Source organism: Rousettus aegyptiacus, unplaced genomic scaffold (genome assembly GCF_014176215.1).
Source record: "Rousettus aegyptiacus isolate mRouAeg1 unplaced genomic scaffold, mRouAeg1.p scaffold_m13_p_13, whole genome shotgun sequence".
NCBI lineage: Eukaryota > Metazoa > Chordata > Mammalia > Chiroptera > Pteropodidae > Rousettus > Rousettus aegyptiacus.
In genome coordinates, this window is record NW_023416288.1 from 30,226,780 (window position 1) to 30,370,958 (window position 144,179).

At 35.8% G+C, this 144,179-nt stretch overlaps 1 protein-coding gene across 4 annotated transcripts; it reads right to left on the reverse strand.

Moving 5' to 3' along the window:
• Nucleotides 1-1,607: 1,607 nt before the first annotated feature.
• On the reverse strand, nt 1,608-99,107 carry MACC1 (MET transcriptional regulator MACC1). Of its 4 annotated transcripts, XM_036230396.1 has the most exons (6): nt 99,036-99,107; nt 98,561-98,614; nt 21,027-21,149; nt 17,586-19,630; nt 14,178-14,366; nt 1,608-1,901 (listed from the first exon to the last, which is right to left on the reverse strand). In XM_036230396.1, exons 2-6 carry the CDS (start codon nt 98,607-98,609, stop codon nt 1,689-1,691), a joined length of 2,619 nt encoding a protein of 872 aa, XP_036086289.1. In that variant the 5' UTR covers nt 98,610-98,614; nt 99,036-99,107; the 3' UTR covers nt 1,608-1,688. The 4 variants fall into 4 exon arrangements, with proteins under 4 accessions (XP_036086289.1, XP_036086291.1, XP_036086290.1 ...); XM_036230398.1 differs by lacking the exons at nt 98,561-98,614; nt 99,036-99,107 and adding an exon at nt 67,293-67,351; XM_036230397.1 differs by lacking the exons at nt 98,561-98,614; nt 99,036-99,107 and adding an exon at nt 67,057-67,244.
• Nucleotides 99,108-144,179: the final 45,072 nt, after the last annotated feature.

Genomic DNA, 144,179 nt, shown 5'->3' on the forward strand with positions numbered 1-144,179 from the left:
TTTTTAGCCAAATGGACATGTTTTATTCAGGACCCCTAAACGAAATCCTTATTCAGTTCATCCAGGTTAGCTTCGAGGGTGTGTCTTTCCTTCGCTCGCTCCTCCTCCCTTTCAGGCCCTGCACCCACATTCCCTGCGTCATCTGAGCCCCTCTCCTTCCTGAGGGCTTCAGCGCATCAAGGAACTGCGGCTTCCATCTTCCCCAGGCTGGAAGCAATGCCTGATCCTCCTTCAGGCTCACATTTCTCTCCCAGGAAAATTTTACCTTATCCCCCCATTCATAGGATGGCCCCCCATATCTATATCTCTTGGCATCCTCTCAATTGCAGCTGTTATTACAGATGCTATTTTACATTTAACTGTATAACCTTTTGTTATCGTCTGCACCTATAACAGCAATATTGAAGTCAGGGATCATGCTGGATTTTCCCTACTATTAACCTCAAGATCTATGCGCCTGCCACAGAGTAGGAACACTCACTCCATCTATTGACCAAATGACAATAAATGATAGACTGTCCAAAATACATAAATACTGGCAAGTGGCCATAGGATTGAACACATGAGTAAGCACAGACCATCCCTTTGTGCACTCTGCCAGTAGTCATCTTTTATACTTGCCCAAATTCCTATATAATCTTTGCGTTCCAAACGCCTTATAAAACACTCTGGCATGTGCACACGTGCACACTCACGTTTCCATGAGCATGTAAGCATGCACGCGCAGAAATATCAGTGTTTCTGGTGATCACGACTTCTACATTCAACAGTGATAAATCAAGCTTTTTTTTTTTTTTTTAAATAACCTTTGTTATTAAAAATCCCTGATAGTTAAAGAACGATTATGCTGGGAATAGCTAGGTCCCAAGATGCTGGAGGAAGGTGGTGAAAACTTCAGTCTATGTTTGCAGACAACAGATTTCTGATGATGTCTTATATTTTTCTGGCATTCTTTCAAGAGATGGTGGAAAAGAGTCGTGAGCTTCAATTAAAATGAAATGGCTACCATTTCCCTATAACTTTTAATATACATTTTTATTTTTTTTTACTATTCTGCTATCTGGTCTAGTTTTTAAAAAATTAGAACCGAGTTTTGCAGTGAGAAAACTGACTTTCCACTAGCTATATAGCCCTGAGAGTCCTTTCCAGTTCTTAGATTCTTCATATGAGAAATAGGAAATAATGCTAATGAACTCCACTGAGAAACAGAGATTAAACATAGGATGCCTGGAGCTCTTGGCATGTCCACAAGGTATGTTTGCTTCTCCTCTTTCTCTACCTGCCTTCAGGCAAAACACTGGTGTTCAAAGGGAGAGCCTCTAGTTTACCTGGGTATCTATGGGTGGTTATTATGCCAATAGTCATTTGATTTAACTAAAATAAATTAAAAGTAACTTTGAAAGAGTTTTTCTTTCCTTTCTCAACGACAAAGAAACCTACTGTTTGCATTTAAAATATATACAAAAATACATACTTGATTATCAAAACCCACCCCTGGATTTTGTGTTCTGCTTTGTTTTCACATGGAAGATATTTTTTCAAACATAAAAAATATAAGTAATACTTTCCTGAGCGTCTTCTCTTTTACACACACACACACACACACACACACACACACACACACACACACACACACACACACTACACCCCCTACTATTCTCCCTCCCCTCCAAAAGTACCCTTCATTTCTATACTTCCTCAGAAGTGGAGAAGGCAGTTGCTCTCAAAACCTCTAAAGAATTTACTAGTATTAAAGCTCCAGTTAAGTCTCGCCACTGCTTGGTCACAGGGTTTTTCATTCTGTCCAGAGCTGAGTGAAGGTCTTGAAGCACATCTCTGTAGCTATTTCCGTAGTGAGCACCCCAAGTGTAGAGAAAATCATAAGCAGGTTTCCACATCATCTATAAAGAAACAAAGACAGGTTGGAGTAGTGTGAAAGTAAGAAGAGAGTAAAGTGGATGCTTTAAAAAAGGTTTAAAAATCTCTTAGAAGAAAATGGAATATCAATTATACATGGACTTATTTAACATCATAGAAAACATGTTTTAATAATTATCGGTTCTGTGTTATATCCCTGTGTTTCTAACCAAGAGATTTTAAAAATAATGATTACAAGTAGGGCCGTTTTTCCCTCTTGATCCACCATCTGTATATACATTGCTCCTTGCCTTGATATGAATATAAAATTCCTTGCATAATTTTTGAGAATAAAAATGTTATCGAGATAAGCTTTTCACTTTCTGAGAGGCTTTTAAAGTTAAAGTAGTAACTCTTCTATTGTTATATCTCTCTGTGTTGAGCTTTATGAAACCATATATCATAAGGAGCTGTAAAGCATGTTTAATGATTTAAGTCATCTTATTTGAGGAAGTCTATAAATAAGGAAAAATATAGCTTCTTGTCAAGTCAAAAAGAAAGCAAAATTGTAGTTCTCTAATTTAAAAAGTGATTTAATGATACATTTTTGACCAAAAGAAAAATCAATATTCCACACTTCGTTATCCTTTCCCTAAGCACCCACCCATACTGATGACATCACTGTTTCCATAGAAATAAATGTACATCAAAGAGGATTGTCATGTACAAGTGTGTATGTAATGGTAACCAAGGCAACCAGGCTGGAAGTGAATAGAGACAAAGGCTGACCAAATAAGACAAACTGTAGAATACACCACATACAAATACAAACACACAAAAAAATTTAAAATGAATTTTCTCTAGGAAAACAACAGAATGAACCATGCAGTTACAATTGGAATATTTGGAATATAAATCTTATTACTTACTACTTCTTCGAGCTCACTAAACTAATTCATTTGTAATTTTATCACTTGCAAAATGCAGAAACAGACTGTGCTAAATATTACGCAGAGTCGCCTTCTTAAAATAGGGTCTCCATTAACAGTGGTATCACAAGAAGTAAGGCTTTGGGATATAATTTTTCACTCTTCTCTGACATCCCCATATACTCTACAACTTAAGTTAAAAGAATGAAAGACCTAAGTAAGGAGTTTCGTTATGCTTCAATTCAATCTGCATAAAAGCCTAGGCATCAGGCTCAAAAGATAATTTGATGTTATTTGTCCAAATTGGCATTACTTGGGTGTCATGAACACCCATATCTTCACCCCTCTTGACAAAGCTTGATTCTGCAAGGTAGAGAAGGGAAGACAATTATCAAAATTATACCACATCAAAGTGTTCAAGATGCAGCAACAGAAATCATCCCAGATTTTCATATATAAATTTTTCCCCTCATCAATGTGATTCATAAAGAATTATGTCTTCTACCATCAATAGAATGTGAATGAGGTGTGTTCTCTCATCTATTTTTCTATTTTTCTGAATACTCACATTGAAACCAAACCTCCTAAAGGTGCAGGTTGCCACTAATAGCTCAGCAATGGAAGATGAGTTGAGGCATATTAAATAGACTTTTGTGCCAGACTCAATTTTGCCTGTTACTTCTCAGATGCAGAGAAGCACTAAACAAATGAGTTATTATCTATTACGGAGAGAAACCCTCTATAAAAACTTTGAGACCTGTATTCTATGTTGCATGCACTCAATTTTCCCTGATGCTCAACTAACTGGTACATTATTTTTCAGTTTGTCATGTAGTGTTTAAAATAATGGTGTTTATAGCTAACGGCATCTAAGACTTTATTCTAAGTCCCTGAGTGATTGAGTCTGATAAAAGATGTATTTGAGAATATTTTATGATACACAGCAACTGAAGGCATTTCACAACCAAGGTGATAGCATACTATCACAAAAAACAGATGCCTCTTAAGAATCTCAAACGGGTAATTTTGGGGTGGTTCGCGACTCTACAGATTAGGACTTTAAAGTCAGAGGCAGCTGAATGGCCTCACCAACTTTCCTGGGTAGAGAAGCTCTGCACCACACATCTTGGTACAGCACATGGATTGCTATGTATAGAAAAGCCTGAGGCATACTCAGTCATGAAGCAGCCCCTCAGTGCTGTACTGATCAGGTGATGTAGGAGTTGAAAACTGGATTCAGAAGTCCAATGATATACACCTATCCACTCACTTTTGCAGACGGCAATGTAACCCCCTCACGTTTGGCAATTTGTACTGAGAGTAGAGCAGGATGACCAGCTCTTGCAAATCAGAGAAATTTGGAGAGATTGCTGAGTTCTAGATTCTAATTAGGACTTCTGAAAGTGTGAAAAGAATTCCCAGTAGTCCTCTGAATTACTCAGAAATGCAGGGAGGGATACTGCCCTAAACTCACTGGAGAGTCCCTGGAGTATAAACCATAAGCTGCCTAGGAATGGATACAATAGCAATGGGCTGAGGACATTAGGGTAACGGTAGACTTCGTGATTTGTATTCAAATATCAGTACACTTGGCATTCCATTTTTTTTCTCTTTGCAGCAAACTAAACCTGAGAATTTCTTCAGTGCAAAATTGTTTTGCTATACATATCACTGATTGCTCTCAACGCAGATGACAGAAAAGCATTGTTGTTGTACAAACACAATAGAAATATTTGAAATACATTTTTATTCATTAAATAATTATTTCACTTATTAAACCAAAAATTATTGAGTACTTATTTTGTTACATAAAGGGATAAAATTATTAATATGATTCTTGATTTTAGAAATTTATAGTATAGAAGGGAGAGAGATCCTTGCATAAACAATGGCAGAATGTATGGATAGACAGGACTTGGTAATGAATAACAGTTAAGAAAAAATGCAAAAATTACTAGCATATTTTAATTCAGCCTGAGATAAAAATGATACTTCCATTAACTGAGAAGAACCGTGGTATAATAGAAAGAAAGATAGGTTTTGGTGTCAGCACCAAAACCTGGCTTCACATCTGTGTTCCACTGCCTATCGAATGGGTTACTCTGAGTAAATTAAGCAAATTGTCTGAACTCTGAATTTTTTAATCAATAAAGTATGGTACAAACTTATAAGTCTTAAGTCCAAAACACATCATGTAGTGTCTGGAATATAGTAGAAAAATGAGTACTTTTTGCATGAGGGCAAGATAAGAAGTCTAGTTTTAGCCTTACTGAATGTGAAGTAAAGGAGGGGCTCTCTGATAAGAAACTGGAGTGGGGAGATGATCTCCAGGGTGAAGTCGAGAGTTTAGGATCACTCATGATACAGGAATGCTGAAAAGCATGAGAGCAAAGGAAAATGCCAGAAATGAGAATAAAAGGAAGTACAATTTAACGTTTAAATAAGTCCAAGATTAAGGGCCACAAGTAAGAAATAGAAGCGATAAATGAAGAGAAACTGGAGTCAGAGTGATAGAAAAGGAAACAAGGTGCTTCATGTGGCAAAAGCCAAGGCCTAATAGCATCCCCCAAAAGATACTGCAGTGGTTTCCTGGAGCCAGTTCCTCAGAGCCAACTATTCACACAGCCTCCCAATCCATGTTCAATGACGTCACATAGGGAGGTTAATATCCTCCATGTTGGGAGTATTTATTTACACCATAGAAACTGGCAAAAGCTATTATTAAAGAGTTGGATGTCAAACATCTACCAACACGCCACTCACTGAGAACAACCATTTTCTGTCACCTCTCCTGCTACCTCTAACATCAAGTAGTGTGGAAACATGAAGGAAAACTGAAAAAAAGACAGGATTTTGGCAATTAGTAGGTCTGAAACCTTGGAGAAAGCAGTTTAAAGAGAGTGGTGGAGGCCAGATTGCAGGTACGAGCAGGTGCCAAGGAAACGGAAGCCTCAGAACAAACAGATCACATTTGAAATTTGAAAATTAAAGGAAGAGAGACAAAGCTAGAAGAAGCAGTGAAAAATAAATATATTTTTTAATAGCAAAAATATACTAAAATAAATGTAAAAGGTAATATTCTACGATGAAAAGGAGAGTTTGTTTTGTATCCTAACTTTGCTAGATGAAGAATTTAGGGTTTTTGAAATTAAAGAGGTAGCCTATATAAGACACGCATGAAGAAAAGTTAAATTCCTTTAGGCAGTGAACATAAATACAGGTGAATATTAAAATTATTATGGAGTCGGGGTATATAACTAAGGAGGCAAGTACCAAGAAAAATTGAAAAGGGATGGGATCAATGGGATATGTTAAAGTTACACACTTGATATACTGATTAAAATGTTAAATTTGGGGAACTAGATTTTCCCTTAATAAACCAACCTCTGCCAGGTTATGGTAAATATAACTTTTTCTGTATTGAGATTAGCCTTAATGACATCTGACAAAAAGTCCAGCTTTCATCAATGCAATAGTCTAATCAGTTGTTTTCCTCTGTGGTATAGATATGACATTTCAACTCAAGTCTTTAAATGCTTACATTTTTATTTCTTAGCATTTCTTATTATCTTATGTTAGTCTAGTTTTCTTATTCAGCAAGTGAACATCTATTATCAAAAGCAAAGACAAAAGAGGTAACTTACATACATTGATTAACTACAGACTTTAAAAATTATGTGCAAAAATACATACACATTAAGGCTACAAAGGATTCTACACTATGTGGGAAATTAAAAGGAAAATGAAATCATTTTCTCTGGAAATGACTGAATGAATAAAATGAGTAGAATAAACAATTTTCTTTCCAGGATGACTTAAGATAAGTCCTCCAAAAGCTGGAATTGAGTTGTGGACTGCCAACATCTTTTCCAGGTTTATGTTATCTTAAGTCTATATTCAGTCTTTTGAAAATAGTTCTGCTCTTGCTCAATGTGATGATTTAAGAGAAGATAAGCAGCAACTCTGCACTAATGCTTTGACAAATCAAAGGAAAGCATGAAGGTTTGCTTTTATTGAATTATTCTTAACCACAAAACAAATTCTCTTGGTCATCTCATCTCTATCACAAATATTGACTACACAGGCATCATTCTTATCCCTCTGCTCTTGGATTTTTAATGTTAACTTCATGGTGTTATGAGTTTGTCTTTGAACAAGAAGCACAAGGCTGATAGAACAGAGTTGTTCATTTCTCACCTATGTGTTTTGATCTCTGTATAAATGGCAGAAGCATCGCTAAACATTTAATCTATTAAAGTTGAGTGGTTTTCCAATGTCTCAGCATTTGTGTGGAATATGTCTTACTTTGGTTTATCTTCTAGGTATTGGAGGACAAAGGCAAAAGTAAAGGAGCAATAAAAAATGTAATAAGTGGAATGACAAAAGTGGAACAGGAACGGAGATTAAAAAGAATAGTTTTCCAAATTTAGAGTGCTTATTCCCAGAAGCCAATAAGACTTTAGATAATGCAATAGATAATGAAATGCAATACGAATAAAAGCAACTTAGATATGAACATAGTATCTATGTCTTTTTTTAGCTTGCAAAATGTGAGTTGCATAAAGAATTCAATTGGTTTTAACTACCTTTGGGTAATTACATTCTGCCACATTAAAGGATTAATAATCCACCTACTTTTTTCACAAAACTATAGAAGCAATGTTTTATTTTAAGTACAATTAGGTGCAGAAATATCAAGGTAAATTTGTCTAATTAATGATTATTATATGTATTCTATCTTCAGATGTCTGCAATATCCAGGTGGGCCTCCTGTCACCTGTAATTGGTAAGCACACACTTGTTGTTGAAGATGAGGTAGCCAGTATCTTTAGAAGAGAACATATTAGGGGTCCCTATTTCCTCAGAAGGGAGATGGTACTCGGTTGACACCTGACATGAGATTCTCTTGGAAAAGACTCTTTAGAGACAGCCAGCTCTATTCGTTCTGCATAACCAACCACTTGGAACATTAGGGATTAAGCCTGAGAAAGATAGAGGACCTGTTTCTTGCTTGTACATCTGCTCAAAACAGTCTAACATCATAAGAAAACCTGCTGGTCAAACCATTTCTCACAAATTCCAAGTTAGGATTCCATGCTGCCTCCTTATCATCCAACCCTCAACTCCCGTTACAGCTGTATGTTAGTAGAGACATCCGAACATCAAAGTTTAAAGAAATTAGCCTTCTCCAATCCAATCTTTCAATGTAAATATGGAAGTAAATGAGGGAAAATATAGCGGTAAGTGCTCTGGAATTAGAGAACCACATCATGGGTTTGAATCTAGGCTCTTTCTTACCAGCTCTAGAATTTTGGGTAAGTTATGGAATGTCCCTGAGTGCCTGTTTTTTCATTTTGTAAAATGGGTGGTGAGGCGGGGGAGGTGGAGGGGAGGTGTACCTAGGTCCATAAAAGTACTGCTGAGTATACAAGTAAACAGGTAGGAAGGGCCCTGGCACACACTAGATGCTTGATTAATGTTAATTGCAGTTTGTACCTGGAGTTAAGTTAAATAACAAAACTACAGTCAAACATCTAGAAAAAGAATCCAGGTTTCCTGGCTATAAATCTAGGGACATTTCACTAAGGTAATGCCACAAATCTATCTCAATTTTAAGCTATTTCAATATATACTGATTCAGGTCTATACTTAGCTGGATTTTGGTTTTCTGAAATTCCTTACTGTTTGTGATCCCTAATAATAAAACTTGATAAAAAAAAATATCAAATATTAGTATCTCTAAATCTATTTTAAAATAGCTTTATAATAGTTAACCTAATGTGATTATTTCTATTTATTTTCAGAGTGCTAATGAGACATATAATACAGAATTAAATCAAAGATTATAAGAATATAATGTGTCGTCCCACAAATTTTACTGTGATTTGATTTCTTTATTCCACCATTTCAAAAAATGGTGGAATAAGACTGTAGCAACAGCCTTAAAGTACTGCGAAAACCAGACAATGGTAATCTAAATATGTCACTGTGCCAAATCTCTAGTAGAAACAATAAAGATTTTGAATAATTATTCTATACACTTTACCGCTGGTAGATGAATTCTCATATAATACTTATTCCTTTTTAAAGAAATTGCAAATGTATTTCTTACTGTAAGAGAACAGCAAACTATAGATTTAAGTACCAAAGCCAGAAATAACTAGTTCCAGATGCCAAACTGGACAATGCCATGTCCCTGGCAGTTGAATCCAGAAGGTGCCATGTGAGCCAGAAAACCAGAAGGGTCCAAGGACATTCCTTTTACCTTTTGCAAGAGATACTTTCCCAGGAAAATGAAATGTTGGTAAGCTAGTAAGAAAAGCTGATCAGCCAAGACTTTTTCACATTTTTTTCCCATGTATTATCATTCTGTCAGTTTTTTCAAAAACCTGAAATCACTGCTGACTTTTTCTTTCTATTGTTACCCTCAGCCATTATACTAAAAATTACTATACATTACCTTGTTCCCTTTTCTAAGATCACTCAATGTCACACTGTTGCCAAACTTATCTCTTTCTCAAAAGTAGATAACATGCATTTATTTAGCTACTACAGTGTGCAAAGAATAGTCCCAACTATTTTACACATATTATCTCATTTAATCCTCCAAACATTCAATGGGTAAGAGTATTATTTGCCTCATTTTTTTTTTTTAAATTATTCCTAGAAAAGTTAAGTAACTTGCCCAAAGTCCTAGAACTAATAGACAGTAGAGGTGGAACCGGAATCCGGACCAGGAATCTTAACTTCTGCTCTGGCAACCTCTTGAGAACTCTTTCATCAACATCAAAAAATATATATCTGGCCACACATCCCAATAATTATTAGGATTAATTCTACCCTCAAGCCCACATATTCCCCTTAGTGGTGTCTTTCTTTGTCACTGGCATGCAAAAGCACTGAAATCTCCTTCTCGTTCTCTGGAATTATTCACATGCTTCCCATCCTTCAGGACTAGGATGTGTTCCCTGTCAGCTTCTTCCCACTTTAATCATTTTTATTTAGTTAATTATAAAAAGACTTATCATCAGTAGAGCACAATGGATAGGACCGTGTATAAAATACCTGAATTGCAATTCTAATGATCTGAGTGCCTATGCCTACTCTAGATAACCTACACAAATTCATTCATTCTTAGTTTGCATTCCTGTAAAAACAGATGATAAAAAAATTTGTTGAAATAAATGAGACATTGCAAAGAAAATGTTCATGATGATCAGCTGACACTCAGTAAATACATAATAAACTGAACGATTATCATTCATATTGTTAGTTATTTTCACTTTTTTAAAGTATTTAATCATATACTTCTTTAAAATATAATAATTCAAATATTAACAGTTTACCCCAATTTTCAGGCCAAATGAAAAAAATATCATATTTTTCTTTCTGTTTGTGTTTTTTTGTAGCTCCTGCTGCTCCGATGCTAAGAAATGGTAACTTAAATTGGGAAGTGAACCTTTAGTGTTCACACTGAATAAGATGGAAAGATCATACTCTTTATTGTTAGGCAGGGAGGGTGTCGAGAAAGAGAGAAATTATTGTCACATATGGTCATAACCCTGAGGGTTAAATGAAGACTACCTAATTTAGGCCTTTGAATATCTTATCCCTGAAATCCTCAGCATCACCCCTTGTAAAATCCAACTCTTTTTTTAAAGACAGGCTATTTTTCTAATATTTTATTAATTCCTATTTTTTTTAAATTAAAGCTCTAAATATCTTCAGAAAAATGCCAATGAAATTTTACTGACTTTCATAAGAAAACCTTGGCAATAATTAAATATCTTTGTATAGCATAAGTGTATTTTTTTCAAAAGAAATACTCTGTGACACATGTTTAACTTATAATCATATTTCTAGTTTTACAGTTTTGGTTTTATGTAGGAATTGCAATGTCATTAGAAAAGTTGAGTAACATTTCTTAAAATTTAGGGAGATGGTTAATTTAAAAAGTGATGTTCTGAGAAGGCTCTAGAGAGAGGCTTTCTTTCATTTTATAAAAGAGTAAGAAATGGGCCAAAGAACTCAAGAAAAATCTGACAGAGATACTATTAATAATCCATTCTGTAATTGGCTTGAGGCTTGATGAAGTTGAGGCAAATTTTGGTAGTATCGTAACTTGAAAAAAAGGGGGGAAAAGGGAAATGAGAGGCTTAAACCCACCTGTCCTAATCTTGACAATGGGCTCTGCCACTGAGCCACCATATTACATTTGGAGTAAAGGACAGAACATAAAGTACAAGGACCCCAAAGTCAAAGGCCAGTGCTCTAAACAGGGCTCCACGAGTTCCTAGTTATTCCTGTTTAAGCAAGGAAGGTAGCCTCCCTACATTATAGACAATATTTGTGCTTGCTCCACAACTTTTTATTGAAAGGATTAAATAAGTTAACTTTTGAAACATTACTGGAATAGTGCCTGGCACAGAGCAAGTGCCAGATAACTGTTAGATATGATAAAAACAGAACAAAGGGATAAGAGAGAAATCAGAAAGAAAGGAAAGTGAGTAAGAGCCTGATTGCAGGCATTGGCACTCAGAGAGGGAATTTTCGGAATGTGTGCCCTCTGAGGCAGTGAGATAAGGGACATAAAAGCAGCTTGAGAACCATGAAACCTTGTTCTCTCCCTGCCCTAATTCCACTTCCCTCCCCCAGAACTAGTATCAGTATGTTTTCAAATCAACTACTTGATTTGTAAATTGATCATATTTAAGAATCATCTCCTTCCTAAGAGAAAAAATTGTGCAGCTATTTTTTTTCAGAGGGTTGCAAATTAGCATATATTTACCTGTAGTTTAAGTTGCCGAACAGGTAAATATTCCCATAGATTATTTGGGGTGGCTTTAGGTCAATATACTGTGGATTACATTTAAGCATTTAATAACATGGATCAGAATGATGACTGTTAGTATTAATCACAATAAATTAGACCATAGCCCACAGAAAGACACCTAGGGGCTTTCCTTTCTGCTTCTGAGTACTTATTAGCCTCTGGCATAGACTTAGTTGTTTGTGATTTGGATTATGTAAAAGTAAATCCTGGAAAAGTAGGCTGTTTGTTTGGTTTCCATTAAGACATGAGGGAAGACAAACTATAAACAACCATAATGATAGAGAAGTCATATGTTTAACAAAGCTGAGAATATAAATAACTCTGATAAACAATGCTCAACAAAAACTTTTTAAAAACAGAGTTATTAAGAAAAGTTCTGCTTTCAATTACACAATTTTTAAAAAGATTTTTAGAGCCATTTAAGGTTCACAGCAAAATTGAGAAGAAGGTACAGAGATAAACCATATATCCCCTGCCCCCGTGCAGGCATAGGCTCCCCTATTGTCTGCATCCTTCACCAGAATAGTATATTTGTTATAATTGATGAATCTACATTGGTAAATCATAATCACCCCAAATCCATAGTTTATATTAGGGCTTTCTCTTTGTGTTGTACGCCATGTGGGTCTGGGAAAATGTGTATCCATCATTATAGTATCCATCATTATAGTATCATACCAAATAATTTCACTGCCTTAAAAATCCTCTGTGCTCGACCTGTACATCCCTCTCCCTCCCAACCCCTGGCCAACACTGATCTTTTTACTATCTCGATAGTTTTGTTTTTTCCAGAATATCGTGTATTTGGAATCATAGTATGTAGGCTTTTCAGATTGGCTTCTTTTGCTTAGTAATATGTATTTAAGGTTCCCTGATGTCTTTTCATGGATTAATAGCTTATTTCTTTTTGACACTGAATAATATCCATTGCCTGGACGTAAACAGTTTAATTATCCATTCACCTACCAAAGGCATCTTGATTACTTCCAAGTTTTGGCAATTATGAATAAAGTTGTTATAAACATTTATGCACATTTTTTTTGTGTGTGTGTGGACATAAGTTTTCAGTCTCTTTGGGTAAATACCAAGGAGCATGACTAATAGATTACAAGCTGAGAGTATGTTTCATTTGTAAGAAACAGACAAACTCCCTTCCAGAGTGACTGTACCATTTCGCATTCCCACCTGCAGTAGATGAGGGCTTCTGTTGTTCCACACCCTCCACAGCATTTGGCGTCAGCGTTCTGGTCTTGTCCATTCTAACAGGTGCAGAGTGGTAGCTCAGACAACTGTTTAATCGGTTAACTGAACTATCAGAGCAGCAGGTCCTTTATAATATTGTTCTTTTATATACTTCCTTAAAATTTTTTCATCTTTTAGCTCACTCAGTAGAAACTAATTTGTAGGTTGTAACATCCTGCTTAGAGTACAGAGATCAATGTAGTCTGTGAGGAAGAAACATCCTGAGCCTCCAGCTCCTCCTGGCTAAAGAGTCTTGTTTAGAGGAGTCTTGCTAGAGAGCCAGGCTCCAGTCCCTCAGAAGTGGGCCTACTGAGATCTCCACTGCACCTGCTATGATTCAGCTGACTTAAGTTGACTCTTCTCCCTTCAAGGAAAAGTTGTCTTGTCTTGCATAGCCATCTAGCATAGTTGCTTCAAACTAAGAAAATTTTCTCAAGAAATTAATTCTTAGCTCTCTGTCCAAAAAGGAAGTGAAGAACATAGCTTCTGCCTCCTACACCAAGTCATCATCTAATCAGAGAGAGAATCTTTCCTTAACAGAAATATCTCAAGAATGTGTACACTTATGTGAGACAAAGATACAGAACATTTTATATGTGCTCATCCCTGGGATGCTTTTTATTTAAGTCAATAATAGTACACTCACATTTCTTTATGGGAAATAGAGAAAATATTTATCTAACTTACACGTTTGTTTTAATATTAAGAAAAACAATATTTGCAAAGTAAATATTTACTTTATTCTCCATGCTGTCATTCTGTACTTGATATCTATAATTCTCTTATATGCAAAATTGTGAAGGAGATAAAAAAGCATATATATATATATATGAGATAAATATTACCAGGGACCCCACACTATCCACCCTCTTAATGTTTCCTGTCAACTAACATCATTTATCACAAATTACTAAGTCTATACCTCAGGATGACAATGCTTATTATCATATCTTTTTCCCTCGCCTTGATAGAATCCCATCTCCACCCTTCAAAGTTTATCCTTTCTCTGCTTCAAGTTCTTATTGCTCTGCCTACCAACTGGCTAGCTATCTAACTGGTCAATTCATTTGATCAAAGACCATGCTGATATGCAATCCAACAGGAGAAACATCAATATGTGTTAAAGGCTTGCAATGCTTGAAAGAGTGATGTGTGTATATTTCAGATAATATCAATGATTATAGGGGCAGTGACTTCAGTTAGTGGTTCTCTAGGATACTCCCCAATTCATCCACGTAAATGGTTCAGGCTTGATTACATTTGATTTACTTGGTCTGCAACTTCTCACTATTGAATTAGACAAACAAAAACATTACCTCAACAGCAACAACTCCAGATTTTCCTCGGTGAGGAATTTCATATGCTTCCATTTGTTGCTTTGTGAGTCGTACTAACTTTTCCGCTAGTTCCCTCCAGCCTTTTCCAAGCTTGACAGCTGAAGTCAGAATAGCAGTCTCTTGGATGATATGTGCTACTAACCCTTGGCAATCCATCTTGAGCAGAGCCTGTAGCAATAATTACATGTTATAATTAAAAGCAACTAATTGGGCTTTTTCTTATAAATTAAATTTTCATTACATATTCTAGAAACTGGCATCCTTCTTTTCATCACATCTAATATTTGAGTTTCCTAAAATTTAAAAATTTGATTTACTTTTAAGCAAATCCAACCAGCAAATTAGAGCAGACACAACTGAACCAAAATTAGGGGAGATTTAAGACTAACTCAGTTGCTAATTATAGGGCCTTGGGTAAAACCACTTACCTAACCTGTTTCTTAATATCTTTTATTACAAAAGGAGGACATTGAACTAGACAATTCTATAGATACCCTGAGGTTTTAGCAGTCTATAATTTATCAACCCAGGGATGATTATTCACTCTACAAAAAATAATTCCTTTCCTTACCATCAGCTATAGGATTTCCCTAAGGAGTGAGTATACTGGTGATGGTAAACATTATTCTATTTTTCATCAAAATGTGATTAAAAAATTCCCCAAATCATGCCTACTGCATGAAAATGAGACACTCCTATAACTTTAAACAAAGCTACTGATAGTTATGACTTTAAAGAAAGAAAAAAAAATTGAGTCTTCTGCAATGCAAAATAGAAAAGCATCAGACTCTTTCTTTCTTCCTCAATAGGCATCAGAGCTTTGTCAAACACTGAACATATTTCAAGTGAGTCTACAAACTTTCTTCTGCCTTGAATATATTTTAAAAATATGGATTTAGATCTATCTATATCTCTGCTCCATTCAAATAAGCAAATAAACGTGTTTGGTAGCCCCTTATCACTGAATGGCACTTAAAAGCTTTATCTACCATTATAAAACAATAAGTAAAAAATGAATGACCAAGTAAGGCAACATTTATATCCATAGAGTGTTCATTACGATGGAACCATTAGAAGGACTACCCCATGGTCTTTATACACAGACCTTATATTGATCCATAAATTTATAGTGAGGAGTTATGATTTCAAGGAGTAGTACTAAGCCAGCAGGCCCCTGAGGTTCCTTTTAATAAACTGGAGTGGGTTTAGCAATTCTGGTTCCAGTTTCTTGTTTTAAGGGGAGGGGGAAGGGGGATCTGCACTCGGAAGTACAAAACCTGAGTTTTAAAGTCCAGTTCCACAAAGTATAGGACTTTAGGTAAATCATAAAAATATCTCTATTTAATAATATTTAAAATTTATAATTGTATTAACCAATATTACTCTCAATAAACTTAAATAAATAAATAAATAAATAAATAAATAAATAAATAAATAAATAACATAAAATGAATAATGTTACTTCTACCCCATCTAACTCCCTATAATAGGACTTTAGGTAAATCATAAAATATCTCTATGTCATGACATTTCAAATGAACAGTGTTACTTCCGCCCCTTCTAATTCCCTATAATCATTATGAAAATTGAATCAGATGCTAAAGTACTTTACAGAATGTAGTTTCAAGTATATAGGGAGAGCCAGTCTCAATGTCTAGCGATGACCAAAGGGTTTAGAGCCCACAATTTTTATCAGCTCCATTCCAGCTATTGCAATTTAGTATAGACTCCAAAAAAACTGTAGACTTACTATACAAATAAAGTTTCAAGAGATGGTAGCTATACCATGTACTCCATCATCTTCTGATCAGATAACTAGGTTTAAGTCACTTCCATTCAGAAATCCTGAAGCCCAGTGAAGGCATGGTATAAGTTTTTAGGAACAACTTACTCCCTTGAATGAGCTCTCCACAAGCACTGTCTAGTTAGTCATAAAAGCTACTCAATTTATTATCAGACATCAACACAGCGCAGGTATGATCAGGCGTAAACTTTCAGACCATTTGTCCAATACTTTTTTGCTACTAAGAGAAACAAGAAAGTAGTTTCCTACTCAAAACCTCATGGGACCATGCTGAACGTGAGCTGAGAGGAACGAGATATTGCAAAATGCATGTGTAGTTTTGACTAGGTAGACCAGCCAATGACTCTAAATGATCCAGATTAAGTGATAATGCAGTACGACATCATAAAATCATCTGCTTATCAACTGGATATTGGGGCTTTTAAAATTTAACCCCTTTCAGTATCACCGTAGAGTCATAAAAATAATTGAAGAAATGTTTTATATATACTTATTTCTTTATTATATAAACTATTGTTAATGTCACTGAAAAAATTTTTCTTCGAAAATTTCTCTTCTTCTTCTGTGTCTTGACTAAAATTTTGCTCCTCTCCATGAACTTGCTCATCTACATGAACAACTCATCTCTTTATAGGAGGATAGTAGCTTTAAGAACAGCTTTGGAACTAAAAACTTTTCAAGTCCCATCTCTGACACTAACCAACTGTGAAACTAACTTCCCAAGGCTTAGTTTCTTATATTTGTAAGATGAAGACTAACTATACTTCCCCCATAGAGTTGTTGTAATGGCTAAATTAGGTAGTGTGTACAGAATGCTCAGCACAGTGCTGAACACATAGAGAACCCTAGAGGAGTGTCAGCTAGCACATTCAAATTTTAGCCATTTTTAGAAATATGCTCTTGTTTTTTACTTTTATAAAATACTGAATTTCCACTTTAAAGGAAAAAAGTTCTTCATCTTCTTTATAAGTCTCCACTGAGCCTTACACTGGGGTGAATGCTATTTGAAAAAAAAAAAAATCTTATGAGTTCTATTGAAACATGAAGATTAAGAGGAGAATAAGCAATATTATTTTTTAGGTTATGATGAATTCCATACAGAAGAAGAATATTAAATTGCTAAGTAAAGGACATTAATTATATGTTTTAAAAAAACACTAAAAATTGGACTATAAGCAAAGGCCAGTTAATTAGTTTTGTTTCAGTGTGCTCTCATTCATTCATGTTATTGGAGTTTCTCTGATATTTTAAGAGCTATCCAAATATTTGCTAGAGGAAAAGAATCGTTTCATTGTTATGCTTTAGCACAAACAGAAACTTTAATCTTTCTTTAAAAGAGGATCCTCATGGGCCTAGTTTCTGGGAAATATGTAACTGAGTGTTACGATTTTCAACATCACAAAAATCACAACTGAAAGAAACTATAATGATCTTATAGGAAAAGCTATATGTTTGCTGTAGAGACATCAATTTATTTGAGACTGCTGAGAATTTTTGGTTGCTCTCATGTTCGGCTATAAATATTACTTAATTAAATAAAGTTACTTATGGTAAATAAATTACTGTGATCAAGCAATACTCACCACAATAAGTTCATAAAGAAAATTTCTGGTATTTCTGGCCGCATGGCAATCTTCCTTTAACTTCTTTAAAACATAAGCAACTTTTTCTGATTCTTTGTCTGCTTGTATTCGATCAAAATCTTCCAGTGTCAGATGTGAGTAACCCAAGACATCAGCTAAAACTTTCCAATCATAAACTTTTTCGGACACAAATGTTAATACAACTGCGTAGATATAAGTCAATTTTTTAAAGGGCAGGGCAATTTGTTCAAGAAGTTTCTTGGTTGTGAAGACACTATCTGACATAGACATTACTTGTTCTTTGGCAATGACCTTGATATTTTTGCAATGTACAAGTCCAATCTTACCTCTCAGGACTCCCACATACCATTCTTTCACTTTGGACTGTCCAATGGCTTTTACCTTGCTTTCTCCAAGAAGCGCTATTGTGTCCCCTTTGAAATATTCAAGTAAGTATTCGGTCTTGCTTTGTCTTAGCACTGTCTTCAGGGTTACCCCATAATTGGTAAAGTTCAACTTTCTGTCTTGAAACGTGGGATATTTAACATGCATTGTCAGTAATAAAGGAGCAGACTTGATTTCCTTCTCCTTCTGCAAATCACCTGGTGGAGTTGAGAGTCTTTTTAGGTTTGGGGCTGGATCAGGTGTAGTGATAAGGAATTGTGTAACTGATCTACCATTGGGAGGATCCAACTGAACACGAAAAACAAACAAGTGCATTTCTCTGGAGGCAACCAAAGAAAACAAAAATTGTTGATGAACTACTTGACTTGCTTCCAACTGCTTTTGCTTAATTTCTCTTCTTTCTCCTTTTGCCTTTACTTCGAAATCAGGATCACATGAAAAAACTGAAACACTTAAATCTTGTGGTGTGTCAAGTAAGAATGAATGCTTCCCCCAGAGCTGAAACACAACTGGAGACGTGTTTTTTCCACCCTTCTTAATATCAGAGATTGTAAGCTTCCCTGGCATGTAACTGTGTCCACAAACTGTGCAAATAGCAGTGAAACTTGGATGGATATATTTGGGCCCATATATTCCAACTGAGGTGGTTTTGTGGATATAATTCCAAATAGTGGCAGCTGGTGACTGAGTAGTTTTAGCTTGTGCAGCAACCACTAGATACATCACCTGACTCAAATCTATTAGCTTGACTTGGATAGTGTCTTCATAAATGTAGCAGTTGTTTAATACTTTGAAAGGGCCTTCTTTACTCAGGCTATGTAAACACACCATTTCTGTCATGACTTGGCTGAAAGGATCCTTTCTCACTTGAGCCCCAATTTTCATCTCCAGCAAAATAGCTTCCATTGTGTTTATGTTGCTTAACATGATTTCCAACAGTGGGCTTACAGTACACGAAAGATTGTGGTTAAGCATTTGTGGAGGATCAATAAAAACCCTGAGAGAGACCTCCTGGAATTCTCCTGCAGCTACATGACCTTGGGGCACGTGAACAGTGATCTCTGATTCAGGTAACTGTACTGACCCTCCTTGGTGGTCTAATTTACAAACTGTCATGGTCTCTGCAACTTGTGTTTGGGCCCATCCAGGACTCTGATTAATTGTATTCAGATCCAGGCAGGAGCGAGCCAGGTGGCGTTGACTTAACCAAGCCATTTTATAAGCTTCTCGATCATTTTGAAGCCATTCTAAGTCTTGTTCTAGGATCTGGTCAGAGTTAGGTATATTCTGATGGGCGTGTGCTGTGTCATCATCTAAAATGCCCAAAAGTTCTGAAACACTTTTAGATCTCCCTGATTTCCCTGAGGAAGACTTCCTAAGCAATTGATGCACATCAAGTTCATCACCAGAAGAATCAAAAGAATTTACAGTTTCTATTTCTCTAAAAAAAAGAAAAGGATCTTCCTTCAAGATGGAAATATTATCTTTCTTTTGATTATGTCTTAGCTGAGTTATGTCATCCAAAAATGGGTTAGAAGCAGACAGTTCATTCCAGAATGGATTTGTAGCTTTGGAAGCATTATTGCTGCAAATTGTGAAAGTATCTGGGCAACAGCGAAGCGAATCTGGGTCTGGACATTCTTGTTGTTTAAACAAAAACAAAGCAAAGCAAAAATGAGTGTTATTATGAGATACAACCAAGATTAACTTTATTACAGCTTAAAAAATGCAATACTTTTTATTCTGCTTTTTGATCACTAGTATAATAGCTGCAAAATTAATATTAAATCAGGTCAAATTTTCATGTTGTGAGGAAGGAGAAATTGTTCTACCAGTTTATTTTGACCATATGTAATGTTCTTTCATCTTAAGATTTCATGATTTATAAACAAATAAATGTTTAACAATGTAGATAATAATCAATTTAACAAATTTCCTTGAAAATGACCCATACTACATATTCTTATGCCTTATAGTTTTATATTTCATTTTCACAAAAGAAAATCTCTGAACAAATGAATAATTTAGTCAATTATCCAGATTTTTCTAAACATTGAATAGTTGGTCTCAAAACATCTAGATTATTCATTTAATGTTCTTCTGATAATATTCAATTTGTGAAAAATATGTTAATAGTTAAAATAATTTTTAAAGTAGAATATGCCAAATTAGGCAACTATGCATTTATCAGATTACTTTCTGATAACTATGTATTGATAAACTTTAATAACATTAAAAATCTTTTCACATAAGATAAACATTATATTTACTACTTGAAGGACTCCACTGAGCATTTTCACATCTAAAATGACAAAAAATGGGCCTATCACTATGAAATAAAATGTTATTACTTTGGAAAGTATTTTAAGAATCAGCAACACATTAAAATATTCACATATCAACTATAAGGAATTTCTCCATATTTCACAAATATTGAAGTCTTTTATGTTTACAGCTACTCATACTTGGTCATTTCTCAATAAATATTGGTAATGATTCTGTAGACTTTGTGAAGCTGGTGCTGCTGTAGAGAAAAATGAAAGCCAAAGGCCAGCCAAAAGAAAAAAATGAATTTAAGGGAACTGTCAGACTTATTTTTTTTAATATACATAGAACTATTATCTTGATTGAAATAAGTTTTAGGTGGCATGTATTAAAAATTATAAGATGCATTTTGAAAAAGAAAAGTTGCATTTCTTCTATTTCCATACCTTCTTCAACACAGTTCTAAGTCTCTTAAAACTACTATTCCTAAAGATTGATTCAATTTTTAATGCTCCATAAAGATTTTATAATCAATTCCAACCTCTAGAAATGTCTTCAACCTCCAGATTTTTATATACATGCTGCTTATACAATACTCATTTAATAATGAGTTTTTGCCTCATAATATATAATATGTTGGCTGCACTAGTATTTCTATGATAATGTTGGGAATTTATAATTCTTTTAATCTTATGTAGCACTTTTCAGAGGAAGAGTGCAATAATTGTTGGTGATGGATAAAAAAATTACAACAGTTATAAGTTCCTGTACCTGTGATATTGCAATTTTTTGAGGCTCTTCGGGCTTCCATGTCAATCAAATTTCCTTCAGACCTACTTTGTGAAATTCCTCCTGACCAAAAACGGGCTCTTTCACTGGTTAACATTTTTCCACCTACAAAATGAAAAACAAACATGTATGTAAGCATAGATAGGTTGGCAGAGAAACCAAAGTCAAAGTAGTTACACATATTAAATAGAAAGCTGCACATAAAAATACTCTACATAGGTCCTCTGCTTCTGGTAGGATGCTTTACTAGGTATGAATTAGCACTCCACTGAAAAATGCTGAGATTCTAGATTAACACCAACAAGCAAACCTAGAAATGCATTAGTGATCTTATATGAAAGTAATAATGTAAATCCATGGATAATAAAAAAGAATAGTAAGTTGAAACTTCAATTAATAGATATTTCCTGTTTGGCAGTTGGAAGACTAAAAAAATCACAAAACTGGAAATTCTTCCCCAAATCCTTCTATACATTCAATTCAGTTCCAAGAAACATCACAACATGTTATGTATATACAACATATATCATGTATATACATGTATTTGTAAGTTCTGAGCTATTTTAAATGCATATAGAAAAGCAAAAGGCTAATATTCAAGACAATCCAGAGGAAAAACATCATGAAAGTGGTATGCACCACCGGATATCAGTATTTATTATAAATAAATGCTAAATAAGACAATGCAGTTAGAACAGAAATAGACTAAGGACATGGAATAACCCCAGAAGGAGACTCGCCTTCACATGAAAATTTGATATGCAGAGCAGTATGGAAATGATGGATTATTCGATAAAAAGTTCTAGTATAATTGGTTGTCCATGATAAAAAAAAAAGTACATTGATCATATGCAAAATAGTTTCTAAGAGATTTAAAGACTGAAAGGCAAAACTTTAAAACTTGAGAATAGAGTCTAAAAAATTGTCTTTATGCTTTCTGGAAAATAGAGAATTTCTTAAACAAAGCACTAACATGCAAAATACAAAACAAAACAAATAAGAGTGAGGAATACTATATATCAAAGGACATCATTTACAAAAACTAAAAACAAGGAAAAAACTGAGAGAAGATATATCCATTACACATGACTGAAAAAGAAAAAAGGAGGGGATTCTAAAATATATCAAATATTTCTATAAAACACTAAGCAAAATAAAAACAAAAAAAATTTTGAAAAAAGGTCTGAACAAAAATTTTTCACATGGCTGGCAAAATGGCATAGATGATAGGGGCTTTGTTCATCTCCTCTTGCGACTCCATCAAAGTTATTACATAAACATGGAGCAAACAGCAAGCAGAGTCGTCTGGGGTCTAGATAAACAGAAGCCCTACAACTAGGGAGAGAAATAAGAAATCAACCATTTGGAGGTGGGAGGGGATGAAGACACGAGGCTACCCAGTCCCCAGCAGCTGAGTGGGACAGAGGCTGTGGCAGAGGCCGCTGGCAGCTGCAGACACCACTTACAGGGGCCGTGTCCCCAACCGGACTTTCTTGGTGATGGGATTTGCTTGCTCCATCAGACAGTGATAGACGGCTTCTCTGGGGATACAGGGACTTAACAGGGGGGCACTGAGTTGCTGAAGCAAGGACTGAAAGTGAGGCTTTCTCCTGGGCAGATGTGTTGGCGGTATCAATTGCTCCTCTGTTGAGCCCTCCCCACTTCCAGTGTGCTGAGGCATCATCAAACTGAGTAACAGTGGTAGCTCCGCCCAGAGGATTCCCTGAAACTCCGCCTCCCCCAACTCAAGGCCCCATTCAAGCCATATTCAGTTGTATCCTCAACAAGTACTGTGGCCCTTGATGAGTAGCTCCAAGACTCATACTGATGGAAGCTGGCGTGGTCTCTTGAGGCAACTATAAGCATAGCATCTGTGGATTGCTTGCCGAATCTTAACAGGTGGCCTTAGAGGGGCAAAAGCTGGGGCTAAACTTGGCCTGCCGCTGAACCCCTCTCAGGACTGTGCCTCTGGTTACCTACTACATAAAGCCACACTAATAAGACTGGAAGACTTAGAAGCTTTGCTTGGTACACAGAAACAGACACAGAAATGCAGCCAAAATGGGAAAACAAAGAAGCAGACACCATATGAAAGAACATCAGAGATAAAGGAAAAATAGAGTCAAGCAATCTAACAGATGCAGAGTTCAAAACACTGGTTGTAAAGATGCTCAATGAACTTAGGGAAGGTGTAGATGAACTCTGTGAGAACCTTAACAAAGAGATAAAAAAACATAAAAATGAAATGAAAATTATAAAAGGGAACCAGTCAGAAATGAAGAATACAGTATCTGAGATAAAGAGTATATTAGAGGGAATCAACAGAGCAGATGAAGAAGAGGATTGAACCACCAATCTAATGGATGGGAAGCCAATAACACCAATCAAGATGACAAATAGGAGGAGGAGGAGGAGAAGGAGGAGGAGGAGGAGGAGGAGGAGGAGGAGGAGGAGGAGGAAATATAATAATTTAAGAAGCCTATGGGACAAAACTAAATGTACCAACATCCATATCATAAGGGTATCTGAAGAGAGAGAACAAGTTGAATAAAGAGTTGAAGAAATAATGATGAAAACTTCCTTCACCTGGTGAAGGAAATAGACATACAACCCCAGGAAGCTCAGAGTCCCAAAAAAGATGAACCCAAAAAGCCCACACCAAGACACATCATAATTAAAATGCCAAAGGTTAAATACAAAGAGAGAATCTTAAAAGAAACACTGGCAGCTGATTTCTCAAAAGAAACTTTGCAGGACAGAAGGGCTTGGCTCAAAATATTCAATGTGAAGAAAACCCACGATGTACAACCAAGAATACTTTATCCAGCAAAGCTTTCATTTAAAGTCAAAGGACAAAGAGCCTCCCAGACAAAAATAAGCTAAAGGAATTCATCGCCAAGCCACTATTACAGGAGACTAACTTCAAATTAAGACACACACAGACTAAAAGGAAGGAGAGGGGAAAAAATATTGCCTTGATGGACCTAGAGGGTATTGCACTGAATGAAATAAGTCAGATAAAGACAAATACCACGTGATTTCACGTACATGTGGAATCTAAAGAACAAAATAAACAACAACAACAAAAATGGGAACAAACTCATAGATTTAGAGAATATTTTGAGGGCTACTAGATGGGAGGGGGATGGCAAAAAAGGGCAAAGATATTAAGAAGTACAAATGTATAGCTGCAAAACAGTCATGGAGATATAAAGTGTAGCATAAGGAAAATAGTCAACAATGTTGCAATGAATATGTAAGGAGGAAGAGGGGTACTAGATTTAGTGGGGCGATCACTTTGTGAGTTACTATGTTGTACAACTGAAACTAACATATTATTGAATGCCAATTATAATTGAATTGTGCAATGTAAATATGAGTCTCTTTCAAAAAAGCTGTAAAAAAAGAATTTCTCACAAAAAATAAACACAGATGACCCTTATATATTAAAATGTTCTATTTATTGGTAATCAGGAAAATGCTAAATGAAACCACACAAGATACAATTACCATCCATCAAATTTGTAAAGATTTCAAAATCTAGCAATACCAATTACTGATAAAGATGTCGAAAAAAAGGGAAATCCTACATATCCCTAGTGGATGTATTAATAGGCCCAACCACTTTAAAATCAATCTGGTGTTGTCTAGGAAAGATGCTTACAGCCTAGTACCCAGCAATTCCAACCCCAGTTATTTGTTGTAGTAAAACGTTGCACATAGGCATTCATTAGAAGAGATATACATGAATGTTCATTATATTATATTAACAAAAAGTGAAATCAATGAAAATGTCTTTGTTACATGAATGGATAAATAAATAGTGGTGTTTATTTATCCATGTAACTATGAACACAGAGGAATTACAACTAAAAAAGCATCAATATGTACTAATTGTAGGTATCCCATTGCTGAGACTCAGCCTTCTTTACACGTATGTTTTCTTCTAGTTCCATGACAACACCGAAAAGCAGGTATTTTATTTTATTATTTTTTTTTACAAATAATTAACATTTATTGCTCAAACATCTGGGGTCGGCTGAGAGTTGACTGATCATGGTTAACTCTATCTCTCATCTTTTTTGAACCAACAACTAGCCCGAGCATGTTCTTGAGGTGATAGCAAAGGTACGGGAGAACATGTAGGAACACACAAGGTCTCTTGAAGCACAGAACTGGTACATTATTGCTCTGCTTTATTCTATTGTTAAAGTGAGTCACATGGCAAAGCCCAGAGTCAGAGTTGAGAAGTACTGTAAAATGAGGCAAAAAGGGGAATGGTACCTTGGGACTTATCAGGTCCATTAACATGCTAAGAAGCATATTGGAATCTCCAGTGAATATGAGTACCATATTAGCTTGCCAAAATGTTGTTTAGGCTCCTTGTAGAGCGTTTGGCAAAGGCCCTCGTTAGCAATACACATTGCCCTTGGCTTAGCTCTTCTCCCTTCTCTAGGTCACCCCTATTTGTCCAATAGTTATAGCTAGTCCTTTATTAAAATTTTTTAAAATTTAAGTGTAGTTGATATATGATGTTATATTACATTAGTTTCAGGTAGTCATCTGTCACCATGCAAACTTATTACAATATTTTCGACTATATCTGCTTTTACCTTTTTCACTCATCTTCTCATCTCCTTCCCCTCTGGCAACCATCTCTTGCCTCTGTTTCTGAGTCTCTTTTTGTTTATTTGTTTGTTGTTGTTTTTTTAAGATTCTACATATAAGTAAAATGATATGGTATTGGTCTTTCACTTAATTCTCTAGGTCCATCCATGTTGTCACAAATGGCAAAATTTAAATCTTTTCTTTTTTATTTTGTACAAATGGACTATTATTCAACAATAAAAAAAGAATACACACACTTACACACCCCACATCTTCTTTATCCATTCATTTATCAATGGACACCTATGGTGCGTCCATATCATGGCTATTTGTAAATAATGCTGCAATGAACATAGGGATGAATATATTTTTTTGAATTGGTGTTTTGGTTTTCTTTGAATACCCAGAAGTAGAATTGCTGGGTCTTATGGCAGATCTATTTTTAGTTTTTCAAGGAATCTCCGTAGTGTTTTCCACAGTGGCTGTACCAACTTACAGTCCTACCAACAGTACACAACCATTCCTGTTTTTCCACATCCTCACCAACACCTCGCCATTCTGATTGGTGTGAGGTGGTATCTCATTGTGGTGTTGAGTTTTGCTGATGACTAGTGATGTTGAGCATCTTTTCATATGTCGGTTGGCCATCTGTATGTCCTCTTAGGAGAAACTTTTTTTTGTGTCCCCTGCCTATTTTTTGATCAGATTGTTTATTTTTTGTTATTGAGTTGTATGAGTTCTTTATATATTTTGGGTATCAACCCTTTATTGGGTATATTATTTGTGACTATGTTCTTCCATTCAATAGGTTGTCTTTTTGTTTTGCTGATGATTTCCTTCACTAAACAGAAGCTTTTTAGTTTATTTGTTTATTTTTTCCTTTGTTTCCCTTCGTTGCCCAAGGAGATATATAAGAAAACATATTACTAAGAGCTGTGTGAAAGTTTACTACGTATATATTCTTTTAGGAGTTTCCTAGTTTCAGGCCTTACATTTAAATCTTTAATCCATTTTAAAATTAATTTTGTATTTGGTGTAAATTTTTTTTTTGCATATATCTGTCCAGTTTTCCCAATACCACTTGTTGACCAGGCTGTCATTTCTCCATTACATAGTCTTGCTTCTCATCATAGATTAGCTGATGAGATTTATAAGCAAGGATTTATTTCTGGGCTCTCTATTCTGTTCCATTAATTTATATGTCTGTTTCTGTGTCAGTACTATACTATTTGGATTATTATAGCTTTGTAATATAGTTTGAGGTGAGGGAGTGTGGTATTTCCAACTCTGTTCTTCTTTGTCAAGATTACTTTGGATATGTATGGTCTTTTGTGGTTCCAAATACATTTTAGGATTATTTGTTCTAGTTCTGAGAAGAATATCATTGGTATTTTGATAAGGATTTCACTGAATCTTCAGAGTGCATAGGACAATATGGTATATTCTTCCATTTATTTGTATCCTCTTCAATTTCTTCAATGTCTTGAAGCTTTTGGACTACAAGTATGTCACTGCCTTGGTTAAATTTATTCCTGAGTATTTTATTCTTTTTGATGCAATTGTAAACGGGACTGTTTTCTTAATTTCTCTTTCTGGTTGTTCATTATTAGTATAAGAGAATGTGAAAGATTTCTGTATAGTAATTTCGTATCTTGCTAAAAAGGTATTTTAAATTGGATTTTACAGAGTACAAAAATGAATAGCAGCAATTGGACATAACTAACCTATAAAGTCAAATAGCTGGTGAGTAATTGACTCAAAAATAATTACTTATGCACTTTTCAGCTACTCTAGAGAGCCCAAACTGAAGACACTGTAAACTACTTCTCAGACTCAAAGTTCTCAATAGTATATTCTGAGACTATCTTACCTTCTAGTTCATAATTCCAGTTATGCTGCCATGAAAATCCTTACTTTTGGTTCTCTTTCATGTATTAACCATACATCTTTCGTCTTTGACGTATTTTTTGTCATATTTTTCCTTCAAGTTCTTGACATTTTATTTCAAAGACGTTTATTTTTTAAAGAAATCAAAAGCCTTTTCTGGTATAAAAAAAGATAAAGAACAAATTAAATGAGAAAATGAAGGAAAAGAAAGGAAATGGATGATGAATAAACAGATGCAAAATTTATCTCATAGGTGCCATACTTAAAAAAATCAAATGGTGCACTAGCAATTTTTCCTTTGATAGTTGAAAATATACGGAATGATTGGGTGAAAAGCTGAATTATGCAATATGCAATTTGCACTGAAACCTCAAGATTCCTGGCAAATCTTCAGGGTTCTATGGTTGATTTTACCAAATACAATATCCAAAACTAAAAGTCCTTAGTGCACCATAGCTAGCCAACATTTTAAGATAGGAAAATTAGTTCATATCCTTCAATAAAGCTAAACAAATCAAAATGGAGAAAAAAATGTTTAGATGAAAAAGTATTTTTTTTTCCGAAAGGTAAAGTACATTTTAAATGGAAAAATGATTTAGATGGATCTACCTAAACTCTAATTTCTTGTGGAGAAAAGAACAAAAATAAATGATTTAGACCCAGGATTTCTTTGAGCCAAACAACCTTTGATGTACAGAAAGTTGTAACCAGTGAAATACTGTTAGAAGTCTTCACCCACATAAGAACCAGGAACAGTGCCTTATGCAACTATGATCATAGAGAATCATAACATCTCAAAAACAGAGGCACAAGTTGGTGATTAGCTAAAACTCTATGGAGTAACTCTTTTCTTCAGTCACCCAGGCACATATTCACTGTCCTTAATCCAGTAGTTCTAAAGCCATACCAGAGTCGTCTGGAGGATTTGATCAAACACCATTTGCTGAACTCAGCCCAGTGTTTCTGATCCAGAAGGTCTAAGGCTGCACACAAGAATTTGCATTTCTAACAAAGTGGCCAAGTGATGTGATGCTGTGGTTCTGAGGGGTATGTTTTGAGAACCACATTCGGAAAACCACCATGCCGATTTCTTTTCTTGGCCAAATGGATTTCTCCCTATTCTCTGGCTGCTCCTACTATCCTTCCCCCCACCCCAAATCCTTCTCCTAATCTTTTTATGTACACACACAAACACACACACACGCACAGACCTCATAGGACTTCATCGCAAATCTGGATTTTTTTTCCTGTGAATATAGAGAAAGGGATACAAGAGAAAAGCCATTGACTGGAAGGATAGTGACATTGACCCATGGAGGGCACTGCTTGTTAACACAAGCACAAATAGCCAGCCACATGGATCATTTCTTGCATTTCCTTCTAATTCAACTTCATACTCAAGGGCAAGTGCTGTCCTAAATAGGAATTTTTCAAGCTTTGTCCAAAGAAGCATGAGTCAGTCAGTGTTGGAATGAGTAAGTGGGAAAAGAACAGTCTACTACCTACTTAATTGGGGACGCTTATAACACACTTATTCTGATTCTACATGATTCGTTATTTTTTTCTCTTAAAAAACAATGAATAAAGTTTCACTCCTTGAGTAAACAGTGATATTTACCGACTATACGACTTAGCAAATGATCTGATCTCAGATTTTTGCAGGAGGTGGGGTATGTTTACAAAAGTATAACCAGGAAAACAATATCATTTAAAAAATTATTCCTTTAAATGTGCTCCTTTGAAGTCATTATATTTATGGTAGTCATCATATAGTGAAAATTGCTATTTTTAGCTATCCAGTAGGTTCAAAGTATTTTCCAATTAGTCCTTGAATACTCAGATTTCCTTTGTTTCAATGATCTGTACTATTTTTCACTTTTGACCTATGTGATATTGAAATACTTCCATGCAGGCTATAACTCTTATGCCAACAAATGATAAAACGTCAAAAGAACAATAATTGAACAGGTGTGCTTCTTCACCCCCCAGAGGCTAACCCTACCCAAACAACTTTGCATTCTCTTGCAAATGCAAAGGGTATGAAATGCCTGTGTGAATCACAAAGAAACTGTAATCAGCTCCCCTGATATGATTTTGCTAGAATTATCATGGTGTGTATGGTCTAATTAGATGCAACCCAAGGAGAACTTCTGATAGGCTAGTGGCACCCTCTAGGAGTATATATATCCTATCACCAATTATTCAATAGTTTGAGAATTATCTCTGGTCATTATGATTAAAGATTTAAAAGACTTGAGAGGAAAAATGTCAGCAGTCACTTTTCCTAAAGAAATGGCTTTACAAGATTCTCCTGGGACCCTGGAACATATAAGCAGTATAATGCATGGTAATTTCAATGATGCCTTCAATCTTAATTACTCAAAATGGTCCATAAATACATCATCTTCTTAATATCACCATGTCAAGCTGTCTATCACTTCCTTTATACCCTATGATGCTTCCATCAGTGGCAAAAATGATGTTTGGAAAAGCTATAATTATTGTGAAGGATAACATATTAGTGAGCACAAATCAGGAATAGAGAAACAGTAGATCAAAATTGTTTTGTTTAGGTTAATGATGTAGCCAAGAAACTTCTTAGAAACTTCAGCTTGTAAGAGAAAGTGTAAAGACTAAACATATACGCAAAAGGAATATTTTGGGGCTGTAAAATAATAAAAAAAATCCATCATGAGTTATTTATTGAGTACTTCCTAATACTGTGGATGAATTTTCTCATTTATAACTTGTAACGATTTTAGTAAGTTGGTTTTATTATTACTCCATTTTAAGGGTAAGGAAATCAGGTTTAAGGGATTTATTTGCCCACGATTACATAGGTGCTAAGCAATAGAGCCATTCTTCCAACTTGGAGTCTAGAAAACAAGCTTTTGAATCCTACACTCTTCTTCCTACCCATGGGTCAGGCCTTCCCTTCCAAAGGAAGTAAGATTAGGGACTATGCCCTGGGTTTGTTGCTGGAGAGTATCAAGGCTCATTCTTGATCCCAGAAGATTTTCACCAAATTCACAGCATAGTCGAACAAATAAGCATGTAACCTATGCAGTCACACAGGGCCCCATTCTTAGAAGGGCCTCATGCTTGGTGTAACACTCTGCTGTTGCCATATTGAAATACTTAATATGTTTTGAACAAGAAGTCCTATGTTTTCATTTTGTACCAAGCATGGCAAATTATGTAGCCAGTCCTGGTTCATGGAGTTGTCAACCCTTACCCTTTAGACTCAAGGGAAATGATTGCAATTATAAGTGATCATGAAGAAAAAAGCATTATTATATAGATGAAGAACACTCATTTTACAGATGATAAAGATGAGAAGCAGAGGAGTTAAATGAATTGCCTCAGGTAGCATGTTCATCACTGGCAGGTTCAGAAATCAAACTGCCATGTCCTGATTTGAACTCTGTAAGAAGGTGGGTATGAGAATACCTAGTTCTACCCATGCTATGAATTGTATAAGAGTAAAATATAAGATCTTTTAAAATTCTGATGATATATAATGTCAAAAGTAATAAGTTTAGATTTTTAAGACCTCAAAGCAAAAATAATAAAAAGTTTAATTCAATGAGAGTGAAATAAAGTGGTCCCAGCCTCATGCTTCCTTAGAATCATACCTCCTATTAAACAAGGACTATCTTCACTTCATAACTCCTCTCAGAAATCAAATTGTCATCAGCTATTTGCTTTAAAAGCTATTTGTTTTAACAGCTATTTGCATTATTCCTGCCAAAAAGAGTACTGGGTTCATGACAGCAGAGGCACTGAGGTACAGTAGAAAAAATGCCGGCTTTGCAATTAAGCAGATATGGGTTCAAAGTGAAGCTTACAAAGGAATTTACTGGTCTGAGCATCATATTTCTCATCAACAGAGCACAAAAATAACTACTTTAAATAGTTATTGCAATGGTATATGAATTCCATCTCCATGAAGCTTTTTTTTTTTTTTATTAAAAAAGAGTTGTTGTAAAGATTATTATTATTTTATTAAGTTTATTGGGGTAACATCGGTTAATACAATTATGTAATTTTCAGGTGTACATTATAATTTGACATCTATATATTCTATTGTGTGATTACCACCCAAAGCCCAGTTTCCTTCAGCTACCGTATATTTGATTCCCTTTACTCTTTTCACCCTCCCCCTATCCCCTATATTTGACCCCCTTTAACCCGTCTACCTCTCCCCTCCTCCCCGACTACCTAACCTCTGGTAACCACTAGTCCATTGTCCATGTCCTTGAATCTCTGTTTGTTTGTCGTGTTCATTTGTTGCTTTTAGGTTTATATCCCACATATAAGTGATATCATGTGGTTTTCGACTTTTGCAGTCTGGCTTATTTCACTTAGCATGATTATCTCAAGGTCCATCCATGTTGTCACTAATGGGTATTTCATCTCTTCTTATGGCTGAGTAATTTCTATTGTATATATGTACCACAACTTTTTAGCCAATCCTCTATCATAGGACACTTCAGTTGCTTCTACGTCCTGAATAATGCCACTATGAACATCAGTGTGCAAATATTTTTTTGGATATGGGTTTTCAAGTCTTTGGGGTAAGTACCCTGTAGTGGGATTGCTGGATCATACAGTAGATCAATTCTTAGTTTTTTGAGGAAATTCCATAATGTTTTCCACAGTGGCTGTATCAATTTGCAGTTCCATCAGCAGTGTAAGAGGGTTCCTTTTTCTCTACATCCTTTCCAACATTTGTTATTACTTGTCCTGTTGATTATAACTATTCTAACAGGTATGAAATGGTACTTCATTGTGGTTTTGATTTGCATTTCCCTAATAGCTAGCAATGTTGGGCATTTTTTCATATGTTTATAGGCCATTTATATGTCCTCTAGGGAGAAGTGTCTGTTCAGGTCCTCTGCCCATTTTTTCGTTGGATCATTTGTTTTTTGTTGTTGTTATTGACCCATGAGTTCTTTGTATATTGTGGATATTAGGTCCCTATCAGAGGCATTGCTTGCAAATATATTTTCCCATTGAGATGGTTGTCTCTTTACCTTGCTGACAATTTCTTTTGCTGAGCAGAAGCTTTTTAGTTTGATGTAGTCCCATTCATTTATTTTTGCTTTACTTCTCTTGCCTTTGAGGTCAAAATCATAAAATTCTGTTTAAGTCCAAGGTCTTTGAGTTTCGTTCCTATGTTTTCTTAGATGCATTTTATTGTTTCAGGTCTTATATTCAGGTTCTTAATCCATTTTGAGTTAATTTTGATGTGTGGTGATAGGCAACAGTCTAATTTCATTCTTTTGCAGGTAGCCTTCCAATTTTCCCAGCACTATTTATTGAAGAGGCTTTCCTTTCTTCATTGTATGTTTTTGGCTTTTTTTTTTTTGTCAGAAATTATTTGCCCATATAAATATGGGTTTACTTCTGGACTCTCGATTCTGTTCCATTGGTCAGTGTATCTGTTTTGCTGCCAATACCATGCTGTTTTGATTACTGTTGCTCTGTAGTATAATTTGAAGTTGGGCAGAGTGATGCCTCCAGCCTCATTCTTTTTCCTTAGGATGGCTTTGGCAATTCTGGGTCTTTTGTGCTTCCATACAAATCTGATGATTTTTTGTTCTATTTCTTTAAAAAAGGCAGATGAGATTTTGATGGGGATTACATTAAATCTGTATAATGCTTTAGGTAATCTGGTCATTTTAACTATATTGATTCTTCCAATCCAAGAATACGAAATATCTTTCCATTTCTTTGTATCTTCTTCAATTTCTTTTAATAGGGTCTTGTAGTTTCCATTATATAGGTCCTTCACATGTTTCATTAAATTTATTCCTAGGTATTTTATTCTTTTTGTTGCAATTGCAAAAGGAATTATTTTTTCCACTTCTTTTTCTGACTCTTCATTGTTAGAGTATAGGAATGCTATGGATTTTTGAATGTCGATTTTGTATCCAGAGACTTTACTGTATTTGCTTATTGTTTCTAGTAGTGTTCTTGTGGAATCTTCAGAGTTTTCTATATAGAGAATCGTGTCATCCACAGTGACGGTTTGACTTGCTTGTTTCCTATTTGGATGCCTTTTATATCTTTCCCTCGTCTGTCTGCACTCACTAGGACCTCCAATGTTATATTGAATAACAGTGGCAATAATGGACAGTCTTGCTTTGTTCCTGATCTTAGAGAACAGGTTTTTAGTTTTTCACCATGAAGTATAATGTTGGCTGAGGGTTTGTCATAGATGGATATATTATGTTAAGGTACTTTCCTTCTATGCCAATTTTGTTAAGTGTTTTGATCATAAATGAATGCTGAATCTTGTTGAAGGCTTTTTCTGCATCTATTGATATGATTCTTATTTTTTAATTTGTTTATGTGGTGAAACACATGAATCAATTTGCATATATTGAACCATCCATGTGCCCCTGGGATGAAACCCCCTTGATCGTGGTGTATAATCTTTTTAATATGTTGCTGTATTAGGTTTGCTAGTATCTCATTTAGAATTTTTGCATGTGTGTTCAGGAGAGATACTGGTCTGCAGTTTTCTTTTTTTGTGTGTATGTTATCTTTACCAGGTTTTGGTATCAGAGTAATACTGGTCTCATAAAATAAGTTGGGAAGTATTGCTTCCTCTTCGATTATTTGGTAGAGCTTGAGGAGAACAGGTATTAAATCTTCTTTGAATGTTTGGTAGAATTCACTGGTAAAGCCATGTAGTCCTGAACTTTTACTTTTTGGTAGGTTTTTGAGGAATGTTTCAATTTCCATACTGCTGATTGGTCTATTTAGATTTTCCAGATCTTGATTCAGTCTAGGAAGGTTGTATTTTTCTAAGTACTGGTCCATTTCTTCTAGGTTATTAAATTTGGTATTATATAGTTTTTCATCGTATTCTTGCATAATCCTTTGTATTTCTGAGATGTCAGTTGGAATTTCCCCTCTTTCATCCCTGATTTTGTTTATTTGTGTCCTTTCTCTTTTTTTCTTTAGTGAGTCTAGCCAGGGGTTTGTCAATTTTATTAAAATCAAAGAACCAGCTCTTTGTTGTATTTCTTTTTCCTATTTTTTAATGTTTTCAATTTCATTTATTTCTGCTTTAATTTTGATTATTTCTTTCTTTCTGCTGACTTTAGGCCTCATTTGTTCTTCTTTTTCTAATTTTTTAAGATGAAGCATTAGGTTGTTTATTTGGGCTCATTCTTATTTTTGGAGATAGGCCTGTAATGATACGAACTTTCCTCTCTTATGACCACTTTTGCCATGTCCCAAAAGTTTTGATATGTTGTACTAACATTATCATGTGTTTCTATGTATCTCTTGATCTCTCTTTCTATTTCTTCCCTGACCCAGTTATTCTTCAGTAGCATGTTGTTTAATCTCCATGTATTTGTGGTTCTTCCTGTTTTCTTTTTTGCAGGTGATCTCTAGTTTCAAAGCATTATGATCAGAAAATATGGTTGGTATGATTTCAACCCTCTTATATTTGTTGAGGCTATCTCTGTGTCCCAGTATGTGGTCGATTCCTGAGCATGTTCCATGTGCACTAGAGAAAAATGTATAAGCAGCCGTTTTGGGATGAAAGGCTCTGTATATGTCAATTATGTCCAGTTGGTCTAATGTGCCATTTGACAATGTTATTTCCTTATTGATTTTCTGTTTGGATGATCTGTCCATATCTGACAGTTGGGTATTTAGGTCCCTTACTACGATAGTGTTTTGGTTTGTTTCTTCCTTTAGTTCTGTTAGTAATTGCTTTACATATTTTGGGGTTCCTTGATTGGGAGCATAGATATTAATAAGTGATATGTCTTCTTGGTGCATGATTCCCTTTACCATTAAGAAGCGTCCCTCAGTATCTTTCTTTACCTTTTTTATTTTAAAGTCTATTTCATCTGATATTAGTATCGCTACTCCCGCTTTTCTCTGAATGCCACTTGCTTGAAATATCGTTTGCCACCTTTCACTTTGAGTCTGTATATGTTTTTGGAGCTGAGATGTGTCTCCTGAAGGCAGCATATGGTTGGGTTTTGTTTTTTGATCCATTCTGCAACTCTGCACCTTTTTATCGATGAGTTCAGTCCATTCACATTAAGGGTGATTATTGAAATATGAGGTCTTCTTATAGCCATTTCATCTTTTCCTTTCTGGTAGCTCAGTGTTTCCATTGCTTCCTTGTCCTTGAGTTTCTGTTTTCTTAATTTTGGTTGGCTTTTGTGGGTTTTGCCTCTACTTCTTCTCGTTTTATGTTATATACTTCAGTTCTGACTCTATAGTGTATGGTTACCATTACAAATATGAAAAAGATATATATATACATACAGCCACCCATTTTCTTCTGTGTGTGCCTTATCTTCTTTCCCCTTTGTGAATTTGGATCTTTGAATCCTCCCCTTTTTAGTCATTGTTATCTCAATTTGTTTCTATGTATGCTGAATATTCATTACTATCTTGCTATAACAATCTCTTATTATTTAAGCTTAAAATGTCCTGTTCTTAGAAAAGGTTGTACTCTTCTGGTTCTTTTTGCCTGAGAGTCACTTTACTCCTAATTATGTATTTTTTTGTTGTTGTTATTTTGTTTTAGGTGAGCTGACCCCTTTCAGAATTTCCCACAGCGCAGGTCTCGTAGTGGAGAATTCCCTCAATTTTTGTATGTCTGAAAAGGTCTTAATTTCTCCTTCATATCTAAAAGAGAGCTTAGCTGAATACACTACCCTAGGCTAGTAGTTCCTCTCACTTAATAGTTCAAACATTTGATTCCATTCCTTTCTGGCTTGTAAGGTCCATGCTGAGAAGTCCAATGATAATCTAATGGGTTTTCCCTTATATATTACTGTTTTCTTCTCTCTGGCTTCCCTGAGAATTCTATCTTTGTCATTGATTTTTGATAACTTTAATACAATGTCTTGGTGAAGGCCTTTTTGGGTTGAGATAATTGGGTATTCTGTTGACTTCTTGAATTCCAAGTTCCAGCTCATTCCTTAGATTTGGGAAATTCTCGTCCACTACTTGTCTGAAAATGCTTTCTAGTTCCTGCCCCTTCTCCTCTCCTTTGGTAATGCCCATTATTCTTATCTTTCCTCTCCTGACAGTATCAGCTAGTTCTTGAATTTCTCTTTCATTATTTTTCATTCTTCAGTTCCTCTCTTCTTCCTTCTGATTTATTTCTAGATTTCTGTCTTTGATATCAGATCCTTTCCTCCATTTAGTCAACTCCATTTCCCAAGTTTGTTATTTCATTTTTCAACTCTTGCAGTGTGTTTTTTATCCCCAGAAGTTCTATTTAGTTCTTTTTGAGGGTTTCAATCTAGCTGTTTTTGCAATTTCTGAAATTGTTGGTATGACTCGTTTTGGAACTCACTGATTTTTTTCAGAAGTACCATCCTGAATTTTCTGTCACTTAAGTCGCATATTCCTATGTCTACGAGCTCATTTTCTGGAGATCTGTCTTCTTTTTTTCTGAGATGCCTTGTCACCTTGGTTGTTCATGGTGTATAATGGACTATTTCTCCACGTGGGAATTAATAAAAGTGTATTCTCTTGTTTTTCCAGAAAGAGGATTTATTATATCAAAGTCTCTCTGTAGCCTGCTACAAAAACGGCGCTTTTCTTTTGGTTTCGAGTAGGTGGTATCTAAACCTCTTGGATCCCTGCTTTATATAGAGTCTAATGTCTTTTATTTTCTTATAGATTTTAATCACCCTTGCTACTTTCAGTCTCAGTCCCTGTCAGTGTTAGCAACAGTTTTAGTAGTGTTTGCTCAGATTCTCCTGGGGCTCCGCAGTGATTGATCTCAGAGGATATGGGGGAGGGGCCTTCTGGGTTGGGGGTTGGGGGCTGCAGCTTAGCCTCGGTTTTGCATCTGGGGCTGGTAAAAATCAACTGTTTTTTCTCTGCTGTCCCGTCCTGCTTCTCTGCTTTCTGCTCTGATGACTGAACCCTGCTGTTGGCTGCGAAGAAAGGTACCATCACTTCCAGGCAGGGCTGATCAGGGAAGTTGCCACACCTTCACCTCTCCCCCTCCTCCTGTAAGGAGCTCTGGCGACTGCGAGAGGCAGCTTCTTTATTTGTCCCAGCCCACCGCCTGACACTCGGGGTTCTGACTCGTGGTAGCTATGCACAGATCCTACACTCAGACGTGCTGGTGTGCAGTTTGGTGTTTTTTTTTTTTTGTTGTTGTTCAGTTTTAGATGTTTAGCTTATTGTTATTTCAAGGGGAGAGATCTGAAGACGTCTCTCATGTTTTCCCAGAATCCCTGTTGTAAAGATTAAATATCATAAATCTTCAATTAATACCAAATTGCTGTTTTATTTTTTCACATCTGTGCCAATTCTGTTGGTTTTAGCCAGAGTAATGAGTGACTACTGACAAGGATGGTTAAGGATTATTGGAAAAGAAGAAGCAGAGAAATCATTGTGGAAGTTTAATTGCCATTTTAGCTTAATTGATTGTTCAACCTGATAATGTTCTTTTCACCTTTCTAAAGACTATAAATGAAAAATTACTGTATTATTTGCTAACTAGATTTTATCGGTCCTTTTGCAACAAAACCTAACTTTTTTCAACCAACATTTGTCTACTGCTACTGGATAGAATTCATTGTAAGATTCACAATATTCTTTGCCAAGAGGAAAAAAAAAAAAAAAACTTTTGCCAAACACTGTGTACACCCACAGTTTCCCTTGGTTTGAACTTAGAACACTGGTGTGAATGAATCATTTATATGTCATCTGGCAAGATTTATCTTTTTAACAGAGGGTAAATATGAATGTTCAGTCACTGTTAAATGACAACAGTGTTCATAGACTAATAATTACTGTGAGAAGAAGTGCAAGGAAGAAGTCTTGAGGAATTGAGAAGATTAAAGAAAGGAACACTCATTATGCCACATCATCCAATGTGTAAAACAGGAGTTTCCCTTAAATTCTCAACAACTCATCATGTCTAATTTTTAATGTTTCAGGGAATCACAGTGTTTTTATTTGTCGATTTCATAAACTGAGAATCGTTTACGAAGTATGAACTATTTATCAAAGCACAAACTTGAAAAATACTAACATGTGCTCATGTGTGTATTTAGAGAGATAGATATAATTTTATATGTATATACATACATAATTTAGCCAAATAAGAAATTGTTTTTATTAGTAATGCTTCACTGTTCTCTGAACACTAGAAATTGGAAGATCATTTCCTTTGTAAGAGACAATTAAGTCTTCAAAATTTCACTTTATTTGAAGACAGTATCAATTATTGATGGAGAGTACAGGATGTCTAAAGAAGGAAGCTTCTTTAGACTAAAATTTTCCTGTGTAAGAAAGGAAACCAACTGAGGAGGTTGGGGATTGGGACTAAGGTAACTGCAGTCGAAGACAGAGATGGGTAATAAGAAGACATACTAATGAGAACATTCTCAGTGGAACACTGAAGGGTATGTACTGTCAAGCCTACCATCTACTTTTCCTATACAATCTTCAGAAATATCTATGTTACTTACTGATGCAAAATAAATTATAGCATGCTATAAGAGGTGTTAAGTCCTGCTCAAAGGCACAAATATAGGAAAACAGAGCTGTCCAAGTGAACAAACAAATGAGTTACAAGTAAGGGGAACCATCCATCAACCTGGGTTGGCGTAGAGTGGTCCCATTTTGAAACAAATCTTTCAACTTAGGAAAAACAGGATGATTTGTCCCCGTAATTATACATATTAGGGTATAAGTGCATGCCTACATGGAGAATGTGAAATAGTCAATGTAAATTCCTTCTATTTGAACAAATTATTAAAATATTTAAAGGCAATATAAGGGGGAAAGTATATATATATATAATTTTTATACACACACATATATAGTACAGAAATGACTAATTTTAACATTTAAATTACATTTCGTTATTCTATTTCAGGTGTTAAATTCTACTAGAAACATCAAATTAAATACAAAAGAAACCATCCAGAATGGAATAAATAGAACTGTAGAGCACTGTCCCTTTTCATTAAATCAGCATGAAAAATTGAACCCCTTCACTTAGCTCCTTTTGGAACATTCGACCTTTCCAAAAGGAGCTCTTCCTTCTCCTTCCTCTCCATCTCCCCTTTTCATTTAAAGCAGGTGAAAGATTCAAAGTTGGGAGTTGTGTGTCCTGCTGAAACCTGCAGTGCTCTGTGGGAGCTGGTGTGATCCTTGTGTTCAGTCAGGGAAACTGGAAGGAGGCTCAGAGTTGTGCCCACAGCACCACCTGGTGCCAGGTCACTGACCTCCTGGACTGCTGCTGTTCTGGAGTTCGGTGCTGGTCGTGCCCTAGGAGTTTAGTATAAAATCTTGGTGCTCAATTATTTCTCTGCGTCAAACACAACTGTGGAACTTAAAAAAAAAAAAACAAATGTCCACTCCTATCCATGACCCTAGTATGGAGCCCAGGTACCATTATTTTTATAAAAAGCTCCCAGGAGATTTTGATACACAATGAAGACCGAGAGGCACTAAATCATAATTATAAGCTGAAGAGAATATATTTCTTTCATCTTGTTTGTTTTAGACAAACATATTACTAGACATAATCAAATATATGGCAGCTCAAGATGCCCATCCTTACAAGGCAACCTTTCCAAGAGCAAAAATATTTACTGTCCATTGTGTTTGACCTGGAATTTCAGGGTAACACAGGAAAACTTTTCCTGTGGGTGGTGTGGCCCCTCCTCATATAGCCTAGAGATCACATTTAAGATGAGCTCTGCTCTAGGCTTTAGGGAAAAATACTGTCTCCCTCAGTATGCTTTGTTGGGGTTCATTGTTTCCTTGTCTTTTCTTTTTCTTAGAATTATAAGATCTAGATAAACATACTTTAGGATATTAAGATAATGTAAAAACCTGCTTTAAGTATACCCTTGGTTCTGCCTGTAGCTTAAGCAAAAAGAGTTTACTTTTATGCTCCAGGTGGCATTTTCTAGCGTACTACATAAATACACACACACACACACACACACACACACACACACACACACATCCCAGTAAATCTTCCCAGTAAAAGCCTCTTTATTTTTAATACACAAACTTTATATACCATCAGAATCTCTCATTTTACATATATATATATATTTTTTTCCCTTAAACTCTAAAGAACATATTTAGCTGAATAATATTCAAGAAACTCTAAAGTTTTATTTTAAATCCAACCAGTAGAACATTGGAATTATAAGTAGTCATTTCAAAATCAAGACAGTATAAATAAAATAAATATGAATTTTGAAGCTACTGGCACTAAGCAATATTGTCTGTCTGTCTCCTTCTCTCTCTATATATATATATATTAATTGTGTGGTATTTAGTGGGTTTTGGGTGATTTTATATATATGTGTGTGTATATATATGTACATATATATATGTAATGCATAATTTTTCTAATTTAAAAATTGGAAATATACAATGTTTGAAATTAAAGGTTGTCTGAAATTAAAGAATTACTAACTTTATGCATGAAATTCTTGAGTTCCTTTGTATCTATTAGACAGTTTTTAAGCTCCATTGTACAAGTATACACTATCCTTATCATTATTTTACACATTTGATTATAATTTTATACTGGAGGTGTTATAAAATTTCCAACCATGATTTTGAAATTGTCAAGCATTTTTGTAATTCGGTCAGTTTTTGCTTTATAAGGCTCAGGGCTATGCTGTTAAGACCATATAAGTGTGCAAAGGTTATGTTTTCTTATTAAATTTTCTCTCTCTTTTTTTTCTATAATGTTCCTCTTTATCCCTATAAATGTTTTTTTAATCTAAATTATTTCATGAAATATTAATACTACCATTCCAACATTCTATTATTGTATTTTAAAATTTAAAACACATTTTAAACACAATTTAATATCTCTGTAATCAAGATTCATAGGCAATTTATGTCAGAGTTAAGATGGCTTTATTTTTCTTATATGGTATTTCAGAAAATAAGGATATGTTTTAAAATGGATGGTATCATAAATTCAAAGAAATACAGCATTTATCTGACATCTTTTTCCATCCCTTTATTTCATTTTTTTTTTTTTTTGGTTAGTTATTAGGTGTGCCATTATAAATGGCAAGTAGCTGAATTTTTTTAAAAATTCACACTGATTGTTGACTTTTATTCCTACCACTTTATGTTGTGTTTCACTTATTTGCTTTTATGTCTCTCTTCCTTGTACTGGTTTGATAAAATTTTCAACATTCCATTTTGTTCCCTATTTCAGGTTTCTAAACATATATCATGATGCCTTTCGACCTCCTGGTGAGACTCTCTTTCCTGGTAGAAAAACTGAATCTGAATCACAAAGAAATTGTTATTTTTACAGAGGCCTACAATTTGCTATTATAAGAACTAATAAGAAACAAATTGTTCTTTAAAATTCTATCAATACCCCAGCCACTTATCTAGTGTAAGCTTTTATAAGACCATAGTCAAACATTTATTTTTCTAAAATATATTGTCTGGTATTCAAACAATAACCAAAATGAGCATTCCAAATAAATTCAACCTAAGAGATACAAACTGAGTAAAAAAAGACATGTGATCATAGAAGAGAGACAGGAGATAAGAAAGTCTCTTAAGATTGAATTGGATGTCCATGCTAAAAATGAGACGGCGCTTATGAAAAATATGAAGAAATAAAAACATTCCTTTAAATAGATTTTAATCTATGAAAATATTTTTTTAAAACTGAGACTATTTAGTTATAAAAGGAGAACGAAAACAGAGAACAAAGTAAAAAAATTACTTTTAATGTTTTAAAATCATTGTGAATAAAATAACAGAAAATAAATAAAGAGACTGAAAATATGACAAATCTGGCCAAAGTAGAAACGATATTGTCTAACGTAGGTTAACTTAAATTTGCAGTAACTAATAATAGCTAAGAATTACTGGGCACAATCTGTGCCAGGCGGTGTTCTAAGTACATTACGTCTCTTATCTCTTCTAACCATAGTAGTGCTTGGGGCAGAAGATATTATTATCTCCATTTGCAATTAAGGAAACTGAGATATAGAGATTAATTAATTTATCCACTATCATACAGCTAGCAGGAAGTAAGAGCAGAAGCCAAAGCCCAAGAATATTACCCTGACGTCCACACTTGCAGTGACTACGTGCAAAGTAATTTGTGGGCAATGTCCCTGAAGACCCTAATGCAGAAGGCCTTAAATATATTGCTCTTCTGAGGGAACAACTACAAGAATTACCACCACGTGACCAGAGCTCCTGTCACATCCATAATGGGGTTCCAGTTCAGTAAAGCCTCACTCACTGGTTGCTCATGTTGGTTTTCTTCTTGACTTCCTCATGTTGCCCCTTTTAATCTAAAAGCATCTTTGATCCTTAGAAGCTCAAAGAGACCTACTCACTGGGATGTTTTTTGATTTTGACAGTATAAGTAAGGCGAGGCAATTATCTACAGTATTCTAATTGGTTCTGGAAACCTTCAAGAGAAAAAATTGGTCCATAAATATAAAATATTTATTCATTGAACTAAGTAATTAAAATAAATTATTATCTTAATCAAAAAAACAATAGGTAGGCTGTATGGGTTTATGGCTGTGGTCATGATAGAAGGCCACAAAAAAAGTAGTGTCATATTGAAAAACAGGCAAAATAATAAACAGGACCCCAAAATACTGAAAATATAAAATCAGCATGTTATATTTAAATCCATCAGAAAAGTAATTAAGATAGCAAATTAGTATAAATATTCTGTAACGTAGATAAAATTGAATAAATTATGAAACATCTTATTGGAATATTGTGCTATAATTAAAGATAATCTCGATGAAAGTATATAACTGCATAGAATACACTTATGGTAAGATGAAAAAACTTAAACATGATATAAAATTAAATGCATACAAGGATTACTCTTGTTTTATTGAATCGGATATAGAGAAACAAGACTGGAATGACATATTCAAAAATACTACCAGTATATGTGTTTAGGCAGTAAAAATCTTGGCATTGATTATTTTCCTTTTCAGTATTTTCCAGTTTTTAATGAGCAGGTATTACTTGATTATAAAAATATTATTTTACATAGGGACGGAAGTAGTGATTCAATTATTGCTAGTTTCTAAAGAGGGATACATTTAAAGAAAAACACGATAAAGAGGAAGCCACGATGGGAACAAATGAAAATTCTTAAAATTGAGATGAACTCTAATATGAATTAATATTTTATTGCAATCCCTTGATTTCAATAATCCTTTCACCCTACAGGACGAGTAACCTACAGATCCTACTACCTTTTCACTGCTTCTTGCCATACCTGCCATCCTCAAACCTTTTCTTCCTCTATTTACAGCTGAAATGACAAAAAGTCATAATCACCTTCCTGCATGTTCCCCTAACTCTCTAAATACCTACAACTTTCTCCCACTAACTAGTAGAACTGTACCTTGGTGAAATCCAACATTCCACCAACTTGTCCTAATCCAGAAAGCTGCTTGTAGGTAATGAAAAGAACACAAATCAACTGAGGTGAATTCTTTATGTTATCAGGCAATCTTACTTAATGTCCCTGATGCATACACAACCCTCTCCCTTGTCGAATCTCTAACAATCTTCTCTGGTTTCATTTTTTAGCTGAGGATATTGCTTCATATTTCATTAAGGCTTTTAAGAAGAAGCAACCAGAGAGAAATTCCACCTGCTGCTATCAACGTATCTCTCGAACTATCTGTATTTGGACCTGCACACCTGGCTTCCTTTCCTGTTACAGTGGATGCTGTAGGTGCTGCCGGCTATGTCTCTCCTTCCACATGCACGCAGTTCCCATTCCTACTGGCCTACTCAGAGAAAATGCCTCAGAAACTCTCCTCCATCTTTCCTGAATTACAAGTGTATTCCCCCCTATTTCATCTTTCCAATAAGAATACATACATGCTAATATTTTTGACATCTTAAAAAAGTCAACCAAACCTGTCTTGACCTTGCTTCGCCTTCTACCTTCCTCCCCATTTTCCCTTTCCCTTCACAGCAAAAACAGACATACACACACAAATACCTTTTCTCCTTAACTACGGATACTATCTTCTTCTCCCTTATGCCTTGCAATCATCTTTGCCCATCCCCTACTTCACCAGAAATGCTCTCATCAAGGTCACCTATGACCTCCCAGTGCTGAATTAAATGGTAAATTATTATTCCTCATCTTATTTGACCCATAAATGTCATGCAATACAGTTTATTGCTCTCTTTTCCTTGAAACAGATTATATCACCCAGATCATATCATTCATCCATGTTCAAAACCTTGAAATGAATTCGCAACCAAGTGAAAGCCAAAGTGATATGCTCTGTGTGGCCCCGTTCTATAACATCTGGTCCCGTCACCTGTTTTATGTGTTCGTTCAAACACATGTGTGTACCATATCATTTTTGTGTGCTGAATATCAAAGATAATTATAGTAATGTTAAATGAAATGCTTAACTTTAAAGTTTTCCTCTTAGCTTTCTTTATTTAAAACATTTTTATCCTACTATTTTAATTATTATTTAGTATTTGGATAACAAATTTTGCAGAGCTAACAAATAAATATGAGTCAAGGCATCACGAATAAACATTCCTCTTTGTTGATTCATTTTGTTCGAAAAGGAATTAGCTGTGCCTTTTACCATACCACAGCTTGTACAGATAACTCTAATGCATGAAGATTCTGGAGCAGTTCATGGCTTCAAAACAGAAACAAAGCCAAACTCTCTTAGTTTTTTTCAAACCTAGCAGAATGAAAGGGTTTTCATCATAAGCCCTTTTCCTAATACTGAGCCACTTTTTCTTCTTTGAGAGCTTGTCTGTGAACTGTTAATGACAGAATGATCAGTAGACATTTTCCTGTGACTTCTGCTGTTACAAAATTCAATTTAGCACTGACAAGAAAAACAAGTATTACTCCCAATGATTGCTTTCTGTTTTCTGAAAATACAATCTTTCTTCACAAAATACAACCTGTACTATGTACACAAAGTCTACAAATAAGGGAGGGTATTACAGACTTGGAAAACAAAGCACCAATATTTTATGAATGGCCTGCTCACCTTTCTGTCACACCAGCTGCACTAATTTGAACATTCTTCCTTAGTAGACATTTTATCCAGATCTGCAAATGACTAACAGCAACACAGCACCTACTGTATCACTCAGGACCCAGTAAGAAAAATTGAAACCATACAAAGTTTCTTTCAACCAGAGGGGAGTGGAAGGCTAAAAAAACAAAAAGCAGAGTGTCAACTCACCTAGATATTGATATTTGAAGGAAGCAGCTACCACCCTCAGGGCCAGAGAAACAAAAGGGAAGAGGTAGTGGTAGAACCTAAGAGCCCACTTGCCATTGCATTTCTAGGGTGCCTCAAGAGGTCCTGGAAATACCGAGCAGGGGTCCTTATGTCCGACTTGGACCAAGGATGAGGTGTCATGTAGTAGGCGCTTGTACAGCTGGGATGAGGTGCGTTGCACAGACTATTTGGGAAAGACAAGTGTGAACTGTGGAACTGGTCCTGGAACTGCGGAGAGGGTACCACTAGGCTGCAGCCGAGGCTCCCAAGGAGCTCTGCTTACAGGTGATGTGATAGCCAAGGGAAGCTCTGCTTGGCAGATGCTCAGATATCTGAGGAGGTGCTGGCTGGTGCTGGAACCAAGGTAGAATTCTGTACTAGGGCTACTGGAGTGGCCAGAAGATACTGGAGTTCATAGCTTTTTGCCGCTGTGGATAGAGGCCCAGAAGCTCAAAACAGGAAGTGAGTCAGTCACTTTCTCCTTCCATTTGTCAGTCTCTTGCCAGGACCTCCCATTGGCAAGACCAAACTGGAATCTTGCTGATAATAAAAACTGAAAAAGTCATCTGTGGAGTATCAGGAACCTACAACACACGGAAGAGCACCAACAGGCAGAAATGGAGGCTGAGAGCAAATAGGCAAATGGCCGGCATATCTTCTATATTCTAGGCCAATTTTTCTGTAGTATTTATTTAACCTGACTATACCTAAGTTTGCTAATAAAAAATGGCATCTCATTTTTATTATCTTACTAAAGGAATAAGAGAGAAAGATATAGAAGATGAGGATATAATATATATCATATATAATATAATATGTATATTTAACATAATTATAAACTACATATGACCTTATTTAAGCCCACTATTGAAGAAATTGATTTTTCAACTTTAATAAAGGTACATTTAGTATTTATGCAAGTTACTAAAGGACATATATCTTTTCTTACTGTCATAAAGCCATGTTAATGTTCTACTTAAACTTTTATAGTTCTGTTCAAATTTCAATACATGGTGCTCTTAAGCAGATAATTTATGCAAAAAGTACACAATCAAGGAAAGTTTATTAGCCTGTGGTATCTTAAAGATGACCTTTAGTTCAATTCTTAGCTATCCTCTCAGTGAGATTCCCCATGTATCTAGACCGGCCTTAGTTATTTGCTTGACTAATAGAATGCAGGAAAAGCAATGTGCTGGGATTTCCAAGTCTATCATAAAAAGCCTTGGAAAGATAATCTATTTTTGATCAATTAGAACACAATGAAAAAAGAAAAATAAGCCCTGAAGTCTCTGCCTAGGTCTCTCTGAAAACTGGCTCTAGGTGATACCAGCTGCCATTTAATTAGTCTGACTGCTTTGAGGTCACCATGCTGGAGAAACTGCATATAAGTGCTGCGGTCAACAGTCCCAACAGAGCTCTGATCTCTAGTCATTCCCCACAAAGTGAAGCCAGATGTAAATGTGAAGCCATCAGAAAACTACCCAGTCAATCCAAGCCTAAATCTCTCAGCTACCGAAATGCTTGTTTTGAGTCAGCGTTGGGGTAGTTTGTTATGTAGCAATAGATAATGGATTATGGTCTTTCTAATAAGCAAAGAAATGCACACTAAATCAAATTATCCATGCAACATGTAACCTGGTTATACTAGCTAAATCAGCTAAAAATAATTAAATCTCAAAACACAGGGATAAAGTATTCTCATCTTCCTAAGGAAATTGAAAATTATTACAGTATTTGAGGGAACCTCTCAGACAATGTGAAGCTGATACAAGTTAAACTTGTGGCTTCTCATGTAATGAGTCCCTCCAAAGCACTAGGAGGGGCCCTAACAATTTATGTTTGTAATTTGTATTCTTCTCAAAGAGCCCCTTCTTTAAGTTATATATAAATTTTAGGGCCCAAAAACTAAAAATCTGTCCCTGAGGAATACACATTGCTAATAATCATAAAACTCTTTTAGCTTTTCTCAGTAATTTGTATTTTCTCCAAGAAAATAATTTCAGAGGAAGAGTGATAGCTATGTATATAAAAATCTTCATCAGAGTATTATGTAGGATAGAATAATAAACTGAAAATAACCCAAATGTTCTATAATAGATGAATAATTGAATATATCATAAGCTATCAACTTAGAACATGATGTCATCTTTTAATAAATTAGTTACAATGTTTCTAACATAAATTATTTATAGCATGTCTAGGTAAAAAAGCTAATCTTGAAAGTTTATATAAACATGACTGCAAGTATAAAAACGGATATATTACAGATAAAAACAGAAATGAAATTTGGAGAAGTGAAAACCATTGTTGAGGTGATAGTCACAAGATGCAACTTTGTCCATTTTTTTTTAAATTCACATTTCTCATCTGAGTTGCACTCTGTTACAGTCATTGGTAAATGATGCAAGCTCTCTCAGAAATTACCTTCTGAGGTTTTAGAAAAGTTATACTGTAAAAGCTGCAGCAAAACTAAAGGAATTACTATAACACCCCAAATTAGGAAAAGCTGGCTGGGTTGCTGAGGGCCACTTCTCACTTGTTCGCAAAATATAATGTGGAAGAAAAAAATCTGCTTGTAATTAGGAAGGTAAACTCAGACTTTTGGGGAAGTTTGGCTTCTTTCTATTCTCTTTTTGCCTCATGAATGGCAAAATAACTGTCGGGAGCTAAAAATCAAAGAGCCAACACTGTTTACTACCCCTGGATCTACTATCTTTATACAAACAGGTATGCACCACCCCCCCAAACCCACCCCACCCACATGCATACAAGCAGACATGTTTAAAGAAAACATCAGCTCTGGTAATAATTTTTTGGATATGTGGAGTGACAGAAATAGCAAGATCTGGAGGCCAGGTATAGGTTTGTGGCCAGCTGATTATATGACCTGCGGTGACTCCTTGCTTCCTGAGAGCCTCCATCTCTCTATCTGTAAAATGAGGGGATCTTTACGATGTGATCACCAAGATCCCATTTCCTGTCACCATCATGAAACTCTGGTCACAAATGAAATGGGGTCCATTTAAAAACCAGGGAATTTACGAAGCCAAGCTGCTCTGATGGATTTTATCTCTTTTTATCTCATAATTTTAGATCACAGACTTTTAGATGATACAATTTCAGGTGAAAGAAAAAATTAAAAAGGAAGCCAGGTTCTGACACACAGCTCAGCAGTGACAGAAGCAGGGGACCCAGCTCTTCTTCTCTTCTTCAAACCTAGAAAACAGTACAGCAAAGTCGCAGCCCCTTCCATTTTCTTTCTTTTTAGTTTTCATTAGAGAGGAACACAGGGAGAGACATTTTAATCCAGCTGCATGGCAGAGGTATAAACAGCCTCTTAAGCAGGCCTCACTCCTTTCACTACGCCCTTAAAAAATTTCTACCTGGCTCACCCAGGTGCTGGCTGAAAGCCTACTCAACCTCTGGGCTCCTCTGGCCAAGGTCAGGGAGCAACTAGACAAGCAAGACCATCTCGGAAATTTTATTTCCACACAAAACATCATTTTGCTCTATTAGAGAACAATAAGGAAAGTCTGCCTTTCAGATACGTCCTCACAATGTAAATTTAAAATCGCCTACCTTGTAGTTTCCACGAAAAGCCACGCTGATACTACAAAGGAATATGTGAAAGAACCATTCAGAGCACACAGTTCTTCTAGTTTGATCCCTAAATCAATTCCAATCATATGGCAGCTTTGAAAGTAAAGCATATTATTCCAGCCTCCTATAAAAGTGGTTCTACAAAATGATGGCTTAGTATTATCTCCCTGGTGTTTACTCAGGAAAAAGATGAGATGTGACCATATAAGAAATTTCTCTATATTTTTGTAAAACTGTAATCAGGGAATTTGCCCATTATGTTATCATAGAAAGCCATGTATGTTAAATTATTTTCAGAGCTTGGGGATAGAAAATCTCTCTTCCTCCTAATTTTGTTTTTATTAAAAGACTGGTATCCCTTCATGCTTTGGGTTTTTCTTTGGCTATTAAGGAAGCTTAAGTTGGGTTTTTGTGCATTTACAGTAATTTCTCATATCCCCAGTTGTTTAATATTTAATCTTCTCCCTAACTCACCATACCTTGCCATTATTATGTCAGCCTTAGCTTTTACTGTTAATGGTTTTCGACTTTATTGTACTTGAATTTTTATGATTAGATACTTCAAGTTACATTGGGGAATGGTAGTATATAAATATATAACAATGTATGTTGACATGTGTGTGTGTGTGTTGTATGTAATATATATTATCATTAATTGTCATAAAAAACATATCTTTATAACTAAAAAGACCTTAGCAACAATTTAATTGAATGGTTGCAAACATAATTCTCTCATGCTTGGAGAACTTCTTTCTTCAAATGAAATACTATCCAAAAGTTAAAGAAATACAGTTGAAGTATAAAAAAATAATAGCAAAGTTCACCTTCACCTTGCTAACCACCTCTTTCACTGCAATGGGGAGCTCCGGAGTCACCCCACAGAGCTCATGCTTTTCCATGGTACACATTCGAATGCTGTTGATCAACTTCGGTTGTCTTTTTACAAATATGGAAACTGGGGCACTGTAGCTTCTCAAAGCCTTTTTCCTGAGCTGGCGATTAGGTCAACATCAGATCTCAGGTTCTCTGACTGCCAGGTGTTTATTTTTGTCACAACAGAGGGGTCAATCCCAGTATTGGCTTAACATTAAAATCGTGGTGTTTGAAATATTGTTAAAAATTAAGGCAAACCTAAGATTTTTTAAAACTCAACAAGGTAGCAAACATTATTTTCTCTCTTTTTTCTTCCTCCCAGGCCGATCCAGCAATTCCCTCCCTTCAGGTTTGCTTTTGACTAATTCTGCCCCTTGTCTATTCCCCAAGCAAAACTAACGCATCTACATTTTTTGACTGAGTAAAGTATCATGTGGTCTTGAGGTATTTTTTTTTGTTGTATATTAAATAAACATAGCTAAGATAAAGACTGTAGAGCCTTAGTGACAACTTGTTTTTGTTTCTTGACCATTTTTAAGTTTGACTTGGTTTTGATTTTTAACATTATACATATCACATTCTTTTGTCTGTCAGTAAAAGCCGCACACGTCCTTGTGCACCCACTATCAATAAACTGAGGACTGAATAAACTTGGGAGCGTGAGTTATTTTACAAATGTATTCAGACGAAAATTAAGAAAATAGAATGTAATTGCATGATGCACAATTTCAGACAAATCTGGATATATCATATCAAAATTTTAGAAGCCACATTTGACCTGCAGATTTCAAAGTCACGATTTTTCATACTAATTTTTTCAGATGGAACAGAAAAGTTTGAATCAAATTTTGATCATATAATAGTAGACTTACTATCATCACTTCTAGGAGAAATGCTTTCAAAGCTACCATTCATTGTTTGTTTTCATTTTTACTCCTTACAATATATAGACTTATTTAATCCACTAGAATACATACAGAAATATTTATTTAATAAAAACCATTTCAACATAAAAAATTTCAAGGATCATGAGAAGAAAACGCCACTCTCTAGCGTTGAAACCCGGAAATAGCAAAGTCATGAAGGCAGTCTGTCTTTCAGTTACCACACTGACTCATCCAGGTAGAGACAGGAATAACAGGAAGGTCTGAAGTTTGGATATTAGCAAAGAAACCTCAAGAAGGCTACACATGTCTGGATGTCCCTGAGAGTACAGGATACATAGGGCACGGAAGAAAGTGGTGGGAAGAGAAGCAAACCATTGTCAAAAAGATATTGATCAAAGCAATGTTTGATCCACTTTCACGAGTGCTGGGAAAAACCTGGCACTAATTAAACTAGTGGCTGGGTAAAGTCCCAGGGACTTTTTTGAACCAGAATTAGGCATTGGATGGGAGATCAAGAGGGAGAAAGAGCCGAAGCATAGCATACTAGTTCAGGATATAAACAAGGAATAAAGCAGGACTGCCAAGGATGCAAGTTTAATGGATGGATGCTGGTCTCCTAGTGAGTGCCAGGGAATGAAAGGAGATCAATTGGAAAATGTAAACATTTAAAGTTTATCCAGACAAGTAAATATTTTGTCCCAGCTCCACTCTTTCATTATTCAGTCATGTCTTGCTAAGTTTCTGAAGTCGGCCCCTGGTCGTAGCCTCTATTCTATAATTCTCCATTCTTGTCTCAGGTTTGTTTGTAATCCTTCCAGTTCCTTTCTAAGGAAGCAAGATTTTTATGAGGATTACCAATTTATATGTCAAATTACATACATAATCCAATTATTTCAATCAGAACAAATCTCATACATCCCAAGCAGCCTTGATATAGAACAAATCCTTCAAAGGAGAGACAAAATGGGACTAAAAAAATAACCTGAGTTGGCAAAGCAATGAAGAGATCAAGAAAAAGAGAGATCTACAGAGGGGTCTTAGTGAATCCTTTGACCACAGAAGTATGATGCTGACACTGCAGAGAGGCTTTTCTAAATTATGAAACATTGTAAAGCACTTTAAAAAATGGAAAGCCCTCTATAGATACTGGATCCTGTGTGAGTTATTATTCTGCTGGCACTAAAAAGGGAGGATGGTGATAACAGTAATTTAAATTTATGGCGGGCCTATCATCTTAGACACTTGTGCTTTTGAATGCTGGCTTATTAATTCTTAGGACGGTCTCAGGAGGAAAGTAGCCAATGTTATTAGCTCTTTTTGCAGATAAGAAATTGAGACAGCCAGATTATGTGGCTTATACAAGACTGTGGAAAGAAATTGGGCGTAGAAGGGAAAATCATTAGCTACAAAGGTGGAAATGTAGTCCACAGATAAAGAGTTGGTAGGTTGGACCTTCTCCTGTTTAGACACATGGGAAAAGTGGGCATCATCCCAGCCAAAATATCAGAGGCTAAGGGGATTCTACACTGAAGGGACCTGGGAGTGTGTGTGTCGTGGAGAGTCGGAGGCAGTAGCTCAACACAGGAGATACTAATGAAGTAGGTATGCAGGTGAAGGGCTTGGCTTACCTGTTCAGCACAATGGACATTCTGGCATCCTCTTGCTCTAGAGCCAACTTCTTGCCTAGCACCACCCTTTCTCACCACACCCTCCAACACTGCCAGAAAGACCATCGCATGATCATCAGGAAGCAATCGCTTCAGAACCATGCTCCGAAGTAAAGATTATAATGAGGGAATAAGTGCAGTTCAAATTAAATAGGAAGCACACAGCAATAACAGAGCACTTAATGAGAATTAAACACCAAAATGAATAAAGAGGCACTCATAGAAGTGAGTCAAGAGTACACAAAATGTCATTTAAAAATAATACTACAGAATCCACTTTCAATCCTTACCACCTTTTAATAATAAAAGTTTTTATTTTTAACTAAATAATTCTTATTTATTATTTTAAAACAGTGTTTAAAATAAATTTAAAAATAAATAAAACTAAATGTTCTATAAAATCAATCAATTAGAAAGTGGTGAATTATACATATTTTCATAAAGGAAAAAGGCCTTGTGAACAGAGTTTTAAAGCGGTTGTGATGTAGCCACATCCTACACAATTATTAGCAAGATAAAGAGAAAAAACAATTGGATGTACTATTTTACGGGCACACACACACACACATACACATACGCTCATTTAAAAGACTATTAGAAATGGAGAGCTAGAGATAAACATAAAAATATATCTCCTATTTACAAATACTACTAAAGTTATATCTCAAAATAATAAAAATAAACTGAAGAAAAAACATGATGACATCCAAGAAAAAAAGAGGTTAACAAGAGACTTCTGGTATTAACATTCTCATCCAATTTACTGATCATAACAACAAATCCTGGAAGAGAAAGTAAATTGTTGTCACATTGCTACAGGCAAGAGTGCATAGGTTAATTATAGGGAATTTCAACTTTAGGAAATGGCCAAACTCAACTCGAGAAATGTGAGATCAAGCAATTCCATAAGAGCAAAGCCAAAGCAATGAACTTAGCCATCAGTACCTAATTTCCTTTTTGCTTGAGCCAGAAGAAATACTTCCACTGATGAATAGTTAAGCTCCTAAGACATTCCTCAGCATCCCAGACTAAAAGCATAGGTCTATCCAACATTTTCATGCCTATCCCTTGCTTCCAGGCAGAGTGGATATTCAGTGAGAACACCTGGGTACCTTCTACTGGCCGGCATCCATTCTAATAGGTCAGTGTCCATGCCACATCCTTTGTTGAATATTTTTATCATTCTGTATTCAGGAAAGTATCATCCTCAGTTGATCAGCTCTTTTTAAAAGATAACTGGGTATATCTGGTAGAATGGATTTCTATTGTTATGTTTATTAATATATATATTCTAAAGGAAGAGAAGTGGTACTATGTCATCTGAATCAATGAGTCAAATATAAAGATTATCTTGATGGGTGCTGGCAGACCAGAGGAAGGCAGACTTAGTCTGCAGTTACAACAAAAGAGACAGATATAAGTAGCAGATGGGTTAATGAAATAATAGGACTCTTCAGCCTGTCTGTCTGACAGTGTCACATAGTGTTTATGAAATGGGTTGTACGGGTTGAGCTATCTACATTTGAATGCCAGCTCTACACTGGGTTTGTAGGGAGAATAAGTATAAACAATGCTTCAAGTAAAAGGAATATGATACATAGGACATGGAAAACAAGAGTGAGCAGGGCTCATTCAGGAAGCAGGAACTAGTTGAAGAAGGCTGAGCCAGAGCACTGTAGTAGAGACAGAGGTAGGAGGAAAGAATGCATAGGCCAGCAGGGGCTGGTCCTAAATAACCTTATGAGACATCCTGAGGAACCTGAAGTTTAGCTTAAAAGAGACACAGAGTGACATGATGCTAATTATGATTTACATTTTAGAAAGACAGAAAGCAAAAGGTGGAGCAGAACCAGAGATGAGGAAAGGTGGCGGTGAACTAGGAAGGTGATAGAAAGAACGGAGAGTATGGGACAGAACCCAGTGCATTACTTGTCTTTCTTTCTTGAGCTCCCTAAGGATTATAAGTCATTCCTTGAGGTTTTGCACTCAAGACCCCCTTAGGTTCTATTTTTGAGCCTCAGTCTCTAAGAACACATGACTTGGTGGTAACACACTTAGTCCATGCACCAGTTGAACCTCTCCAGCCTCATAAAAAAAAAGGAAGATGTCTGTGTTTATGCCTCGCTGACTGCTAATTTTATATATATATATATACATTTTTTTTCAATTTCTCCTGTATTTTCTCTGTCCAATAAAACAGTTATTGCTACACATGGCTAGATGTTTAGTATGAAGCAATAGTTTTATTATGAATTTCATCTAAGACAACAGAAAATAAATCTGCTCTCAAAACAATCTACACATAACCATGTCAGTGAGTAGTTTCTTAAAGAACCACACTAAAGTGAAAAGCTAAAAACGTACTGTTTAGTATTTCACTATTGTTACTAAAACATTTCACATTTACTAAAACAGTCTTTTAGTTGAATCTCCCTCTGTGAATATATTTTACAGATTGTGAAATAGGAGGTATTAGAAACTAGAAACAAGATTGTGTTTACTACCAATCCATTAATGATATAGAAGTGAGTGAAACTCCTTCCTTTAGAGAGTACTAGATTTAGAATATGCCCTCATTGTATTCTGAAAGTACAGTGAAGTCAGTTTGATATTTTATACTTGCCTTGAGGGTCAACCAATGTGGCGTAGAAGAAAGAACATGGGATCTGGAATCAAAGAACTTGATCAAGTTTCTAAACCGCTCTGATCTTTGATTTATACATCTATCGAGTGAGAAAAATAATTACACCTTTTCCACTGTGTTTTGTGAGAATTAAATGGTTTAATGTCTATAATAAGGACCAAAAATTCTGTGATTTGAGAATGTTCTGTATCTGCTTTGCCAAATCAGGTAGTTAATAGTTACATTTAGCTATTGAATACTTGAAATATGGATAGTGGAAATGAGAAACTGAATTTTTAATTTTAGCTAATTTTAACTTAAAATTTAAAAGCCACATGTAGCTAGTGATTATCATATTGAAAAATCCATCTCTATTCATTTGTTGCTTTTAGGTTTATATCCCACATATAAGTGATAACCATGTGATTTTCAACTTTTTCTATCTGGTTTATTTCACTTAGTATGATTATTTCAAGGTCCATCTATGTTGTTGCAAATGGCAGTATTTCATCTCTTCTTATGGCTAATATTCTATTATATATATGTACAACAGCTACTTTACAAATGAACAGGACAAACAAACAGAGACTCATGGACTTGGACAATGGACTACTGGTTACCAGAGGGTAGTAGATGGAAGAGGAGGTGGGAAGAGATAGGGTAAGGGGGGTCAAATTAGGGGAGTAGGGGGAGGGTGAAGTGGGTAAAGGGGACCAATTATACGGTAGCTGAAGGAAACTGGACTTTGGGTGGTAAACACACAATAGAATATATAGTCAAATTATAATGTACATTTGAAAATTATATAATTGCATTAACCAATGTTATCCTAAAAAAACTTAAAAAAAGAAAAAATCTAGCTCTAGAATATGGTTTTAGTTTAAATTATTTCTATTGCAAGTTAATTAACTCTAGGCTGCTCTGAAAATCCACTGGTTAGTATGTTGTCCTTGTTTAGGAATGAGTGTTTCCCTTATAAATAGGCAAAGATAAGTTATATAACCATTTAATACACCATTTGCCAGGCAAATCAGAATGCAATTGTATTTTTGTCTACCACTTTCTATTAAAAATGTATTCACTGGGGGAAGTTTTTTCTAATACCACTGATGAAAATTCCCCAGTTGGCCTCGTGTATCTTCTGGTCACTCTTAGATTTAAAGAAAATCCTGTGGTTGCTTTAAGTTGCAAAATACAGTTTGATTCATAAATTAGAATGTCCCATCCAATATTTCCTTCAGCATACCAATCTTTCAGTGTAAGACAGATTCCCCTGCCCTTGTGCTCTACAGTCCTACAGCCTTCTGGGAAGGGGGTGCAGCACACAACTTCTCTTTTTCTACCTCACCTCCTCCATCATCCAACTTGCAAGCTCCTGCTACCAAAGCATCTGAAGCTGGAGAAGGGAAAAGGAAATAAATAAATAAAACAGAACATTTTTAATCTACCGCTCTGATTGAAAGCTGGCTTTGCCTCTGTATGTTTATTGCTGATACTGTGTTTGCTGTGTGTGTGTGTGTGTGTGTGTGTGTGTGTGTGTGTGTGTGTGTGTACACATGTACATGAGTGAGCTTTGGGAGATCCTCAGAGGATTACAACTGCCTGTGGATTGAGCAACACACTTAATTCTTCTGTCAGCTGTGCCTCTCTCAGCTCTTTTTTTTTTTTTTTAGCAGGAAAACATATCAAACTTTCTGGGAGTGTACAACAAAGCCAGTTCCTCTAAGCTTGAGGCAAAAAAAAGTATCGACCCTCTTCTACCTCTCTACATTGGGTTAGCTGTCCAAAATCATTCTCGTAAAATCCTCTCAGTGTCTTTTCTCCCTTTCTTTTTCTTTATAACCTGAAAATGTGTGAGGAGGTCAAGAATTGTAAAAATACATCCAGCTGGGATTTTAGTTAGATACCTCTTTTGTTTTTGCAAACAATCGTTTTTGAATCTTAGCCAGATTTTCCAATTTTACATCCTTCATCACTGCACCTGTGTTAATAGTAGCTAAAGACTGGAAATTACATTTAAAAATCATCAGTACAAGACTAATAAACTGTGGCATATACATAACCATGTGGTAAACAACAACGACAACAACAACGTGGTAACATAAACAAAATTAAAGATAAAAATCATATGATTATATTGATAGAGACAGAAAAGGCATTTGACGAAATCCAGTATCCATTTATGATCAAAACTCTCAGCAAAGTGGAAATCGAGGGAATATATCTGAATGCAATACAGGACGTATATGACAAATCCACAGCTAACATCATACTGAACAGTGAAAAGCTAAAAGCGTTTTCCTTAAGATCAGGAATAAGACAAGACAAGGATGTCCATTCTCACCATTTTTATTCAACAAAGTATTAGAAGTCTTAGCCACAACAATCAGATTTAAAAAATAACAGGCATCAAAATTGGAAAGGAAAAAAGGAAAACTGTCATTATTTGAAGATCCATAATACCATATAGAGGAAACTCCAGAGATTACGCACACACACACATACTAATAAATGAATTCGGTAAAATAGCAGGATATAAAATTAATATTTATAAATTAGTTGCAATTCTATACATTGACAATGAACTATCAGAAAGAGAAATTACAAAAATGATCCTATTTACAATTGCATCCAGAAAAAATACCTAGGAATAAATTTAACCAAGGAGGTAAAGATAGAAATAAATCACATACCATGCTCATGGATAGTAAGAATTAACATTGTTAAAATGTCCATACTACCCAAAGCGATCTATAAGACCTGGAATAGTCACGACAATCTTGACAAAGAAGAACAAAGTTGGAGATATCACATTACTGATGTCAAACTATATTACAAGGCTATAATAATCAAAACAGCATAGTACTGACATAAAAACAGATACATATATCCATTAAACAGAATAGAGAACTTAGAAATAAACTCATATCTGTATGGTCAATTAATATGACAAAGGAGGAAAGAATAGACAATGGGGGTAAAGACAGTTTATTCAATATATGGCACTGGGAGAACTGGAATGATACATGCAAAAAAATGAAAATGGACCACCTTCTTAAACCATATGCAAAAGTAAATTCAAAATGGATTAAAGACTTAAATGTAAGATCAAAAATTATAAAACTTCTAGAAGAAAACATAGGCAATAAACTCTCTAACATTGCTCTTAGTAATATTTTTTTCTGATATATCTCCTCAGGCAAGGAAAAAAAATTAAAAAAATAAATAAAATGGGATATCCAAGTGAAATGTTTTTTCACGGCAAAGGAAGCCATTAACAAATCAAAAAGACAACCTACTGAATGGGAGAAGATATATGCCAATGATACATCCTATAAAGGTGTAACACCTAAAATTTATAAAGAACTCATACAACTCAGCAACAACAACAACAAACATCCAATTAAAAAATAGCGAGGACCTGAACAGACATTTCTCCAAAGAGGATATACATACAGATGGCCAAAAGACATATGAAAAGGTGCTCAACATCATTAATCATCAGGGAAACTGAAATCAAAACCACAATCTGTTATCATCTCACACCCGTCAAAATGGTTATCATCAATAAGTCAACACTAAGTGTTGGTGAGGATGTGGAGAAAAGGGAGCCTTCATGTACTGTTGGTGGGAATATAAACTGGTGCAACTTCTATGGAAAACAGTTTGGAAGTTCCTCAAAAAAATTAAAAATGAAAATATCTTATAATCCAGCAATTCCACTTCTGGGTATTTATTCAAAGAAATCCAAAACACTAATTTGAAAAGACATGTGCACCCCTATGTTCACTGCAATGTTATTTACAATAGCTAAGATATGGAAGCAACCAAAATGCCTGTCAATAGATGATTAGATAAAGATGATGTGGTACATACACACAATGGAACATTACGTGGACATAAAAAGAATAAAATTTTACCATTTGCAACAGTGCAGATGGATCTAAAGGGTATTATGCTAAGTGAAATAAGTCATACAGAGAAAGACAAATACTATATGATCTCACTTATATGTGGAATCTAAAGAACAAAATAAATAAACAAACAAAACAAAAACGGACTCATAGATACAGAGAACAAACTGATGGTTGCCAGATGGGAAGGGGGCCAGGGAATGGGTGAAAAATACAAAGGGATTAAGAAATACAAATTGGTAGTTACAAAATTATCATGGGGATATGAAGTACAGCATTGGAGATATAATCAATAATACTGTAATAACTATGTATAGTGTCAGGTGAGTACTAATCAGGGGGATCGCTTCTTAAAGTATACAAATGCTTAAATACTATGCTGTACACCTGAAATTAATATAAAATACTGAATGTCAACTGTATTTGAAAAATAAAAAATAATAATGTGGCATCTTCATGTGCGACGATAGGGTCAATCACCAAAATATATTAAGTAAAAATAGGAAAGGCACTAGACACTCCATATGCTTAGAAAACTTATTACAAGAAGCATTCAAAAGAAACTGAAAGCTGCCACGCTGTGCTTCTAAGGAGAGGACTCGCAGAGTAGAATATGCAACCTGGCATTTCAGTTTACTTTTCATTCTATATGCTTTTATAGTATTTGGATTTTTATTGTATGTAAAAATTACCTTAAATATTTTCTTTAATATTTTTGTAAATATATTTAGGTACATATTAAGGTCTCTATTAATAGTTCAATTTTTTAAAAAATATTATTTTCAAGTCTTTTTAGTTGGCACAAAGTTTCCAACATCTTTTTTTTAGCCCTAATACCCTGACACAGTTTTGCCTAAATCCTAGTCTCATTGACATGCACATCCCAAGTAAATGACTAGCTTATTTATAACTTCGGCCTTTGAAAACTTGAATGAAATACCAGAGACAGAACAAATGTGTCTATATATTTTTTAGTAGATAGGTGAGCTGTAACAAACATGTTTTCTTTTCCCAGGAGAATACAGAAAGATAGGTTGGATTACAGGTAAAATATAAAACTACGTTTGTACCCTTTACACCTGGAAAATGATGCTTGATCCTTAATATTCAAAGACAAGTAATATTTTTTACTGAATTTTCAGTTTATCAAAATCATCCCCGAAGAAATGGCCCAGTGAGAAGACATGGCTCACTTTGCTGGAGACTTGTTATTTTTTAACTAGCAAAGGATAAAGAAGTTTCTCCTAGCACCTTACTCCGAAGGTCTAGAACTAAATTTATGTTCTAGGTATCAAGGAGAAAGTTTCTGCAAATTAAAAAAAAAAAAAGTTTCATATGTTAGTATGCGAATCAACACAATTTATCTTCTTTAGAATGGCAAAAAAAAAAAAAAAAAAAGAAAGAAATAAAAAAGAAAAACAGGAAGAAAAACCCACATCAAGTTTTACCTCTGATAAATTTTCATGAGGTCAAAACTGTCTAGTTTCTAGAATGTGATTTTGGTCACCAAATATTTCCTGTAAATTCAGTCAAGAAGAGAAATTGAAAGCTTTATTACAGAATTAAACAAAGTTAGGTGTTTAGTTCCATACAAAAGGAAAAAGAAATGGAGAAGGAAAACAAAAACTTACAAGGCGACATAAATTATAGTATCACAATAAGTATTTTAAAAATGTACTTTTCAAGACAAAGCAAGAGAATTAGCCCAGATCCCAGGGGCCTTCCTTGATTCTCTTCCTGCTTGCCTTGGCTGTGGCTGATTTGGTCAAACTTGGCTTCCTAAAATTCCGCCACCTCTTCTTTCCTGGTGGTTTCCCTGCTATTGCTTTTATCATTCTTCCCCTGTTTTCTTCAGCGGTTCCGCCTGTTACCCATTTAAACACTCCCTATGGTTTTCCTGTTCTTCTCATTCTGTGATTTCTTTGAGCTATTTATTGCAGCCTTCCTCATAATTCCAAATGCCATGTTTATGGAGGAAAAGCTCAGTGATCTTTGTTTCTAATCTAGATATCTGTTCTGAGCTGTAGGCCCATGGCAGCCACCTTATGAATGTCTCCTTACGAATGCTGCCATATCCTACACATCTCCATATATACCTCAAATCAACATATCCAAGGTAAAACTCACCTCCTCTTTCTTCTCTCTACCAACAAAAATGCCTATTTTTCCCCCCAACTCTGCCTTTGTTGACTGTTTCACAATCTTCTCAGTCATATCAGATTAAAATCTTGGAGCCCTCTTGAACTCCATCCTCTACCTCACACATCATATCCTTCTACTTGATACATCCTACTGCCACAGTCTCTTTCTATCCAATGCCATGGTGATGCCCTGGCTTAGTCCTTATTACCTCCTTTCTGGAGCCCCAGACCCCTCTTCGCTGCACTGGTTTCCCCTCTGTGACATGTGACATTGTTAACTTCACTCATCTTGGAAAGTTCTCCTTTGTCTTCCCTCATTCTACTCGACTCCATTGGATTTCCTCCTATTCTCTGGCCTCTCCTCTCATCTCTAAGACTCAAAAAAGTTTGATCCCCAATAAGAATCATTTCCCAATCTTCCTAAGGAAATTAAATTCTCCCTAGCACAAATACGGCATTTATTTGATACCTCCCATTACTTAATTATGCTCTTTAATGTTATTTAAATTTTAATTAGATGCTAAACTTTTTGGAAGTTAAGAACTATGATACTTCGATGTTTCTCTCCCTAGTCTGTTCCCATCCATCCTTTCTCACCTGTCTTAACTGGAATAGACTAAGTAGATATGAAATCCACCACCCCTACGTACTATTGACATAATATTTCTGTGAGTCAATTTCTTCATCTCTAAAATAGGACTGATATCACTATATGCCCCCCAAATTAATTAAATAATATGATGTAATTAAAGTGCTTAGGACAGTATTTTGCATGCGATAAGCATTCAATTGATGTTAACGATTGTTATTAATATTAATATAATTAATGCTAAAGTAAATGTCTTAAATAGAAAATCAGTCAGTCTTTCACACCATAGACTGAGAAATAGGAAGTTGATTTGAGATCAAATTTTGCAGTATATTTTAGAGCCTGCAATGTTCCAAACATCTGAGTCCCCCTGATGCGTACAAGCATCTAGTTTTCAGTTACATCTGTAAAAATTATTTAATTAGAATATAAATGTGTGTTGAGATGGAGGAGAAACAGAAACTTTCATTCGTTTTGGCTAGGAAGATAACCTGGTATCAGTATCTCATAAAGTTGAGATGCATATGTCTATGGCTCAGCAAATCTATTCACTAGAGTAATTCTTACATTTGTACACAAATGGCATGTATAAGAATATTTATTAGAATGCTACTTATAACAAAATACCATACAGATATGAATAAGTTGTGCTACAGAATCAACATGGATTCATTTCAAAAGTACAATGTTGAAGAAAAAAAGCAAATTTCAGATGAATAATGTATATTCAAATGATATAAAATTTTTAAAGATTCAAAAAATGTTATATATTATTTATAGATATATTTGCATAGCAACGGGAGGACTAAAACAAAATAAAAACAGTAAAAGAATAAAAACAAAATGGAGAGAAAATCTACAAAGACAGGACAGCAGTAACCACTGATATGGGAAAGAGAACAGGATCAGAGAGAGCTCTTCATTTTAAAAAAAAATCCTAATATTTTATTTGTTAAGCTGAAAGATGACTATGCAAGTCTTTGGAATAGTTGTTCATCTTTAAATATCTATCTACTGTGTGCGGTGTTTTTTAGGAAAACATCTAAATTCAGTATTTTTCTCAAGGGAATCGGAAGACACATATTCCACGCTACCATTCCTGGAAAGTAAACCTGCTGGCTATTGTCCTGGCTGAAAATGAAATTTTTTTGTGTGTATTCTGAGGAAAGATCTCTATATAAAGAAGTCTCATCTCCGAGCAAGGTGGTGGCTCCGGGAATCAACAGAGAATCCCCAAGAAAAAATAAAATCTTGAAAGGAAAGAGTCACACTGCTCTCCTTTCTCCTTCCCACCCCCAGGTACCTAAGTCCTCTTTCTTCAGCCTTCCTCCTTGAACGGTGCAGGAGGAAGAGTAGAATGCAGCTGCATTTTAATGAAAAGGCGCTTGCTGTCCCCGTTTTTTTCCAGCAGACTCTGACAGCTCTCATAAAAGCCCATGTAATTAACAATGCAGATTCCCTTTCCACTGCAAGGTCGACTGATATCAATTTCAAATTACCTGAAGTGAAAAGGAACATTTCCCCCTACAAGAACTAGCTCCCTCTCTTTTTTGCTTCAGTTACTGTCATTCCCTCAGGCCACGAAGCAGAAAGGCTCAAGAACATCTTGCCTGTAGTTTTTATCATCATCATCATCATCATAATTTTTTTTTCCAAATTCTGTTAGATTTTATCCCATCTTGTTTAGAAATTAGGATTACAAGTAGCATATGTTTTGTTTTTTTTTAAAGCATTTTATTTTATTTTATTATTAGTTTCAAGTATACAGTATGTTGGTTAGATTTTTTTTATAATGACTTAATTTTCTTTTTTATTGAATGCCTTTCTCATCCCTCTCTTCCATTTTCATTCTGAGCACCTGTTATTTATTCATGCTCGGATTATTAAAACCTATTTCCAAAGTGCTTTCTCTGCATTCATGCTCTCTGATCCAATCCACCTGCATGCCATTCACTGGATGATCTTTCTGAAGCACAGCTTTCAACATGGTGTCTGTGGGTTAGGACTCTTTTGGAACTCCACCATTTTGAAGCTAAGTCCAAATCCCTTTAAAGCTTTCACAAGCTTTAACCTTATTCCAGCATCATCACCCAAAGTCCCCTAGGCTACCGCTAATAGAATACACAACGTCCCTCCTTCCAAGCTATACATGAAAACGGCCTATTCAATTTCACTTGTTAATTTCTGTACTTGACATTGCCTCTGTTTCAGTGTTTCCCAAACATTAGATATTCTCGTATTTCTTCATTTTTCCCATTACCAAGTACCACTATATTTACTTAATATTTTCTGTAAATCCACTCTCGTTTTAGCTCACAAAAGTCTTTAAAAAGCAAAACTGTATTAGTACCACTAAAGGAAAACCTAGAATCTATTGGAATAAATAGGCAATACCTATAAAAATGTTTTTCTAAAAGTTATTAAGTTATAACTACTTTTTGTCTGCTAAAATCATCGAGCTTGTTACTTACTCTACTGTTGTTATAAAGGAGGATTGAACAAGTGTTAGAATTTTAAAGTCATATCAACAAAACCTTGTCCTTGAAGAACTGAAAATAATTTGAAAAATATAACTTTCTCACTGCGTAACTCAAAATTATTGATTGTTATTGATATTGCCCCAAGTCATTTCATCTATAAAAATTTCGGGAAACACTGCTGTAGACGGGATATTCTTTTCACCTTTTTCTGCTGATTTCAACTCTGCACAGCCTTCTAGGCCAGGCTAAAGCCCCACCTCTTCCCAGAGTATCCTCTTGATACCCACATACCATGCCCCACCCCTGCCCCCGGCATTCTGAGTACATGCTTCTTCCGTGTTTTGGGAAGTCATTCCACTCTACTTTTGAGTGAGCCATATACAAGTTTTCAAATTTATTTTTTTCTGGTCTCCAATGATTACAGTTCAAGCAAAGATTTGTGGAGGCTCCTTTGTAATCCCATGATACTGCACATCATACCTCTAAGTGGGAATCAACTAACAATGATACCAGGAATGGCATGAGTGATGGATGCATTGGCACTTCCTACCTTTTGCTTTTTATGGGTACATATCTCTTCTAGCAGACAAAGATCCCCTCAAGGCTATGCCTAAGTCACCCTTTAACTTTGAGGTCCAGTCCAGTGGAAGAACACTGTAGGATTGCTAGAAGTAATTGGTGAGTAAATAAATGATACTTCCTAGGGAGAGTAGAGCACAGAGAACATTCAACAGCAAAACCAATACTGGCGTTTTAGATAGTGTACTATATTTTTCAAGTGCTTTTGCAGCTTTTCTTCTTTGCTTTCATTCTACTGCTACCCCGGACTTCCTGACATAGTTTCTCAGAGAGTTCTAATTTAAATAGCAAATCACATGCAAAACTGCACATTTGTCACAAATACTGGTAATTATTACCTTCAACTATCACCAAATACCATAGCAGATACTTAATTTTAACAGACAGCTAGGCATATGTGTGGTTTTCCAAGAAAATATTTTCCAAAAATTCAACAACATGCTTTCAAGTTTAAAACAAAAATAAATCCAAAGTGTCTTGTCCTCCAAATTAGCTAATACATTTTAAAATACGATAGTGGTTAACAAATCCTATCTTAATAGTCTTTATTATCTTAAAGACTCAGTCACATAAAAATAATCTATTTATAAATAGGCTACAGGTAATGTGAGAAAACTGGAATAAATAAAACATTTAGTTATATCTAAAGTTTTCAGGGAAGTTGTGACTAATAATTACAACTTCATAATTCCTATATCTGTACAGTACCCATGAAATCATATTAAAAATCACTACTATGAATTAGAGATAATTGCAAAATTAAGTTAAGGAAGTATAAAAGAATCACCACAAAGGTTGAGACAACTTTAAGAATATACCAGAAATGAAATGTCATCATTGCTAATTATTGTTATATAAAAGTTAGGCACAAACATAAGTGATCCAATATCAACTTTGAAATTATGTCTACTAAAAAAGGACTTACACATTTTTTCAGGCATGGGAAGCACAAGAATTTTCCATACATTCTTTTCTTTTTAATTGTAAAAACACATAACATAAAAACATCTTAACCGTTTACAAAGTATACAATTCAACAGTTTTAAGTATATGTACATTATCACTCAACCAATCTCCAGAATTTTCAAAAATTGCAAAACTGAAACTCTGTACCTATTAAATATTTCCTATTTCCCTCTCCCTCCACCTACTGGCAACCAGCATTCTACTCTGTGTTTGTTTGAGTTTGACTACTCTCAATACTTCACATAAATGGAATCCTACAATATTTTTATCTCTTTAATCTGTTTTTGAAGTGTAATTGAAACTTAATTAGGAAAAAGCCAAGTTCATCCTTCATCAATTATTGTCTAACCACGTATTTAGCATAATGCACTGTGTCATTTTCACTTTATTAATCCAATGAAGTAGGTTTTATATGGACTTTTCCAATGAGGAAAAGGAATGAAGCTCGACAAGGTGAGGCATTTTCTCAAAGATCACATACCTGAAGCAGTGGGGCCACTACACCCAAATCCATCTGACTTCGGCACCCATAGTCTTTTTAACACACTTGGCCATCTTCTGAAGTATTTAAAATTTTCAGAGGAGTTCGACCTTCTACATATTTGAAGTAAATCAGAGTGGTTTTTTTTTTTACATTTGATTTTGAATGTTTCATGTCTTCTTCCTCTTTTTATAAATGATTTTATTCTAAACCCCGTCTCAAGGTGTTATTTTAGTCTACATGTCAAAGTTTATTTTAAACCGTGTCCCACAAATTCACAGAATACCAATCACATTCCCTTTTTACTTTCCAAGCAGGGCTCGGGAAGGAAGAAGCATTTAGTTTGTCCAATTGTAGTAAAAATGACACAATTTCCAATGTGTTCCACGTGTCAATAGTGAAAAGAATATTAATTTTTTAAAACACCACTTACAGTTGTAGAAATGAACCCAAGCCTCTTCAGTTCAGGAACATTATGTCAGTGAATGGAAGTCAATCCACAAAAACCAAAGGCTCTTTTCAAAATGTGTCCTGCTCTGCATGCGGCACCTAAATTGCTGCTTGCCGAGCCATCTGGGACTGGAAGTCCTCCCAGTGTAGCTCCAGGCTGCCCAACCAGAAAGTCTAAAAGGCAAAAGAACTACAACTCCCACAATTCATACTCCTCACCTGAAACCAGAAGAGGGTGGATGGCAACAGTTTCACCTTAGGAAGAAAGTAAATAGCTGGAAAAGCAAAGCAGTATGTAAAAAAAAAAAAAAAAAAAAAAAAAAAAAAAAAAAAAAAGTCAGGTGAGCATACCTAAGAACAACTTGTAAACACAAACCTATTTCTATAAAAGAAAACAAAAGTGTTTTTTGATGTTTGCCAAGGAGTAAGACGGCACCCTCAGTGTTGGCAAGAACTAAAAACTTCATGCAAACAAATCCTCATGTAGCTGTGGAACCGGCCTGGCCAGATTCTCTTTCAGTGATTCAGAGCTGAGGATGCCTCACTGCCTGCCTATTGGAGCAGGTGAATGAGGACTTGCCAGGTAAGGACTGAAAGCCTCTAATCCTTCATACATCAGCACTGTGACTGACACTCAGATGCTATAGATATAATGGAGACCATTTACCCTTCATCCTCCAAAATGGCCTGGATTTTTTAAAACATGCTTCTTAAAATGTGAGCAAGGTGGAACCCTTGTTGGTATTTCCTTCCATTTTTCTTTCCATTTCATCATTTTGAGTTTTCCTTTCGTATATTCCAGCATTATTTCTGATTGCTCAAAGTTCAAGAACAAGAACATTGAATTGGAAAAGGGGGAAATAAATGTTAAAACTTAGGTAAAATGAAAGGTGCAATAATTGTTTCACTTCTTTGCAACATCTGGAACAGAGTATTAAAAACAAATGAAAACTAAGAAATGTGTTTCCTCAATTTGTTCATATAGCATCTGTCATCAGCCTTTTAATAACTATTAGACACAGCCCAGAAAATGGGTATAGACAAGCATTGGCTTGGGCTAGGCCCAAAAACATAATGGGAGGATTCAGCTAAAGTAAGCAGATACCAGAATAGTGACAAAGGAGAAATTTCCTTTCCCTTTTCTGTACTCTCACTCTCCCTCCTCTTTAGATGTCCCCTCCCTAAGGAACACTGGGGCTTCCTACTGCCCAACCTACTTGATCAACCCAGAGTTCCATTTCCCTTTGGGTCATCCCACAACCCAAACTGAACCATTCTATTGTTCTTTGTCACAGATCTCTCAATCTCCTGCCTAGAACCTGACGTTCCTCTAATCACTGATACTTGCACAAGCCCCGCAGATTTTGTTCTCCCTGCCGTTCCTTCTCCCTGAAATGTTTTTTGCCCACCTTTAATGTTTAGATCTTTTCTTTCTTTCAAAGCTTAATGGAAAAGGACTCTTCTCTGAGAAGCCCTCCCCAGTCTTCCCTAATGAATTATTCTGTCCTAATAAATGCCATTATATTTCATCTAGTCCTCTCATACCAGACTGTGTACCTTGTTTCATTGTTGTGTATGTATGGTGTGTGTGTGTACACACAGGCAATGTTGCCTTCCTATTTGAAGGCAAGACTTTATTTTATTCCAACCTCTCTCAGTAATTTACATGCAGATGTTTCTGATACTCAATGAAAGAAATAACTGAGATATTAACTCTAAGCTGGATGTTAGGACCTAACACCATCTTTCTCTCTCCCAGAAAACATTTTCACTTTAAAAACTCTCTCTGAATACTGTTAACAGCTTCTCCCTATGGACCAGTCTGGTGTGGCTTCCACAACCTTTATTTGCAGAAAGGTAAGGTATTAAATCTATCCATTTAACCCCTGACAGTACCTGAAATGAAGGCTCTCATGGACCGGTAATATTTGTTTCACCAGCTTTGCCCCATGCTATGTACTTGGCTTCCTAACCGCCTCCCAAATGACAGGCCCTCAGTCCCACGACTGTATCTTGGAGAGCTGGCCCCACCTCCATCTATGATTTTTGATCATCAGCTCCAGCATTTCTGGTTTCCTTCTCCTATAACCTACTCCCTTGGCTCTGAAGTAGAAACTCTGCCCTTGGGACTCCTTTACATAGTTCTTAATCACTGATTTCTCCCACCCAGGGAAGGGAATTCTCTCAGCAGTTGTTAGTTTCTCACGCCTCTGCTTCTATGGGATTCTCCTGCTCCTCACACACTCAGCTGTCTTTTAGCTGTCAGCCACTGGGGGAGAAGTGGACCTTCTATATACTGCTGATACACACTGAGGTTTCTGTGGACCATAAGACTCAAAGGCAGGCTGGTGTGAGTGATTTTTGCCTGGAAAGTCTTCCCAACTCTTCTCTATTGTATAATAAAGACTGCTAACGCCTTAGCCTGGCTGTGTGAATCTATCTAAAATTAGGCATGGGGTTCATCCTCAGCAGATGGCCCAAGGTCGCTTCCTTAAGAAAGTCTTCTTTGACCCTTTACCCCTTCCTTGCCCCTTACATGTTTCTTGTACTGATTTACACAAATGTCTGACTGGTCTGATATGTTAATGCTAAGCCGAGATGTTTTCATTTCTCCCCTGAGATCATGATTATTTTAAGTCATGAGATTTGTTGAACCTAACTGATAACTAGAATATATGGACATCTGTTATTTCCCGACAGATAGAACAAAGATATGGAAAGCCAGCCCCTTTTACCCTAGTACATGGGAAGAAGAAAGTCAGGAGTTGAGTGGAACTCTAATGAGGCTTCAGTTGGAAGCTTATTGGAGGTGCTGGAGAGGTAGGGGCAGGGCCTCCGTGTTCAGCTGTACGGCCTATACCATTATATTCTTTGTCCAGTTGGGATAGCTGATCAAGGACTATTTTTACATCTTTCAGTGTGGGAATGAAAAGTTGCCAAGAGGTCCAGTGGACCTGCAAATGCCGGGAGTTAGTATAAAGAGGCCACACCATGTCTTTGTAACTCCAGAAAAATGGTAAGAATCATCTATCAATGGGTGGCATGCTCGTACGATGTTCTAAAAAAGCCTATTGGTCAAGCACCAGAATCATAAGACTCCTCCACAGCAGGCGACCAGCCAGGACCCAGAGGGCATCACGTGGGCTTCAGACCCTCTTCCTTCCCCACCATAACATTATGTCTGTCCTCCTATAATACCCTTAGGTACCATCTTGGAGATGGAGCAGGAGGAGGAAAAACTGAAAATAATAAAGAAATCACCCAAAAGACTGTTTAAGGTAAAAGAGACTGTGCCGTATTAAATTGTGAGTTTAAAATCTGCTTTACCCCATCCACATTCTAATGGTGACAACCAACATGGAAGGTGAAATGCCAGCGACTCATTGTCAGACCAGCCTGGGAGATAAGGGAGGAACTACAGCACTTAGGATAGCTAATCGGACACAGCGATCTGGGACCTGGAATTAGGAACTGGCGACACAGAGAAGCAGAAACAGAGGAGAATCCACTATCATGTAGAACAGAGGCAGCTGTGAAAACAACGTCCTCCTCTAGATGTGGCTGTCGTAGCCATGCAAAATGCAGTCCAGAACTCTCAGTGACGGTCATACAAACTGTGAGCTCCCGGGCTTAGCAGAAACAACTAATTTATCCCAGTAGCATTACTGTATTTTGGCTGCTGCTCTGGCTTTACAGGCCTTCTACCTGATTCTCCACCCTTCCCAGAAATTGTGGAACTGGTGTTTGGAGTGTTGCTCTTCAATTTATATCAGCCAAAATCATTTGCTATCGCTTGGAGCTAAAAATTCTGACTGATACATCTAATGCAGCCCTTGCCTCACAATGATCACTTCTGCCTATATTAAGACTCCATCAGACCAAGGACTGGATCTTATTTAATCTGTAAATATCCAAAAGCTCCACATTGCTGGCCATGGTACACAAGTATTGACCTAAATTGAATTGACTGGTAAAATGAGGAAGGCTTGCTTAAAGTTCCTCCTAACTCAAAAATTCTCTCACCACATGGAAGCTGTCAGTTATTTATTAATGCAGAGGTAATTTTATTTCTCTCTTAATGCTGTAGCTGGTTTAAAATTTAGATGTTACCTCCTCTCTGTATCTAGCAGGGAACAGAGCAAGTGAATTCTTGCACCTGGGGGGAAAAATCAAACACACAAAAACTGGTTTAAATATGGCCAGGGTATTACTTAATAATCAAAAGGGGATTTTCCTGGTATCCTTCCTTGACCTATGTTAAATGTCATTCATGTTTGGTCCCTGCAGAACAAATACACCAAAAAGAGTAATAGGAAACAGCCACATTCCCCACATGCTTAGATTTTTCCCAGTATGAGGCTATCTTGGAAAGAGAAAGGCCACATTGGTAAGCTTATAAGAAAGTTCCCCGTGGAGTTTTTCTCTGTCCTGTTTCAGTATGATATATGGACTCTCAGACCCTTGGGTTGCCTGCGACATCCGTTTTCTAGTTCACTTTGTCCCTTAGTCATGGTCACACTGCAACTTTCCAAAAATCGTTAAATAACTGTTTCATTTACCACTTAATTTCAGTGAATAGTTCAAATCATAGGAAAATGTTAGGGCCAAAGTCAATTTAGGTCAGATTGATCTTATTTCCCAAGATTAAGAAAGTGAGTCAAGTTGTTTTTACAATTTCTTATTATCCTCCATTACATCTTTCTGGCTCTTTATTCAACCATAAGATGAGTCATCCATAAATTGACCCCCACTGAGCTGTAGTTTAGAAGTTCATCGCTGTTTTCTTTCATTTCTTGTTTTCAAAATAACCCAAGGAAATATGTGCCAGCTCTTCACATGATCATAAGATGTTTCCACACTGCCCTTTTGCTACTAATCAACAATAGAGAACTCTCTGTGCAGTTTTCACTGGAACACCTGTAGATTACCTGCCTTATAACCTAATGAGTTGTTCATTTGTTCACTGCTCTGTATTCTTAGTGGTATAACTGCCGCTTTCATGCCCCAATCACTCTTTGGAAAAATCTTCAGCTACCTTCATCAACATCCCTGAAGCGCATGTGATCTTCCAGGAAATTTCCAAGTGTATATTTGTCTCTAAGTCTAGGAATGTGTAAAATTTTGCGTCTCTTGATTAAAATAGTGATTTTGTGCATTCTATTAACAGATGTCTGTGTGTGTGTGTGTGTGTGTGTGTGTGTGTGCGCGCGCGCGTGCATGCACATGCATACACACAGGCATACAAATTATAATACCCACTTTGGGGGGATAAAAGAGTTTACTCTGAGTACCTGGTATACCAGATTGTAAGTTATTTGAGACTAGAATATCAGCTTTTGACTGTATTCTATAAACTTCACATCACATCTAGAAGCCAAGACAAGGGGATGATAGGTATTCCTAATTTATCTGCAAATATAGTTTAGATAATATGTTTCACTACATGTTTCTTGAACATTTTTGAATTTGGCACATGAAGACACAAAACATTTTTTAATTTTAATATCCATTCACATATTGCTGTGTGCTCTGGACACCATCATTGAAATATTCCAGAAGTCCTTTCATTTTTCCGTCAAATGGAAACTCTGTAAGAAAGTAGTATATTTCATTCACATGCTAAGAGTACTGCCACTAATTCTGTATCTTCCTAATAAGTATTAAGCCACAGTGTGATTTATATTCTCTACCTTGAGGTTAAGAGACTGAACTCCATAGAGGCTTACCTACAAGACACAAAAATCTGATGTTCTCTAGCACAGAAGACGAGTGCCTTAAGCACCCATCCACTACCCTGTGAGGATTCTGGGATGTCAAAGGTTGGCTGCTTTCCACACATTCTCCTGGGGCTAAGAAGTTCATTCTGAGTGTATCTATTTTCAATTGCTGCCAAAACAAATTACCACAAAGTTAGTGACTTAAACCATGCAAATTTATTATCTTCCAGTTCTGGAAGTCAGGAGGCTAACAGGGGCCTCACTGGGTGAAATAAGGTATCAGTATGACCACATTCCTTTCCAGACTCTGAGAGAGAATCCATTTCCTTGCCTTTTTCAACTTCTAGCAGCTGTCTGCATTCCTTAGCTTAGATCCCCTTCCCCCATCAACAATGAGACTGAGTCCTCTCAGTCACATCTTTATGATCCTATTGTTCTCTCTCTTTCTCTTTCCTCCTCCCCTTCCCTTCCTTTCCCTCTTTCACTCCCTCTTCTTTCCTGACAACAGCTGAAAAAACTCCTCTACAAAGGACTCACTGATTACATTGGGACCTTCTGGTAACCCAGGATACTACCCCTCTCCCCATTTTAAAGTAAAGACCTTTAATCACATCTGCAAAGTCCTTTATGCCATGCCAGGTAACATACTCATAGGTTCTTGGGATTAGGGTGTGGACATATTTGAGGGGTCGTTATTCTGGATACTACACTGAGTTTCCACCTCAGGAAATTCTCTATGTAGTATCTATATAGTATTCTAGGGGTAGAGTTAGGTCCCGTATAAATTTCCAACTGGAATTGAAAGAAAATAGTTTTATTTGTACACAGAACCAGTGTTAGGAGGATATATATAATTGAAGAAGCATAAAGAAAGGCCCTGGGTTCTCTAAACATCACCTGTCTCTGCACTGCCACCCATTATTTCATTACGAGAGACCCATGATTCAGTTCTAAAAGTTGAGTGCTCTCAAAAGCAATTAAATTAATTAAATAAAACCACATTAAAACAGAAACACAACTTAGAAGGGTTCCTATTGCAAAGATTCATTAACCCACATCTCAGTAGGGGTTAGTTTGTGAAATGGGCAGAGTGAGGAAAGGATAAAGGCAGCACTCAATTGAGAAGTCGACGTTGCCCGTTTCGGAGAGATTATACAAGTGCCTCTCACATCCACGTGAAAAAGGAGTGCCTCTCCTATCTCATGAAAGAATCTAGCAACAGATACAGCGTTCATGCCTTGTAACACGACTCCACTGCCCCGACTGACCACAGATGATTAATCGTGAATGACTGGAATGAAAATTAATGTACAAACCAAAGTTGGCCAAATGCAAACTAGACTCGGGTTTTTCAAACTGTATGGTAGACCCATTTGTGAGTCATGAATCAATTCATCAACATTTCTAAGTGAAATCGAATATGTGGAAATAGAACAGGACAGAATGGATAAAATGGAATAAAGAGAGTAAAACACATTAGAATAGAATAGACCTGAGTGCATGTAGTTAAAAACGGACATTGTTGTTCCATGAAGTGTTCATTTCAGTGTGTATGTGAATGTGTATACGTGCATGCATCTGTGTGTATGCTTGAGTATTGGGTCAAATACAAAAGTTTTCTGTGGGCAAATCTGAAAGCTACAGAGCTAAATAGGGGTCTTATGAGGTATTCTGACATGAGAGCTATTTCCTATCAAGGTTTATATATATATATATATATATATATATATATATATATATATATATGTATGTATGTATGTATATATAGTTGCTATTCTATATATATATAGAATAGCAACTAATGAACAAACCAATCAAATCACCTGTCTTACGACATGCAAATAAAAATTTCAAATAGAGTTACAGGCTTGAGAATGCTGCAAAACCAAGATAAACACCTTGACAGGATGGAAAGAGAAACCACAAACTAGTCAAAAACTTGAGTAATATGCAGAGACTGTGGGAGGAGAGAGCAGCAGGGTGGAGGGTCGGTGATTCACGGTGATAGCAGAAATAGACAGAAAGAAGCAGAGTAAGAGAAAGGCTAGTCACAAGAATAGCAGAATCACAGAGTTCAGAAGTTTTAGACGCTCCTTTATAAGGGCAAGGTAAGGTGTACTGTTAGTCATTCTCATATTCAACAAATATTTTACTGCATGCCAGAAAATGTTCTAAAATCTAGGGATATTCCAGTGAAGAGAAATGGCTTGAATCCATGCCTTCATGGAGTCTACATTCTAGTGGATTGTGTACTAAGAGTTATGCCCTAAACTGTTTGAGTTCTTTCTGAGTATACAAATGTCACAGTGACTTCCTGTGCTCTCTTCCTTTGTTCTCTTTTTAACACCCTCATCATCATATTTCTTGCAACACACACAAAAAAAGCCTAATTAATGTGGCCCAAATTTAAAAAGCTGAGTACTTAAAGTTTTGCTGAGGACTAATTCTAAATGTACAGAATTCTCATTTTGAAGGGATGAAGTAAGGGCTTGTCTCATCGTGCAGATAACATTGAGACCAAAAAAGAAGAATTAAGTAAATTAAATACAGTAAAGTTTTCATCATTGTTTTGGGTTTATTCGTTTACAGAGTATTTATTATTTTTTAATTACTTTATTTTTGCTCTGATAATGATTCTTTTTTTAAGCAACCAAGAATAACTTGTTGATCAAAATTTGCCTAAACTAATTCTATTAGTAGTTCTCAAGGCATATCCCTCTTATCATTTCAAGAAACACTCAACATCAATCAGCTCTTACCTTCTTTTGTATTTTCTTTTATATTCTACCCTTTTCTCTCTTTGAAATCTGTTCTTACTCACACATCTCTCAGTCCCCCATTTTATAAAACAACAAACTTTTACAGCATCCTCTAGCAATCATGATAATCATTGCTCCCTATTATTGACAAGCTTTCAGCAGAAACTCTCTATGTACTTGCTGTCAGTTTGCTTCTTTTTCTCAGTCCTCGACCCTTTCTAATCTGACTTCCACTTCCATCAAGCTCTCCTTATGGCCATTTTTCTAAATCCAATGGATTTTTTTTCAATCTTCATCTTTCTTGATCTCTCAGCAGATGTTAACACTTTACATCAGTCAGAATGGTCTAGAATATATTTGCAGAAAAAAAATTCAAAACTTCAGGCTCATACTAACAAAGGCTTCTTTCTTGCTCACTCTCCCTGTCCACTAAGAATTAGCAGAATGGTTTTACTCATCTTAATCACTCAAGAACTTAGATCTTCAGAGAAGGCCCTATTCCAGACATTGCCTATTGTCCTGGTAGAGGGAGAGCCTTGGTAAACCTCATACAGGCATTTATACACTGTGCCTAGAATCAACATACATCTGTCTTTGCTTATAATTCTTCAGCCCAAACTGAACACATGGCCACACTCACCCACAAACAGCCAGGAGGTAGTTGTTACCATGTGCCTGTAGACAGAGAACTGGAAAACTGATGAGCTGGATGCAATTCCTACAGTGAGGTTTACTGATCCCTCCATGGAACTTACTCTCCCTTGTCATTTGAGAGGCAATATTTTTTATACTTCTCCTTTTTCTCTGGCTGCTCTTTTTGTCTTTGCAGGCCCATTCTCCCCTACCCAGCTTGTCCTTGCCCCTCATCTCATCTCATCCTTGCCATTATTTCTATTATCTTATATACACTAATAATTTTAAATTTATATCAGAGCCCTCCACTGAACCCAAACTCAGATATCTATCTCTCCACTCTTCCTGATCTCAGTCTAAAACTAGACTCATAAATTTGCCCCCAAATGGTTTCTTTGCCCATGTTTCCTACCTTATGGCGCGGCGCCATGAGCCATTCAATTTTAAAAGTCAAAATCCCAGAAAAGATCCTCTCCTTCTTTCACTGTCCATATCAATTCCATCACCAGCTCCTGTCAGGTTTAACTCCTAAATACAACTCACTCTATATTCCTTTCTCCATGTTCACTGTCACTGCCCTACTCCAAAACTACCTACATCCTTTGCTTGGAATTAAAGAATAGCCTAACTGGCCTCTCCTTATCTATTTTTGATGTTCTTCAATCCATTCTTTACATTGAAAATGGAATGCTTTTTCTAAAATGTAAATTCGGTACCTCCACTTTAAAATTTCTAAATAGCTTTCTCTTGCTCTCAGGGTGAAGCTAAAATCCCTGTCTGTCCAGTAAGGTCTTCCATGGTCTCTTGGCTCCTTCCTATCCATCCACTCTCAAAATGTAACTTTCTCAGTGATTTGTTCTGCTCCAGAGGAGACTTCTTCTAGTTTCTGAAATTTTCCAAGTTTTCTTCTGCCAAATAATCTTTGCACATTCCCTCTAATTGGAATAATCTCTTCTTTCTTTACCTTCAAATCTTTCCCACCCACAGGAAAGCTTTTCTATAAGCATTTACATAAAGTTTTTAATTCCATGATAATTTTTGTAAATAATTCATGTTTTTTGTTCAAGTAAGCTCCATGAGGCCAGAGCCTATGTTCGTGTTTCTTCATCATTATTTTCACGGCTTCTATCACAGAGTCTGAGATACTGAGGGTGTGTGTTAAACATAGCTTAAATGCATGACTGAATGGCAAATTTTATATTTCTTTTGTATACTAGATTTTATGGAAAACAATATTTATATCTTTGTTTATAAAGCTGTTTCAAAAAAGGGAGAGGGGAAGTGAGGTCTTTGTCACTAGAAAAATTTATTAAAAAAATAGTTTTAGGACTAGATGAGATTTTTGCTAAAATATACTTGTTTATAAGATTATTAGTGATAACCTCACTGATATAGAGGCACAGTTGCTCATCTTTCCCCAATTATATCTTATGATATAAAAGCCTCCTAACATAAGACTTAGCATAGAGAGTAGACACATAACCAGATGGCCATTTCAAATAATAATAATAATAATAATAAACTGGAACACTGTTAGAGTGATTACCCCCTTTTATTTCAGAAAAAATTTATGACTTTCCAAGATAAGAGTCTAAAGTCATGGAGTTTAATGCCATATTTAATAAATAGAGGCCTGAGCCTATCACTAAATTTCTGGGAAATAAAATTAAGTAACTCCATGCACAAGTGATCAATGCAATGTGTCACCCTAAATTCCAAGCTGATAATTTAAGAGAGTCATCCTAACAAGTGAAGCTGCCAGTAAGAAGAAAATAATTTATCTTTATTTAGACATATTAACTCTTCTAAATTACTAAGGTTCCACTGGTGGAATTTTAAATGCTGCTTAACAAATATTTTTCTTCACACTTAAAGGGCATAATTTGCATATGAAATTGAGTAATCAATTTCTTCATAATGGACAAGGCACCAGAAATTTTACATTTTAAAGATTTAAATTTATATTTAAGGTCCATAGTGATCAATAAAACATTTAAAAATGAACATGACTAAAAGAATTTCAATATATCCAATAAAGACAAAATATCAAATAAGTTTGAGACTAAAATCAGAAGAATATTATTCACCTTAATGACTCAGTGTAATTAAATTATTCTGAACTTTCCTTAACACTTTAAAAGTGTTAACTTCTTGGAGATACCTATAATGAACTTTGGTACTGTTATAACAACATTATTTGCTTCTATTATTTATATCTATAAAATAGATATTGAAATTTATAAAATAGATGTGCTCCTATTTCATTCATCTTCGCAGAAGACTAATAGTTTACTCATTATCTAGGAAAGGCCCTAATGAACAGATTCTAACGATGCCCAAGTCACTCATAGGTATCAAGTAAGTTAGTAGAAAGGCACCAGAGTCTAAAAAAGAAATTCTTATCATCGATGTTACTTAGATTTTCTCAGGTGTAAGACTACCTTTATTTTGCAAATTCATACATTATTTATTCACATAACACAACAGCAATGTATCAGGCACTGCAACAAACTGAGACTCAAAGGATTTAAGTGAATATTCTCAGTAGCCAAACCAGGCTGGACCTTGGGTCTCTGGCCTCTTATTTCAGTGCTGTTGTTGTTGTTGTTTTACGCTCCCATGATGACATTTAATATAATATTTCTGGAATCATCAATGATCCAACACTCTGGAAACCATAATTCTGCTTATTTTTAAATAAATGTTTTGTAAATGTGGTTAAAGGAACTATTTAGTAAAAGAGAAAAAACAATTTTCAGAAAAGTATTTGAGGATCAAGAACACTTTAAAAAAATGCTTTAGGATTCCAAGGAAGAAATTAAGCACTGGTGGGTAGATGAAAGTAAAAGGTCTGAAGTATGAAAGAACTGTGAGACTCATTTGGATACATTTGCCTATATTTTCAAAAGGTAAACCACATAATAGAAAAGAACATTTCTGGCCAAATTAATGGCCGTAGGAGGATAGTTTGTGGTGTCACCACACAATTTCTTTTTATATTCATGCTGCTGCTATTGATTTGCCTATTGGTCTCTCTCCTGGCCAACTTTTCCAACGTCATTAAGAATGTGGTGGTATCAGAGAAATACTAGATTTGAAAGTGCTTTTCGAAGATTCTTTCCACACATAACATCTTTTGGGAGGTGGTGGAGTTGGCACTGGGGAATGGACAGAGTCCTTTTCTCCATCTGAGCACAGATCCCAGGGCTTTCCAATTGTTCTAGAAAGCAAACTCTCATGCAAATCAAGAGTAATTAACAAATTATTAGTAGCAAGTGGCTTCTATTAACATTGCATTTCCATGACCCTAAATGCAAAAGAGACATTTGTGGGCTGGTCTAAAACCTAACCACTGTTTCGAACATTATTTCTTTGAGAAGCTGCATTTGTATTCCAAAAAATTGACACAGTTTATAAAAAAATTTAAAAGTATAGATGGTTTAAACCTGAGGCTGATATGAACAATAACAATAAAGTATAAGAGTCTGAGGGACTAGCTGACATTTTTAACCATTCTTCAAAGGCTTGTGGAGTTTTACAATTTTGCTATAGTAGATACAATACTGGCATAGAAATCCAAAATCCTGGATTCACATCCCAGTTCGTCCACTTACTAAGCTATGTGACCTTGGTCCAAGACATTTTCTTAACTGGAAATGAGTATAATTTCCATCCCATCATATCCCAGGGTTGAGAGGCAGCATAGTGCAGTTATAGGACATTGACTTGTAAGTGAGACAAATATAAGTTTGGATTTTACCTTCACTATTTACCATGTTAGAGAATTTCTCTGAGTCTCAGTTCCTTATCTTTCAGGATCTGGGGGAGGATTCAAATTAATATGTGCCTCATAAGTTCTGGGCCAATGAATAATTGCAATGACCGTAAGAGATTTGGAAGGCATTTGAAAATTGTAATGTTATCTAATATAAAATATTATATTATTAAACATATGAATACGTACTGTCATTATGCAATTTAGATCACAACTTGAAATCGTAATGTATATTGAACTTGATGCTTGTTTGCTATCTGTCCTCCTGACTGAAATGACTAATACGGGCCATGTGAAGTTAGGGTTTTTGTCTACCTGGACTATGATTTTATTCCCAGTCCCTACGGCACATAGTCAGCACTCTGTGTTATACTAACACTAACACAGCATGCACGTGCCAGGCATTTCATCTTCATGACAACCTGTGAGCTAGGTGCTATTGTTAGCCACCATTTACAGATAAGGAAACAGTGGCGTTGATCAATCTCACAGCCAGTAAAGGGCAGATCCAGGATTTGAAGTTGGTCTGGCTCTAGAATCCATTCCCTTAAATGCTACATTTTACTGGAGATAAATTCTTGTTAAATAAATGAGTGAACTCCCATCTTCTTTTATAATTGTCAATAACTAAACCATACTAACATTAAGGTACAATGTTAGTTAAGCACATTTTATGTAGAAAGATGGTTATTTCCTTTTGTGTTAATATAAAGTAACCAAGAAAACCTCCTTGGAGCAATAAAGGGAAAATGGGCCCATTTTCTGAGCATGCCTGAGGCCAGATTACACAGGACAGTGAGTGGCAAAGCAGTTGACCACTAAATCTCAGTGGGCTTTGGGTAAAAGGATTTGCAGTATTCCCTCCTCCAGTTCATCCCACAGACGTCTATACCTCTGGTTAGCTGTTGGGGTAAGCTGTGTTCAACGGAGAAGTCTGGCACTTGGGCCCTCTCTCCCGAGGACCAGAACCCAAAGAAGCTGCTGGAGTTAATGTGAAATCCAAGAATCATAAATCACACTTCCTAGATTGTATTCTGGCTTCACCATTTCTGTGAGTTCACTCACCTGTGGATTTTCGTTTCCTTTACTGAGAAGTGAGTGTTCTCTAGCCTTGAGAATATCTGCCCTCGTGTCATAGAAGAGCTGTGTAACTTTACAACCTTCTTAGCCTCAGTTTCCTTAATAATACTTGTATTTTCTAAGTTATAGATCTGTTTTCTGTCAATATGGAATAATGCGTCAAGAAGTACAAATTGCTAGGCAAATGTAAATAATATTGGTGCTGTTCTTAGAGAGCTAGGGAGGTGAAGTGGTGTAATGATCAAAGGCAAAGCAATGGCACTGCATCGCCTGGTTCATAACCTGGCTCACGATCCACGTGATCTATGATGCTCCTGTGCCCTCCTCTCAAAAGTAATGGCACTAATATCTATATCATTAGGACTTTGCAAAGGTTAAGAGAGTTAATATATGTAAAGTTCCTACAATGGTATCTGGCATGTTACGAAGATATCTTAATAAATGTTAGTTGTTATTTATAAATTAATGTTATTACATATATATATTAGTTGCTATTTATGAATTGACACACATTACTGAAATATAAATATACATGAGGTTTTCTTCCCTCCCTAATAAATATTTTCATTCTGCAAACATGTTCTCATCTATTTTGCCTTCATTCATCACCCAAATATAAATGTGTTTTATATTTATAAATAACTCTTAATCATCCCATTTTTGAATATTCATGAAGTACCCTAAAGGTCTTGAAGACATAATGATTTGTTTTTCCGAGGCCTGTATCTGGTTCCCTGAGTTTTACAAAGGACCCAGACGCTGGGGTGAGAGTGAACCTAGTGACCTAGAGAATTTACATCTCAATCACATAATTCACCATCCTTTTTCAAAGTTATTAGAGCTCTCCATTGCAGCTTACTGCATGTGCTGGGGGGTTGGGGGGAGCTGGAGGCTTGGATTACATGCTAAATTGACATTTACATATTTGATTATTCTAAAAAGACTTGGAATCTATTAACAGTGAATGTTAGCCGTCAACTTTATCTGTAGATTAAAATCATTCTTTAGCTCTGGATTTGTATTTCCAACTATTTCAAGGAATTTTTACCTAGATGTTCATTGGAAACTTAACTATGTTATTATAAAATTAGCTTCTTCCCCAGACTTGTGCCTTCCCTTCGCCCTCCGCCTTGGTAATGACGGCAGCATTCGCTCTGCTGTGCGGCTTCTATCTGAGCATCGTGGACTCCTCTCTCTCACTCCTCATGCAACGTTTCCCAAGTCCTCTTGATTCTGTCGCCAAAACATCTCTGGTGTTCATCCTTCGGTGTCTATTCCCGCCTCTTTCTTAGATTAGATTCTCAAGGCTACATGTAGGCTGTAGTAAGTAGCCACCTAAGAAGGCTACTTGACTTCAGTATCTTGCATTCTGATGATATCACTTCCTTACACAAAACCTTTGAAAACTCCCCTCTACCTACAGTATGATGCCAATGTTCCTCCTTAGCATGGCATCCAGGGCCCTTCGCCACCTGAATCAGCACACACTTCCAGCTCATATAAACCATCCCCTCCACACGCCCTCTACTCTAGTCACATGGGACTCCACGTTCTTTGCGCTCAAGTTTGCATTTGTTCGTACACCTTTGCCCTCACTCAATTTGTTCTTTCTATCTTTCTTGCCCATCTTTATTCATGTTTCAAAAACTCTATTCATCCTTCAAAAAATAGCCATCTCAGATGGTTTTGAACTATTTCAGAGAAGCCCGCTTGAGATTTCTTTCCTTCCTTTTGAGGAATACATTTTCTGTGTTGCCATGGTAATAAAGGAACCATTACCACACTGTTTTAAAGTTGTTTTTAAAGTGTTCATGTTTATTAAGCTATATTATCAGCTTGTTATGGAAAAATGGTGTTTCTTATCTCTGGTCCCTAGATCCCTAGAGAACAGTGCCTAAGGCAAAGGTAGCCTACTAACATTTTACTGGGGAGTATAATCCCAAGCAAGCAAGAGTAAATGAGAAAGTTAAGTAACACAGGAAAAGAGGGAAACAAATATCAGGTGATTTGTTACTGAACTGACCATGTGGAACCACGGTATCTCAGACCAAGACATCTAGAAAAGAAATATGAGCAATTTACTCTTTTCTCTTTCATTAGTCAAGAGTCGCCCCACAGAACTCTCAAACTTCCAAAGTGTGTTGCCCATCCCCTGTGGGCAGCCACGAAACAACTCTGAGCCTCCATGGGTGCAGTCAGATTGGACCCAGGTGCTGGAGATGAGTTATGATGGTTCCCATTGGTCTAGGCCTCAACTCATTTCAGGAGAGGCAGAGAAAACTGGCATGGCTCGGAAATGAGGTGATGATTGCAATGCTTCGATGACTATAGGAAAGATATAAGGCATAAGAAGACAGGTGCCGCCAAACGAACCCATCAACTGGGTCCAACATACTTCTCTTTGTGCCTCGCTGCATCACCTGATTAATGTGTAATAAGAGTTTCTTGCATAGGGAATAGCATAGTCATCTTCTTCATCACTAGTGAATGTGGCCTGAGGCAAAGCCAGCTTACTTACATTTTATTTGGGAATACGATTGCAGAGAAGTAATGTGTACTGGGTATCACTATGTGCCAAACACCGGATGAAGTCCTTTACCTTCTTCATATGACTCTATTCCGATCCTCCCAATATCTTGTGAGACAAATATTCTGACATCTTTGTTTTAGAGGTGAAGATACTGAGGTAATGAACTTCTCACCCAAGGCCACATGGCTAATAAGTCATAGAGTCACGATTCTATCACAGCTAGCCTAATTCCACAGTCTCAGCTTTCCCAAATGTGCTATCTAGCTTCCCGAAATATTCCCGAATATCCACATGCAATTCTATTCTGAAGAAGAAAGTCAGAATTAAAGATGGAGATGAGTATAGCTTGCATCATGCTTTACTTCAAAAAGACAGTTATTTTGGCAACCTCCTCTACAAAGCCTGTAACAATACAGAACTTCAAAACTACCCTCAAATCGTTATAGTGCAAACATGCCCTGATATTTAGTCACAAGAATTCATCACTACAAAGTCAACAGTATTTAATTCCCCGACTTAAATAGAACAAACTATTGAACCAAGTTATTTCTTCAGCAATCGAAGTTTTGGAGTGTCTGTAGATTGCCTTGCTGTGAAAGTCACAACTGGCTGTTTAACCTCTTCCTGAGAAGGATGGTTGAAAGCACTGTGTTTGTGGGTGAGTTTCTCCTGTGTAATTGAATAACTATAGTGATCAGGCATTGTCTGTCTCTCCTCGTGGGACAGCTGCTGTTAAGACCCCACAAAAGCATCTGTCCTGACTGCAGGGGAGAAAAATGTGAAGTTGATTTCAATGCTCACTAAGTATTTAATCAGCCAAGGAATCTGATTGCTGTCACATTTTAGTACAGGTCTCCAGGGGAAGCTTATTTAGCCTCAAAAACTTTCTCTGAAAGAAACTATTTAGTGTATCTAAAGCCTTATTACAGCATTGTTTGATTTACAAAATGTACCTCTCTTAGCAGTCTCAGTGAATTCCAAATTTCCACCCCCTAAATTACACAGCAAAATTTGACTAAGCCACTGAGTCTTATTCTTGCCCTCTCCAGTAGTAAAATGTGTGCAAGAAACACTAAAGTGTTGTGGCTGGATCTGGAAAGAATTTTTTTATATATAGTTGTTTGTTTAAGAGGCAAAACAAGATAATAAAAGGCTGGATACAAATCTCAATGACTAGATGGCTGCAGTAATTTCAGACCTATTGCATTCCTAGCTTTACTTAAAAGATAGCTATAGAATGATAAATTGAGGAGGCACAGACTTTTTAATTTTTTTAATTTTATATACATATACATATATATATTTTGCCTACTATCTGTCTCAATGATAATTAAGATCTTAAGGACAAGGAATGAAACAAAGAACTGAAAGTAAACTGAATTAATATGAGTAAAAAAAATTTAAACACTAGCATCTTGAAAATAAAAATTTTAAATCAACACAGAAATTATTGTTGAAGTTCTTAAAATTCAAGGGATCTCTGAACTAGAAAGCTGTAAATCTTCAGGCCTAGAGAATCCTAACAATAGATGGAGGAGAAAAAGAGAAAGAAGAGCCCACTAAGAAGGAATAAGAAGGAAGTTAGAGGGTTTTTGAAAAGAATTACAACAGAATGGCATGGGGATTTGAATAGATGAGAGATTTTCAAAAGAATGTTTTCTTCATTCATTTAAATGAATATTCATTGAGTATGTAAGGTATGCGAGACTCTAGAAAGACAAGGTGATAAAAATATTCTCTGCATTTAAGAGAATTTCAATACCATAACAGGGTTATTATAGGAGAAATTCACGCAAGAAAAGGGGAACACAGACGAGGGAGCACCTCTGTCTGCTTGGTAAGGCAATGGCTGTTGAAGCAGCCTTAACAAGGGAGGTGACAGGTGGATTGAATTAAAAAGATAAGTAGTAACCAGCTGGGCAGAATGAAGGACAGGGCACCTCAAGCAGACAGACCTGTGTGCACAAAGCTACAGAGGCTTGTAATAGCCTAGTGTGCTTGAGGTATTGCAAGTTTGAGGTTGACCTGAAACACACAATGTGAATCAAAGGAGTGGGCAGCAGTTCTTTTTTTAGGGCCTTGGGATGCTCAGAAGGTTCACTCGGCTGTACTTCCAGTATTCATTCTAGTCATTCAAGTCTCAGCTAAATGTCACATCTTTAGAAAAGTTTTTCAGACCACACAGCTTAATTTAGCCACCCTGTCACTCTCTAGTAAATAACCCTATTTTCATTCTGTGAACAGACTTTTAAAATATTTTTTAAATTTCCCTTATTGGCTTATCCATTTATTTGTTTATTATCTATTTGCCCCCAGTAGTTCCTTGAAAGCAGGCTCCCGTTTGTTGTTCACTACAGTTTCCCTACTGCCTACCACAAAGTAGACACTAAATATTTGGTTAATTAATGAAGTAGATTGGACATGTAAGCAAGGGACAGAGCATGAAGGGATCTGTAAGCCATCATAAAGATTGTGTGTTTTCAACAGGTGGAAAGGAAGCACTGATGATTAATAAGTAGAAAAATATATAAGATTTCCTGTTAGAAGGTCACTCATGATTACGCAGAGGATGCATTTCACAGGAATGAACTAGTTTGACATCTACAGAAAAGAAGGCAAAGATGTTACTGATTAAAAGCAAATTTTTAATCGGAAAGATGTAAGGGAAAGGAGATCAGAGGATGAGGGAGGAGTCTAGGTTGACTCTCAGGTTTAGGATATGTACACAATACAGGTACTTGACAATACAGAGTTTTCTAAGTTTTAAGGAAGTCAATAGTTCCAAATGAAGGAAAGCCCAAAGAAAATGGAGGGAAAGTTGTGGCAATTTAGAAGTCACTAATGACATTCAGAGGAGCGATGGGGGGATAGGTCTCATGTGCTATCAGAGTAAATGAATGGTGATGGCTGTTGGAGGCTGCTTCTCCAGCTCACCCTGCCATGAGGGGATTTGCACTGGCAAGTGTAAACTCGCAGCTCACAGGAGCAAGCTGTGCCCACACCCCTCACAGAAAGCTCCCCATGGTCACTCCTCAGGCAGAGAAGTACACGCGCCAGCAGCAGCAAGAAGCGGTTCAGGAGACAGCCCAAGAAGTTCACAAGCCTTAGAAGAAGGCCTGGGGTCAGTCAGACAGAGAATTCCAGAGTCCTGGATCCCTGGATAAGGAGGTGTCATGGGCTCATGCCCATGGACTTGGATATTCCTTGACCAATGGGAAGAAACACAGCTGGAGAAAGGTCCAAAGCATGGGGTCCAGGGCAGAGGCCCCTGCTACCTGGGTCTAAAGGCAGGATGGATTACAGGAGAAATTCCAAAACTTACATCCTGTCATCTTGAAATCCTATAGAAATAAAATTAAAAAGTCTCCCTTCTCAGAAATCCTAATCAAATCTGCTTGTTTCTCATTCAATCTATGTGGTCACAAGCTCATCCTACTATAGGCACCAATCACCTTGGCCAGGAGGAATGAAGTCAACCATTTGAACCTAACCAAGGTATGCTGTAGGCTGGGGAAGAGGTGTAAAACCCATGGTCTGAGAAGGGAGGAGTGGTGCCTGCTAGGTAAGATAAGGTGAAAAGATGCTGAGGGGCAATGCTGTTCACCTGTGCACTATGGATGGCCATGAAACCAGATTACAGGATGTTATGGAGCAAAAAACAAAATAGAATTGGAATGCATGAGGCAGCACAGAAGTCTGGCAGAAAAAGAAAGGAAAAACATAATTATAGCAAAAAAATAGGGGTGAGGTCTGATGAAGTTTTAGAAAGTAGAGAAACCTGTGCATGTTTGAATATAGAGGACAGTTTCAAACTAACACCTGTAGTTAAAATGCAAATTCTGATTCAGCAGGTCTGGGGTGGAGCTTGAAACTCTGCATTTCACACAAGGTCCCAGGTGATACTGCTGGTTCTTGCACCTCACCTTTAAGAGCAAGGATATAGAGAATTAGGTATCAGAGAAAGAAAGAGATTGAAGACATATCCAAGAAAGGAGAGATTCCCAGAGATGAAAACCAGAGATTCCCAGACAGTGTTCCTCTTCGGCTCCCTATAATGAGCTGTTTCCCCAGCAGAGAGGCACAAAGCAGTACTGTGGTGTAATTTGGGGACATTCCGATGTTCTTTGAAAAATACTAGAAGGACATTCTGACTAGTCTCGCCTCGTGTGAGCATGAAGCAGAAATGCTGAGCCTGTTGCCCTCTTGTCCTCCCTACGCACACCTTCAACGAAAACATGTGTGCATCCATGCATGTGCATGTGTGTGTGTGTTTGTGGGCATGTGTGCATGCACATGTGTGTGTATATACTAGATTATTTTGAATCCTAGAAGCTGACCACAGAGTTTCAATCACATTGGTAGTGGTTCCTTAGTGACTTAATTTTTAATCAGTTGTATAAATAATGAAACAGTGAATTTGGGCTTCACAATGTCTTCTTACAACTCAGAGATCTGAACCATATAAATTTGCCAAGTAACAAGGTGTCAGTAACTTAGGGTGACAATATTAAAAAGTACCTCATTAAATAAGGAAGTAACCATTAGTAAAAATTTATGCAATTTTTGAACTGAAACAAAAATTATGTCATTTTTTTCCACAGATATTGAGCTCAGCAATGACGTCTTTGAAATATTAAGTATTGTTATGACAAACATTTTCAATAAAGTCTTTAAACTGATATTTCAAAATGCTTTTTTATAACAAATCTGCCACCCCCAGTATCTCGACTTATTGTTGGAAAATAACATATCCTTGCAAGTTAAGAGTCTGTATCCTAAGATTTTACCTTGAGAAATTATTCTATGGTGTGTTATTAATTTTCCAGAATTATAGTTCGTTCCTTAGTATCTTGGTAAAATTTGAGTAGAATTTTTTTCCTTTTAACTCCTCATAGCTCTTTAGTCCATTTAATGCTCATTTCATTTTCTTAGAAACAGGAAGGTATAACAGAAATCATAGGAATAAGTCTCCAAAAACCTGTTTCTTGCCTTATAAATAACTTTTTTAAAAAATCTTTTTTTAAGTCTCTAAACACCCCCTCCCCCTTTTCCTCCTATTTCCCACGCTAAGTTTTTCATTTCCTTCATCTGGACTTCTTTCTGACTCGCTTTTCCAATGACTGTCTCCACCCCATCTTTCTCAGCTTGTATGTCACCTCATCAGAGAGTTTTTCTTAATCTCCTCTCCATAAAGTGAGACATTTTATCATTCTCTCTCACATCACTCTATTTAATCTTGTCATAGCAATACTCATAGTTTATTTTTGTTTACTTGATTACTTTCTCTTCTCCTCTTATGAATGCTAAGTACATAAGCTCAGGTGGTTCTTCTCCCGTTTATGGTTGTAGTTAGTCTGAAGCAAGCAGTGTATCTATTACATACAATTTTCTCTCATAATATGTGTTAAATGATTACAGGAAGGAGAGAAGGAACATTCCATAAGTTCTTTTAAATCAGGAATTTGTCCTTTAATTTTCATATATTTCAACCTTGTAGCTCCATGCTTGACATAGAGTAGGTGTTCAAGAAATACTGGTTGAGTGCATGGATGTGTAATCGGAGCTATGTCTGCAAATGTGAATAATTTCACTCAGCAGCCACAGAAGAAAGCAGGAACCAGAAAGTCATGTTACAAAGCCCATGTATCCACCAACCACAAGTACCCTTTTGATTTTGGTTGATATTTGTAAGGCTTTTCCCTGGTCTTTCCAAAAGTAACCTACAAATGCTTTCCTGAGAGTACTTGTCTAAAAAACTCCTGCAATGAAAAAATTATCTAATTTTCTCCAAGGTTTCTGTTTGCATCAACCTGCACTATTATGTTCTACAACTTCTCGGTTGTGCTCATGGGGATCACCGTTAGGACAAGTAGCAGATACTTAGAAAAACTGTGGTTTGTCACCACACTAGATGGCTTTCCTACTGATGGTTATCAATGACCACCTCTGGACATTTTGTGCTTCCTCCTGCCATGCAGTTTATTTGTTTGTTTGTTTGTTTGTTTTTCACTCTTCACTTAGAACCTAATCCACAAGTTCATTTTTCAGGATAAAAAATTCACATAGATGGCTGCATTTAAAAGTTGAGGCCTTAAGTCTGGTTGCTAGGGTCTGTGTCTGACTCCCCTGATTACGTGTGACCTTGAGCAAGACATGCAACCTCTGTGGGACTCCTATGTACAACATGAACATAATGATGTTTAATTCATGAGGTTTTTGTTTTCATTAAATAAAATAACTCCTGTAAAGTACTCTGTATATGTACTGTGCCAGAAAGTTATTAGTGAGTATACTTTCTAGTGCCTGGAACATAGGAAGGGTTTTGACACTAGTTATTATCATTAACAATTTGATATTTGTTTTTTGATTGTAGACGGAAAAAGAAAAAAGAAACGTTTGCCACTTGGCTCACGACTGTTTAGGAGCTCTGAACACCATCATTACTCTTTCCTGATAAAACAAGATGAGAGGGAGCATCAGGGGGAATGTTCTTCTCCACAACACACTGAAAATCTCCAGGAACAGGAAAAGCTTCTTCATAGTTGTACTGAGAACCCTGTGTGTTTTCTCGCAAAGTCATTCTGTTTTACTTTTTTCTATATCTCTTAGCCGTTCAAAATTTGCATCGACAGTTAGATATGTTAACACTGTTAGATAACAATGTCATTGAAATAAATTGGAGTAAGAGAGAATGGCAACTCATAGTGATGAGATAAGTCTGTATTTAGAACAGTATTTTTACTATTCCTCACAGAAGCCATTGTCAGGCCAATCTCACTAACACATTGTGTTTGTGTGTGTATTCACGAGTGTGTGAATATACTTAATTAAGTCTAAAGGCCAAGATGAATAAAAACATACTTTCTGTTAATACCTCCCCCCAAATGTCTCAAGTCCATCTTCACTTGAAGAAAAAAACACAACCAAACAATTCTTTCTGAAATAACCTGCCTCCTTATCCTGCTTTAAATATCTATTATTATATAATAGACTTTTCAGTTTATTTATTGTCTATCTTATTATAATTTAATCCCTGTCAAGGCAAGGAATTTGTCCACCTTGTTCATAGCTATATCTCTAGCACATAGTAGGAACTCATAAATTTTGGGTGATGAATGAATATCCCTTAAACTCTGTGAAATACTGAGGCACTATATTTACACACAGAGAACAGATTCTAGTCAAATCACAGGTTGAACTCAGTATAAGCAACAGAACAGTGTGGCAGAAATAGTTGCCTGGAGATCTAGATTCCAGATTTGGTTCTGCCACCAAACGTGAGAATTTAGGCAAAACAGGTATGGCTTTGGCATATGTCAAGTGACACAGATGATAAGGGGAGCATTTTCTCTGCTGTGTTTGCTTCGGTTCACTAAAAATTATACCTTTTTAACTACTTATTAACAGACTCAGATTGTTTGTTTGGGGGGCTAGGGTTATGAGGGAAGGTGGAAGGGAGATGGGTAGCCATTAACCAAATCTATGCAGCCAGGAAGTTACTGATGACTAGCAGAAAGAAGGGTAGGATAAGCATTGAGCAAATTTTGTTATTCCATTATTACCTACAGAAAATGAGTTTCCTCTTTTGATTCTATATTGTGCAAAATAAAAATGGCAAGTATTCAAAGAAAAGTCTAATTGAAATTATAAAAAATGATAAATTGTTTATAGTACAACTATTGCAAATATTCGGTTATTAATTTATAATCTGACACACTGCTAATTTAGGCTTTTTAAATAAAGCCTATGAAGACATAAAAGTAAGAATATAAAAATATAGACCCAGTTTATCCCATTCATTATTCCATTGGTTCATATTGCAATTTGTTTTGGTAACAGGCTTCCATCACTCCAAATCTCAATGAAAAGAACAAACTGTAATTTTCTTATTTTTGTTTGTCTAAAAGTTTGTAGCCACTTTCCGTCTCACTCCCATGACAGATGAGTAGAAATATAGAGAGTCTGTGAACAAGTGGTAGTGAACTATATTCAGTCATTGCCTGATTATTTGGAAATCCAACATTATTTAATAAGATCTGGAGAGAATTCATTAAAATCACGGTAACAAATGCATCTTTCATAATTTTTACACAGTATTCTGCTGTTGAAATGCCAACTTCGATGCATTTTAATCTCTTGAAATAAACTTGCAACATAATAAGCCCAATTCCACAAAAAAAGTATGAAACTTCACAGTGATTCCAGGCCTGAATATATTATGCTCAAGAACTAACTTCCCTCACAGCAATCTCATATTTGGACAGCAATTATCTTTCCAGGATATACAAAAACCAGACCACATTTTGCTACATCAGCACAAAATAATGTGCCATTTCTGAAAGCCTTAGCAACCACAAAACACATAATAATTAAAAAGAATGGAAAATTCGAAGGATAATTGTGAATCATGGTCATGTAAGGCAGAAAAGAGATCACTCACTCCATATTCCCTGTTATACAAGAAGAAAAATACATGTTTGTTATACTGATGGCCAATATAATTTTTTTAAATTGTGATTTCTAGTTAGTAGACCTTTAGGTCCTATACAGTACTTCATGAAAACATCTCTAACTAACCTTTGGAAAGAACTAGAAATGAACTATAGATAGTGAAAAGGGAATCGTAGTTACAAGTATTTGTAACAAATAGTTACAAATGTGCCACTGAGACAAAGAGCAACAAGGTTGGGCCTGAAGCGTAATAATTTTTTAAATGGCATATTTTAGTCCATTTTCTTGGGTAATGTTATTTGTCTTGAACATTCGTTTCTGAGGCCAAGTCGCACAGAGAAAGAGTATGGTTGGACATTAGAGTGCTGAGGTCTAATTCAGACTATGCCAATTTGTACTGAGGAATCTGGGAAAATCCACTTCCCTTGAGATGCATTTCCTGCATTGGAGAAAATGAAGGTGGTATCTTTTGCTGCAAGGCTTGTTGGGAAGATTAAAGGAAAAGCATCTGGCATTATCCTAGGACATAACTGACATTCAAGAAATAGTAGTATCTCCTTTCATTTTACTAAAAATATAAAGCAGTCCAAGGAAAGTTAAGTGTTTTCTATGCTTATTGCATAAAAATTTGAACATTTAGAGCAAAAAAGTAGTTTGAGTTTGGCAGCCATGATAAATCTTTAATAAATTCAGGACTTTTTAAAATCAACTCAGGACTTTTTAATGTGAATAATCATCATCATTTTTTAATTCTCAGTTTAATCATCTATAGCCATATACATCACACCCTCAAAATGGATAAATACTATTTTGTTCATAAATCTAACATGAAATGCTAAAATCCAAAGGAACTCTCACAGTTACCTTACATAATAAAGACATAATAAAGTTTTTAGACAGAAAATGAATTCTGGTTTAGTTTTGCATCATGTGAGTACATTACTCTGAAATGATACTGATTTCAATATGGTATGTACATTTAAAAATAAAGGCAGAACTGTGAAGGCTTTAATTTTCCTTTTTTTAGTTTCACCATCCATTCTAAGAATTACTGTATTAAAAGCCAAATTTAGTTTATCTTCAAAAGCTCCATAATGTATTAAAGTGAAAGCGGTCATCATGGATGGCAATACATAACATAGAAAAATGGATATCTTAACTTCTCTCTCTCTCTCCCTATTTCTTTCCACTTTTCTGCACCTAGTACAGGTGAGGTTCTTAATAAATGCTTGTTTTTGAGCATAGATTAATTACCAAATGAATGGGTAATCTAAAAAACTTCCAAAAATTTAAATAAAAATCTATGAAGGGGAATCATTTGGTTGATACTTATTGATAGCATAATTAAAAGAACCATAGTAAGACACTGCAGAACTATGCAAAAATGGGTAGGTAGATTTGTGCTTTGGAGAAAAAGGATCAGATGTTGTAAGTAATATATCCAGAAAACGGAAAATTACCTAAAGTCATTGTGAAGGCACCAGATGTTAAATTTGATTTGAGCATTCTGCTGGAGGCTTGGAATACGAAGATGAATATAGCACTTGCTTTCAAGGAGTTTACAGTATGATAGGAGAAATTAACCCAAAGACACCCCAAAATAATTATAAATATAGAATAGATGTGTATATAAAATACAAATATATGTATGTATAAATAAACGCATATAAAAATACTATGGTGCACAGAAGTAAGAATAGTCAATAATGCTAGGGAGACAGGGTATGAGCAGGAAGGGAAAGCACTGGGTCATGCCTCTGAGGGGACAGTTTAATAGTGTCTCAAAGATGAACCAGACGTCATCAGTCATAAAAGATGAGAAGAACATTAGGCGGCCAGTAGAGGATGTGAAACAGCACAGAGGCCCAGAACAAAAGCGGCCAGTTTAGAGAAAGGTGAAGAAATGCATGTTTGTAGAATAAGTTGAAAGCTGATGTGAGAGTCAGGAAGGTAAGCTCAGGAGGCCTTGTCCGGCACATGGAAGAATCTGTAGTTTATACTGCAGGACAGTTGTTTTCAAATTATACAGTCGAGTCCCCTCAGTGCCTGCTGGAGAATAAATCTCCTTAGCTTTTATCTGTTTAGCTGTCCACTTAAGATTTCCTTGATGAAAAAAAGTTTCAAAAACTCCGTATAGGTAATAAGCCTGTGAAATGTTTTTATTTTATTCATTTATTTTTTGAGAGTAATGAGAACAGATTTACATTTTAAGAAGTCATTGACTGGATCTTTAGTGGAGGGGGAAGATGCTCAAGGTCATATCTTGAGAATAATTAGATTGCCAAGGTGAAAGACCTAGGGAGCCTACTCAAAGGCACCAGGTGAGAGGGACAGCAAGCCCCTGGAAACAGAGTCAGCACTCCATAATGCTTGTCCACCTCCCTGTAGTATATAACTGGACACAGTATTAAGATGAAGCCAATTAGGGTTAGTCCCATGCTTTAGCTTGGGATTTTGCATATATAAGGATACTTTTCACCATGATATGGGACAAGAGAAAAATCAGGCTTGGGTGCAAAACTATGGGTTGAATCTGAAGTACTGTAGTCCATGTAAATGAATATGTGTATTCAAGGGTTAGGCATAAAAACGTGGGGCAAGAAGGAAAGATCTAGACTGAAGATGCACCTTTGAAGTTAGTGGCATAGGAGTGTCTTTCGCTATAAGTAGGTGGTAGATCACTCAGGGAAGAAGTGAGTACATGAGTAATTCAAAAATAAAATGTTTTACTTTATTTAAGGAATGGGTAGAGGAAGAGAAATCTGTGAAACTAAGAATGGAAAGAGAAACCAGTATACTATAGTTTCACACAAAGTAACAGATGTTTCTAGGAGATAGTCAAACACTGCAAAAAGATCAAGTAAGAGCAAGACTGAGAAGGATCTATTGAATTTGACAATGTGTATCTCCTAAAGCAGATCCACTGGTGGAATGGTAAAAGTAGTACTGGTAAGAAAGTTAGGAATCCACAGAATTACAGAAGGTACTGGGAATGCATTCAGAGGAAACTTCAGGAACAAAAATACTGAGTTATGTGTCTGAGTTTGTTAGAGGCTTCAAGAAAGCTCATAGGGCTGTAGAGAGGTACCAGTAGTATAAAATTTCTACTTACCTATGAGACTAGTACCATCTTATAGGGAAGAGATATATATTGGTTTTAAGGGCCACAGGGATTCTAAAGAAAGTTAAGAAGCAGTTTGGAGTACAAAGGTAAATTGATAGATATCGATTTTGATAACTGTTTTGTAACTTTGTCTATTCGTTCTGGATTCATTTCATTGTGTTGTCATGATTGTAGGAAATTGGATCAAACTAACGAGGAATTCCGAAGTCAAAACACCACACAATGGCCGTAGCCACGAAAGTTGGTGCCAAGATTCGGCAAATCTCTGTGTTCTTCTGTCTTGAAAGTAGAAGAAACACTGAAGCATTTGAAGGCAATAAACCAGGGCAAAGAACATGTAAACAGCTCCTTCCCAACTAGGGAACAGATGAAGAACACCATGGCCATTCCAGCATTAACAATGTGACTTTTTTTTTAAGTTCAAAGGCTAACTTGGTGAGGAAAGCAATGACCTACTTTCTATAACTATGCTCAATTAGTGAACAAGTGAACCTTACTTTTCAAGGGCTCTTTTTTATTCTAAGAAAAATGCTTACTCATAAAACAATTTTTTTTTTCAAAAATAAAGGATATAATTTAAGGGTTTATGTTTGCTTCACTTTTGATAACTATGATATTTATTTATGAGCTAACACACTTCTAAATAGATAGCTTTAAAAAAGTTGAATCCTTACAACTCTGTTTTAGTTAATAGGTTGCAGTCTACCCTACCCCAAATCCACAGTCTATTACTGATTTGTTGACAATGGACTGGTACAAGCAGAGAGTGTCTGTAAATTACTTGAAAGAAATGGCTGTATTCCCAGGGTTTCATAGATGTTCAATAAGTTCTTACTAAACTAAATTAAGTCATATACAAAATAATATTGGCCAAAAGTTCACTTATTCCCATTGTGATGTCATCCTGTTTTTCAGAAGAATACTCCCCAGCACTTAAAGAACTTAATAGCTATTAACCTTAAAAATAAATTTTGTTTAAACCTATTTGGTTGAAAGAGCTATTATTTATACAGACTGGAATACTTTAGTCCAGATATCAAGAAATCAATGCCAAAAGAACCAAAGGGATAACATAAAAGGAGGAAATGTGAGGGTGTAAGAAACTAGAGCTACTTAGAACCTGAAAGGGGCCAGGCAGGTGCTCGACCAGGATATTACACTGCATGAATATCTGGTCCCAGATCACCTAATTTTTCAGGAAATATCAGAAATATTTATTTCAAGGCTAAATCTCCTAATTTAAAATTTTTATCTCAATTGCTTTTCCAAACACCACGTTGTTGACTACCTCTGCCCTAGGTAGATATTTGCCAATTAAGATCTTCAGACATCAAATGCATTAAAAGGGGTGAACAATCACAATGAGCAAATTATGTGATCAGCCTGTGCCATCGGAAATACAAGTAAACTTTCCCACTAACGAGAGTATAAAATAGTAAGCTGTAGTCATTATTGTCAAATTCTCTTTTCTCCTTCCAGCTGCAATAGTCTGTAATGCTACCAAAAATCTGAAAGTTGAATATCAGAATGATTAAGAAGGAAAAACACTTGGAAACTCTTGCATAATTCATGTTGCAGCTGAGACTGAAAGACATATTGTCTTGCAGCACAAATACATTGTAAACTACAACACAAAATGAAAATTCAGTTAAAATACACTTAAGTGAAAAGATTTAAATTGTAATTCCTTTATTATTAGAAACACCCACAACACAGTTCATTCTTGCTAACATAAATGAACATGTCACTATGTTTTAGACATATTTTATGGCATAACATCATTTGATTGGGAAAGGACATATTTGTACTATTCACTTGTGACATATTCATTCCACATGGCTGGATCGTAGGTATTATTATTGTTCCATCACATGAGAAACAAATCAGGGCCTATTCCTCGCCAAAGCACCCAGCAGTAGAAATACCACATGTGGTGCCAACTTTTGTCACACTTCAGTGAAGGGATTTAGAATGATTTACTGTAGCTCTGGATATTTCCCTAACAATGGTTATCAGTCTGTACCATGCAATACTTTCAAGACTATATTTTAATAGCAATATGTTTAGGTGAGTGTGTGTGGCAGGGAAAGGAGGTGTTTCTCATGCACAGCACAAAACAAACACTCCATAGGCAGTTAAAGCTGGTTTTAATTCCAGATCTGCTATTTGTTAACTATGTAACCTTGGACTAATCGCCAGAAATTTATTGAGCAGCTTACATGTGCTAATCACTATGCTAAGCACTGGATATACAAGAGTGAACAAGATATCCTTGCCCAAAGGAGCTTAAATTTAATAGGAATATTAGAAAAGAATGTGCAATTTCAACATAGAGTCATAAGACTACAGTAAATGTAGCAGAAAGTACTTTGGGAGTATATAGAAGTAACATGTATCCCAACATTAAGCTGTAAGGTTTTCTGGAAAAAGTGATATCTGTGCTGATATCTGGTGGAAAGACAGGAGATGGGTAAGTAAAAAGTGAGGCAAAGAGTATTTTATAAGGAAAAAATAACATATGCAAAGGATAGAAAGTGAAAGAGAAGCTAGTACTTCTGAAGACTTGCTTGTGGTTTGTATGGTAACCCAAGTGTACACAGTGGAATATCAGCTGGAAATCCTCAATGTTTATCACAGCCAAAAAAAGAGTTTGAAGGAAGAGTCAAAATTGTAAAACCACCACCAAAATGTTTGAAGGAAGAGCCAAAAATACTACCTTATTACTATGCATTTATTTATTCTTCCTCCTAACAAGTGGTTATTTCAATCTACTATGTTTAAGAAAATGTAGGTTGCCTCAGCTTTGAGTTCTTACCTAACTCCATTCCAGTGAGGTAGTCAGGTAGAATAGGAATGAGCTAGTATGTGAAATGCTTCTAAGTTTTTAAGACTGCTCTTCTTATGCTTCAAGAAAAGGTTGTCTTTAAATGTGGAAAAAGAGACCATCCTGGAACAGAAGAGGAGGAAGGAAAGTAGAGATGTGATAGTACCTGAAGGAATAAGCTCAAAGCAAGTGAGAAGATAATCTAGTCCATATTATTTTATCTTGGCCAGAAGTAGAAGTCAAATTTTTATCATTTGAAATTGGATTTGGCATTTAGAAACAGACCAAAAAAAGAGGTTCCTTAATAAAGTTAATATTTCTTCTAGATGGCCATTAAAGAATATGGTCTCTCTCCCACCAACTCCTGATTTTGATAAGATACTTCTAAATGCTTTCCTCAGAGGTCCTATTGCTCTAGGCTGGAATCCATCTTAGGATGGAACATTTCAAGAGGCTCATGAATGAAGAATGATGTCTGCAAGATAGCAATGTAGGAACTTTTAGTGTTCATCTTCTCCCCAAAACATCAAAACACCTGGACAGAGCACAGATATAAGATACACTGAAGAGAATAGGAAAGACAGTTTACATTACCTCTGTCATCCTCTCCCAAGCTCAGGCAGCCCAATACAAAGACAGACATCCTCCCTGTGGGCAAGGAGAATGAAATGAGCATCTAACTTAACTATGAATGACACCCACCTACACCAGTGCCAGACCGACTACTGCGGGCCCCAGGCAGGTTCCTGCAAACTCAGGCTCCTTGGTGACCTTAGTGCCAGACCAACTTCTTCAGGTCCATTATCCTGGCCCACCCAAGTGCTAGACTGGCTCCCATAGCTCGATCCTCCAGGCTGGCCCCTGAGGCCTCAGGCTACAGACTTGTCCTAGCACTGGGGCTCTCTCTGCAGACCCAAGACACCTAGTCAGCCCTTGCACCTAGATGACTCTTGAGGACCCAGGATCCAGGCTCATCGACACAGACTCAGTGAAGCAAGGTCCTAGGCATGCCCCTCTAAACACAGCAACTAGACCAGGCCTCATGGACCCAATCATCAAGCCTGCTCACCTGCTGACCAAGGTTCCAAATGGCCTGCCCAAAGAATCTAGCAGCAAGTCTGCCCAGAGAAGGCACCAGACATCCCACCCAGAATCTCTGGATGGAATCTCTGACTCATAAAGGAATTTCCCTGCCTAAGCCTGTCTGTAAAAACTGAAAGAAATGTCTATTTCTTCAAATGTCCAGACACCAATACAAAACCACAAGAATTATGATTAAGCAAGGAAACATTATACCAAAAAAGGAAATAAATAAAGTTCCAGTAATTGACTGTAAATTAATGGAGATTTATGAACTATCTGACAAGGAATTCAGAATAATCCTCAAAGAATTTCAAGGAAGTACAAGAAAACATAGATGACTACATTAAATTAGAAAAAAACGGAAGAAAAAAATTAAAGTTTAACGAAGAACTAGAAACCATTAAAAAAAAGAAGCAGAAATGCTAGAGTTGAAGAATACCTTGACTGCACTGAAGTCAATATGGAGCATCAATAACAGACTCAGCCAAGCAGAAGAATGAATTAGTGAACTAGAAGATAAGTCATTTGCAATCGTCTAGTTAGAGAAGGAAAAAAAAGAAAGAAAAAAAAGAAGTGAACTACAGGGTAGCATTAATAGAAGCAGATGGTATTCCTTAAGAATTCTACCAAATACTTAAAAAATATTTAATGCCAGCCCTCCTCAAACTCTTCCAAAATACCGAAGAGGAGGAAACAGTTTTAATCTCATATTATGAGGCTAGCATTACCCTGATACCAAAGCCTGATAAGAACATTACAAGAGAAAAAAGGCACAGGTCAATATATATACCTGATGAATATAGATGCGAAAATTCTCAACTACTAGAACTCTTAAATGAATTTACTAAAGTTAAAGGATACAAAATCTACATGCAAAAATTAAGTTGCATGTCTATGCACAAAGAATGAACTATCCAAAAAAGAAATGAAGAAAACAATTCCATTTACGATAGCATCAAAAACAATAGAAATAGAACTAATCAAAGAGGTGAAATATGTGTACACTGAAAACTACAACACATTAATAAAATAAAGTGAGGACATAAATATATAGAAAAATATCCCATGTTCATGGATTAGAAGAATTAATATTGTTAAAATGCCTATAATACCCAAAGCCATTTATTAATTTGATGTGATTCCTATAAAAGTTCCAATGATATTTTTTACAAATATAGAAAAAACAATCCTAAAATTTATATGGAACCATTAAAAACCACGAAGAGCCAAAGGAATCTTAAGGGAAAAACAATGAAGCTGAAGATGTCACACTTACTAATTTCGAATTATACTACAAAGCTATAGTAATAAAAACAATCTAATAAAAGAATAAAAATAGACTCATAGACCAATGAAACAGAACCGAGAGCTCAGAAATAAACCTATGCATATATGGTCAACTAATATTTTATGAGGTAGTCAAAAATACTTAATAGGGAAAATATAGTCTATTTAATGAATAGTGATGCGAAAACTTCAAAAGATGGAACTGTACCTCTATTTTACACCACTCAAAAAAATTGACTCAAAATGGATTAAGGACTTAAATGTAAGAACTAAAGCCATAAAACTCCTAAAGGAAAACAGGAAAAAATCTTCTTGACATTGATTTTGACAATGATTTTTTTAGATATGACATCAAAAGCACAAGCAGCAAAAGCAAAAATAAATAAGACCACATCAAATTAAAATGTTTCTATACAGCAAACAAAACAATCAATGAAATGAAAAGGCAATCTACGAAATGGGGGAAAATATTTGCTATGCAGAGCCCTAGTATTAGGAAGTACCATGATAAGAAAAACGTTACTGATCAAATAATTCGGGGGAATGCTACATACTATCCCTGGCGAACACTGATTATTTATATTAGCATTTTAACATCCCAAGAAGTCCCAAAGTAACAGAGCAATCAACAAACACGCTTTAGCCCAGGATTAGATGAATGTTAATTAGCATAGAGTCACCATTCAATGGACATGGGCTCAGTGTCCATAGAGTCATTTTCAAAAGAGACCTTGAGCTTATCCCTTATAAAGGATCTAACCCTCCTACAACATTATACAAAGATACCTTTTCTATCAAAGGAAATTAATGAGATTGACCACCTTGACTGCCTTATCTTATTCTTAAACAATGTATGTCAAGAACTATGATCCTTCCTAGAAACAGCCTACATATCCCACGAGAAAGAACACAGCAAAATAGAGAGTAACTTGCTTATCAGTATCTGAAATTCATTAATAGTAGGTTGTGAATTTTTTTGTTGCTGGGACCAAAATGTCTTCCCCGAGAAGAGTAATAGAAGTCAGAATGCCTCTCCTTTGTTGGTAAACTTGCCTGTCTGTACTTACAGGTCACTGTGGCAACACTTTATCATCAATCCCCATGGTCAAGTGAGCCATATCACTTCTCAGAGTCGAGGACCTTTCTGGTATTAGAACAGACTTCTTAGGCAAAGGACAGGAGTAGTGCCAGTGATAAAGGTGTTACTTGTTACTAAATCTGAGAGAGATAAAAATAAAACTCCTATTTTATTTTTTAAAAAGAGGCTTCCTAAGAATTCATTTCCTAACCTGACAATAATGCAAATGATGTTATGCAGTTTCTACCTCATTGTCTAGAATAACATAACTAGAATAGTCTTGCCTAGAGAACAAAAGCATCCATAATTTTGGACGTAGAATACTTTTCTATCTTTTCTGTAATAACTTTATGACAAAACTTAGAAGTATCTATAAGAAAGGAATCCATGTTAAATTGGTCATTCCTGCATCCCTTGCACTTAGCATAGTATCTGGCACATACTGGACTACCATAAATATTTATGAAGGAAGAATGGAAAGGAAAGGAGGAAAGACTTAGAAATCAGATGTAAAGACTGCCATTTTTAAAGGAGCAAATCTCTGTCCCTGTCATAAAGAAGAAATTAAATGTTCTAAAAAAAAAAAAAAATTTTGGCCTCTTTAGGAGAATGTATTGATTTTGTACTATTTAATAAAAACAGTAGTCCTGGACCTACTTTTAGAGAAAATGTCATATAATTTTAATTGTAGATTACATTCATTAGTCTTGATTAATCCTTCAGTCATACAGTTTGAATATTCTCTACTTCGCCTGCTATTCTCAAAGGAAATCCTCCCATTTTTCTTTGTGTGACACTAAACTGGCATACTCCCATAGGTTTTCAAGTAGCTGGTACTAGAAGCTACGGATGAGTGAATGAGTCACTGTTATTGCAAAGTAGCATATTTAGGGTCCTGATGTATGCTTAAGGTGCGACATACCTTAAGGAAATTTTCAATGTTAAACTAAGAACTCAGGCACGCTGAAGCACTAAAATTATGATCATCTACTCACACATTGTATTAATTTGTATGCTTTCAGTTACAGGAGCAGAAACAAATCAGACAGGCTTCTGCAATTAATTAATTAATTAATTAATTAATGTCTCATTTTACTAAAGTCCAAAAGTAAAGCTGGCTACCATTAGTGTGAAGAAATACTATTAGGAATATATATCTTTCCATTTCTTAGCTTTTTCTTTCTCTCTATTGACGTCATTCATTACCAAGCTCTCTCCATCTGCTAGCAAGATGGCCCTAGTAGCTTCAGACCCATCTTAGCAAACCCAGTATGAGAAAGAGCTCTTCTTTCTGAACAGCACTTACAGGATTTTGATTGACCAGGCCTGGAGTGCCCACTCTAGAGCCTAGACTAAAAGTAGGGAGAGTCTCCAAAGGAAACTCAAGATGCTGTTATACCAGAAGAAAGGGAAATGGATGCTGAATAGGAAAAAATGCAATGGCTGTCTGCTACGCCCATGTTCTGAGTTCTTTTCAAATTAGTCAGAAGTCAGAGTTATTGAATTCTATTTGGATTGTCTATTTGGATAGGCAATTAAGTTTTTGTTTTAAATACTATTAAAAGTTATTTTAATGTGGAATCTAAAGAACAAAATAGATGAACAAACAAAACAGAAATGGACTCATAAATACAGAGAACAAACTGATGGTTGTTTGCCAGATGGGAGGGCGGTGGGGACTGGGTGAAAAAGGTGAATGGATTAGGAAGTACAAATTTGTAGTTACAAAATAGTCATGGAGATGTAAAGTATAGCATAAGGAATATAGTCAATAATATTATAATAATAACTATGTATGGTGCCAGGTGGGTACTAGACATATCTGGGGGAATTACCTGTAAATTATATAAATGTCTAACTACTAAGCTGTACACCTGAAACTAATATAAAATAATATTGAATGTCAACTCTAATTGAAAAAAATTTTTTTTTAAATCCTTTTGACCTAAAAAATAGTTGGGTGATTTTAGTTTATACGAATGTACCATTAAAGCAAACTGAGAAAGTTAGTTAAGCCTTTCACGCCTTTGTGGTAACTTAATTAACTGATGCAGCTCCATTATTCAAATATTTACAGTGACTCAAACATCAGACATTCTCATGTAAGACACAAACATAGGAAAAGGTAAATTTGCTGTATATAAATGTTCATGAGCATAAGCAATAAACTACTGGCTAGATAGTAAATATGAATTCCCCCAAAATTACGTGAACATAAACTTTCTATTTTTTAAAAAGATGAATAATCTACTAAGCAATCCTAGTTCTGCATGATTTTGACTTTATCCAAAATAGCAAAAAGAGGAGTAAACAAAAAGTCAAAATATTTTGTTTTTAATAAAAACTCCATCATATTATAGTTGTGCAATCTTAGGCAAGTAAATATTTTCAAAAGTTGCACAATAGTCAAAAGGATCATCTGGAAAGTAGTTATAAAACTTATGAGACACAACATAGATTTATGTAATGAAGGTTTTTCTCCATGTAATATAGTTATAATTCTGCTCCTTACATGGACATTCTTATCTACATAGTAGTGTTCTTTTGTTATTATTCAGTTATTTGGTTCTGATGCATTTATTTCTCGTTATGACTTATTAACTCTTTATGGCTAACTTATTGTGTAACCCATCCATGACCAAACTAGAATGCCCTATATTCTCTAATATATTTAGTTGTGATTTTTATCATTTTAACAATTCTCAGGGAGAATGAGAGATGGCAATAATATGAATAATGATGGAAGCTGCTACTTTGTTAACTTATTTATAAAATAACTATATGTGAGGTTTAACTAATTATTTAAACTATCTATATGATTTTAAATATTAATGGTTATACTTCTATCATTGTATAGGAAATAAACTGAATTTTCCAAACAAGACTAAAACAGATACAAGATATTTCCTTAATGTTTAAATACAAAAAATAAGTTCCTGGATATTAAAAGGTCTCATATGCACATGCATATTTAACTAAATATCATGACGGTGCCAGCACACCTTGACATCCAACCATATACTGATTCCCAATTAGAATAATTGTACCTGCAGAGAAGCAGGTAGAATATTATGCAGAATTATAGAACTTTTGTTGAGTCTGCTTGGCCTTGTGCCATGACCTGTCAGGTACAAATAAATAAGCCAAATATATTATTTTTTCCTTTAAATGTTTGAAAGATGTGCTGCTACAAACACTTTTATAGGATAAAGAGTTAAGATTTCTATGTTCACATTTTTTAGAATATATGACTTTATTATTATTATGCTTTATCTTATTAGCATTTACTTTCTTATTTTGAAACAAGATTTATTATGTTTATTTATTATATATGTTCACTTATTTTATCTGTTATTCATTATATCTTTTTATTTATTATCTGTGAAAATAAATATCCAACTGGAAAAAAGCATTCTCGGCAGGGGAATAATTCATAACATTACTTTCATCATGCAAAATGTCATTTTAATTTGTATTTTGAATAATTTTATAGAGCTAGAGTCCCTGGTACTTCAAGTCTATTATGACATCTGCTTAATTCATCTGCTTAATAACCAAGTTATGATGAAACAGTTGTGCTGCCAAAAGAAATGATCAGTGCTGAATTATTTTTAGTTGCATAGCCTTCTGTCTCCCACCTTCTAGACTTTCATAGAAATCTAACTAAGAAAAAACATAAATGAACATTTGGAGTACAGGATCATAAAATGCCTTCTGCACTATTTGGCCAGTTATTTTGCTATGTTTTTTAAATGTTGAAGATTTGGATAAAACGAGAAGTTCAGTCTATGATCTCAGTGTTTCTTTTTCCTTAAGTTTATGCAAATATTTATCTATCTTTGGGCACAATTAGTAAATGGTATACTATTATTATTTTATTTAGAGTTGCAAATTTGACATGAGTTTCAATAAATGTTGGATGTAAGTCAACTAACATTTTGGGGTCCTACTCTGTAACAGGTAATCTATATACTTCAATTTAAAATGCTATTTAAACCTCAGGGTAAACCAATGTTATTACTATAACATTATTTTACAAAATGTCTGATAAAAAAAAAAATCAAAGAGGTTCGGGACCTTGCCCCAAGCGCCAACCCGGTGAGTGATGATTTTGGACTTAAACCTAGGATTAACTTTAAAACTAGCATTCTTCTTACCATACTACATTTAAAACAATAAATAACAACAATCATGGTCATTAGGTATTAGCATCCATTGTATGCCATGCACTTTTCCTATTTGTCACAATCCAATGAAATTATCTTTATTTTTCAGATAAGTAAATTTACGACCAAAAATTTAGGCAATTGTCCATAGTCACCTACCTAGCAGGTAAGTGATGAAATGGAAATTCTGATTCAAGCGAAGCCTCCTGACTTTAACATTTAAATTCTTCCTATCATAGCGCACTGACTTCCAATTATAACTGAAACTTGCGAAACTACAATTCAACCTATATAGATGAGTAAAAGATAACTCAGGAGCTAATACTTTAAGGTCACCATTAGGGGCTTCTTTTCCATTGCTTCATATATGTGAAGTGTTGTTTTAAGAGAGTTTTTTGTTTTTTGGGTTTTTTTTTTTTTTGGTATTTGGGGGAGTGTTGTTAATAGTCAATAAATATGAATTGTTGATTCAAGTTTTTATTTTAATTTTATCTGAATATTTGGCATTATGCACTATATTTTAAAAATTCTGGTAGGATGCATAGTTTTTCCCATAATCAGATTAATAAAGTGTTATAACTGTAATTTAGTCAGCAAAAGAAGACTAAACAGATGAACAAGATTGAACATAAAAATACATATAGTTCAATTTTGTAAAGTGATATAGTCTATAAGCAATCTCATAAAAAATTAATACATATTGCCAAACATACATATATACATATACTTGATGGAGCAGGCAGGAAGTTCAAAAAAAAAAAAAAAGAAAAAGAGGCTGGGAATGTCTTAACTATAGCAAAGAACATATTTTTAAATAAACCTTATTTAAGGACAATTTATATGTAACATAATGCCCCCATTTTAAGTGTACACTTCATTGAGTTTTGACAATATATAAATCTGTTTATACATTACCGCAATATAGAACATTTAAGTGTACACTTCATTGAGTTTTGACAATATATAAATCTGTTTATACATTACCGCAATATAGAACATTTGTGTCCCTATAAAGTTAGTCAACCACCAATCTAGTTTATATCACTATAGATTAGTTTTTCCTATTCTAGAAGTTCACGTAAATGAAATCATACAATATCCGAACTCTTTTATCTGTCTTCTTTTGCTCACCATAGTACTCTTGATACTTAACCACGTTGTTGTATCAGTTCATCCCTTTTTTATTGCTGAGTAATATTCCAATGTATATATCTACCACAAATGGGTTATCCATTCATCAGCTGATGGCCATTTGAACTGTTTCCAGTTTACAAATGTCATGAATAAGGTCAATATGAACATCTGTGTACAGGTACATTTTCTTTTCTCTTGGTAAATACTTAGGAATGGAATTGTAGAGTGGCATGAGTGTATGCTAATTGTACATGGAACTGTCAAACTGATCTCCAAACAGGTTGCACTCATTCATACTACTCTAGCCGTGTATGAGAGCTGCAGTAGCATCGTAGTCACATTTGGTATTGTCAGTCTAATGAAATTTGAATCATGCCAGTGTATATGTAGTTGTTTTATCATTGTAGTTCTAATTTGCATCTGGGAAACAGTTTATTTTTGAGGAGAACTAGATTAACAACAGAAAATTTTAGTTAAAAGGGTTTACCATCCAATTGCAAATGGATCTGAACCCCAGATCTGTTATCTACTGTATGTGGGACTATGAACGAGTTTCTCTATGCTTCAGTTTTCTCCTCTGTTAAGTCAAAAGAAAAATAGTACCTTTCTCAGATTGTTTTAATTTTGAAGAGAAAATAAATTTAAAACACTAAACATACCACCCAGATCATAGTAATTTTCAATGAAACTTAACTAATATTACTACTCCTATTTCACAGAATGTATAGGGTTATAAATTTTTACAACTTACATTAAGTTTACTTCTAATGATCATAAAAATAATGCCATGCCTGTATAGGATCCATCTTACCTAACATATGAAAATGCTTTAAAGTAATTTTTTAAAAATAGATAAATCTAAAACCTTCAAAGTTAACCATGGTATGAAAACGTATTACTCTGGAAGGTATCATTGGATCACGTCTTTATTTTTTTTAAGTTTTGTTTTGTTTTTAAAAGTTGGAACTTGATCCCAACAAGCTATTCATGTGACCTTAATCTTAGAAAGCAGCAGCATCAAGCATTTACAGCAGCCAACAACAGATCATAAGCATCCTACCTGCACTACCCCTTCTCCATCTACAAGCAATCTGCGTAGTCTTGATAACTCCCTAAAATTCCAAGTTCCATTTTATCCTAGCACCCACATGTTCTCTTTCTCCTCACAGGGTCAAATTCTCCCCCTAAATGTTCCCACCCGGAGATTAGTCATTTCACCAGCACTGCCTGTAACCACTCCTCTGTCCTGGCCTAGTGACACCACAGTTAGCTTCCCTTCTGCTTGTCCCACTGCTGAATCTCTGCTCAGGTCTGGCAGCTCTGCCAAATCATCCAGCTCTTGCTTCTGTGTGGTCTGAGAGAGTTGGCAAAGAGGCAATGAGTTCTGTGACTTATGTTCAGTTTTCTCTCACAATTAGGAGAGTTAGAAGCATCCAAAAGACATTTCTTTTTCAAGAAAAGTGTCCTCCTGAGAAAAACAAAGAGATGCCTTAAAACTGAAAGTTAAGAGTTTGAATTAACCGCTACTCAGTCATTGACTTAGTTGGTAACCTTAATATGTTTACCACTTAAATACTCAGTTTTTTTTATGAGCTTACTGTTACAGAATTTTAAGAAAATACATTATTTTTTTCTGTTAATATCACATAGTAATTAAGAAATTAATATGGTAATTTTGTTTGCCAGTCTTCTCATGTAAAATCTCAGTTCAGTGTCATCAGCACTCTGAGTTTGAAAGCATTATGTAACAGGACATGCCACCACTACCACTATCAATATCAAGAACAAACAGTTTTGAAGGCTGGGCTGAAGGTACTGGGGAGAATTATGGTAAGAACAGAATAGAATCCTGGCACTAGAAGACAAATGGAGTGGGGCTTCAGGCACAGCAAAAGGGCAGAAGTCCAGTATTCAGCATTAGGGCAGTGGGAATGGACACAGGGCAGGAGTGGTCAAGGACCAGAGTATGTTAAGAGTACAAGCTGTTTCTCAGGTCAGCAAATGACATAGGTCCTGAAGATTGGGAAGGAGGTCTGCCTTCAGGAAGGAGGCAAATGAATTCATGCCTGCAGACATGCACCACTGATACAAAACAAGGGGAAACCATTCACCATGTTTATAGGTTTCTCTACTTTTTATGCCTCATTTTTGGTGTTTTTTTTTTCTCAGGCCCATCCATACTCAATCCATCTCTATAACTGAACAAGAAGCAAATTGGAGTTCACTGCCTCCCTCAATATTTTGCTTGATATTAAGTTTAAGCCAATGCTCACCATCCAAACCTCTCACCTAGAGTTGAATCTATTGAGGGCTCAACTTCCCTAATACTAGGCTCCTTGTCTCCTTGTCTGCCTAAGGCCTGTTACATTCCATACCCTTTACACCTAACTAGACCTCAATTCCTATCTCTTGTTGGCTCAATCCAGTCTCGTGACCATGCACATAGTACATTTACCATCACTCCTGGCTCCTCTCCAGCCACTCGGGAGACTATGGAGGAATGGCTAGAGAAGAGGATACCATTGTCATGAGGATTATTAAGGAATGGCCTCCATAAACAAGCAACATGCAAGATTGCTTGTTTCAAGATTGAGCAAATATGAACTCTAGGGGATTCCACAGGTGCTTCCACAGACTACAAAGCTGGTATCTGCATTTTCTCATTTTGATTCCCACAAGCTCAAATGCAGCCTGTAGGAAGATGCTAATGTCTCTTTTAAAACTTAGGCCTCAATAGACATATGAAAAGATGCCCAAGGTCACTAATCATCAGAGAAATGCAAATTAAAACCACAATGAGATATCATCCCACATCTGTCAGAATGGCTATCATTGCTAAATCAAAAAACAAGTGTTGGCAAGGATGCAGAGAAGAGAATCCTCATACATTGTTGGTGAGATTGCAAACTGGTACAGTCGCAATGGAAAACAGTATGGAGGTTTCTCAAAATATTAAAAATGGACCTACCTTTTGACTCAGGAATTGCATTTCTGAATATTTCTCCAAAGAAAACCAAAACAATAATTTGTAAATATCTATGTACCCCAGTATTCATGGCAGCACAATTTTCAATAGCCAGGATATGGAAGCAACCTAAATGCTCATCAATAGATGATTGGATAAAGAAGTTATGATTCATATATACAATGAAATATTACTCAGTCATTAAAAAAAAAAAAGAAAAAGAAATCCTACCATTTGCAATGACATAGATGGACCTAGAGGGTATTATGCTGAATGAAATGAGTCAGACAGAGAAAAATAAATACCATATGATTTCACTTATATGTGGAATCTAAGGAACAAACTAATCAAAAACAGACTCACAAATATAGTGGGCAATTTGGTGACGGACAGAGGGGAGGGCGGATTGGAGGGCTGGGAGAATGGGGTGAAGGGTTAAAGAAGTACAAATTAGTAGTTGATAGATGGTCATGGGGATGGGGAGCACAGCATAGGGAATTCAGTTAGTATTAATATATTGGCTAAGTGGAAAACCTGAGGAGAGAAAAAGCAATTAGGGAGATCGTTTTATAAACTATAGAAATGTCTAACCAGTGTACTGTATGCTTGAAACTAATTAAAATTAATTAATTAATTTTAAAAACTCAGGCCTCACTTACCCTGGAGCACAGAGGGTAGTTTTTAAATTCCAAGGAGAAAACAAAAGGAATTGGTTATAGAATATACTAATAGCTTTTGGTTAATTTCCCATATTTCTTAATCTAAATGAATTCTATACTGAAAGGGCTGACCCAACCTCATAGCTCTCTGCCTATAAGACAGATGTGAACTTAACAAGTATACATTTGGATTTCAAAAATACGATTTTGTTTTACAACATCTTGTTCTATCTACTTTAGGTACCCCCTTACACAAAAGTCAGAATATACATTTTTATCTTGTATTTAAGATTTTCTCATGGTTTAAATTCTTTCCAGTTCTCCTTCCAAATAGTGCCCGGGTGCGGAATGAAGGGAGCAGGTCCTCCGTCGTGGGGGTGGGGCATCCAAGTCTCCGGTAGAACATCATATGCGGCTTGGCCTCTCAGTTGGCTGCTTCTTCAGGAGTGTAACCATGTGGGCAGAGTGTCCTTCTGAATTAAGGTTGTCCTGTTTGGTCTTTAGAGTGCGTCATGTCACCATTGGTGATGTCCATGGACTTTGCCCTAGTCTCCAGTCACAAAGATCCCATAGTCTACAGCCCATATGGCTACAGTAGCCCTCCTGCTGATCGCTGGGGCTTACAGCATTTATAAAAGGCCATGAGGGCCTAAGATATTTTATTTGCTCTCTCCACACCACACCAAAGTGACACTTTACTCAGGCTCCTCCTCTTTAATATCTCCTTCTACTTATTGCTATGTAAACGCTCCTGGCATTTCAGATGCATGGAACTTTGTAAACTTTGCATTTTCTGGGCTATGCCCAGGGAAGCAGGGCTTCAGCCTCGGTGGTCTTTGGAACCCCCACACTTACCGATGTTGCTTATTCCTTCTTTGAGATTCACCCTTAAGGGGAAAATCACAGTACTGGGGCCTGATCTTTGGTTCTTCCCTTTCCCTGTCTCCCAGGCTCTATCTCTCGATGACAAGAAGGGTTTTCCTCTTTCTATATGCCGAGAAACTTCCTTTTACTGCATCCTTTTACTCCTGTTTCATAGTTTCATCATAAAGATTGCCAGATTTTCTTCAAGTCGAATGTCTGCTTTGGGAGTTCTGAGAAAAATCACCCCCTTTTCAAACAAGTCAGGCATTTTCAGTAATCAAAAGTGCTTGTTTTCAGACCATAAAACAATTCTATTTTTAAATCAAAAGCCAATGCATCCCTGTCTGTAACAGGGCTATGCATTCTTCATTAACCAATACATGCTATTGATTCAGTGGTTCGAACAGCCAGACACCTAGGAATTGGGGTGGCTGGCGGCTACAACACATTTATTTGATGTCTCAAAATAAATATCTCTGTAATTCCTCCCATCTTCCCATTTATCTCTCTATAACATATATTTCTTACCACAAAGTACAATCCCTGGACACATCTGGCCCTCAGGCAAAGACAAAGACTCAAACTCCAGCCTCCTCAGACCCTCTTTCCCTCTTGATAAAAGACTGGCGGAGTTATAGAGGCGCAGACTAGAGCTTCCATTTCACCTACGGTATGTGACCTTGTCTAATACAAGAGTGTAGTTTACTAATACTTTAATTGGGCAATCACCAGAATAAATAATTAATATATAATACATTCATACAGAGGAAAATAAAACTCATATTTGACTCAAAATAATATAAAATTATTATTTTATATAATAATCAAGAAATAATTATTACATAAATTACCATGCAAACTTTGCAAAGAACAGAGTTCCACTTTTCTATTGTCCAAGAACAATTAGATTTCAGAGGCCCTGGGGTAGGCCTGAAGTGTTTTATCTGATAAACCCTGTGAGTCTAAAGGAAAACCCAAGGCTACCTTTATTAAACACCTACAAAGTTCCCTTGGTTGAATCTACCTTTATCTCATTTAGTTCTCACAACAACCCTGCAAAGTACCCAAAACTTCATTTTCAAAGATGAAGAGATAAAGGCCCCAATCACCAGCAGAGCTACAACATGACACATTTCTGAGAGGACAAAGCCTTCAAAGTGGGACTGAAGCAAGTTCATGGAACTGCTCCAAAATCTTCCTGTGGGGGGTGAGGAATTAGAATGCCTTCCACCACCTCTCAATACAGTGCCAATACCAATTATAGTTTCACCTCTAAACTTATTCTTTAAATTCAGCTTTCAGTCCTTGCTGCTTGAGATTTAGTATTGGCTGACTCCTATTCAAGTCAACTGATACTTCAGTCAGTTCATTAGTGAATAGACAGGCTTATAATAAAAAAGCAGTCTCTTTAAAGGAACTGCCTCAGCAGGATTTGAATGGGCACTGGGGAGGAGCGCTCCCTTTCAGTAGAATAAAGTTACTCAAGGTGACCCCGCTCCTCAGTCCTCAGGCAGTCTTTGAAAGAAACTGAAGTTGAAAGCAGACAGAGAAGTAGAAAGAACTGGCAAAAACAGTGAGACTCAGCGGTGGTCTTCCCCCCTTGCAGTCCTTCCCTCTCAGGGTTATAGGCAATTGTATATCTCTGTCTCCTACTTACCTAAAATTCATTTTAAATACACTGTCCTAGCTTTTAGACTCTTTGGTTTTTATCTTTTTAGCGATTAAAAAGGTAGTACCAGGAAATGTTTCTTTGTGGCATGTTACCATTGAATATCCAATAGGGTGTAAGGATAATATCAGCTGTTTATGTTTTGCTGTGTTTATTTTATTGGATCTCATCAGAGGTTGGTGAAGGTCAGGTTTTCTTATTTTCATTTACTGGCTGGAGGTAGAGTAAAGCTCAGTTAGGTATTGAATGTCATATTAGAAGCAAATAGAAAATACAGGAATATATGGTTTAGATCTTTGTCCAGGGTAAAATACACTAAACCAGCATTTTTCAAAGAATTATCCATTAGTTACAAGAGACAGTTTTATAAACACAATTTTTTAGTTAAATGTATCTGAGTAATCTCCCATACTAAATGTGCCTCCAGAGATAAACAGCACACACTTTAAAGGTTCTGTGAGGTCCTCCAATGATCTAACTCAGCATCATTTCCTATAGTGCTTTTTGTCTATTAAGTATTTGTTTATATTAGTAAAAAACATTTGGGGAAATGCTCCATTAAACCATACTATCTCTGTTAGGTATGGTCTCAGACAAGGCACATCTAAATTATCACCAAGAAGAGAGAGAAAGATAAGATAAGGAAGGGAAGGAAGGAGGGACCCCGGGAGGGAGAGAGATAGATAATTAGACAGATAGATATGGTCTCTTAGTTGACTTTGACAGAACTGATCAATGGTTATTTTCAATTATATCATTTCTCCCCAGCCCAGTTCCTCTGCTCCAGTTGGTCTGATCTACCTCACTGTCCCCCCAGTGTCGTTAATTGGATTATAATCTTTCTTTAACAAATAAAAAGAGCACCTATTAAACTACTAGGTACTGTATCAGGCACAGGGAAGCAAAAATTAAAGCATAGTTCTCATCCTGGAGGAGCTCTCTACATACTGAAAGGGGCAGCGGGCAAGTACAGAACAATACAGGCTGACGTGACAAGCCCAGGGGGAGCACCCACAGGGAGGACCGAGAAATCTTGCGGCAGGAGGTAGAACACGCTTTCCTCTTGCTTCTTCAGTAGTAACATTCTAGAAAACAGTGGTTGCTGATATGTATGATAAACAGACATTAGCAAAGCAAATTGTGGAGAATAAGAGAGCCTGAAGGGGATGATATCTACCCAGGGCACTTGGGTGAGGAAAGCAGGGCTCATTTGGGATATTGCATGAATGGAGCTTAGAGTCCATACACAGGGGAAGCAGCAGAAGCAGCATGGAGATAGGAATAGATTTAACAGATACCGATATAGGTATGACATGGTAAGGAGTTTGAACTGTATCCTGAAGAGAATACAGTTATTGATTATACGTCACTGTTAGCCATTTTAACTCCCTTTAAGTTCCTAAAGATTCTTCCACGTTTAACAACTGCTTATTCTCAAATCTTGAATATCCTCTCTCTTTCTGTGGATGTGTCCAAAGTCCATACATCCAGGCTAAATATTTAAGCACACTACTCCACAACTTCCCTGACTGCCTCAACCCAGTCTTCCTCTTGTGAACTTTTCTGCTATTCATTCCGTGTATGATTCATGCACTGCCTTGTAAGTTACTCTTTGGTAAATATGCATGCTTTCTACAGATGCATGTGGCAAACACCTCAAAATCAAACAACTGTATTGTGTTTCCTCAGAACACTGTGGTGGTTCCCAGTTATCCCCACCTCCTGCTGTCATTCCTTTGTAAAATTCTCTCCCCTTGAGCCTGGGCTGAACCTAATGACTCGCTTCTTACAAGCAGAATATAGTTAAAAGTGACAGGGTGTTGTTTCTAAGAACAAGATTCTGAAAGACTCTGACTTCTGTCTTCCTCTCCGTATCTTGCTCTGTTCCTGGTCTCTTTGAGGGCAGACACCTGCTACGTTGTGAGCTGCCTTATAGAGAGGCCCATGTGACGAGCTGCCAATCTTACTCCAAGAAAACCTTGAGATGACTGCAGCCCCGAGGACTTTTGGTTGCAGTCTTGTGAGAGGCAAAACCAGAGATACCCAGCTGAGAGCACCCAGATCCGTGAGTCTCAAAAATGAAAATAAATGTCCATCGTTTTAAGGTACTATATTTGGGGATAATGAATTTTACAGTCATAGATAACTAATAAAAGCACCTAAATTAACAGGCTTCAAAATAAGTATAAAATATTTCTGTGGACAGCATAAACAAAAGAATATGTGAGAAATAGCTTATCTAATATTTATTGAATAAAGGAATCCAAAAATGGAAATTCATAAAATTTCTTTGAGGTTTATTTTGGATTAAAATAAAACCACAAACCCATGTGTCTGTGTGTGTGTATTTATACACATCTCTCTTTGCTTCGATTCACTTATTTATTTCAACTGGAGGAATGAGTTGTCATTGTGAACTTCTTAAACATCTTCTGAGTTTTTATGTAAAATGCAGAATTGAGAGACACAGAAGATACACCCAACAGGGTACACGGCTGCTTACCCACATATCACACCATTTATGCTCTTGTCCCTCAGTCATGGCTGTTTCCATGGAATGATGAGAACAACAATCAGGACTCAGTGTGCCTGGAACCTACTGCATAAGCAGGAAAGCCAGGCATCCATTTAAGGAAACAGGAGGATGCACCAACTTGTTCATGAATGGTAACCAGAAAATGTTCTGTTGATTGAAACATTTCCCACATGTTCCCCTAAACTATCAAGTTCTTGAGCCACAGGGGCATCCACCTAATTGCCTTTCCTGGGGCTCCTCATTCTAGTAAGGAAGAAGAAATCTACTAAATACTACCATCTGTACTCTACTGCAGCATTCTGTTTGCTTTTTCAAATTTATCAGTCATTTAATGAATAAGTTAATAATTGAGTGACTTGCCAGGGGAAAAGTCCTTTTAATACAGTTTCACTACTAAGAAGTTATTGTTACAAAGAAGGAATGAAAAATAAGGTGGAATGAGATGTTATTTTTCTGAAAAGATAATTAATTTCAAAGGACAGATGAAAAGATTTCAGTGGCTATTTGTATAGTGCCGAAAGCAGATCGACTTTTCCAATATCTCTCGCTTCCACTTTGTTTACTAAGTAGGAGGATTCAGAAAGACTTGAAGAAAGAGTCTTCAATATGGGCTGGTTCACTGAGTGAGGGGTTACAAAGCCTCAAAAAAACTGGAGGATAGATTACTAATTAAAGAATTTCAATGAATTGTTCAGAATTATTCCTCTAATCAGAGCAATGAATGAACTATCCAACCTGTGGGTCAATAAAGGATGATTTTAGGTTGCTAAATATTCCAGGATTACAAATAGCTGAGTTAATCCATTTCCTCAAATAATTCATTATTCAAGCAGTATCTAGCTACCTGAATAACCATCATCTAGAGCGCCTATAAAACTAAATACTCTAAGTTTTGATATTTTCCTATGGTTATACAAGATGTTATCACTGGAAGAAACTGGTTGAAGGGTACATGGGACCTCCCTTAACATTTTTTTTTTTTGCAACTACCTGTGAATATGTAAATAATGTGCTGCTGTGTTTGGCAAGCATTGGACTTCATAATACAATAAATACTTTTACAGAAGTCAGATGTTTTCAAATTAATTTCTTTTTGATAAAGTATCACTAAATTACCGTGACATTTCTGAGGGTGGTGAGAGTTAGGGGAACACTAATTATCTGTCTATCTCCTATCTCACACCCACTTCCCCACCCAGGCATTACTGAATACGATTACCCCAGTTTCCCAGTCTTTTGCTCACCTCCATGTCCCATCTCTATCCTGGATCCATCAACACCTTAGCCTCCCAGCTTCTAGATCTGTTCCCTACCAGCAATCTCCATCATTATTCCATTAGTCTATGTAAATCTGTGTTGCTGTGAATGAAAACGAATGTCCCAAGTGTTGCTTTCCGCTGCCCAGTGTGAAGCTCAATTCCATAGCACTTTGAACTTAAGGACTTTAGCCTCCGAGGATAAAGAAGCCCTCAGTAAACTTTCATGCCAAGAGCTCCAAGGTCCCTAATAACAAAGGTTTAAATGTCCAGGTTCACACCTCAGTCTAGTCTGTACTAGAACCAATGGAAAATGACTTCTAGGGCTAGAAGTTACAATATCAAAATGCAAATATCTACTGGAGGCCAACACCATCAGCTGTTATTAATTAGGCCGCCAGGTTCGTAGGAAGAACAATTATGAGAAATGCAGGTTTCTGGATCCCAACTCTCCAAGAATTCTGATTCTCTAAGTCTAGAATAGGATCCAGGAATCTACATGTTGACACATTGTATACTGACCATATTCAAAGAAATTTTAACCTGAAGATTTAAATACAGATAAATTAGCTGCTAACCTAGAACTGATACTGCATTTTTAAATAGCACCTGATACTTTCACAAATAAACAGGGGAAAGTGTAAAAGCTGTTCTCTAAATATTAGGTTTCTGAAGATGTACCTAATTGGAGAGTCTATGGGGGATTAAGTGACGAACTGGGAAGGCAACTCAGAACAGAAAAGGAGAAGAAAGGAAATCAAGAAAACCTAAATCTATGTAACAAGTTTCCTCAGGACTGACTGCTTCTAGGCGGGGGTTGGAGCTTTGGGAAACATTCTTCTCTCCTAACTGTAGGGTTGCCTCTGCTTTCCCATAGAGAGACAAACCAGGAGAGGAGGGAAGGAGTCAGAACATTCCCTTGGAACCGTAAGAATAAATCTGACTAATATGTGAAAAAATCAAGGTATAAATAGAACTCAAAAAAGATTTCAACAGAAAAGACCAAAAGTAGGAAGCTTCCCTTTTATGCCCTCACTTTCTCTAGGAGGCTGAAAGAACTGTGAGTGTTTTCTCTACCCCATTGTTATTGTTAACAATAATTCCCAGAGCAGTCTCACACACCAAAGGGATCGTGTTCAGAAGCAGAAAATGATTCAGTAATTTCATTTTAAGGCTTACCCAAAAGTCTATTCAATCCTTGGGCTCTTCGTACTTGCAAAAACTTAATTTGCCTACCAAATAAAATGTTTGTTCTTACTTCTCTGTTGCATTAGTTACATTCCTGTCAGAAACCACCCAGTAATTTAAACGGAAAATGTAGTACAAAGAAATAGAAAAGGATTAGAGTCCTAGGGAACTGGCAAAGAACCGAGGGTAAGGGGGATTGTAAGGGATACCCAAGGGCTACTGAGGGAGAATACTCGAGGAAGGAGCAAGAGAAAGGGAATCTTCCTCAAAGCTGGGACTCAAATCTCATTGGAGAGGCTAAAACTGAAGCCCATCGGATACTGGAAAAAATCACTGGGTTGTTCCAGGCCAGAAAGGGTCCCCAGGTGTCAGGCCAACTAAGAACTGCCATACTGATAAAATTCTCTGAAAGGCAACCTATATAGGTTATTGTTGACTTGCTAAAAGCCATCCTGGGCACCATTTGAACTCTTGGAAAGCCACCTGGAAGTGGCAGGGATATGAAAAGGGCCTAATGTTGATTCACAAGAAAACAAGCTGCTAAATCCATAGAACTTAGCTGCCCTTAGGAATGCTGTTGAACTTGCAGCTGGAAACAGCTCTGGAGGATTGGGGGTAGAGCTGTGCTGGGGGAAGTTGGAGAGATGCCACTTGAGGCTGGATGCCAGGGCACTGCTGAAAAAAGCCATCCGCTCTGCAGGAGCTCAACTAAATGAGCGCATCTGAACTGGGAAGAAAAACTCCCTCCTCCAGTGTCCTTCCAACACCTTGCCTCTCCAACAGGCCTTTGTTATCACAGAGCAGGAAAAAGGTAATTCGGAGCCGAGAGTCAATAGATTGATAACTGTTACATCTGCACGCTAACTAAATAAAAGTTTTCTTTTCCAAAAGACATTTTTCAAACATATATTCTACTACATAGAGTCAATATGTGGAATAATATCATTTTCTTGAGAACAAAGTAAAGAAAATATTATTATCTGAATCAGCAGAGGACAATTTTTGTACTTTCTCCTGTTTACTTGTCCAAGTGTCTCAGTTTTTAATCTGGATGATTATTTGTACTATTAGAAAACAAACAGTTCCTGTTAGTGACCAGCTGACGTTGCTGCAAAAGTCTAGTTAAAAAATGAACTGGAAATGATCAAAAAAAAAAAACTTCAGATATTCTTTTTAATGTTAATTTCGAGAATGAGAGGCTTAGAAGGCTCACCGTAGCCATATACGGTGGCTGCGTACAGTCATCTGGTCAACAAAGACAGATCTATTCATCTCACACCCATTCTTTCTCCTCACTCCTTTCATGATAACTTTCCATCTTTAGGGTCTTTTTAGCTTACTTTACAATTTCTGTAAGGCACTTTTTAAGAAAGGTAGGTATTATTCTAAAAAGAACAATACACTAAATAATTAATAGTTATTAATGCCCTAGCACAGGCTAATAAGGAAATGGTATATATTGATGACAACACAAGGGAAGTTTTTTGTTTTTTTTTTTAATTGTAGAATAGATGTCGGCAAATTTTTTTCTGTAAAGGGCCAAATAGTAAATATTTTAGGCTTTGTGGGCCATATGGCCTCGATTGCAACTACTCAACTCTGCCCTTGGAGCACAAAAACCACCATCAGTAATGTTTTGATAAAATCTTATTTAGAAAAACAGGCAGCAGGCAGGATTTGGCCCAAGTGATGTAGTTGGCCAACCCATGATGCAGAGGAACAGAAGGAGAATTGAAGAGGCCACTATAGATGGGAAAAATAAGCAGCATATTAGCCCTTATCCGATACTTGCAGATAAGAAGGCTACAGAAATAGCAAGTCTTGGCTCACTAATCACTTTTGAGATTTTGTCCAAGGAAGCTATAGCAGAAAAAGCATGGAGTATGGAGTTTTACCAACTGGGAGCTGCGCCTGTCAGCTAAGTCTCAGTTTTCTCATTTGTAAAATAAAGAAATAATATCTTAATGACCTAGTTTTTGTGAGAAACAAATAATATAATGCTACATAGATTTATATTTTCCCACTGGACATTCATGTGAAATTAAAACTTGTTTGTAATTTTTCGAGCTGAGACTCTAATCCATTTTACATATAAATGCAAGGCATTTTTGAACTGTTTTAATATACACTGAGTTTTCTAGAAATGTAAATATCATGTAAATTGATGGAATATTGTACTTTGTTTCCAACAGTGCTTTATCAAGAATAAACGAAAAAATGTCAAGAAAAGCATATCATTGATGCTAATGCCTCTTATGACACTTTAGTCACAAATGTAATGCACTTGAATTAGTTTTCAGTCATATTCTCTGTGTTTCTATATGTGGAAGCATCTGACTATCAAATTTTGGTTTTTGGCATAGTTTTGTCCTCATATTTGCTTTAAAATACATCTTCCTTTATTAGAAATAACTTTGTATTTATTTCTGTTTTAATTATTAAAGTAATACATTTATGTTTTTGGAAATTATGTGTGCAAGTACATCATTTTACTTACAAGTTTATTTTCAAGTTACTAAAGAGGATGTTGCACGAGGATATTATTAGAAGAAAGCCTCACATCTGACAGTACTGAGGACTCCTACACAAATTACCCTAAGCGATTGTTGTCCTAGATTCTTTCTGTTGATGACCAGTGAGTGAAGAAGACAATGCAACTTTGTTTCCAAGTTCCCTAGGGCAGATATTACAGATTCTCATTAAATATCTTCTATTTTGCAGATGTTTCCATATTATTAAGATGAAAGTTTAAATAAATCACTTTCTAGAACAAACCATGTGATCGAAAAGTGAATTCTATAGTCCCCTTCACTTTCAGAAAGATGATTAGTGCCCTTCTGGCAATGAATAACGTAGGACCAATGTCTGTACATTCACTTTTCTCTTAATAAAACACCTGAGATTTGGCAAAACTGTTGTACAGTCAGAAACAGGTGACACTGTCCAATTAGGTCCTCCTGGAGAAACTTTGATGCTTAGTTGTCTACAGTGATTATTGCTGGCATCATTCACAATTCTTCCTCTTCAGTGTTCAGTTTGTATATGTACAGCTTTTCTGGTTGAAATTTTTATCATCATTTGCCAGCTCTTTGGGGATTTGTGGAATAGTAGTGTTTCTGCAAAAAGAAAAAACTGAGCACATTTCTTCCGTGATCTTTATTCATTTCTATTTGAAACAGAGAGAAGCTCGTCAATCTGCTACAGAATTAGATCTTGCCAAAGAAAGCACCAAAATTTTCTTTTATGTATAAATGGGAAACAAATATAAACTAATTCTGTTCACTGAAAGTGACTGAATACACATTATATAGTCTACCATGACAGGTATATAGGACTTCAAATGAATGCTTTTAAATGTATGCCTCTTCATTTCCTCTGTATTTGAACGCTGGTTTTTCCAAAGAGCTTTTATAACACTTTGCATATGGTGGCTCCTTGCTGACTGACACCTGAAATGACTAGACTGCCTTTAGAAATGTCATGTTGTGTGCTTGCCCATTGTTCAAACAGTAGTAAACAATAAAAATGAATGAACTTTCCTTCTATTTCAGATGATAGGCTCAAATTACCAGATCAAGTCCCAGATTAAAATCCATGAGGAGAGTTTTTGCTTCATACTTTGTCTTTCTTGATACAGACTTAGTGGCCAGTTACCTAGGCTGTTTTTCACTTTATTTTACAATTAAGACTGTTTTTAAGGCTGCAACAATTTGTGTTAACCATTTCTATTTCATTACTATCTGGAGTAGTGAATATATCATAGCAAATGTAATTTAGATTAATTCTTGTAGCTTTTGAAAACATTTGCCAAAGCATATACACTTGTTTTTTATTAACATATAAATTTCATTGTTGTTTGGCAATATTTCTCTGGCATGTCAAACATCTTGCTTTCCATATTTGATGTAAACATCTAGAGAAGATGTTAATTTGGATATAGAACAAAGTCTATTTCATTTTATTGAACTTCAAGTCTCCTTCCACCACATTTTCAAGTAAGGAGATAGACTGTGAGGCTATGGAAAACCATACCCAGTGCTGCTGAAATGCAGCCAGGCCTCAAGAACTTTTGACAAAAAAGGGCTGCGTGATAGTTTTTGTCTCAGAGAAAGAGTAAGAGTGTTTGGATCTCACTGGGTGAAGATTGGGGGAGTAGGATGGAGATAAGGGCAAGATCCCTCCATCATTTATGGCTCCTCTTCCTAAGCTTGGCACTTTGGGTGCCCATCTGAAGCTCACTGAGAAAAGGGATAGAGAAAAAGGCCGAAGAGGTTACTGCAGATCCAGCAATATTGTGAGGTTGCTTTGTGGAAATTTTGACATGGAGTTGGAGGGAGGGCCTTCAGGACCCCCATGTGACTCTGGTGTGGTGACATTAATGAAGGGCAAAACTCCAGTTAATGAAGTGTAGCTCAATCTGCTTTTGAGCTAGAGAGGAGCAAGAGACAACCAGCCCCTTGACACACTGGGCTCCGCCAGTGGTGCCAGTGGAGAAGTACCATCTTCAAGCATCTCGTGAGAAAACAAACCTCAACAACAGACTAGAGGAAAATGAGACAACGGTTTCTGAATTTCCATGTGCCATATCTGGGAACTACCAGAAACCATTAGATGAAATTTATAGGGTGGTGGTATTTCTGCATTACTCACAAGGAAACAAGAGCCAGTGGTTTATTATGATTAAGATGACCCTCATTCTAGCCAAAGCCAAGGAAATTCCCATGGCTTCAAATACCATCCTAAAGTCACATCACCACCCAAGACCACTCTTCTGAGCTCAGAACGGGTATCCAACTCCCTGCTTGATATCACAAATATTTCGCAGATACTGCCAACTCCGTATGACCCAAATAAGAATTCCTGTATTTCCCTCAAATCCTGATGCTTTTCAAGATCTCAGTGACTGAGACAGCCACCTAAGTCAGTGATTCTCAACTTTGAGTGCTGCATTTTAAAATCATCTGGAAGTTTAAAAAAACCTACTGGGATCTGTCTCCAATCCAAACAAATTAAGTTAGAATCTTTATAAGTGGGATCTAGGAACGGGTTCTTTTTTAAAGGTCCCAGGCGGTTATATGTTAAGTTGACTCATGGGTTGATGCCAGAAACCTAGAAATCACAACAACACATCTATTTCCTCATCCACTACCCTCAGCCAATACATCACTTAAAACCACTGCTTCTACTTCCAATACAGTTTATGGATCTCTCTACATTTTCACCCTACTTCTACTGCTGCCTGCATAATTCAGGTCACCACCATCTCTTACATGGATAAATGCAACAGTCTCCTCATGGTCTTCATCCTCTCTTGTCACCTCTAAGCACTTTACTAACAAATGGATTTTGTCCATGCTGTTCCTGCTACTTTGGACTCTTTTCCTTTACTTTTTACCTGACCTATTTCTACTTGTCCTTCAAGTTCCGGTTCAGAAAGAATACTTCTCTTTCTTCAGGTAACCTCTCCAAATCCTCAGACTAGGTTCATTGCCATAGCACCTCAAGTGTTTTATTTATTGTATTATCATAATAAGTCAAATAATAATTTATATGATTGTTCAACTTTGACTCTCACTAGACTCTAAGGGTGAAACTAATGAGAACAATAATGATAAATGTGGAAAAAGAAAAAAATCTGTATCTACGGCTCTTTTTTAAACATCTGGATCTACGGTCTTTTCAAATTAACCATAATTAGAGTTAATACCACACATTTACAGTATCTTAGCACATTACATACGTGATCTCATTTAAGCCTCACAACAATTCCATGACATAGGAATGTTTACTCGTTCATTTATTCATTCATTCCCTAAACAATTTGCAGAGTGCTGCATGTGCAAAAAATTTATGGCCACATTCCTCAAAAGGTGGTAAAGAGAAAGTGAAACACAGGTTGACCAGGACATTTAGTTAAAATGCAGATTTGGTTGCTCCATGTTGGAACTAGTGCATCAGATTCACTGAGCATAAGACCTGGGTATCCAAGTGGTTATTAGTTCTACTGGTGATTCATCTTCAGTTTGTTTCAGAAGCTCTGTTGTAGGACAAAGATTCTAACAGGGTTGGTCTATATATATGCCATCTATATATACATACCTGGACCCTTTTCTATACCTATTGAGTCAGAATTTATATTGGACAGAGCCCAGGCAAGTGTCATTTTTGGGAATTCTACAAGTGATTGTGAAACTAGACATTCTGAGTATTAACCATTTTGTTAGGTGCTGAGAATCTGGTCCAGAGGTGACTGCGAGGTATGAAATTTTGTAAGATAACAACCAATGAAACAAGACAAGGTTATAATATAGGTAAGTATACATTCGTTATTACTGCTTTGTTTTGTCAATGGCTTGGAAAATATTTCTTAGTCCACCACAGAGAGTGCCAGCTTTTAAATGAGTTGTGAATCAGTAAATGGTGCAGAGACACCATATTCTCACATCATTCACATACACGAGCATGTAACCCTGCCCTTGATAAATAAGGACATCAAGAGGATCTGGTCACAGAACAGGGAATATAGCCAATAATGTTGTAACAACTATGCATGGTGTCAGATGGGTACTAGACTTATTGGGGTGATCACTTCATAAATTATATAAATGTTTAATCATTATGTTGTATACCTGAAACTAATAGAATATTGTATGTCAATGGTAATTTTAAAATGTTTAACAATTATTAAAAATAAATAAAACTATAAACTCAAAAAAAAGTAAAAGAACAAAATCTGGTCATGTGACCAAGGAATAATGGGACTCTTAGTAGGAGAGAAGGTGGCTAAGACCTCATTAAGACCCTAGATGGCTCCTTGGAATTTTCTGTATTTGCACTGGAAACCTGCCTAATTATATGTATTTTTAATGAGAATGTATTCTCTCACAGTCTAGGGAAATAGAAATAGAAAAAAAAGGAAGTGAATTTATTCAGATATTCATTCACTAAACAATTTATAGAGTTGCTATATGCACAAAAAATTTAGAGTCAAAGTGTGGTAATAGTATCTGACACAGAAGTTCACCAGGATCAGATAAAAGTTTATAGTAATGGCATTGAACCAAAAAATGCAGTTTCAAAGTGAAGATAAAAATACATGAAAACAGAAAAAAAATAACCTCTAAATTTTCTGTAATCTCTTGCTTTTTTTGAATTAATAATAATTGAAGTTAACACTTAACACTTACTCTATATACTGAGGACTTTAGCATACATGATCTGATTTAAGCTTTATAACAATTATACAAAGTAAATATCATTCTTCATGTAAATGTTTACAATATATTGACCATGGTGCCTGACCAGCTCTGTCCAAGGAATGGGAATGAAACTATAAAAAAATAGGTAAGCTCAAGAGTCCTGCTCTTGTGAAGACAAACAAACAGAATTTACATGTTCAGTGAATGTGGGAACTGAAGGCTTTGGGCAACTGAGACCTGGACAGGTTAAACAATGGTCTCAAGTTCACAAGCAGTAATGTAGAGCCAGGATCTGAACAATTAGCACAGGTTAATTGCAGAGCCACTGCTCTCTATTACTACATTATATGTTCAAGGACCAAAACCTATATAGGTCAAACTATGTGAATCTGCCATTTTTATAGGTGAAAACTGTCAAATTTCTAGCAATTTCATATGCATCAACCTATACTTATATATATCTTTTCCATAATTCATGGTTCTTATTTTCATTTGCAATAATTCTTCCTCCCAGAATTGTTTATGTTGTTGACAATCTAAATTACAGAGTTGAGAATTAAACCTCATTTCAGAAGGTTCACGTTACTAGAAAGTTTGGTAGGCTAGAGGGCACTGTAATTTGACAATGACCTGTTTGCCCTTCTGACCATGTGGAATGTGGTCTGTGTAGCCAGTTAAAGAAAAGGAGATAGCCTTAAGCAGTTTTAAAGCAGTAAATGACTGTGTGGAGACTTGTTCATTTGTTGCTGGCTATTTTTGTCTCATTCCCAACACAATGTAGATCAAATCATACCATTTGGACTAAGAAAAAGGTGAGTGCATAACAGGTTCTTGTCCAAGCTTGTGATTGGTTTTTTTTCTTTTTCTTTTTTTCTTTTCTTTTTTCTTTCTTTCTTTCTTTCTTTCTTTCTTCCTTCCTTCCTTCCTTCCTTCCTTCCTTCCTTCCTTCCTTCCTTCCTTTCTTTCTTTCTTTCTCTCTCTCTTTTTTTTAAGGTATATAGTCAACCACACCAATTCAAGACATTTTGGACATATAATACAGTTGGGCATCAAGAACAATATGGCAATACTGTTCTCTGAAGCAGAAATAAGGTTACATGGTTTGTGAGTCAAAATAACTTGCTAGAGAATCCTAAAACATTCTAAGAGTCATTGTCTTCTAACAACTTAAAAGAGGCCCCTTAAGAGAAATAGCTATGTGAGAATACATACATCGATATTTACATTTCTCTTCAAATATATCCCTCCCCAAATCAGGGCTTCTCAACATCATCACTATTAACATATTGGGCCTGTTAATTCTTTGTTGTGTGTGTGTCAGGACTGAGGAGATGTCCCGTGTTGGAGGATGTTCGCAGCATCCTTGGCCTCTGCCAGTAATACCTTCTCAGTTATGATTAACTAAAAATGTCTTCGGACATTGCCGAATATCCCACAGAAGCAAAATTGCCCCCAGTTGAGAATCACTGTGCTTGAAAGACATAAGAATAGAGAAGTATAGGGGAATATTGCGCTATGGAGATATAACTGTGTGTCAAATTATGAAAAGGGAGAAGACAGTGTTTGTGTGGGCCATTATCGACCATGTGATCCAGTACTTAAGAAAGAATAGCTGGAATCACACTGATCAATTGTAAATTTCAATTATACCACATACTAGCTGTGAGATCTTTAAAATGAAGGCGATAGTAGGATTTCAAAAAGTTATGAGCATTTAGAGAGGTAAAGCATTGAAAGCACTTGGCATATTGCTTAGCACTGAATAAGTACTCAGTAACTGTCAAGTCATTATTTTAGAAGATCTTGCTCATACAATTTTCTCTTTGTCGCAGTGAATCTGTTACTCTATTACATTTAGATACACATAAATGTAATAAAAACATTTGCATATGTAGCTGTACTGGTACATACATGTATGTATAAATGCAACATAGGTAAAACATACCAATGGCATGAATAAGTTCTTGAGTCTGTGTGTACTGGGGGCAGAGGCCCAGACGCTAGTCAGCCACACCATAACGCAAAGCAGATGTTAGTCTGTTTGATCATTTTTGGCAGATTAAAAAAAGAGGAGTTAAGTAAACTTTATCTGGCATGTTTGAAGAATAAGGTAATCAAATGCCATAATTAATAGAGTGTTAGCACATGAAACCAAACATGGATTATCAATTTTAAAACATTTAAAATTCAACAAAATCCATTTAACACTAAAACTTACTAACATGATTAATTCATCTTTATTTCAATAATTATTTTGAAATAACTTACTCGTTTCTTAGCTCTCTGCTAGGCATTGTTTTATTTTTTTGATGAAGTTTTTAGAAACTTACAAATATTTAAGATAATGGTTTTAAATATCATTTCTCTTCAGAGGTGTAAGAGATACAAGAGTTTATGTTAACTCCAAATATCATGATCTGAAGGTGTTTGGAAAAGTATTGATGCTACTGACATTCACTTATTTCCATTGTATTTGCCTCTTTCATACAAATTTAAGATACAGAGTATAATATAGGATGGCTGCCCTCCACAAATTCAACTATGTGTCAAAAGCTAAGAAGCTCTTTTGTAAATTTAAATGGTTTTCTTTTTGATCATTATGGGAGCTTCGATGATATCTAATTCTTCTCTACCACATCTATAACAAAAATTAATTCTGCCTAAGCATCTGGTAAAAGAAGTTTTTACTTGTCATAATTTGTAAGAGTTAACAAAGTAACTGTCATACCTATGGAGAGCTGAAATGCTGGAGGATTCTTCCTTATATCGAACCAAAGCCTGCCTCAAATTTATACACAATATATTGATTATCTGATCACTGAAAACGACAGAAAATAGTTTAATTTTTTTCTTATATCAATCTTATATATACTTGATATCAATTCTTAGACCTCTTACATATATACATACATATACACAAATGCATACACACGTATATATGACATATATAATTTTATTTAATATATAAATATATAAACTTATATATTTATATATAAATATTAAATTTTAATAATATATACACAACAAAGAAAGAGAGGAGGAACGAGAAAGAATAATAGAGAAAAATGTAAATAAACAACTTATAAATCTTGTGCTATTGTTGCAAAATTTTTGTAAGCTTGAAAGTATATCCAAATCATAAGTTTTCATAAAAAATATCAACTCATGAGATAACCTAAAATCTTGCCCCTCCCACCCCCAAATCAAGTTTTGTTATACCAAATACTTACTTTGCTATACTGATTATTGGTAGTTAAATGAATGTGCATAAAACACGAAGCCACAATGCTAAGAATTTTAAACCTACAAATATGCAACAATGAGTTATTTATAATAATAGTTATATCAATGATTTTTTTTCCCAATGCTATAGTTTGAAGGGAAAAACATCTTAAGAAATAATACTCTAGTTAAGCATAGGGAATTTTTAGTTAGAATAATTATGTTTATGTGAATACTTAGGAATGTGTTTCTTTATCTGTCAAATGAATACAAAACATACAGTATTTATCAGTTTCAAGGACTCTATACCAGGACTGTGAGAAAATACTTCATTCCAAAAACTGGAAAAAGAATAAATTCAGCTAATTAGGGATCAAAAATATACTTTCTGTATTTTATGTCTCTTAAACTTCTGACAAATTATAAAATACATTTACGCTTTAAAATTTTTTTGGCTAGATCATATTGCATACGGTGGTTTCATTTTTCTTCTGTGGTGAGTTAATCATCCCTGTTGCCATTTCTGGTTTCAGATGAAACCTTACAATCTTACAGAGAACCCTCACTTTCATATTGTTTTTAAAACCAGACTTTCATGATGAGGACACGAAACAACTCAGCAATAATATACATTAAAGAAACATGTTGTTTTGAATTCATATTTAGGGGTTTTGGCAAATAAACCATAATAATTTGACAAGTCAGAAGCAGCCTAGCAGACAAAATCTAAAATTACATCTAAACACAGATTGCTCATCCATCTCCATACTCACTGATCTCTCAACTTTCTTTCTTTATTCTTCTCTAACCCCACTACCTTTCCTCCCTCTCCCACTTTTCTTTCTCTCTTTTGTTCTTAATTGAGACTTTAAAAAATTGGAAACTAGCATGTATGTCAGAGCTGGACAGTTAATTTCTCAGAACCATGTGGTGACAGCAGAGAATAAATGCTACAGTCAACTCTACAATCAGGAATTTTGTCATCTGAAGTCGTAGGCAGAATTTGGCAACCTGGAGCAGTTAGTCACTATCGCAAATTCAAAAAAAATCATGTATATGCACAAACACCCCACTGGTTTAGAATTAGGAGAACAACACCCCAGGTATTCCCCAGGTGGGAAGGGATACTCCCTTGGAAGTGGGTGAATTCCCACTGGATGTCCCCATTTCTCTTGGGGATCTCTGCTCATATTCCCTGCATGGGGAGCCCCATGGGTTAACTACTTTTTTCAAAGAAGAGAACAGAATTGAGAATCCAGTCATGTTGGGGAAATCTAGAAAGATCTTCCTTGCTGAATAAAATGTGAGATGAACTAAAGAGTGAGGAATCCCAAGGAAACATCCCTTTATGGCTTCTCTCCTTAACTCATGTAAATGAGAAGATTTGGTGCTGGCTATCAGCTAAGATACCTCCCTTTTCTTCTATGCAGCCTTTTATCTTCAAAGCCTTCTTTCCACATAGTCTGTCCCATAGATTAGCCTTAATTTCTTTACATGGTAGTTGGCTTCCAAATGAGTGAAACAGAATCTGCAAGGCCCCTTAAGTACTAGGCTTGGAAGTTGCATTCTATTGGTCAAAACAAATCAGGAGGTCAAATTCAAAGAAAAAGGAAGTAACTCCATCTCTTGATGGACACTGCAAAGTAGTACATGGGATGGAAGGGGTTGCTGTGGTTATTGTAAGAAATGATCTCCCACGAATATATAATACTTTTCCATGCAATTTATTTTAAAGTTATATTGTTTCTGAGATTCTTAATACTTTCAAATTGTAATAAACAAGTGTCCTGTGGAATTGTCTTTGTAGAATGAAAGTTTGACTTTAAGTCCTAAACATTTTATCAAAGACCAAATTATTAAATTGCCAAAATTGCAAAAATACTATCACATGCATACTCCATTTGTATTCCTCCCCAAAAAATCATCTTGACAATTTTTTCAGAGCTCACATCAGGGAGTGGGTGTAGATTATGTCCTAATGAACTAAGTCAGTATTATGTTAATATCTAAAAAAGGAACACAAGAATGATAGATAATGAGGTTATTATCTTACAGATCAAGAAACTAGAGCTATGAAAAGTAATATATCTCACCAAAGGCTTCTCATCATTTCCAACACAAATATCAGGAAGCAGAGGAAGGGACTCACCTTGAATCTCAAAATCCAAACTAGTTTCATTCTTACCATAGAGTATTTAAAAGGACTCAGATTGGTGAATGTAAGGCTAAGGCAAAGATACAATCTTCTCTTTTACAAAATTAGCAAGGAACACATTTTTCTGCCTTGTACTTATTAATATGCATTTACTCAATCTTACTCCTAAAATAAACATATTCTTTTGAAAATAACCAACAACTCTTTTATCAAAGATGTTTAAACATGTGGTGGAGGAATCTTAGGGAAAATCCAGATGCTGAATCCAATTTATTCCAAGAAAAAGACAGGAAATCGAATTACTAAATAAACTCACTTATTTGTATACTTGAAGTGCTGCTGGTTTTGTGCATGGTTTGTTTTTTGGTGATATATGCATGTTTCCTAAAAATTACTATGAAAACTTTCTACCTAGTAGAAAGTTACATTGTTTTAACAGGGGAAAATTTTGATTTTCCTCCCCATTGCCGTTTAGGTGTCTCATAATGTACAATTTTCTAAAACATAACTTTAAAGAACATATAATTGAAACATGAATGACCCTCACAGCCCCATATCTGACCAATTTTTCTTTATGGGTAAAACTGGAAAGCAATCAAAGAGCAATACAAGCTATGATATCACTTGCGGATCGTAATAATAGCTATGCCTGACTTTATTTTTGACTCCAGTTAAATATTGTTTTCTTTTTTAACAAAACAGCGTCTACTTTTCCAATATTAAATTTACAAAATATTTGACTTTAATATTTATCAAAATAGAAACATATCACATTGCTTCATTTTAATATGTAATATTGGTTGCCTTTGTCACCTTCGGCCCTGAGCAAGTGAGTGATGCTGTGGTTGGCATGAGTTAAGCTAAATCATTGCTCCTGACAAGGCTCCTTTATTCATGAGAAGTAAACTTTATTCAAACTAACAAAATAAAAGGGGGGTTTATTAGAGAATATACTAAGACAAAAACTGAAGTATAATTGGCCTTCTTGTGACCTGGAACTGCAAGAATGGAAACCAAAATTACTCAGTCTTTCAAAAACTGCCTAGACTGTCTCTATTTTAGTATATGAATATGTCCAATGTATAGTATTTTTTATAATCTTCTGCTTATCTATCTTTACTACATGGCTACAAATCTAACTCTGTGTTACCATTAATAAATTCTAGGGCTGATTTCTGAATGACTCAGTTTCTTTAATACCTTGATTCCAAATTTCTAAAGAAGATGTATGATTATGCCTCTCTTTAATATTTACCCAGATTCTGTCACTGATGATTATTATAAACATCTCATCAACCTGTGGGTTCATTTAGCTGCGACTATTGTGAGATAGAGTCCTGTGATCAACTGAGCTGTGAGAAGGTAAATGAGGATTAACATGTCTATTGCAATTTACTAAATATATATCTTGGCATAGTAAAATATAAAAATCTGTTTCCTTATGTGCAAAAAGCAAAAATGTTTACTTAATATTTGTCTTGCCTAACCTTAAGTTCTATCTATAAGAACAAATGAGTTTATAAAAAGGAAAGCATATGGGCAATAATAAAGCATTGGAATGCATCCAATAATATCATATATATACTATAAATCAAATTGTTGATGAGGAAACAAACTACACATAAAAATCACAGTCTCTCGATTGTTCGTCAACTATAATTAAATAAGAATAATCTGTTTTTCAAGATGTTAGGGACTTCATAGAGCTCGTTTTCAGTTGTAATTTAGATGACATCAAGAGTCTAATATAACTTAAGTATTTTTTTTCCTCCCTGGTCATTCCAGTTATACTGCTTTTTTATAAAAAAAAAAAAAAAAAAAAAAAAAAACACTGAAGAAATGACTCTCTCACTTTGATATTCAAGGTTTGGAAGATGTACACTGATTTTAAATCTTGTTTAAAGGCTCCTATTATAGCAGGTGTGCTTATTTGGCTTGGAATTTGGGTACTTTCTTTAACTCTTCTTTGCTTCCTAATTTCTATTTTATATTTCTGTAGCTGTTGCTAGCGCTGGTGGTTTATTTATTTTGCACTTTCTATTTTCCAGAAATCTAGCAGTGGAAAGGACTTGAAGATAACAGACGAGAGAACAAGGAAAGTAATAAAAAGTCCAAACCCTGAAAGCAAATGAGATTCATCCAACAATTCGTAAAAGCAAAAGGAGCTCTATTAAAAAAGAAATAGAGGCAGATGCTTGAAGTCTGTACTTATTTCATCTTATTACTCATTTTGGAATAAATGCTACATTCTTTGTGGATTCAAAATATTCTCAGAATCCCAAGGATGTTATGAGTCCTAGCAAGGACATAATTAAGCCTTTGTCAGTAGTAGAGAGATCTTTTTATTCGCTAATTACAAAAAATCCATTGACCTTTTAGCATTTTATATCTATAAATTATCATCATTCTCCAAATTTAGTTATAATTGTCTATGAGAGATATTGTTTTAACCAACCTGAACGGAGCATTGAACTGAGATTTAAAACCAAAAAGGATTTCCTACAAAGTGAAATCAGCAAAATTGGAAATTCATCTTTCTTCTTTTCTGTAGAAATGTTCAACACATTGTCCACAAGTGAAATATTTAGTATAAAAAAGACCCTTATGGTAAATGACACAAAAAAAATAGGTGATTTTAAAAAGAAAGTTGATTTTGTAAACATTTATCGAGTACCTATATGAATAAACCATAACATTTATAACAATAAAGATCGAAAAATTCTAAAAGAGGATTTGCTTCCTAGGACAGAAATTCATTGGAGGAGATAGCCATACAGACCTAAAAAGTAATTAAGATTAAGAGGCAATAAAAGCATGATAAATGACAAATAAGAAAGAATGAGTATTGTACCAATTCAAGTGAGATAATAATAATTAATTGGAAGAAGAGTGGCTGTGGGTTTCATTTCTTGAAGGCAATTAAAATTAATATGGACCTTAAAGATAGGAAATATCTGGAACAATAATGTAGCATTTCAGCCAGGGGGGAATAGCTCAGGCAAAGACTCAGAGATAAAGTTCCACAGTTTAAAGTGAGAGAACTGGTTCCATAGCAGTACAAATCTGCTTGGGGACACTTTGCACTAAGAGGATCTTGGCCACTGCATACTCTTTCTCCCCAAATCACACTGAAATACGAGAAAAAAAAGAAGTTACAAGATTAAAATCACAAAGGAAAGGGTGCTGGCAGTAGATCAAAAATTTTGAGGGATTTCTGTAAATAGAAAGGAGATGGAATAAAATTGACAGAGAAACCAAAAGAGCGAAACCCAGTCTGGAAAAGAAGAAAAACAACTACTAAAGCGAGTACTCACTCTCTTCCTGGTGGGAAGAAAAACTCGAAGTTCGAATTGAACAAGCACAGAGAGGAGTGAATTGAGGTGTTATTATCCAATTAATAACATTAATTTATGACTAATTATATATTTATAAATCACCTAATTACAGATAATTTAGTTGATATCTTTATAAGGTACCTAGAGCAGAAATATTTCTCCCCATACCCACCACATTGGGCTACTAGCAGTAGTTGTTTGTCTCTAGGATAATGTTTGTGATTTGTTCCAAGAATAAAATGTAGGAGCTTTTCTGATAGAATTCATGGGATGGATATCAATGCCAAATAGAGAAATCCTGAGAAAAACAAGGAAGTCCACAATGGATAATGAGGAAATTATTTTTAAAAGGAGGAGATAACTGTGCTTGGAAATAATATATACTGAAGTGCTCTATTCTTAGATTAAACTCCTTTTTCCTATTTTTCCTAAAGGTGAGACCCTCAAGACTGCCTGTCTATGCCTACCAATCCTGCAAGGCTGTACTTTCCCTCTACTGACACAGTGCCTACCATAGCCTGTCCATCAGGTAAGCGACCCATTGGGGAAATACACATACAGAACTATGGAAAAAATCTGTGCTAGCTAACTGCCAATCAATCCAGTCATCCAAAGAAGAATATGAAGAGATAATAAAGGATCACAAATATTTAATAAAAAGCAAGAACATGATCAAGATGAATAAACTAGGTTCGTAGACCCAATTCCCACGTGTGGAGGTGCCCCCACACCAATAAACAATTTCTGGACATCAGCAGGGTGTTTGAGAATTCAACTCAAATCTGACACTATCTACCCAGAAATAGTATCACATTCCACAGCTAAAGAGCTCAGTCCCACGAGACCACCCTCCAGTTCAGATGCCAATAGCAAGCTCAGGTTATTACTTGTGCTTCTAACCAATCTATGTATTAGAGGTTCCAATGACCCCTTGCAACTCAGGATGCCAATTGCAAGTCCAAGGTTGTTAATTGCACAGTAGTCTCCCTTATCCACGGTTTTGCTTTCCGAGGTCAACCTCAGTCCAAAAATATTAAATTGAAAATTCCAGAAATAAATAATTCATTAGTTTTAAATTGGGCACTGTTCTGAATACCATTATAAAATCTCTAGCCATCCTGCTCCCCTCATTATATTTTGAGAGTCCACATTCATACAACTTCACATATTACAGTATATTATTACAGTTGTTCTATTTTATTTGTTATTAATCTCTTGCTGTGCCTAATTCATAAATTAAACTTAATCATGGGTATGTATGTATAGGAAAAAAAAAATATATAAATAGGGTTCGGTACTATCCACATTTTCAGGTGTCCTTGGGTTAGATTTATTTGCTGGGGCACTCACTAAACTCAGAAAACCAGTTAACTCACTAGATTACCAATTTATTAGAAAGGATATTAAAGGATTTAAATCCACAGCCACATGAAGAGATACATAAGGTGAGGAGGTCCTGAACGACGGAGCTTCTCTCTCTCTGAAGCTTGGGGCTCCACGTGGCACGTGGAAACATTCTGGTTCCCCAATGTGGAAACTCCCCAAACCTCCTCTTTTTGGGTTTTTATGAGGCTTCATTACATAGGCATGATTGATTAACATATTGGCCATTGGAGATTGATTCTAGCCCCTCTTTCCTTCCCAGAGATCAAGAGGTGGGACTGAAAGTTCCAACCTTCTAATTATATGTTTGGCTAGAAAGTAACCAGCTCTCATCCTTAGTGGCTTTTCAAAAGTTACCTCATTAACATACCAAGACACCTTCCAAGGGTTTGGGGAACTATGAGCTACATTTTGGTCATCTAAACGACTGAGTATGTATTTCTTAAAAGTCAAAATATCACAATAACTAGTAACATCTAACAGATGTTAGATGAATTAAATAAACACCTAACATCTAACTCTAGAGGCAATGTCTACAGACATTTTTAGTTGTCACAGAGAGCTACTGGCATCTACTGAGTAAAGGCCAAAGATGTTAGCAAAAAATCGCGGAGGGCTGTCCTCCACAACAAAGACTGCCCAACTCAACATTTTAATAGTGCAGAGGTTGAAAAACTGTGCCAATGTCTTCTTCTCCCTCTGAATTTTTAGTGGCATTTTGAAAATACTTTTCTAATCTCCTTTAATATATGCTCCTAGAATATTCTCTTTCCTTCTCTACAACCAGGAAAACAGGAATAGAGATTATCACTATTTTTATAAAGCTGTTCTCTCACAATTTTGAGATTCTGAAAATAAACATCATCTTGTTCTTGTTGACTAGGATGCATTGAGATAAAAATCACTCATGTTTATTTTCCTTTACCAATACTTCCCTGTGCCTACTGGAGAATGGTTTTACTTGTGTATTTATGCTGGCTTCTCCTTAAAACTAAGTGCAAATCTTTCTAACTTGCAGAAAATTTTGACTGTTGGCTCTCTTATTTATGTCCTAGAGCAATTATGAATTCATTCCCTGTATATATCTTTTTTTTTTTTTTTTGACATTTCAACAGCCTTTAGGGAAACAGGAGAGGTAAGCACATATTTAGTTTACTATTTTAAACTTAAAGTGTTGGTTATTTTTGAAAACTTACATCCATAAAATTTAGAATACGAAGAATTACCAGTAACTGGAATTTGTGATCATTTTTAGTTTTTTTTTATTATGAACATCACTAGAAGTATTTCTTATGTATTTTTGAAAGTTTAATTTTGACATCGATATTGTTACTAGAGAAAAATTATCTTCCTATGATCATTTCTTAAAGTGGAGAATTATTTTAAAGCTAGATATTAATAAACATTATAACACTTCATATTTATAGCCCTTCAGATATGAAGTGCTTTCATAAGCATCTTATCCAGTTTGACCCTAAGAACCCCCAAAATAGTTATTGTTTTGTTCTCTTAACTCTGAGAAAACTGAAGCATTGAGAAGATAGGTGACTTTTAAGTGAAGTCACATGATTGTGTCTAAGTAAGCCTTCTAACTCTATATTTAATATATTTGCTGGTTCACCACACTGCTTTCTTAGAGGAAGGAGAGTATTTACTTTAACATTTTATTCTGTTGTTCCATTCCATTATGGGAAGTTCTAGGACGATCCAAGAAGAGGGTCTTGGATAGACCTTCTCTCCCAATATTGCTCTGTAGATGTCAGCAGCAGAGCCCTATTTACATGAATGTACCACTAGTTCATTGTAAAAAAAAAAAAAAAGAAAAGAAAAGAAAAATTAATAAATAAATGACAGTGCTAATGATTTATTAAAAAAACTTCTAAGGAACTTAAGGTATAAGAAGCACATTCAGACTAACTTCTGGGATATCAGATGAAAGAAAAATATATTTATAAAGGAATTTTTCAAGTAACTTTATTTTGGGTATACTTCAGTATACAAAGCCTCACCTTCGTGCTTTCCAATTCGTTATTTGTTTGATTCTACTTTTATTTAGGACTCGAGAAGTTAGAAAAATGGCTTTTACTCTCGGTTCTCCTACTCCTGTAGAGAGCCAAAGTTTACTCATTGATCTACTGATATCCAGCAGATGAAAACTATGGGTTCACCATGAGCTCCGTTTTCCTTTGAAATCCAGACAAGCACTGTGATTCATCTTCAAGGATGTGAACCAGGAAGTCTTTTCTTCCTCTTTCTTCTTTACTAGTCCCTGTATTTAGCCCGAAGGGAAATATTGCTTTTCGTATTTGGTCATACTCAATGCTGCTGGGGGAGAGGAGCTTTTCTACCATCTAAAATAAAATGCTCACTTAGGAGCACAGTAGAAACAACAGAAACATTTTTTTATGAACCTCCCAAGAGGACAAAGATTTCTATCCTCACTTTTTCTTAGAACTGGTATTGGGAATGATTTTTATAAATAGCTAAAATTTATTCAATGTTTAATATGTCATGTATTGTTTAAAAAAATAAATATTTTGCATTATCATAGTCCTCGCAAAACACCACTGAAGACAGCAGTACTATTTTCACTCTTATCTTACTGATAAAAGAGAGAGCAAGAGAAATGAAGTAGTTTACCTAGCAATTACTAAAGCCTCAATTCAAATCTAATCTGTCCAGCTGTAAAGCTTGCTCCTAAATTATTTGATTTATTTCAATTAACTTTATTTTTCAGGAATATAGGAGTTTTTTCAATACAACATCCACTCTCATTTTTTCCATTTCTGACATGTTTTTTCATGGTGAACAAATGACTTTTCACATATGAGGGCCAAGGTTGTGGACAGAAACATCAATATGACATGAATAAAATTTTTATTATATTTGCAACTAAAAAGAAATTTTCACATTCATCCAATGTGTTTGTTAGTATAGCTAAAGTGATTGCATTTTCAACAGAAGACTGTAACTTGGATACATAATGGTTTTTGTTTTTGTCATCAATCCTTTCGTTTTCATTTGCCTTGTTCCTGGTAAGCTCTCTTTCGAATTCTCAAAGGGACTATACCAAACTTCTAACACTGTCTCAGGATCATGACTCTCACTTTCATCTTTCAGCAAATACCTCTGCTTCCCATTTCACAAACCATAGGTCAACAAAAATGAATGTCTCTAAGTTTCCCCCTCCACACCTCTAACCTTCCAGTAATGACACCCATTCTCATGGTTTTGCAACCTACCTTTGAGGAAAGAATGCTCTTCATCCCTAGCAGGCTACTCTGCGCTCTAAACTAGTCCTAATTTCTTTTGAAATATTAGTCTAGCAGTTTATCCTAATCTCTATTTTCAACGCCCCCCTTTCCAGAGTCTGCTTTGCCTCATCCTACAAACATGCTTTAAGTCTCTGTATTCAAAAAAAGAAAGAAAGAAAAAGAAAGAAAGAAAGAAAGAAAGAAAGGAAGGAAGGAAGGAAGGAAGGAAGGAAGGAAGTAAGGAAGGAAGGAAGGAAGGAAGGAAGGAAGGAAGAAAATCCTTTCTCCTACAAACTATTGCTGATTTCCCTCCTTTACTACCACTTTTTTTGAAAGTGTTACATAATTTACACACACCACTTCTGCAGGTTCATTCTGTCCTTAATCCACTGAGTTTGCCTTTTGTTACCACCCCTCTAAAAATCATCTTCTTTAGCTCACCAATGATCTTGTGAAGCCATACCTACAATCAATTTTCAGGTTTCACCTTCTTTAACTTGTATAATATTGATAATGTTTAAAATATTCCCCTTCTGGAATGTCTCATTCTTTGTTTTATTTAGGAAGAGGGGAGGGTCGCCATTCCTTTAAAAAAAAAAACACACATATTTCCTAGAATTTTACAAACCCACATATTTCCTAGAATTTTACAAATATTGTATGTAAACATACAATATATATTTTAAATATAGATATAAATATAAATACAGAAATTAACATAGATATAGCCTAAACTGTAGTGATAGATGCATATCTTATGGAATTTCTGTAATATGAAGTTTTTTCAAATTTAATTCACAGGAACAAAGTAAGCACATATTTTAAAATGGGAAGATTTAGTTAGCACTTCTTTGTGCCATATGATGTTTTTATTTGGCTAAGATGTTTTTATTAGACTAAGACCAACCCTTTTCCTCCAGCTTTGCTTACTACCACTGCTATGTAGTTTTCTTCCTCTCTCTCTGGCAATTCTTTCTTAGACATTTTCATGAGCTTCTCTTCCCCAGCTGGCTTGTGAAAACCTTGGGTCTTGCTCTGGTCTCTCTCTCTGCCACCCCTGAGAGACTTAATTCAAATCTATTGCTTCAAACACCATCTATTCAGTGACTCCAAAATACTATAGGTCTAACCCAGAACTCTTCATTTTTTTGTATACAGTTCAATATTATTAATGACATTCATATTTTTGTACAACCATCACCACCATCCATCTCCAGAATGATTTTCATCTTACAAAACTGAAACTCCATACTCATTTAACAATAACTCCCCATTCCCCCCTTTCCCTAGCGCTCCTAGCAACCATCTTTTTACATTCTTTCTCTACGATTTTAACTGCTTTAAGTAACTCATGTAAGTGGGATCATACCATATTTGTGTTCTTGCAATTGGCTTATTTCATTCAGCATAATTTCCTCAAGGTTCATCCATGTGGAGCATATGACAGAATTTCTACCTTTTTGAAGTTGAATGATATTCCATTGTACGTAGATACCACATTTTTCTTACCCATCAGTAGACTTCTGGGTTGCTTCCATGTTTTAGTCATTATGAATAATGCTGCTATAAACATGGGTGTACAAATATTTTCTCAAAACTCTGCTTCCAATCTTTTGGATATATACCCAGAAGTGGAAGTGGTGAATCATATAGTAATTCTGTTTTATTTTTTTAAGGAACTACCATAGTGTTTTCCCCAGTGGTTGTACCATTTTACATTCCCACCAACAGTGCACAAGATTTCCAATTTTTTTATATCCTGGCCAACACTTTTATTATTACTATTATCATTATTATTTTAATAATAGCCATCCTAATAAATGTGAAGTGATATCTCACTGTAGTTTTAATTTGCATTTCCTTAATGATTAGTGATATTGAACATCTTTTCACATGCTTATTGAACAGGTCATTTATATATCTTTAGAAAAATGTCTGTTTGACTCGGCCCATTTTTGAATCTTGTATGTTTTTTGTTGTTGAGTTTTAGAAGTTCTCTAAATATTCTGGATATTAATCTCTTATCAGACGTATGATTTGAAAATATTTTAGTCCATTCTGTGGGTCATCTATTTACTCTTGGTGGTGTTTTTTGATGCACAAATATTTTTAATTTTCATTAAATTCTATTTGTCTATTTGTTCTTTTATTGATTGTGTCTTTAGTGTCATATCCAAAAATCACTGCCAAATTCAATATCATGAATCTTTTTCCCTATGCTGTCTTCTAAGAGTTTTACTGTTTGTCTAACATTTAGGTCTTTGATACATTTTGAGTTAATATTTCTATATGATGTTAAGTAAAGTTTCTATTTCCATACTCCAATCTTTATTACTTCCTTCTTTCCTTTATCTTTAGGTTTAATTTGTTCTTCTTTTACCAGTTCCTTAAGTTATAAGAACACATTAAGGTTGTTGACTTGAGATCTTTCTTCTTTTTTAATATAAACACTTACAGCTATAATTTTCCCCTTAGCACTGATTTCACTGTGTCCCGTAAATTTTGATATGTTATGTTTTCATTTTCATTCTACTCTAAGTATTTTCTAATTTCCCTTGTGATTTTTACTTTGATCCATTGGTTGTTGAAGGGTGTGCTGCTTAACTTCAACAAATATGTGAATTTTTCAGTTTTCTGGGTTATTAATTTCTAACTTCATCTCATTGTAATTGGAAAATGTATTTTGTATGATATCTATCTTTTTAAATCTATTGAGACTAATTTATGACCTAATATATAATCTATCCTGGAAAATGTCCCATGTGTACTTGAAAAAAATATATATTCTGTTGTTGAGTAGTGTGTTCTTTATATGTCTGTTAAATCTAGTTAATTTATTGTGTTAAGTTCTCTGTTTCCTTACTTAACATGTGTTTGGTTATCTGTCCATTAGTGAGAGTGGAGTATTTAAGTCTCCAACTTTTAGAACTGTCTGTCAATTTTTGCTTCATATATTTTGATGGTCTGTTATTAGGTACAAAAACGTTAGTAATTTTATATCTTTTGCTGTATTGAATTTTTACTAACATATAATGTCTTTCCTTATTTCTTATAAACTATTTTTGTTTTTTTATTGATATATAAAGACAACTAGTTGCTCATATTTAGTGTACAGTTCAATGAGTTTTTTTCAATTATAGTTGATATACAATAATATATTAATTTCAGTTGCACAGCATAGTGATTAGAGATCTATATAACTCACAAAGTGATCATCCCAATAAATCTAGTACCCTTTTTCCCCCTTACATATTAAAACATTGTTGCCTATTTTCCTTATGCTACACTTTATATTTCCATGACTGTTTTGTAACTATCCATTTGTACACAATCTCTTTGCCCTTTTTCACCATCTCTTCTAGTGGCCCTCAAAATAGTATCTATGAGTTTGTTTCTGTTGTTTTTGTTTTTGCTTTTTATTTTGTTTTTTAGATTCCACATGTATGTGAAATCATATGGTATTTGTCTTTCTCTATCTGACTTACTTCATTCAGTGCAATACTCTCTAGGCCCATCAAGGCAATATCTTTTTCCATCCTCTTCCTTTCGGTCTATGTTTTTTCATTTGAAGTGCGTTTCTTGTAGTCAGCATATGTAGGGGTCTTGTTTTCGTATGCATTTAGCCACCCTCTCTATTGATTGGAGAACTTAATTTTTTTCATTTGAAGTACTTGTTGATAGATATGTAATTATTACCATTCTTTACCCATATTTTTGATACATGTTTTTTCTTCTTAAAGAAGTCCCTCCAACAATTCCTATAATACTGGCTTGGTGTTGATTAATTCCTGTAGGTTTTTTTTTCTTTTTTGTCTGAGAAACTCTTTATTTGTCCTTCCACTCTAAAGTATAGATAGCTTTGCTGGATAAAGTATTCTTGGCTATAGATCCTGGGTTGAATCATGTTGAAGTTTCTCAAAAAAAAAAAAAGTTTCTTTTGAGAAATCAGCTGCCAGTCTTATAGGTGCTTCCTTGTAGGTAACCAACTCCTATTTCCTTGCTGCTTTTAAGATTTTCTCTTTGTACTTAAACTTTGACATTTTAATTATGATGTGTCTTGGTGTGGGCCCCTTTGGTTTCATCTTTTTGGGGACTCTCTGACCTTCCTGGGGTTGTATAGCTATTTCCTTCACCAAGTTGGGGAAGTTGTCCATCATTATTTCTTCAAATAGGTTTTCAACTTCATGCTCTCTCTCTTCTCCTTCTGGAATCTCTGTGATGTGAATGTTTTACATTTGATGTTGTCCCATAGGCTCCTTAAATTATCTTCATATTTTTGGATTCTTTTTTCTTGGTGCTGATCTGATTGGGTGTCCTCCACTTCCTCATCCTCTGTATAGGTGGTTTGAACCTCACTTCATCCACTCTGTTGAGTCCTTCTAATATACTCTTCAGATCAGATATCGTATTCTTCATTTTCGACTGGTTCCCTTTTATAATTTCCATCTCCATTTTTATAGTTTTTTAAATCTCCTTGTTAAAGTTCTCACTGAGTTCATCTACTCTTCCCCTAAGTTCATTGAGCATCCTTATAACCAGTGTTTTGAACTCTGCATCTGGTAGATTGCTTGACTCCATTTTTCCTGGAGCTCTGTTCTGTTCTTTCATGCTTCTGTGTCTCCCCATTCTGGCTACCTTTCTGTGTCTGTTTCTATGTATTAATCAAAGCTCTTAAGTCCCCCAGTCTTATTAGCATGGCTTTGTGTAGTAGTGGCACAGTCCTGAGAGAGGTCCAGTTGCGGGCCAAGTTCAGCCCTAGCCTGCATCCCTCTGGGGCCACCTGGTAAGATTCAGCAAGCAATCCCTAGATGGCTGACACCAGTGCTGTGTTTATAGCAGCTACCTCAAGAGGCCCTGCCAGAAACTGAGACCAAGTGCCACCAGTGCAGGGCGTGGAACTGCTCAGCAAGGAGTACAGAGCACAGGGCATGCCGAGGACCCTACTGAATGTGGCTTGGGTAGGGCCGCAAGTTAGGAGGGATGGAGTTTCAGGGAGTCCTCTGGGGGGAGCTACCTCTGTTATCCAGTTTGATGATGTCTCAGCTATGGTGGTGCCTCTCTCCCCACACTGAGAGTGGTGGTGGCGGGGGCGGGGGGACGCTCAACAAAGGAGCAATAGATGTGGCCAGCATTCTGTCCTGGAGAAAGCCTTGCCTCCAGCCCTTGCCCTAAGCCTGACAACTCAGCGTCTCCTTGTATGTCCCCGGTGACCCCCAAGCTCACGTCCAGCAGCCAACCCAACACTGGAAAGTTAGGTCGCAGTGACGGCCCCTTTTAGATGAACATCTGCACCTGCCGGCTGCAGCTGCTGCAGCCGCTGTCTTACGCAGCTGCGTGGGACCAGGCGGCCTTGCATCTCCCCATGCCGCCTCCTACCATTGCAGGGCGATTTCTTATATCTCTCCCTAGTTGTGTCACTGTTCATTTAAACCCCAGGTGACTCTGCTTGCTGTTTGCTCTGTTTTGTCACATCTCTGGTGTGTCTCAAGAAGAGATGTACTTCATCTTGCCCCTCCCCCCTCTTGTAAACTTTTTTGATATAAAGTCTTTTGTTTGATATTAGTATAGCCACCCCTACTCTCTTTTGGTTACTATTTGCATGGAATTTTTTTTTTTTTTGTCTCCTTTCACTTTCAACCTATTTGTGTCTTTGAATCTAAACTGAGTCTCTTTTAGATAGCATACAGTCATATCATGTTTTTTTTTAAATTCATTCTGTCAGTCTCTGTCTTCTGATTGAAGAGTTTAATCTATTTACATTTAAAGTAATTACTGATCAG

Excerpts from the sequence above, each read along its gene's own strand:
- MACC1 (XM_036230396.1), bottom strand. The coding sequence starts at position 98,609 with ATGTCTGTCTTTGTATTGGGCTGCCTGAGCTTGGGAGAGGATGACAGA. Across the intron at positions 21,150-98,560 it reads CTTGGGAGAGGATGACAGAG|GTGGAAAAATGTTAACCAGT; the intron begins GTAATGTAAACT and ends TTCATTTTGTAG. Across the intron at positions 14,367-17,585 it reads TTCTTTATGAACTTATTGTG|GCTCTGCTCAAGATGGATTG; the intron begins GTGAGTATTGCT and ends TTATTGCTACAG.